General features: G+C 36.8%; 1 protein-coding gene and 2 non-coding genes across 7 annotated transcripts; 2 read left to right on the forward strand and 1 right to left on the reverse strand.

The window, feature by feature from the left end:
• Positions 1-2,550: 2,550 nt before the first annotated feature.
• Positions 2,551-96,215, reverse strand: Hipk3 (homeodomain interacting protein kinase 3). Of its 5 annotated transcripts, none has more exons than XM_026404894.2 (17): positions 95,668-96,215; positions 61,603-62,698; positions 28,068-28,191; positions 19,626-19,745; positions 18,566-18,652; positions 17,676-17,860; positions 16,136-16,295; positions 15,600-15,723; positions 11,848-11,969; positions 11,483-11,607; positions 11,232-11,393; positions 11,014-11,076; positions 10,425-10,721; positions 9,982-10,122; positions 8,196-8,431; positions 7,396-7,523; positions 2,551-6,363 (listed from the first exon to the last, which is right to left on the reverse strand). In XM_026404894.2, the coding sequence occupies exons 2-17, from the start codon at positions 62,694-62,696 to the stop codon at positions 5,887-5,889; spliced, it is 3,645 nt and encodes a 1,214-aa protein (XP_026260679.2). In that variant the 5' UTR covers positions 62,697-62,698; positions 95,668-96,215; the 3' UTR covers positions 2,551-5,886. The 5 variants fall into 5 exon arrangements, with proteins under 5 accessions (XP_026260679.2, XP_026260671.2, XP_026260676.2 ...); XM_026404886.2 differs by having other exon boundaries at positions 11,483-11,610; XM_026404891.2 differs by lacking the exon at positions 95,668-96,215 and adding an exon at positions 94,847-95,202 and having other exon boundaries at positions 11,483-11,610.
• LOC113194195 (U6 spliceosomal RNA) lies at positions 57,700-57,806 on the forward strand. The gene has a single exon (XR_003302247.1). It is a non-coding gene; the product is annotated as a U6 spliceosomal RNA (small nuclear RNA).
• A 29,166-nt stretch (positions 96,216-125,381) lies between the features above and the next one.
• On the forward strand, positions 125,382-125,515 carry LOC113194223 (U4 spliceosomal RNA). The gene has a single exon (XR_003302254.1). It is a non-coding gene; the product is annotated as a U4 spliceosomal RNA (small nuclear RNA).
• Positions 125,516-144,179: the final 18,664 nt, after the last annotated feature.

Here is a 144,179-nt window from a genome sequence, read left to right on the forward strand (position 1 = left end):
TACATGACCAATGATTCTACAGCATGTACTCTCAGAAAAATGAGACATTATATCCCATCTATGTATATCAAAAGTGCATAAATGCATTCTACTGTCATGGATAACTAATTAAAACAAATTTTAATTTTTTTAAAAGAATGCTAATCAACTATGCAGGGGAAGCAGCAGCAAGTACAAAGACCTAAACTCAAGAATGAGCTTTTCTATACGTGACTGCATGACCAATGTAATTCTGCAACCTGTACACTCAGAAAAAATGAGAAATTATATCCCATCTGATTCAAATGTATGTCAAGATCATTGTACTGTCATTTAAAAAAATTTAAAAAAAAATTAAAAATTTAAAACTAATTTTAAAAAAAAGAATTGAGCTTTTAATATGAGCAAAATAGGAAATTGGCCAGCATAGCCAGAGCAGTATGTAGATGGGGACAGGAGATAGAAAATGCAACTGTAAGATGGGTGTGTAGCCTTTTGTTAAAAGAAAGGAGTGTAAATTTAATTCCATGTATTTTAAGACACTGTGAGAGGGTATTAAGTGGGCAAACAACATGACCTGATCTGTATGTTTTAAGATCAGTCTGACTATCCCATGCAGTAGGTTACTCTTTTGAGTGGAAGACCAGATAGGCTGTTGTTACCGTTGTCCACATGAGAGGATGAATACCAATCTTCGTTAAGAGGTCTATATTATGAACATTTTCTTTCAGTTTGTGACTGTCCTCTCATTTTTCTAACATGGTACTTGAATGAGAAATTTTATTTATTGGCTGGTTTAAATGTGTTATTCAAAGATTTTGTTTTCATCCTATTATCCCCCTTTAGAAAGTCCATTTAATTAGCTGAATACTGCCAGGTATGGTGGTGCATGCCTGCAATACCAGCAATCTTGGAGGCTGAGGCAAGAATATCATAAGTTTGAGATCAGCCTCAGCAATTTAGCAAAACTGTCTCAAAATAAAAAGGGCTGAGATATAGTTCTGTGGTAAAGCACAGAACTTTACAATAATGCGGGAACACAATCAATCAATAACTAGATACTTCTTAGAATTTCCAATTGCCAACTTACTCTCAAGAAAGTTGCAAAATTAGGTTTTTCATCTACATGTAGGATCAGTGCATTGGCTTAAATGAAAATGCTCATTATAATCTTGAAGAACTCACCCTCACAATAACTAAAAGAAATAAAAAAAGTATGTGTGTAATGAGGATATGTGGCAACTAGAATGCTCAGAAACTGCTAAGTATAAATTAATTCAAGCACTTTGAAGTACTACTTGGCAGAATCAAATGAAGAGAAACACATGTACCTTATGATCTAACAATGCCATACCTACATATATATTCAAAGGAAATGCATGCAAATGTGTGTTCACCAAAAGATATGGTTAACATTCACAGCAGCACTATTCATAATAGGTTAAAAAAGTGGAAACTATTCAAATGACCATCAACAAAATAGACAAATTGTAGTATGTGCACACAGTTGCATACCAGACAGCAATGAGTATAAATGAAAAAACTACACACAAGATGAAAGCATCTTACAAATGAAGTGTTGAATGGAAGAAGGCAGATACTAAATAGTTCACAAATGTTATATTTCAATTAAATGTTTACTAAAAGAGAAAAAAATATATATTCCCACTGGTGGTTTTTGGTTTAGCATGCATGAGACTCTGGGTTCTATCCCTAGCATCAAAAAACAAAAACTTTTAATCACTGGTGAGTTCTGGGTGGAAGACTCTCCCCAAAACTTTCCTGTTGGTGATTTCCTAAAGATAGAGGGGGAAAAGTGAAAGTAAGGTTGTATTTAGGACATAACAAACTGGTCTACTACAACTACATTCTTTTGAAGTCTAATGTTTCATATTTTAAAACCTTATGAGAATTCCCTTTTCTTTGGCTATGTGTAATAAAGAGAAATATTTCCCTCAAAAATACTTGAGAAGGGCTGGGGATGTGGCTCAAGTGGTAGCGCGCTCGCCTGGCATGCATGCAGCCGAGGTTCGATCCTCAGCACCACATAAAAAAAACAAAGATGTTGTGTCCGCCCAAAACTAAAAAATAAATTTAAAAATATTAAAAAAAATACTTGAGAAAACCTAAATTTCAAGGAAAATGGACCACAGCAAACCTGTGGTTCCTGCTACCTGTGGTTTACTGCTACACATCTCAGACTTCAGTTTAAAAAGAAACATTGAAAAGTAGATTAGTTCTGGTTCCTGGTTCATCTGAGATTCATACTCCAACTGTGACTCTGGGCAAGTGACCTAAATATTTTGTGCTTGTGTCCTCATTCATATAACTATCTCACAACTATCTTGAGTTAAATGAGATGAGGTAAATATATTGAGTTCTTAGTACTGTTAAAACTTTTCTTTCTCTATCCTGTAAGCAGTATTGAAGTGGAAAAAAAGTCAACAAACTGTTTGCTGCAATATATATATTTTAATTCAAAGTGAATCAACAGTAATACACCATAAATTCTTATTTTTGACACTCACCAAAATAGTCAGTCACCTGGAAAACCCGCTTTTTGTGACAAAGTACAGAAGGCTTGGTCACATTTAAATCACTGAGAACTAGAGAGAAATACTATCGCAAACTGTAATAGACATTACATCCATAAAAATTTTCCCAGTCCTTATTGTAATATTGCACAGTGCAATTGCTACATGGCAAACTAGTGTAGCATAGAAGTCAAAGCAAAAACAAACAAATCAAAGAAAGAAAGCCACAAGTCTAAAATTGTTAAACAGTTAACAGTTCAAACTTGGTAATCAAATCTATATCATTGGGTTCATTAAAACAAATCTTCCTACACCTTGCAGTGTATGATTTAACTTTCACTTAACACAAACCAAGTTTAAAATTAGTAGTAGAGATTTAAAAAATGAAAAGTTTTTGCTAACATAGTAATGTTTAATTAAACACCCTGAAAGAAAAAAAACACTAAATATCAGGATATTTGATAAAAAATAATTTGCAAATTAAAATTAGTATGCAAATATGCAACCTGGAAATCATGCAGTGTTTTATTTAAGAAAGCATTAAACCAAAGAAAACTGTTAAAAATGGTTTTAAATAGGGTATGAATCCAGATTCCTTGTCAATATGCTAAATTTAGACTTTAGCAGGATTTTGAAAAGTTTAAACACTTTAAAAAGCCCATGATTGCATTAAGAGCAGTGTAAGTTAAATGTGATATGCCTTTAACAATATTATTACTGTAGTATGAAAATATCGACCTTTACCATTTAGTCAATTGTTAACAAGACTACCTCGGCCTTGGAACTTAAATAACAGAAGATACACCATTTCAGGGTAGCAAACACAGCCCTGAACAAAAAGAAAACTGCACTGGTTTTGTACCTGTGAGATATGATCAATCTTTTGCACTTGGTGTTTCTGAAACATCCGTTGCCAGCATTGATTCTTTTCTAAGAAGTGAGCAGATACCAGTAATCTGCTGGACCATATAAATAAAATTAGAAGGCTGTGGAGGGCAGCAAATTTACTTAAATAGTGACTCCATAAACATGTCATCTGTAAATAATCTTTTAAATTAATCTTAGTCTACTCCTTTTTAAGTGTATTATATATATATATATTTCTATTTATATAAAATGCATAGAATTGATTACTAAAAACACTGAAACTTGTGGGGAAAATTAAGTCCTTCATTTTCAGTGTGACTAAAAATGTACTGCTGGTTTTTATTTTATGATCTAATACTGTAATTTTTAAAATCAATTTCAGGCACATTTATTTCATTGATGATTATTAAATAAAACACTGCTTGTATTAATGGAGTAAAGAAAAGTTTATCCATTATTAGCTTATCATCAATGCTGTCCTAGAGCTGTCCTAGTGGTATGCAATTCATTTATTAAACAAACGCTGTAAATCCAAAACATTTGGAGAGTTTTACACTCAAATGCTTCGTACTGTTTATTCCAGTAAATGTTATAAGATTATATTCCAGATTTTTAAGGAAAAAAAGTTAAGTCAAGCCTGCAAGATACAGCTTTCTCAAGTGTCTACAATGCCAGTATGAAAATAAAAAATTAAGTTACATTGATACATCCAAGTTTTTTATATGCAGTGATGAGCACAAACATTAATAGAGATAAAATACTGATGCAAATAACACACCCCAAAATAACATATGCAATTATTTTCCATCATTTACAATACAGTAGTTACAATGACACTTCAAACAGAAAAGCAAAGTAAAAAAATCAAAACCCCAACTTCTATTTCATGTAATTAGACTTATACAGAAATTAGAAGGCTAAATAACAACTAGTTAATCACCTAATTTCACAGCTATCTGAAGTGGCAATCGTTATATAGCAGCTTATCTATGATACATTCAAGATAAATGATACAATTTATTACTTGTCTGTAAGCTAAAACACAGCCTCAGTTTAATACCTTTCCTTAAATTCCACCTCTACACTACAATATACTTGAGGTCTATGCAAAAAGTAGCTACCTTTTATATAGGAAATGGATGATTAAGTCTTTGGTGCTGTAAAAGCAACTTCATTTAAACATCACCACCATCACCACCAAGGGGGAAAGGAGGGGGAGGGGACCCAAGACACACTTCCTAGGAAAAAAAGCATGTAATTTCTGTCCCTGACGGAATGTATTAAATAAGCAACACCACCAACAAGCAAAACAAGTACTACAATGTAAAAATACTATAAAAAAATAACCAAAAAAACAAAAACCCTCTCACATGCATAAATGAAAAATTGCACACAAAGAACTCACATCTTTTCAAGCTTCAATAGTAAATATTCTGCTACTATTTATTAAATACTGCATGGTTTGCCCAAGCTAAGATGAAACCACATCATGAATCAATGAGCATTTTGCATTTTCTTTCATTATCTACTCAATGTCATGCCTACTGCACCTCTAAACATTTTATTAAGTCCAATCATACAGCAAACACTTCCAAAATAAACTTAGATTGTATTGCAGTTTCACTTAACAGTATATAAAATGCTGTGCTGTGACAGTTATCAACTATCCATTAGATACTGTATCAATTTTTCTTAAGCACTACTAACTGCTTGCTTTTCTTGAAGCTAGATCATTCTGAAAAATCAGACAGCAGAATTCAGCTATAGCAAACATGCTGCCCTCTTAATAAGGAAAAAACAGCTACTATCTGAAATCATACCACACAAAACCAAAAATGAACACTACTCTATCAAAAGAAAACTAAAGAGTAGGTCTGAATTTTAAGTGCTGCAGTCCTCAACATTTATAGATAGGTAATAACATTAACAACCTCAAATATTTAAGGCACTATGTGTGGGAACGGTTTACAATGCAGCTGAGATTATTAGAACAACATTAAGAGCAAAGTCTAGGCAACATTTTGCCCATGCAAAAGACACATGCAAATGTAAAGAACAATAGCTCAATTTCTCAGGTTAAGTGACCCAACATTTATACACTAAGACACAGATAATACAATTCACTTGTATGCTGTAATTCTGACACATGTGCATCTGTTGCTCTAAGTCTGTACACAGAATGGCTTCCCAAATGTGGACGTGTCTTGCACTAGTTAGAAGGCAATTTTATAAAAAATAGCAGGAGCAAAACTGGACTTTTGCTCCCATAAGTCACCTGTCTAGAGTTACTACATAAGAAGATAACATGACCAAAGACAAGTTATACCAAATGTGCAAAACACATTAAAAGTGAGATTTTTAAAGCTCAAAGTTGTTTAAATTGCACCCAAGTCTACATGATTCAAAAATAATTTTCTTGTGCCATGGCTAATTTTTATTAAATACCATGTTTTTATTTTTAATCATATGTTTGTATCATTGAGCTTCCTCAATATACTTTTTTTTTTCACATATATGGATACTGGCTGAGTTTTGTTGGACTCAATGGAAATCCAGTATATGCAGGTGACGCTGCAATGTAAGAATGTGGTGGGAAGATTGGTTTGTATTGAGTCTGATGAATGGTTGGGGATGGTAACAGACGGGGATTTATGCCCACTGGGACTTGGTGAACTATGCCACTGGGATGGGAGATATTATAAGTTGGATGCTGTAACATAGGTCTTGAGGTACATGGAGAGGCTAAGAGGTGGGCCACTGGTGCAGCACTACTGAGGGTAGCTGATGATGGGTATGGAAGCAGAGTAGGCTGTCCTCCAAGGTGTGTATTTCCAGCCAGGTGGGCATGTACTGCTGTATGGTTAGGACTTCCATGAGAAAGAGTGAATGGATTACTGGTAACACTAGTAGGGATATAAGCTTGCTGTCTTCGATGCCCAAAATTTCCATTCCACTCTTGATGCCCAGATCCAAAGTGTTGAACCTAACACAGAGGAAAAAAAATGATTAATAACATATTTTAGGGGCTGGGGTTGTAGCTCAGTGGTAGAAAGCTTGCCTAGCACATGGGTTCAAATCCTCAGCACCACATAAAAATAAAGGTATTATGTCCATCTACAATTGAAAAAAAAAAGTATTTTAAAAAACAAAAGCTTGAAAAAAAACTTATAAGATCAAAGGACAGAAAGAAGGAACTGTGACTAATTAGTCAATAGTACATCTCTCAGAACGTTAGCTTATATTAATAGAAGCAAAAGAGAGAAAAACACCAATGAGATACATACACATGCGTTGTAATATTTATTACTACATATTATTACAGTATTAACCCTGCCCCTACTGCTGCTAGTACTATTACTGCCCCTAGGACTACTAATGGATATCATTGGAGAACTTACTATATATAAAATTAACATTCTATTAAATTCCAGAACAATCCCATGATATAACTATTACTTCCCATTAACTGTGATTCTGATTTGTTGAAGAGACCTGGCCAAGGTAATATATACAGTGTGTGGCACAACTAATATTTGAACCCAGGTCCAACTCACAATATTTGTGATTTTTTTCTCTTCCCAACTAAAACACAACTGCCAAGCAGAGTGTCCAAGAGATCATCTCTACTAACACATAAAAAATATAGCTATGAATCCATGTGCATATGTTCTGATTTTAAAGAGTTAGAGACAACAAATACTAAAACTTTGTCTAAGAGGGCTACAGATATAGTTCAGTGGTAGAATGCTTGCCTAGCATGTTCAATCCCCAGCATTCCTCCCCACTCCAAATTTGACTGAAAACTTAACCGTATTAAAAGAAGACTATAAATTCTATGGATAATTCTATTAATCATCCTAGTAAGCAGGTTACACTTTAGTCACTTGGGTAATGAAAAGGGGAAAATTTATTAAGACTGCTTACAGTTTCAGAGTCCTTGTTCCTCTAAGGATGGAGAGGGGACACCTCTAAACTTGAATACTAAACACCTTTACATATTCACATATAAACTTACTTGGCTGAAGTTCAAATGCTGCTGCTGGAATGCTGATGTCAATTTTTGCTGACGATTACCCACTGCGGAAGGCTGGTTTAATCTTCCAGGGGCAGATCGTCCTTTTATTAATGGCTGGCATGTAGAATCTGGCAACAAACAAAATACGAGAGTTGGTCCTTTTTCCTCCCCTAATAAAAATTTAAAAAGTCTTTACGTATTTTGCACAATAGTGCCTTAAGAACCTTAAAATTAAATAAAAAGAAAAGAGAGCTGGGTGTGGTGGCACATGCTTACATCTCAGCAACTCAGGAGGCTGAGGCAGACAGGAAACAAATTCAAAGCCAGCCTCAGCAATCAGTGAGACCCTGTATCAAAATAAAAACTAAAAAGGGCTGAGGATGTGGTAGAGCAGCCCTGGGTTTAATCCCCAGTACCAAAAAGAAAATAGAATAAAGTAAAATTATTAAATTTTAAAAAATTAAGTAAAGGAGCTTATGGTTTCTAAGCACTAGATGAAATCAGAAGAGATTTCCTCCATACAATACACAGGGCAAGGATAAGGCAGAAATACAGAGATAACTTTTGGCAATCGTATTTTCTGATATTCCTAATAAATTAAGACCTTTTAAGGACAATAAGAGGGCTGTGGCTGTAGGTTAGTGGTAGAGCGCTTGCTTCGTATGCATGAAGCACTGGGTTCAATCCTCAGCACCACATAAAAATAAATAAATAAAAAAATACAGATATTGTGTCCATCTACAACTAAAAAGATAATTTTAAAGAAAAGACAATAAGAGAAACAGGAGGACTCAGTTTACCTGTGTTTGCCATATGCTCATCGGCATTTAATCCATTTTCTATTGCCATTGGTGGCACCACAACAGTACAAACAGCTGGCTTGGTTTCTATGTCAGCAGAAGTTGCCATGTCTGTGTTTTGACGAGTGTCCTCCACAAAACTGCTCTCTGCAAATGGACTGTCATGCCCTGAAGAGTCTGATGTTGGAGAGCCATCAACAGTATCACAACCACTTTCTTGTTCTTCATCTGACATGCTACAAGAAAGCAGTTTTATACGTAATATTTTTAACATTAAATCTGATATTGTGGGGCTGGGGCTGTGGCTCAGCAGTAGAGTGCTCACCTAGCATGTGCAAGGCGCTGGGTTCGATCCTCAGCACCACATAAAAATAAATAAATAATAGATAGATAGAGCTGATATTGAGTAATATCCAGACTCCAGTAAATTTAAAAGAATCTTACTCAGCTATTTTACATAATTACTCATTTTTCCTTTACCAACATATCATGTTTTCAAAGAATTCTAGACCCTAAAACTCATTCTCTATTCAATCATTAAACCCAATTCCATCCTGTTTTAGAAAAATCCTTTTCAGTACTGTATTTTTTCTCTCTTCTCTTCCCACTTGATCCTTAGTGGTACTTCATAAAATTCTCCTTTATAAATTCTACATAATTTCATCTAGACAGAAGTATTGTTCTGGATAATTTAAATGAAATGTACAAACACATAGCATGTGACTGGGATATTTCAGACATGTGCCTTTTCAAAAGTCTTCCAGATTGCTCTACAGGCCTAGGCAGAGTCTCAAATTTCTTCTACTGTTGATTGTTCTCAGGCCCCGACAAGATCTCACTGTTTAAAGTTTCTACATTAGTGTCTGTTTTAATCACTCATTTCATACAATTTGAAACATCTCTTTTTATATGTACATTTTATTTTCCTTTTTATCTTGTATGCATATTTATGTGTATATGCATAATTTATGTGTTTATATTAATATATAAGCTGAACACATCAATTTCCAAACCACATTATAAGTAATTTATAAGAAGAGAATATATTAAAAAGACTTTATAACTTCCACAGAGCTTTGCCTATTAGTATTTAATGCCATGTTTCCTGACTAAGGAAAAAGAGAAGTGTTCAAAATTAACTCTTAAAATTTTTTAAAGTATTATTGTTGACAAAAAAATTCTAAAAACTGAAATCCAATGTATTTCATGAAAGTTCTTGTGGCTTATCTATTAAGATGTTAACAGATCATGCTGGTTATGAGAAGCTTACTGTCTTAATGGCAGTACATGTCCCCAGCTAAAAAGAGGCCTAGAAAAGGAAATATGGACAAAACCATGCAAACACATCATCAATGATTAAAAAAAAAAAAAAAATCACAGTGGCTGCTCTAGAGATAGTGGGTCAGTCAGTAATTCATTACACAAAATATTCTTTTTTTTAATTTTGTTCCAACAAATGTTTTTATTCAGAATTTATCACATAGTAGTCTCTGGAGCTCAAGTTGAAAAAGTGGATTTTTTTTAACCCTTTCGAAAACAGATGATTCTTTAAAAATTACTTCATAGAAATTTCAATTTTTCATTTAGAATTGTTCTATAATAATGGAAAAAAATTCTATTAAAAACCTGAATCCACAAAAAGTGATCTAGTTAAAAAATCATGTTTAAGAGAGAATTCACTGTGGTAAATTGACAGATACTTATTAACTTACACAACAACGAAAGAAATTATAGGCTTTTTAGTAGATTTAATATTTATTACATACTATTATTGAAATTCTCTTACCTGTTCGGTCTCTTGCAAGGGGATGGGCTGGACTGCCCTGAGGAGCTGGTGCTTAGAGTACTATCAGGACTACTTAATGAACACATCCGATCAATATTCAAAGTGCTCTGGCAAGCTTCACAATCTAGATTACCTTTACATCTAGTGGAAGAGGGAAGGGGAAAATATGGGTAAAAAATGAGAAGATACTCTCAAAATAACCAGAATTTACATTTTTAATTTAAGGATAGGAAATGTTAAGAATGAGCTACATGGACTAAAATTTAAAGCTTAAAACTACAACAGTAATCACAACAAATTTGATGTAGCGTATCCACTTTGTCTAGAACCTGATTATCTCATCTGAAGGTTTTTACTCCAAACTAACAAGGTTGTCACAGGTACTTTTCAGCACTCTAGGGGCACCACCATCATTCTTTAAGGATGCTGAGTTGGGCACTTACTCTCTGAGCGAATGTCTTGGTGAAGTCTCTTCCTCATCAGTGTCACTGCTGATAGTGATCACACTCACTGCAGGACTCGGGGAATCGGCGATGATGATGGTTTGCCGCTGCTTTTCTGAAACCGATGAATCAGAGTCCTGTCTGACAGACGCTTCACAGCAATCTCTTGCCTCTACTTCTGAGTTATGATTGTCCTGTGTTTCTACACAACTTACTTCCTCAACATCTTTTTCATTTATTATCTTTGGAGAAATAAATGCTGAATGTGGGATACTGGTATTCTGCAATGAATTACTCCTGCAACCAAAGGAATAATTTGTAATTTCTATAATTAAAATATGGAAATGACATTTCTCTAATATATCTGTTGAACTGAACAATGCAAACCTTCACTTGTTCAAGTGTGTGTACATAATGCACTGACATATCAGGAGTTTTTGTGAAATATAGAATATTTCTAAAAATATTAGTGTAGATTGCATTTATATACATTTAAGTGGCCATATTTGGTAAATGTTATATCTGAATGTCTATAATTGCTACGTTATAGGTAGATAATAAATCAAAAGGGCAAGAAAGACAATCTTACCAACAGAAAGCATTTATTTCCTCTCTTCCTGGCTCCCATTCCATTAGTTTTACCAAAATACCTCTGAGAAATTGAGAAGGGAGCTCGCTTAGTGTTTGTAACAAAGCTATCAAAGAGGTCATTTTGAATACAACAGAGTGACCCTTTAGTGTACATGCAAAATTCATTTTAAAGATTAAATCTCAAAATGCAAGAAAAGTTGAAGTACCAATACCCACCTGTTCTGACACAGTTTATTTTTCTTGGTAGTGGCAGGCTGAGGCCAGACAACATGTGCAATGCCCACACTAATTGGCTGAGGGGCTGATAAAGTTATCTGATTTGTTAGAAGAGGCTGTGGCATCACTGAGTTGTAATGATTGCTGTGTGAAATCATTTTCCTAAAGAAAAAGTTCAGAAAAATTAAATCTCTTCTTTATAGAGATCTATGTTTTTCAGACTATTCACAAATCTCTTGTTTTGAACTTACCCCCAGTCTCCAAGCCTTTGTGAAGCAGCCACACCCTCAGAAGTTAGTGTAGCAGTAGCAGGAGCCATGGGTGTTACCTGCTGCCAGGCAGGTACCAGCATCTGCTGGGTTCTACCAGACCATGTCTGCTGTGTCAAAACAGAACCACCAAACAAAAGCCTCTGAGTTATAGATCATACATCTCAAACTCAAAATGTGTTAAAGTCACAAATAAAATTATAAAAGTTAAAGGCAACAAATATCCTTCAAAAAGGATTGAAAGTGACCCAACAGCACAGGCTGACAATAAAACAAATACATCAGTGCCTTTTTTTATATGTCAAGAGGACAGCTCACATGCAAAAACATAATGAATTATGACCAACCTGAGAGAGAACTCCTGGTCGGATCTGTAGAGGCTGCATAGCTGGGGCCTGAGTTACAAGTGGAACTGTATTGTCCACCCTTATTGAATAACTGGTGGGTTTACCATGTGCTGCAGGAATACCTGTGAAACGATTCAGTAAGAGAAAAAAAAAATTCCTCTGATTTAATTTATAAAATCATTCTAAATGTAAAGAAATAAAGTCTGGGTTTATAAAACCCTTCCCTATGCAAAACTTTCATAACTCTAGTAAAGAAATGCACTTTCTATCTACTTTGTGTTACATCAGTCCAAAAACTGTTATAAAGTTATCTGGCCTCAGCCTGCCACTACCAAAACAAAAACTCCTTGTTTTATGAATGCTACACAAAGTTGAGTCATTTATTTTTCTCGAAATTTCCATTTCCCTTTGAAATTTGCTATTGTAGTTTATTTTCTTTTCAGATCGTTCTCCCACTGTAATGAAGGCCCTAGAAAGGTAAAGGTACTTGACATCCTGATACCCTGGCAAGTAAATGTTCTTATCATACAAACTTTTAACTATGAAGCTGTGGCAGGATCTGACATACTTGACAACAAAAGGGGGATATAGTGCATTTCACAATTCAATGGACAAGATGGTTTGTGAAAGGGATGGAAATTCCAGAGATTTCCAAATTTCTGAATGGCATATACATTAAGGAAAAGCAAAATAATAACAATAATAATAATAATTTATTCTGCCTAATTTGATGACATAACAAAGCTTTGCCCAAAATGGCTTAAAGGACAAGTGCTCTAGTCCTCGAGAGCTGCTGCAACTCCAGAACAAATATGTTTCCCATTTAACAAATAGATCTACCTAATTATCCATGTGGAAAATTAAAAGTAGGCTTGCCAGCAATGTTAATTCCATTAATGTTAGTATTTCTGTTCAATGTATTGCAAAGTGCCTTCCAAATATTGTCTTACACAACTTAACTTTGAGACAAGAAAATATAAGCATGATACCCCAACTGAGAGCTTTAACTAACAAGATTCTAGGGACATCATCCAGGGTCAAAAAACAATCAACTAGAATAAATTAACTACATAATTCCGGACTACTGTAGTAGTCACTTCCAATACCTTGCAAGAAATGTGTTAGGCAATTTCACACAACTGTGTGAACAACATAGCATTGTACTACTAAATGAAGATGACTACCAAATCTCCTGGCAATGTAATCTCCTGCTCACCCCCCACCTACCACCGAAGTACTGGGGACTAAACCCAGGGCTTTGTGCCTGCTAAGTAAGCACTCTACCACTGAGCTACATCCCCAATCCCAGACAACATGACCTTAAGGAACCACTGTCAAATATGCAGCCCTTCAATGACTGAAGTATGTAGCGCATGGCTTAAAAATATTGTAGGTTTTTGAATAAAGGTGATGTTGGCTGTTTTTTCAGTCATAAAAGAAAAATATAATTGTTTTATTTTCCTACTGAAAAACAATCTTACATTTTTTTTGCACAAATGTAAGTGCTAATCCTAAGGTGACTTTTATTTTACTGCCAGTATATTCTACTTTCTCACTCTACCTAAAAAGCTAGGTATGGATTAAGTTTTATAAAAGTCTAGACATTTCTTTTTCCTAACTGATTTTCTTGCCCCTTCCAAAACGTATGCCTTGATAAGAAAATTCTCTAAGAAATGGAATATACGCACACAAGCAGTGAAATTATACCAGGGCAAGAGACAATTTCTTCAAGGAAAGAAAAAAAGCATAATTCACTTTGATAAGGAGGAAACTCCCAAACCCAAACAATAATCAAATTGCCCTTAAGTTCTCTTTATTAACAATGCCTGAAGTGAGAAGAATTCCCTTATATCTTCTCTCTTCAATAGCAATGGGTTAGAATCCCAACTTTTTTGATAGTTATTAAATTAGCTTAAACTTGGTCTTTGATTAGATTTGCTTTAATGATTAGAGAAGTGGGACATAAAAAGCTTATAAAGATTGTTTTATTACAGAGGAGAATCTTGCTGGAATGCATCTCACTCTAAAATGGTAGGTTTCATTCAGAGGGGAGGAATGGCTAAACTTTTCAGGTTACTAAATAATTTTAAATGCTTGCTTCATACATATAACTTATACTCAGATTTGTTAAATAAAAGTTTGACTAAGTTTTCTACACTAAAGTACTTTTGGGGGAGGGGGTTTCTGGGGATGAACCCAGGGCCTTATGCATGCTAGGCAAACACTCTACCATCTGAGCTACATCCCCAGTCCTATTAAAGTATTTTTTAATAAGCACAATCTTACAGAATCTATGTACAAATATCTATATATTATATTAATAACATAAATACATTACCTATACACCATGGCCCCAGTGTAAAATAAAAAATTTAAGTCAACGAGATAGGCATAAAATTTATTTCAAAACACAGTCTAGGATCACACCAAAATTACTACTCCACAACTGCACAGTAATTACTTTCAAATGTTTCTTACAGATAGATTGGCACATCATGAAGGGGAGGGGTAAGAAATCTAATACTGAGATTTTCTATAGTGATGCTGAGTTGGGGAAATTGTCTACTTCTAAGGCAGATACTACACGATAAACCACTCATATACTTGCTACCATATGTACAGAAGAGTTACTTTTTTTAATCAATTATACACCATATAAAGAGTTAAAGGATTTGTCTAACCTTATTGAAATGTTTTAAGACTGTTGCTCAACCCTGTTTAGAAATGTATCTGATAAGTCTCTTTTTTTATACATAAAAAATAAGCTCTGAAGAAGAAAAAAAAAAACTGCTATTCCAAATCTTCATGGAATACACCACAGTGTGGGGTGGGTGACCCTCCAACTGCCTCTGGTACATGGGAGAGATTATCAGAACCAAAAAACCTATTTGTTAACATAGATTATAAATTTACCTAAGAGAAAAACCAGAACGTCTACCACACTCACTTTCAAATGATATGTATACATATTGATTAATTATGCAAATATAGTAAGATATTAATGCTTGTTGAATCTAAAATAGAAGACATTATTTTTTTCATTTTCTATGTATTTGAAATTCTTACAGTAAACAGTTGGAGAAAAACACACACAACAGCATCTTTAAAGAGGGCTAACAACTTGATAATGTGGGCAATTTTATTACTAGAGATAGCCATTGGTCACTGCCACAGATACTCAAGGCCACCACTAGATCACAATTTCATCTTGAGAATTAACCATTTGTCATTTTTTAAAAATGCTTTCAGTTACACAACCTTCCAACTGAGACCTTATATGAAAATCCCATATGATCACACAACTCAAATTGACATGTAGGTCAATGAAAGACCACATATACTATAATGTTCCCTTAAGATTATTGCCTAGTGACATGGAAGCCATCTTAGTTTGTGTAAGGATGCTCTATGATGGTCATAATGACAAAAATCACTTAACAGCACATTTCTCAGAGTGTATTCCTATTGTTAAGCAAAGCATACACACATATTAAAGAGCTGAGAAGAAAGCTACCAAGTTGAACAGTAGTTAAAGATTTGACTTGTTTTCACATGTTACTCCAACCGAGTCAACAAACATGTTCTTGGTGCTTTGTTTGGTCATATTCGAGATACCAAATTTTTCAGAAGTTGCTCAAATGCTTAAGTGAAATTTAAAAATTCAAAAAACTTCAAATCCAGACTCCTGAGTTGCTGGGACTAAAGGCATATACCACCATGCCTAGCAAAGTACAATTTAAATGAAAGAATACCTTGAATAGCTGGGGGACAGATAATCAGTGTCTGCTGAAAAGCATCACCACAACCAAACTGTGCAGTTCCCGCCTGCAGGGGTATCCCGTGGTGTACAACAGAGTGAGCAGACGTGGTTAATGCCTGAAACAACAATGCACAGCACATTACACACAGCAGTGTTCCAACTGCCACCACATTCCTGAAAATCATAATTCTACAATAAAAATTGACCCAGAACATGAAAAGAAAAACAAATTGACCCAACTAAATTAAATTTAAAAACTGATTTGTTGAACTCTACTTTTGGCAGTTGTGACATAGAAGAGTAAGTGGAAGATATGGAGAGAATGAAAGAGGAAAGTAAAAAAATGAATTTGAATAGATTTGTTCCAATCGTTAGCTTGAAATTTAGGATTTAATAAAAAAGCTATACCATGTCCTCCCAGCATTGTAATTTCACATGCCATCAAGAAACTTTTGTCTACCTCAAAAGCAAAATGAATACTCATAAAATTTTTTAAGAGTATAATTATTAATTACCACAAGTTCTTACCTGACTTCTTAATGTTCCAATTTTAGTAAAATTTGCTGTCAGAGTAGCAGTGCCACTTGAAGCAACTGGTCTTAAAAGTGAAGTTTTGTTGTGATGATTTGGGTCACATGAATTTGGGTGGGACTTACAAATATCCATAATATGAAAACAGGACTTCACACTGCAAATGAAAAAGTTAAAGACGTTACATTATTTTAAGTGCTTATACTAGTTTAAAATTATTGCATATTAACAAAAAAATTTAGAAAATAAAATTCTATGATTTGCACTTAATCTACCTATTTCCAATATTCATCTTACTAGGATATCCTATGAGGAAAAAAAATTAATCTAAAAGCAAGGAAAAGTATTATTATTACCTGCAACATTTTAAGACAAAAAAAGCAATAGTAGGGGGCTGAGGTTATGGCTCAGAGGTAAAGCACTCGCCTAACATTCGAGAAGCACTGGGTTCAAGCCTCAGCACCACATGAAAATAAAATAAAGATATTGTGTCCACCTATAACTAAAAAAATAAGTATATTTTTAAAAAAATCTAGTGGGTATTTTGTAGATAGCATACAACATTTTGACCCTTATCCTAAATGTTTTTTCCTAAGTTTCTGTTTCTCCTATTTAACTAATGAGTTAAATTTATTAACTATGTAGTTACAATGTTATTTTCAAAGTGGGAATCAATAGGATATGCTGAAGTATTTGGGGTAAGTAATGGGGCTTCATGAAAATATCAATTTTAAGGACAATTCATAATAATAAATAGTGATTTATTCCTATGCCTTCTTTGTTAAGTCATCTTAAAATAGTAAATGAAGCTGTTTTATATTATTTACTTTATTCCCCTCCCTTAAAAAGGAGGTCTAGGACTCAAAAAAAATTTGCAAGATTTGCCTAAGGAAATTCTGATAAGACCTTCCGATTTTGAGCATATATTATTATAATCTATCAAAAAACTCTTTTTCTGGGCTGGGGATGTGGCTCAAGTGGTAGCGCGCTCGCCTGGCATGCGTGCGGCCCGGGTTCAATCCTCAGTACCACATACAAACAAAGATATTGTGTCTGCCGAAAAATAAAAAATAAATATTAAAAAACTCTCTCTCTCTCTCTTAAAAAAAAAAAAAAAACAACTCTTTTTCTCTTCCAGAATGCAGGGAGCAAAGTTATGAAGGGAATGGAAAATGGAGTTTGAAGGACACAAAAGAACACAGGATCTAAGGTCTGTAAAAACTGAAATGTGTCTTGGTAGAGAAAACTGATAATATTTCCCTTTACATATCACAGGTTACTAAGGTAAAAATGCCATGTAAAACCAAAACCACTTGCTCTTATTTTCAGTTTGGTTCTTTTGGAGAAAGAACATTGAACTGCAATTCAAATTTGTTCTATTTCTACTCTGCCATCTACATAAACTTGGCCAACTTATCTATTTCTTTTAACTCAATACATATATGTAATGAAGAAGAATCATTTTTTAACACATTGATTTTCTAGAGATCTATATTATTTTTCAAGAACCAATACAAAACATTATAAGCAGACATACTGGTTGCTATGAGGAAAATCTAAAAGATGTTTCATATTAACAAAAGGATGGTTCAGCGTCTCAACTGGAGTAATTCTTAAATCTGCATCAATCAGCAACATTTTCTTCAATAGGCTAACAAATTCTCTTCTATCCGCTTTCTCAGCCAAAAGATCACTTCCTTCCAAATCCATCACTGTGTTCACCTACGAAATCAAAATTTCAAAACATCAAATAAAAATAAGTCATAGAGGGTAGGAGATTTAAAACATTATAGCTTTTAAAAAATATATTAAAAAATAGGAAACTACAATGATTTTGAAATAAATAAAAACAATTGAAATTAACAAATCCTCAAAGTATTTCGAGGTACCAAACAAAATTCAAAGCAGAGGAAAAGTAAATAACCATTTCTAATGTAGGAAAATAAAGTCTGCTTGCTAGGATTTTTCCTTTTGAAGAAAATACTTTCTACTAAGTAATAAGATAGCTAAACTAAAAATTTGATACAGACATGCAATTTAGCTTCAGAAAGTTTGAAAATTTAGAATCAATTTCATTTGAAAAACATAAATACAGCAATTACTCTACAGTCATTTAGAAAATGAGTAACATGCCGGAGACAGTAGTATACTCCTGTAATCCTAGGGGCTCGGAAGGCTGAGATAGGAGGATCACTAGGAGGATCACAAGTTCAAGGCCAGCCTTGGCAATTTAGCAAGGCCCTAAGCAACTTAACAAGACCCTATCTCAAAAGAAAAAAGAAAAAGGGCTGGGGATGTGGCTCTGTGGCAAAGTGCAATTTCCCAGTATCAAGAAAAAAAGAAATGATTAACATATTTTGGCACCCAAGGCATTCAAGTCTACCATCTTAAGCTTAGAAGATTAACAAATGTAACTGTGGTACTCACATGCGCTATATCATCCAGACTGTTGAATATGTACTTTCTGGCTTCTTTAGACTTCATTCCTGTCTCAGCTTCATGTTCTTCCAGTGTCTTATAACATATATCAAAGAGAACAATAATATATTAGTAGCCACTATTTGCAAATTTTTATCTCTTTAATCCTGGCACATTCAGTCTAATACATTGAGCATTCTAAGGCAAGTGACATTTTCAAAAGAGCAACAACAAAAATATAATTTTTAAAAGCACAAAAAAGTTTTTTAAAAAAGCCTTGCTTTAAGCAAAGAAAAATATTACATATATAACAACTCCTTTTAAACAAAAACTATTTATAAAGTTAATCATTGAGAATTTACTGATTCCTCCAAAGACTCTAGCAATAGAGTTTTTGGGATAGGTAGTAAGTGGTTAGATTCAGTTCTTAGATTCAGTTACCATCCTATAAGGCTTAATAATATAGAACTGATTAAACAAGCACACAATACAAATGTAGTTATGCATATAATAGTTAAAAAATCATTAAGAGCCAGGTTCAGTGGCAAATATCTATAATCTCAGCAACTTAAGAGACTGAGGCAGGAAGACAGCAAGTTTGAAGCCAGCCTGTGCAACTTAATGAGACAGTGTCTCAAAAGATAAATAAATAAAAAGGGGAGCAGGGGTTGTGGCTCAGTGGTAGAGCACTTGCCTTACATGTGTGAGGCACTGGATTCAATCCTCAGCACCACATATAAATAAATAAAGATATTGTGCCCATCTACAACTAAAAAAAATTTTTTTTAAAGGGCTAGGGGTATATATCAGTGGAAAAGTTCAATTTCCAGTACCACACCAATCAATCAATCAATCAATCAATTAATCAATAAAAATTAAAGGTGAGTTAATTACACTGTTAGGTTAGAAAATGAGCTATTATTCTGAGAGAACTTCCTTCTTAAAGAAGGATTTTTAAAAGTTCAAAAGGATAGAATGTAGTAAAATAAAAACAGGCACAGAAGAGATTACCTGTGCAAGAAGCAATTTAGAAAACTGTTTTTCTAAATATTATTTTTTTATGAATTACCTTTAATCTCCAACCAGAATGAGACATATCTGTTTCTCTGCAAAAAAATCTTGTGGACTTCGTACCCACATTTAACAACTGTTCTCCTGGTAAACCTTGAGTCTGAGAAATATATCGAATCTGAAAAATCGTTTAAAAAAATACAGTTAAATTCTTTCATGCAATAGATGTTATTCGAACACTTACCTTAGCCACTATGCTAGATGTTGGGTCAGACATGAAAAGGTATTATCTGTGCCCTCAATAAATTAATAGTCTAGTGGGAAATATAGTACAGTATTTAAAGTACCATAATAAATGTATGCTTCATGCAAAGACAAAAACGGCATACTTAAAATAATCTTATAGTCAAAGATCCTTGACAAAAACCCTGTCCTAAAATTACAATACACATAAATATGGAAAATCAAGAGAGAATACCTAAACATTCAAAGCCTGGAAGTACAGAGGTTCATTAAGGGAAAAATGGTTAAAAGATAAAACTGAACTAGCAGACAAACCTTATCAACAAGTTAAGAAGTTTCAATTTTGTTCTAGGAGGTGATAATGGAAAATCAATGGAGAAATTCAAGCAAGAAACTAACAACTTACTGTCCTGTGCCCCCATCCCCTCCCCTCTGTTAAGTACTAGGGATTGAATCTAGGGTCTCTACCACTGAACTACATTCCCAATCCTTATTTAAAAATTTTATTTTGAGACAGAATTCATTATGTTTCCCAGGCTGGCCTCAAATTTATGATCTTTCTGCTTCAGACTCCCGAATCATAACTTACATTTTTAAAGTAATGCCTAAGAATAGGTAAGTAGATAAGGCCGCAGGAGACCGACATACAGAGGCCTGAATTGAGAGACTGGATGGGGAGACAGTAAGTAATGCATTCAAGAAATTTAGACTGAGAGACCAGATGTATTACTACTGAGGGAGTCTGGAGTCCCCAGCCTATGTATAGTTGTTTTTTGTTGTTGTTGTTGTTGTTGTTTTTAATATTTATTTTTTTTTATTGTTGGTCGTTCAAAACATTACATAGTTCTTAATACATCATATTTCACAGTTTGATTCAAGTGGGTTATGAACTCCCAATTTTACCCCGTATACAGATTGCTGTATCACATCAGTTACCCTTCCATTGATTGACATATTGCCTTTCTCGTGTCTGATGTATTCTGCTGTCTGTCCTATTCTCTACTATCCCCCCTCTCCTCCCCTCCCCTCCCCTTTTCTCTCTCTACCCCTTTTATTGTAAATCATTTCTTCCATTTGTATTATCTTGTCTTACCCCTCCTTTCCTCTTATATGTCATTTTGTATAACCCTGAGGATCGCCTTCCCTTCTCACTCCCTTTCCCTCCCACCTCTCATCCCTGTTTAATGTAAATCTTCTTCTCAAGCTCTTCGTCCCTACCCTGTCCTTGTTTATTCCCCTTATATCAAAGGAGTCATTTGGTATTTGTTTTTTAAAGATTGACTAGCTTCATTTAGCATAATCTGCTCTAATGCCATCCATTTCCCTCCAAATTCTATGATTTTGTCATTTTTTAATGCAGAGTAATACTCCATTGTGTATAAATGCCACATTTTTTTTTTATCCATTCATCTATTGAAGGGCATCTAGGCTGATTCCACAATCTTGCTATCGTGAATTGTGCTGCTATGAACATCGATGTAGCAGTGTCCCTGTAGCATGCTCTTTTTAGGTCTTTTGGGAATAGACCTAGAAGGGGAATAGCTGGGTCAAATGGTGGTTCCATTCCCAGCTTTCCAAGAAATCTCCATACTGCTTTCCAAATTGGCTGCACCAATTTGCAGTCCCACCAGCAATGAACAAGAGTGCCCTTTTCCCCGCATCCTCTCCAGCACTTATTGTTGTTTGACTTCCTAATGGCTGCCAATCTTACTGGAGTGAGATGGTATCTTAGGGTAGTTTTGATTTGCATTTCTCTGACTGCTAGCGATGGTGAGCATTTTTTCATGTACTTATTGATTGATTGTATGTCCTCCTCTGAGAAGTGTCTGTTCAGGTCCTTGGCCCATTTATTGATTGGGTTATTTGTTGTCTTATTGTCTAATTTTTTGAGTTCTTTGTATATTCTGGTTATTAGGGCTCTATCTGAAGTGTGTGGAGTAAAGATTTGTTCCCAGGATGTAGGCTCCCTGTTTATCTCTCTTATTGTTTCTTTTGCTGAGAAAAAAACTTTTTAGTTTGAGTAAGTCCCATTTGTTGATTCTAGTTGTTAACTCTTGCGCTATGGGTGTCCTATTGAGGAATTTGGAGCCCGATCCCACAGTATGTAGATCATAACCAACTTTTTCTTCTATCAGATGCCGTGTCTCTGCTTTAATATCAAGCTCCTTGATCCATTTTGAGTTAACTTTTGTGCATGGCGAGAGAGAGGGATTCAGATTCATTTTGATGCAAATGGATTTCCAGTTTTCCCAGCACCATTTGTTGAAGATGCTATCCTTCCTCCATTGCATGCTTTTAACCCCTTTATCAAATATAAGATAGTTGTAGTTTTGTGGATTGGTTACTGTGTCCTCTATTCTGTACCATTGGTCCACCCACCTGTTTTGGTACCAATACCATGCTGTTTTTGTTACTATTGCTCTGTAGTATAGTTTGAGGTCTGGTATCGCTATACCGCCTGATTCACACTTCCTGCTTAGTATTGTTTTTGCTATTCTGGGTCTTTTATTATTCCATATGAATTTCATGATTCTCTTATCTATTTCTACAAGAAATGCTGTTGGGATTTTGAGTGGCATTGCATTGAACTTATATAGGACTTTTGGTAATATCGCCATTTTGATGATGTTAGTTCTGCCTATCCATGAGCAGGGTATATATTTCCATCTTCTAAGGTCTTCTTCTATATCTTTCTTTAGGGTTCTGTAATTTTCATTGTATAAATCTTTCACCTCTTTTGTTAGGTTGATTCCCAAGTATTTTATTTTTGGGGGGGATATTGTGAATGGAGTAGTTGTCCTCATTTCCATTTCAGAGGATTTGTCGCTGATATACAGGAATGCCTTTGATTTATGCGTGTTGATCTTATATCCTGCCACTTTGCTGAATTCATTTATTAGCTCTAATAGCTTCTTTGTAGACCCTTTTGGGTCTGCTAGGTATAGAATCATATCATCTGCAAACAGTGATAATTTAAGTTCTTCTTTTCCTATTTTTATGCCTTTAATTTCTTTCATCTGTCTAATTGCTCTGGCCAGTGTTTCGAGGACTACGTTGAACAGAAGTGGTGAGAGAGGGCATCCCTGTCTTGTACCAGATCTTAGTAGGAATGCCTTCAATTTTTCTCCATTCAGAATGATGCTGGCCTGTGGCTTATCATAAATTGCTTTTACAATGTTGAGGTATGATCCAGTTATCCCTAATTTTTCTAGGGTTTTGAACATAAATGGATGCTGTACTTTGTCGAATGCTTTTTCTGCATCTATCGAGATGATCATATGGTTCTTATTTTTAAGTCTATTGATGTGGTGAATAACATTTATTGATTTCCGTATATTGAACCAGCCTTGCATCCCAGGGATGAATCCTACTTGATTATGGTGTATAATTTTTTTGATATGTATTTGAATCCGATTCGCCAGAATTTTATTGAGGATTTATAGTTGTTTCTATAAAGGAAGACACACGGTTATAGATAAGCTCTCCCAAGGAGCATACTAAAAACCTTCAGCCTCAGGGACTGGTTGTTCTGTTTGGAATACTTCTCCCAGGTGTCCGTATGGCTCTCTTACTTCCTTCAGGAATAGGCTCAAATGTCACCTTTATCCACAAGGCTTTCCAAGCCAATAAATAAAAGCAGGCTCTGCCCTTCTCAGCAACCCCACCCTTCTGGACATATTTGTCTCCACTATGCTTTTTACCATCTGTTATCCTATACATTTACTTTCTACTTTTTTTACCCCCTTCTCTATTAGAAACTAAGTTCCACTTAGGGAGGGGCTCTGTTTATGTACATATATCCCCAACACCTATGACAGTGCCTGGTATACAGCAAGCCCTCAGATATTGGTTCTCTCACTCATGATTGGGAATATAAAATAAACAGAGGTTTAAAGGGAGAGAGGTGCCAGGAATGGTGGTAATCCCAGCTACTCAGGAAGGTGAAGCATGAGGATTACAAGTTTGAGGCCATCACGGACAACTTAGTGCAACCACGTCTCAAAAATTTAAAAAGGGCTTCGGAAATAGTTCAGTGGTAGAGTACCCCTGGGCTCAATTAATCCCAGTAACTAAATAAGAAAAAAAAAAAAAAAGCATGGGCTATAGCTCCTTGCCTGGAATCAAAACCTAGGGATAGGACACCAGGAGAGGCTGAGGGATTTGAGAAACCAACACAAAGACTATGAAACCCATTCAAGTGACTGATAGGCTGACATCCATCGGGTGAGACTAAAGTCCAAAAGATCACCAGGACCACAGAAGGGGGACAGAATAGAGCAGGGTTTGGTTAGGCCCATTGACCTTTTTTTTTTTTTTTTTTTTTAGTTGTTTATTTTATTTATTTATTTGTGATGCTGAGAATCAAACCCAGAGCCTCACACATGCTAGGCCACCACTGAGCCACAATCGCAGCCCCAGGCCCTTTGACTTTTAATCCTTCCCCCACATTGCCTTGGGAGCTCATGATTGTATGGAGGTCTACTGTTAATAGCTTCTGGATTCAGACTTTCTATGTTCAATTCTTGGGCATAGGGAAGTATTTAACTTCCCCACAACCTAGTTCCCTCATTTATAAACAAGAGGTAATAGCGTGTACCTTCTAGAGTTGTTAAGAGCATTAAATAAGTTCATGTAGGAGGGGCGAGAATAGGAAAGATAGTAGAATGAATCAGATGTAACTTTCCTTTGTTCATATATGAATCTACCACCAGTGAAACTCCATATCATGTATAACCACAAGAATGGGATCCTAATTAGAATAAATTATACTACGTGTATGTACAATATATCAAAATACACTCTACTGTTATGTATATCTAAAAAGAACAAATTTTTAAAAATTTTTTTAAAATGAGTTCATGTAAAGTATTAACAGTTCCTGGCACATAAAAGAGTTCAGTAAGTAATCATCAGTAATATTACTATCACTCACTCAACTGCCACTGGAAGGCAAAAATAATAATCATAATTTTCTTTTTTTTAAGTACCAGTATTGAGGCTAGAGTTGTGGCTCAGTGGTATAGCACTTGTGTAGCACATGGGATGCACTGGGTTTGATACTCAGAGCCAAATATAAATAAATAAAATAAAGGCCTATCAACAGCTAAAATATATTTTTTAAAAAAATACCAATATCCTGTTTTGAGGGTCCAAGTTTATCAAGGAAACTACTAAAATAGCAAACAGATAACAGAGAAAGGTATATGCCACTGTTGCTCCTATCACATCCTAAATTAGAAAATCCAAATCTAAGGAGATTGGAAAGTCTATGAAAATCAAACACATTAAATAGTCTTAAAAACTTATGTGAGGGCTGGAAGTGTAGCTTAGTGGTATAGGCCTAAATGTCATGCACAAGGCCCTGTATTCAATCCTAAGCACCACCAACAAAAAAGAAAAATTAATGTGAAAAAAAAAATCTGGCCAGGAATTGAACCTAGTGTCCTACACATACTAAGCAGGCATTCTACCACAGAGCTACAGTCCCTGCCCCTATAAACATGTTCATGGATGCAAAAAAGTATAAGACTCCCAAACCAATGTAGGATTCTTTTTTTAAAGAAAATTAAAGGTAGAGGAAAGTTCTCCTATCTTGAATTTAAACATTTAATTAGGCCTATTGAGCAAACATCTTACTTGAAAAAGAGTATAAAATCTAAGACTAACCACCAAAGCAAGGAGTCTAAACCTTCGCTACTATTCATTTACATTTATATTTTAGAAAATCACTTATTTTGAAACACTAAATTGAAAATTATTCAACTAATGATGTTATATTATTTTTTCAAACTCTTCAGAAGCAAAGTCACAAACATTCTGAAAATATTGTTAGTCTACATCAGATAACACCTGTTCCAGGTTTTGTTGGAGTTTTGTTGTGGTTGTTATTGTTGTTGTTTTTTTCTTTTTCTTTCTTTTGTTTAACCATCAATAATAGAATTTAGAAAACTTGGGTTTTGGTCATTGTGCTGTTTTTAAAATTAGCATTGTGACTTGACAAATCAATCTATTTTGTGGTACCTCCGTTTTCTCTCCTTTGAAAACTGGGAGGACAATGAATAGATAATCTCTGGGGTCCTTTTAAGTACTAACATAGGTAGTCCAAGAATAGATGTGTTAAATCCAAATTCAGAGTATAATAACAAATCAACTTTGGAATTGCCACTAGATGGTGTCCTGTTCCAGAGTAAAAAGCATGCCACAGAGTCAAAAGTGTCGGTTGACTGGTTCCTCAGCACTTCCGAGGGATGATGGGACTTTTTGATGAGATTACCATTCTTTCAGAGGTAGCAGTAGTCTAACATCTGCATCAAAGTTAGAAGCTGGGTAAAAAGCTAAAAGAGAGAGAGAGAGAGAGAGAGAGAGAGAGAGAGAGAGAGAGAGAGAGAGAGAGAGAGAGAGAATGGAATTTTTTTTTTAAAAAAACTATTTTGGGGGCTGGGATGTGGCTCAAGTGGTAGCGTGCTCACCTGGCATGTGTGAGGCACTGGGTTGGATTCTCAGTACCACATAAAAATAAAAATAAAGATATTGTGTCCACCTAAAACTAAAAAATAAATATTTTTTAAAAAGAAAAGAAACTGTCTTTTAAGAGGTATTCTACATATGGAGGAGAGAAGGCACAGACTATAGAAAACCTGACCTAAAAGAGAAGGTTCAAGGGCTGGGGATGTGGTCAAGTGCCTCTGAATTCAATCACCAGTACCCACTTTATCCCCGCAAAAAAGAGAAGGTTCATGGGTTGAAAGTCACTGGAAGATGATAAAAGTCAATCCTAATATCTAATAAAACTACATTTATCAATACTAAATAATTTTTAAAGTCATCTCAGGAACATTCAAGTCACTCAAATTAATTATCTCTTATATATTCCATTTGGTATAGAAAACCAAGCCCTAAAAAACAGAATTAAAGAACAACATATTATGTGATTGTCATGTGCGCTTTTAAAATGTTCTACTTTGGGGCTGAGGTTGTGGCTCAGTGGTAGAGCACTTGCCTAGCACGTGTGAGGCCCTGGGTTTGATTCTCAGCATCACATATAAATAAATAAAATAAACAAACGTAATGTGTCCACCTACAACTAAAAAATAAATATTAAAAAAATTCTATTTTCTATTTTTTCTTGCTTAAAAGTTAAATACCATATCACCTAAATAAAAATTACTATTATCCAACCTAAGCTTATTACCCAAAAAAATTATATAACGATTTTGTTGAATATGACTTACATTTCCCATTAAAAAGAATTGACTCGATCTCCCAAATAAGGAAGACACAAAAAGAATAATGAATAATGAATAAGAGGGCAGTTTCTCCAAAAACAATCTTCATATTAAAAAATCAAAATGCTAGTAAATAACATTGTCTAGTAACCAATGAACATTCTTAAAATCTACTATGAAGGGGCTGGCACTGTGGCTCAGTGGTAGAGCACTTGCCTAGCATGTGTGAGGCACTGAGCTAGATTCTCAGCACCACATATAAATAAATGAATAAAATAAAGGTCCATCAATGTCTAAAAAATATTTTTTAAAAACTACCATGAAAAGTATGTTTCATGAGGTAATTTCGTGGATCCTACTTAAAATCTTTAAATAGTATTTAAAAAGACTTCTATAGCACGATTAAAAACAGCTGAAAAGACAGACAAGGGTTCAAGTAACTACAGTACTTGATAGTCTATATAATGGCTGATGGTTTAAAACCAAAAGTTATGATGCCTTCAGAAGTCTGTGTATTTGAGAGGAGCTCAGATTTCATATGTCAACAAAGTTTGTCATGAAAGTAAAACCCAATTATTTAAATGAGCACAATACAGACCTTATATAACTACAGTATAAAATGAGATGTAAAAGATTCTCTAAAGAATTCTAAAGAATTCTAGGGCTGAGGCTGTGGCTCAGCGGTAAGGCACTTGCCTGGAATGTGTGAGGCACTGGGCTTGAGCCTCAGCACCACATATAAGTAAATTAAAAAAAATAAAGGTCCATTGACAACTAAAAAGAAGAATTCTAAAACATTGGTTTGGGGCCTGTGAATTGTAACTACTTTAAGAAATTTGACTTCAACATTACAAGAGAGTTTTGAAAATCAAGAATCAATGTTAAGATCTTGAACTTAAATTCTATAATAACAAGTTTTGCCAGTTGACAAAGATACTCATGTGATTTGTATACTTGGGTCCACATACCCTTCTAAGTCTATTGTTATTCTTTCTACCAATTCAACTAGGTTACTATGATAGTTCTATTACCTGATCATACTCCAAGGCTCCCGGATAGAGCGGCCATCCGAGGAATAATTCTGCAATCACACATCCCAATGACCACATGTCTATGGCTTCACAAAATGGCAACCCCAATATTATCTCTGGAGCTCTGTGGAAGGGAAAAATCAGTCAGGGTGGTTTTCATTTAAGATTATCTGGTTTCATCTGATATTCTAAGAAATGTTATCAAATGGCAGAGGAATCATTTTCTACTTTGCTCTTTCATAACTCTTTGAAACACAATCATAATCCTGATTTAAGCTGAATAGGGCGCCATTAGTACATCAATCACTGTGATAAAATCTCATGAATCTTTTACACTTGTACAGAGTTTTATTATCATAACACTTTAAAAATAAGAAAAAAAAACAGATCTTGTTTTTCAGACTACAGAAGACTAGAAATAACACACAATAAAGAAAACTGGCAAATGATTAAATACATGAACCATGACATCAACACGACTAAAACCAGACAGTGAGAGATAAGAACAAAGGAAACAAAACAAAAAGCCCAAGACTAAAAGTGGATCTAGACCTAGATACTACTTCAGAACACAATAATAATAAATGTTCACATGATTGGGGTCATTGGTCATCCACAAAACCATGTTCAATGTATTCTCCCCTGAAAAGTAGAAAAGTATTAGACAAAAAATTAAAAGCATTTTATTACTTAAAGGACTTTGGTTAGAAGTTGGAAAATGTACTCCATGAAATACTATCATTCCCACATAAATTATGTAGCTACTTCATATGGCTTTCCCGGGAGAAGCTTCATGTACTGCAATTGCAAAGAAAGTCACAAACATTATAGTTATCCTGGATTTGTTCGTATGTGTATGTGTGTACGTTTAATTTTAAAACAACCTTGAGGGGCTGGGGTTGTGGCTTAGTGGTAGAGCGCTTGCAAGCCTAGTAAGTGTGAGGCACTGGGTTTGATTCTCAGCACCACATATAAATAAATAAAGTAAAAGTGCATTGACAACTAAAAGAATATTAAAAAAAAATTGACATTACAGAGAAGTTGCAAGAATGGTAAACAAATATTTCCCCCAAAATCACCTGAGAATAATTTGCCACATTACTGGATGCTTTGTCTTTCCTACACACAAAAATATTCCCCTACATATCTGCAATATAATTATAAACATCAGGAAAAGAACAATGATATATTGCTAACCATCTAAGTCTCAGAGCCCATTCAAGTTTGACCAATACTCAGAACCTAACAAAGAAAATGGACTCAGCAAACATTTCTCAAATAAATCATTCCAACATAGTTTGAGGTACACAATGGAAGCATCACAGTGACATTAGGGTTTGAAGTAGGTCTTGAAGAACGCAAGTCTACAAAGAAAGAAAAATAACTAGATATAAGAGTTTACTTGAAAACACATATCAACTTAGATTTTAAAAGATGCAAAGCAAAACGGCAGTTCCAAAAGGATGGTGTCAAGAAGAATTTACTACTGATTTTTAATCATGTAATAATCTGAATCCTAAAGAATTATTAAGACTAAGAGGACAATCCCAATGTATATAAAAGCTTTATGGTTACTTTGAAACATGAAAAATTCTCCATAGGATTTAAAATTTGTTAATATAGAAATTTTCAATATTGCATTTGGCAATGAAAGAAAAGTAAGAGAATGATAGCACCTAGGATATGCAACTTAGAGAGAAAGAAGTATGAATTCTGGTTAAGACTAAGAAAAAAGTTTCTGTCAATCAGACCAAAACCAGTGAATTCATTCTGCCATTTGATACCATCTAATGAATGAGCCAAGTTTCTGATAGTGATAAGAATATAGAAGTATCATTATAAAATATTAAACAGGATTTGCATACAGCCACTTTAGCTATAAAATCCGAGATATAAAAGTTACATTCACAGAAGCAAACTCAGTTCCTTGTTTTAAAATGTGAGTGAATTTTAACTAGAACTGTTGATTTTGAGGGAGGAATTAAGAGTAGGTAATCAGAGCTCTCAGACCTTGAGGTCTGAAACCTCCAGAAGAGAGACCAAGAAAGAATTGAGTAAAGAGAACTTCCAACAGTAGTACAGTGACAAGAAAGGTAAGGTCAATGACGAGTTCCTAAGCAAAAAGGATCTGTTAGAGGAGACCTGGCTAGCAAAAATAGCCCAGCTGTGGTAAACTAACCATGTGGTCATTGGCTCAGAGGGCCAAGAGGAAGTGGGGCTCTTCACCTGAGTACCAAAGCCTGGTCAGTTGCTCCAGGCAGGAGGCTCTCAGGATGAAGGATCTGAGTGGCACATTCCATGGCTGCCACACCTAGCTTCCAAAAGTTTGTATTTTATAATACATATACATATCATAAACAAAAAACACAGTAAATTCTCTGCCACTAATCATAGCATGCCATATATTTTCTACATATATCATAGGTTAAAAGTTTAGAAATAATACTTTAAAACACTTCCATTCTAGATAACTGCCAGAGATTGAGAGTTCTACAAGATAGTTTAATCACAGAAAATAAACTTTAGAGTGCTCGCCTAGCATGCGCAGGGCCCTGGGTTCAATCCTCAGCACCACATAAAAATAAATGAATGGAATAAAGGTTAAAATTTTTTTTTTAAAAAAGTGATCATAGCATAGTGATCACATAAAAAAAGTGATAAGGGATTCTGAGTAGTGGGCCACTCTTAAAATAGATCTTCTTTTCTAATCCTACAAGAAGATCTTCCACTTATTTTATCATCTACCTTAACTCCCTTCTGAACATCCATAATGTGGCAATGTTGAAGATATGGGAGAGAATAGACATTATTTGTGTTTTGAAAATAGACCTGGTATACATTAAACATGCCTATTTAATGAGGAGTACAATGAAGCCTGATGTTTTATTTATTTATTTATTTATTTATAGTTATAGTTGGACACAATACCTTTATTTTTATTTTTTATTTTTATGTGGTGTCTCATACATGCTAGGCGAGTGCTCTACTACTGAGCCACAACCTCAGCCCCACCTGATGTCTCTTTCTATAAATAACAACACAATTAGAAGGCAAACGTGAAACCCACAAACCCACATAGTCTATAAGTCATAAGGTACAAAGGCACTATATATCTAAATGCTGTTTTACTTTCTTATTTTGTTGTATATTTTAACCCAAATTTATCAACATTCATTATGAGCAAATTTTTACTGCTTCTCTAAAGTCTTGAAACACTGATATAAACCACAGGTTAAGACTTAAATTTGGTAAGCTGAAAAATCTTGTAAATGAGTATGCAGGCCTGTGGATGATTTGTGAGACTTGTGCTAAACTTAGGAGACAATGTTCACAGTAGAGGCTTCAAAACAATATATAGTAAAATAAGAAATTACCTGAAAAGATGACCAACAATGAAACACTTTATTTGCTTTATTCCATTTTTGCTTATCTGTTTACTTATGTGTCCAATAACTGGCAAAAGAAACCCAACCCTGTTAGAAAAAGGGATGTCTTGGTCCAGAATCTCAATATATTTAGTTAAGAAAAATTATATTTCTAATAATAGATCCCTTAAGTTACCATTTCAAATGCCACTCAACTAAAGAACTTGTGTGCTGTTCATGCTCATTAAGAAAATATTGCATGTAATCCCAGAGGCTCAGAACTGAGGCTAGAATATTGCAAGTTCAAGGATAGCCTTAGCAACTCAGCAAAGCCCTAAACAACTTAGCCAGACCCAGCCTGACAATAAAAAATTTAAAAAGCAGGGGATGTGACTCAGTTCATAAGCATACCTGGGTTTAATTGCTGGTGAGACAGAGAGAGAGAGAGAGAAAGAAGAGAAGAGAAGAGAAGAGAAGAGAAGAGAAGAGAAGAGAAGAGAAGAGAAGAGAAGAGAAGAGAAGAGAAGAGAAGAAGAGGGGAGGGGAGGGGAGGGGAGAATATTGGTCTGCGGGGGCGGGTGGGGGGGCTGGGGTTGTGGCTCAGAGATGGAGTGCTCGAATGCGTGGGCATTGGGTTCGATCCTCAGCACCACATAACAATAAAATGAAGATGTTGTGTCCACCTATAACTAAAAAAATAAATATTTTTTTAAAAAAAGAAAATATTAGCCTGGGGCTGAAGCTCAGTGGTAGAACACTTGCCTAGCACATGTGAAGCCCTGTATTTGAACCACAGCACTGAAAAAAGAAAAGTAAATACCAATCATAATATAGCTCCCAGCTTGAGTTTTCCTGCATACAGAGAATTCCAAGGCCAACATGAATATCTATTTAAAGTCTTCAGTTCTCAAATAAACTAAGCAGAATGCTGATATACTTCAGCTTCTTAAGAGTTTAGGGATCGAACAATACAGACATGGCCAGATATGGTGCTGCACACCTGTAATCCCAATGACTCAGAAGGTAGAGGCAGGAAGATTGCAGGTTCAAAGTCAGCCGGAACAACTTAGCAAGGCCCTAAGCAACTTAAGTCAGACCCCATCTCAATAAAAAATAAAAAGGGCTAGGGGTGTAGCTGAGTGGTACAGCACTTGTCTAGCATGCTTGAGGCCTTAGGTTTAATCTCCAGTACTTCCCACCTCCTACTGCTGCCAAAAAAGATAATGGAGAAATGCTGCATATCAACTTGAAAAAGATAAACTCAATAAACAAAACTACTAAAATCAGAAGTCTTCTCTGAGATAGAAGTAGGTCTGGAAGAAATATTTAAAATAACAGATTAAGATAATTCACGTTACACAATTCACCCATTTAAATGGCACTCTCCAATGGTCTTTAATGTACTTGCAGAATTATATATATAACCATCACCCAATCAATTTTAGAACACTTTCATGACCCCCCCCCCGCCAAAAAAAAAAAAAAAAAACCTGAATCTACTAGTTGTTACTCTCCAGTTCTCCCAAACTACCCTATCCCTAAGTCACCAATATCCCTTCTCCCAGAATTGCCTATTCTGGACATTTACTATTAATGGAAACAAACATATGTGGTCTTTTATAATTGGATTCTTTGACTTGGCATAATGTTTTCAATGTTCAACAATGTTGTTGCATGTATCACTACCACATTTATTCCTATTGCTGAATAATAGCTACTCTTTATATATTTTATTTATCTATGGATTAGGTGATGGACATTTGGCTGTTTCCATTTTTTAGCTACTTTTAAAAATAAAAAGTAGCCAAGAAAGGCTATGTCAGCTCACCAGGCTACTGCAGAAGAACAATATACTCCTGTGCTAAAGAAGGTCAAAGCAGAGTTTAAGCCAAGAACAAGTATTGTCTCAGAACTGGCCAATACAGGAAGAAAATGCCCTTTATGAATATATATCAGAAAGTGGAGAGTAGGTACTAGTCTTTACAGGAACTACAGATTTTTCTGTTTTATTCAATACAACAGGCTTTACGATCGAGCTAAATCTTGTGCTATTCATTCTTCAAACATAGAAAACAGTAAGAACCTCGTGGCTGTAGTCTAGTAATCCAATATAAAAGAACACAGGTCACAAGTACAATTCCCTTTGAGTGACTTTCATAAGACCATTATGCTATGGTGGTATTAAAAATATATTTTATAAAAAAAGCTAATTTGGAAATACATTTTAGAAAAACTCTGGAAAGATAAGTATTGGATCCTGGTAAGGAAGCATTGATTTCAAATAACAAAAATCATCTACATAGAGCTAAATTTATAACACTCCTGAGTAGGCACACAGCTGTACCTCAGTAGCTTGTAATTTAACTGAGCCTTAGTATTTTCATTTTTAAAATGGAATTTTACTAAACTTACATATTCAAAAGATTTTCTAAAGGACCAAGTAAAAGAATGTGTGTAAAATGTAAAGTAGTATATGCATTTCCTTAAAGTATTATTCATACTTTCACTGTCCTAATTCATACTCCTTTCTTCTCAAACCTCTACCTTCTTCCCATCCTGATTCCTGACTACTGTCCTTGCATCCTACTTTACTGAAATAAATAGATGTAATTTGAAAGACAGTTTCTACATTCTCACCACATCCACTGGCCCACCTGCATCTGTCAGTGGGCTGCTGCTATCAAGATAAGGCATCCAGGCTCACTTATTGAAGTACATAGCTCCGCCGACTTCCACTCTCTCTCACCACCATTATGTCCCTCTCTATGCGACAATTCTACAGCTCCCACCTTGAAAGAAAAAAGAAATTCTCTTGATTACATATCTTCCTTCAGGCTCCGCCCCCTTCTGTTTCCCTTTACTCTTAATCCTTCTTGAAAGCTGTCTCCAATGGAATTCATCTTGAACTCACTCACTTCACCAAAATATAGTTCCTCTCTTGGACACCATCAGTTACTGCACTGCCACATCTTCCATTTACTAGACTTGCATTATTGAATACAGCTGATTATGCACTCCTTCTTTAAAAACTACGTGCACTTGGCTTCCAGGATACCAGGAGAACACTTTGTTCTTCTTAATTCATTAGCTTTCCCTTTTCAGATTCCTCCGCTAGTTCCATATCATTTTCCCAACTTTCTTTTTTCTTCCATCCAGTGCTAGGAATCAAATGCAGGGTCTCAACCATGCTAGGCAAGCAATCTACCACTAAGCTACATCCTAGCCCTCATTTTCCCAGTCTGCTGAGGCTCAGACTTTGAAAATCTATCTTCTCTCTACATTCACCTCCCCTAGTGATCTCATCCAATCACAGAGTTTTAAAGCCACCTTTATTGTAAAGACTTCTGAATATGCATCTCCACTGAGGCCTCTCCTTGACTTACGTATCAAATTGTCTATTCAATACCTGTTGAATTTCTATTACACATCTTAAATTGAATATATTCAAAAAGAATTGATTCCCCCCCCCAAATCCACCCACCTCCAGCCTTCCCCATCTCAGTAATTAACAATTCTATTCTTTTTAGTATCTCAGGCCCAAACCTGAGAGAAGTAAATATGCCTCTTGTCTTTTATTCCCCACATCTACCCCAGCAAATCCCCTAGACTATCTTAAAAAACAGGTCCAGAATTTTACTACTTTGCTCCCCTTTTACCACTACTACCCTAATCCAAGCCCTCATTATCTTATCTGGATTAATACTAGAACTTCCTACTAGTCTTGTTTCTGTCCTTGTTTTCTACCATCTGTTCTCTATCTAGCAGCATGAGTGATCCATTTTATACACAGATCGGACCTCATCACTTCTCTTCTCAAAATCCCCAATAGCTTGTATCTTAGTAAAAGTCTAATTCCTCACAATGACCTCATGAGGTCCAGCCTTCACCTATACTGTCCAGCCCTTAACTACATCTGATATTTCTATTATTCTGCCACTTGGTTTCTCTGATCCAGTTATATTGACCTTTTTCTCCTTTCAAACCTTGGTTCTTAAAACCATTACACTTAAAGATACCTGGGGGAAGACAGTTCCAGGTAGGCAGCAAGACTTGATCCCTTCACCTGTATTTACTTGGTTTTCTACTTTAAGGTCATTGTATTACAAAGGCCTTCCCAGAATACCTTAAATAGAAGCCCTCACCAAAACATGGCACTTGCACTTCACCTTTATCCTGTTTGTTGATATTTATAACATTTTTTATCAACTGATAAATATACTTGCTTATTGTCTCCTATCCTCAGGCCCTACTAGAATACAAATTCCATGGGGGCAAGAACTTTCGTAATTTTTTTCAATGCTATAACCCCAGAACGCTGCCTGATATAATAGGCACTTATTCATTATTTGCTTACAAGAGCTGCTAGCATACATTCATTCATTCACAGGAAAGATAAGAAAAATTTTGTTCAATCAAATGTACGAGCTCAACAGGTATCAATCCAAGGGACTCTTATATGCTAGCCACTTCACATTTAGGACATCTGATGTATTTTATGACTATATAATAAAACAAATACCATTCACTGAGCTTTAACAACAGGCCCAACACTATGGAAATAACATTTTAATACATTATCTCATTTAAAGAAAATATGCTAAAAACAACGAATTGTTCTTCTGCCCCAAGATAAAAATCAAGGTAAATAAAATGTTGAACAGAAGCCCCCGGTTGAGCAGAGCCAACACAGAGAATCATGAGAAATAATAAATAACTGTTTTCTAAAGCAGCTAAGCTTTGGAGTTTGTCACATAGCAATAGATAACATACACATTGCCGGAAGTTTCCCAGAAAGTAACGGGGTTGAGATTTAAATAACTGTTTCCTAATCCTCTATACCATACTAGCTCCCGTTATAAAACCATTTGACTCAGAAAAACACAGGAAGTCAAACAGAAAACCTAGAAAATGACCCAGAAATCACTTTTAGTAATTCAATTAAATGATGCTCTCATTTTATTTTTTTACAGAACTGGAAAATACTGACCACTGTTTCTAATAGTTCCATAACATGAGAAACCATCTGTAACAGGCCTCATATGATCCTTACCTCTCTTAGACAATCAAAAGAAAAAGAAGTATTTAAAAAAAAAATGGGAAGAGGGAAGGGAAGGAGGGCACAGAGAGAGAATTTTTAGTGTCATAAACCCTTCTAAAAATATGCAACAGGTAATTACATGAAACACATAACACTATGAACAAGGTAATGTTGTGTTTTATAAATTATTCATTTGATATTCATACAAACCCCTTTAATAGACAAAAGAAATAGACACAGGAGTAAGCAACTTTCCTAACTAAAGTCACGTAGTAAGATGTGCACCTGTGACTCAGATCTGAATTTTATGCCTTCAGAATCCATGCTTTTAATGCTTTTCACTAGTATACACTGAAATAAAAACTTCTAGGATTACTAAAACTATTAGATTTTAACCTTACTGAAAGTTCTCCCATGCCAATGCTATATTTATCATTATTGTGTTCTTTTTAAATAGATTCTAAAACTAACCAGAAGGGCCTGGGGATGTAGCTTAGAAGAAAAGCACTCTGCATCATATGAATGAGGCCCTGAGTTTGATCTCCAGAACAGCGCAGTAAAGCAAAAACAAAAACTAAACTACAACTAGTAGAAAATCCATGTCTTTTAGAAGAAAAAGTAGGCCCTAATCTTCAACATATGGGATTAAGCCCCAACTTTCTTAAAAAGACTCCTATAGCGCAAGAATTAAAACCAAGAATAATAAATGGGATGGACTCAAACAAAAAAGTTTCTTCTGAGCAAAAGAAACAATCCGTGAGGTGAATAAAGAGCCTACATCCTGGTAGCAAATTTTTACCCCTCATACATCAGATAGAGCACTAATCTCTAGGGTATATAAAGAACTCAAAAAGCTAAGCACCAAAAAAAGAAATAACCCAATCAATAAATGGGCCAAGGAAATGAACAGATACTTCTTAGAAAAGGGTATACAATCAACAAATACATAAAAAAATGTTCATTAGAGAAATACAAATCAAAACTACTTTACGATATCATCTCACTCCAGTCAAAATGGCAGCTATTATTAAGACAAACAACAATAAATGTAGGCAAGGATGTGGGAGAAAAGGCATACTCATACATTGCTGGTGGGACTGCAAATTGGTGCAGTCAATATGAAAAGCAGTATGGAGATTCCTTGGAAAACTGGGAATGGAACCACCATTTGACCCAGCTATTCCTCCCCTTGGTCTATACCCAAAAGACTCAAAAACAGCATACTACAGGGACACAGCCACATATAGTAGCACAATTCACAATAGCTTAACTGTGGAACCAACCTAGATGCCCTTCAGTAGATGAATGGATTTTAAAATGTGGCATATATCCACAATGGAATATTACTCAGCAATAAAAGGATAAAATCATGGCATTTGCAGATAAACGGATGAAGTTGGAGAAGATAATGCTAAGTGAAGTTAGACAATCCCAAAAAAACAAACACAGAATGTTTTCTCTGATATAAAGAGGCTGATTTATAGTGGAGTAGGGAGGGGGAGCATGGGAGGAACAGAAGAACTCTAGATAGGGCAGAGGGGTGGGAGGGAAAGGGAGGAGGCAGGCGGTTAGCAATGATGGTGAATGTGGTGGACATCATTATCCAAAGTACATGTATGAAGACATGAATTGGTGTGAACATACTTTATATACGAAGATATGAAAAACTGTACTCTATATGTGTAATAAGAATTGTAATGCATTCCGCTGTCATGTATTTAAAAATAAAATCAATTAAAAAAAGAAATTGAATTCTATGCATGTATGAAAAAAAGTGAAATATGAATATACTTTTGTTAAGAGAAATCTAGCTAACATTTTACTGATCCCTCGTTGTAATCTTCACTCTGTTACTCAGCTAAACCTTAAAAAAATCCTTCACATTAAATATGCAGACATCTTCTGGACACCTCTTAGTTTAAAAAAGGATCTGACTGTGGGAAACACTGTGTTCCTAAAGATAACTGCAACGTCTTTTACAGAGGCAGTTGGGAAATGAGCTCAACAGTGGATGTGACCATCTACTAGTAACAGGGGTGATTACTCATAAATACCAATTCAAATGCAATAAATCCTTGAAAATTAAAACCCTGTTCTTGGCAAAAGACAGAAAAGACTCAAAATGCTTATAAGTACAGAAATAGACAAATGTGGATTTGTTCAAACATAGAAAAATGTCAGGTTAAATAGAAATTCAAGTTTTTTCAGCTACTATTAATGTGAAATCAACCTGGCAAGGAGGATCAAAAGGTACATATTTCCACAATATTTTAATTGTGACTAAACAAGCCTCTCCTACTATATAACAAAAGCTCAAGCTTAAAACTGCCAGTCACCTAGATATTGTATAAATTTTACATTTTTCCTACTATCATTATCAAATTAGATGTTAAATGAATCCATGCTTGGATTTTGTAGAAATTTCACATTTTTCCTATTATTATGATCATCATCACATCAGATGTAAGCAAAACTTTTTTATTTCCATTTATTACAAGGAAATTTTCTAGTAAAAAGACAAGTGGGAACGTGTTGCTTTAGGAGGGAAGGCATACTGGAAGTGTCCCATAGGCTCTGTCTCTGATAGGGCACACAACAAAGGAGACTCTTCAAAGTACATCAGGAGAACTTACTCTAGAGGACCTCAGAGAGTGTGTCCAAATCATAACACAACTGAAATTTATGAAAATGTGAAAGAGCATTTTCTACAGGTGGAACTTCTACAGTAGAATGATCACTAAAATTCATTAGTGAGTTTATTTTTGGCACTCTTGTGAATATCCCAAAGAATGGTGCCTGTTTTAAAACCACTAACAAAACTCAACTCTCTTAAAAAAGCAAAAAGATGTCAAAATAGATGATTAACCACTTCTACAAATGTTTTCAAGTTATGAATGTTTTTGATATGAGAATTGTTGCCATAAAAAATAACATCAATACAGAATACTAGTCATGAAAGTTGCTTTTATGACTATAGCTGAAACTATCCAATAACATTTTGAAATGTAATCAAAGTACAGGCTCTTAGATCCTCATTCAAATGTAGTTTGTATCGTAGGTTAAAAATAACGCAATTAAAAATATCCTTACTGCAAGGCCACTTAATGTTTTAACTATGCAGGACAATGATCCAGATCAAAGCACCAAGTACAGAGAACAGCAATAATAAATATTTTCAAAGCCCATTAAATTGAAAACCTGAAGCCAGGTGCAGTGGTGCACGCCTGTAATCCCAGCGACTTGAGAGGTTATGACAGGAAGACAGCCAATTAGAGGGCAGCCTGGGCAACAGATTCTGTCTCAAAATAAAAAATAAAAAGATGACTGTAATCCCAATGGCTCAGAAAGCTGAGATAGGAGGACCGAAAATTTGAGATCAGTATCGAAACTTAGCATGGCTTGACCCTGTCTCAAAGTAAAAAAAAACAATTTAAAAAGGGGCCACCAAGTGTAATCCACAGTAACAAACAAACAAATAAAGGGTTTGAGGGCATAACTCAGTGGTAAAGTGCCCCAGGGTTCAATCACCAATACTGGAGTAGGGTGGGGGTGCTGAAAAGAATATAAGATGGCAGAGATTTAGTATACATGACCAATATACCAAATATATAGTTTATAGCTTAATATCAAATAAGATAAAGTATCCATCTATGACTGATCAGTAACTAATGTTTTATAAAATTATAAGTCAATAAATATAAATAATTTATTATTTATAAATAAATGCACTTTATTTATAGACAGCACTATTAGCTTCATTTTATCTACTAATAACAGCTTCAAGATCACTCAAAATTCTTGTAATATAAAAAACTATGAGAATATTAACAAACATCCAGAGAGTAAAGCTAAAGGGCTGCATTCAAAAGATAATATGAAAATATCTGAAAAATAAAGGAAAAACACCATTTCGGCTACAGGCTGAAAGTGTCTGTTCTTGACTTCATAGTTTATATCTATTGAATATAGAAAATTTAATATTTATCACAACTCATAAACATGCACTATATTAATTAATATATGCATTTGTATTTTACAGCCCTTATAAATATTTTACTCTATGAGATAATAAGAAAAATTGTAATTATCCTTATTTTACATATGATTAGGAGGGAAATAGAGAACAACCCACTGTTTCTTAAATTTATTTCATTATGAAATATTTTAAAATTATACCCCCCAAAAACTAAAATACTTGGGAATCAACCTAACAAAAGAGGTGAAAGATTTATACAATGAAAATTACAGAACCCTAAAGAAAGACATAGAAGAAGACCTTAGAAGATGGAAAAATATACCCTGCTCATGGATAGGCAGAACTAACATCATCAAAATGGCGATATTACCAAAAGTCCTATATAAGTTCAATGCAATGCCAATCAAAATCCCAACAGCATATCTTATAGAAATCGATAAAAGAATCATGAAATTCATATGGAATAATAAAAGACCCAGAATAGCAAAAACAATACTAAGCAGGAAGTGTGAATCAGTTGGTATAGCGATACCAGACTTCAAACTATACTACAGAGCAATAGTAACAAAAACAGCATGGTACTGGTACCAAAACAGGCGGGTGGACCAATGGTACAGAATAGAGGACACAGTAACCAATCCACAAAACTACAACTATCTTATTTTTGATAAAGGGGCTAAAAGCATGCAATGGAGGAAGGATAGCATCTTCAACAAATGGTGCTGGGAAAACTGGAAATCCATTTGCATCAAAATGAATCTGAATCCCTATCTCTCGCCATGCACAAAAGTTAACTCAAAATGGATCAAGGAGCTTGATATTAAATCAGAGACATGGCATCTGATAGAAGAAAAAGTTGGTTATGATCTACACGCTGTGGGATCGGGCTCCAAATTCCTCAATAGGACACCCATAGCGCTAGAGTTAACAAATAGAATCAACAAATGGGACTTACTCAAACTAAAAAGTTTTTTCTCAGCAAAAGAAACAATAAGAGAGATAAACAGGGAGCCTACATCCTGGGAACAAATCTTTACTCCACACACTTCAGATAGAGCCCTAATAACCAGAATATACAAAGAACTCAAAAAATTAGACAATAAGATAACAAATAACCCAATCAATAAATGGGCCAAGGACCTGAACAGACACTTCTCAGAGGAGGACATACAATCAATCAATAAGTACATGAAAAAATGCTCACCATCGCTAGCAGTCAGAGAAATGCAAATCAAAACTACCCTAAGATACCATCTCACTCCAGTAAGACTGGCAGCCATTAGGAAGTCAAACAACAATAAGTGCTGGAGAGGATGTGGGGAAAAGGGCACTCTTGTTCATTGCTGGTGGGACTGCAAATTGGTGCAGCCAATTTGGAAAGCAGTATGGAGATTTCTCGGAAAGCTGGGAATGGAACCACCATTCGACCCAGCTATTCCCCTTCTCGGTCTATTCCCTAAAGCCCTAAAAAGAGCATGCTACAGGGACACTGCTACATCGATGTTCATAGCAGCTCAATTCACGATAGCAAGACTGTGGAACCAGCCTAGATGCCCTTCAATAGATGAATGGATAAAAAAAATGTGGCATTTATATACTATGGAGTATTATTCTGCATTAAAAAATGACAAAATCATAGAATTTGGAGGGAAATGGATGGCATTAGAGCAGATTATGCTAAGTGAAGCTAGTCAATCTTTAAAAAACAAATACCAAATGACTCCTTTGATATAAGGGGAGTAAACAAGGACAGGGTAGGGACGAAGAGCTTGAGAAGAAGATTTACATTAAACAGGGATGAGAGGTGGGAGGGAAAGGGAGTGAGAAGGGAAATTGCATGGAAATGGAAGGCGATCCTCAGGGATATACAAAATGTCATACAAGAGGAAAGGAGGGGTAAGACAAGATAATACAAATGGAAGAAATGATTTACAGTAGAAGGGGTAGAGAGAGAAAAGGGGAGGGGAGGGGAGGGGAGGGGAGGGGAGGGGAGGGGGGATAGTAGAGAATAGGACAGACATCAGAATACATCAGACACTAGAAAGGCAATATGTCAATCAATAGAAGGGAAACTGATGTGATACAGCAATTTGTATACGGTGGTAAAAGGGGGAGTTCATAATCCACGTGAATCAAACCGTGTAATATGATGTATTAAGAACTATGTAATGTTATGAACGACCAATAAATAAATAAATAAATAAATAAATAAATAATAAAATTATAAAATATCATCAAAAACACCAACAAAACCTCATCATCTGTAAGGTATGTCTATTCTAAATAAGAAAAAATAAGTGCAACAAATTATTGATTTTCTAATTTTATGATAATTATTGGGAAAAAAATGTGAAGTGAGCAGTTATGAGGAGTCTGATTCTTTGCTAAATGTTTTATAAAGGAACTGGAGTTGAGGCTCACTTGTAGAACACTTGGTTAACATGTTACAGCCCTGTTCAATATCCAACACTGAAAAAAAAAAAGTTTATTGCTGATAACTTCATTCAATCCTAACAAAAAGCCCCTGAGGTAAACAATATATCATCCCACTTTAGAGTTGAGGAAACTGAAGCATGAAATTAACTTTTAAAGTTCTGGTGGTAAGTGTTGGGGCTTATAAGCAAATGAATCAAGACTTTCACAACAATGTACAGAAATCACTTTTATTTTATAAACTATTAAAGGTATTGTTACAAAATGCATTATTTATTCATAAGAACACATGCCTCATTCCTTAATGAGCACATGTGAGATTAGACACTGATTCATTGGGTGATTTCTCAATACAATTTCATGTAGCATACCAAATTTCTTTTGCTCGCTCTCTCAAGTCCACCACCCCCCTTTTTAAAAAATTTTTTTAGTTGTAAATGGACACAATACCTTTATTTTATTTGTTTATTTTTATGTGGTGCCGGATATCAAACCCAGTGCCTCACACATGCTAGGCAAACACTCAATCACTAAGCCACAATTCTGGCCCCTCCACCCCCCCCTTTTATTTTTTATTTTCAGAGAGGGTCTCAGTGAATTGCTTGTTCAGACTGGACTCTAACTTGTGATCCTTCTGCCTTAGCCTCCCAAGCATCTGGGATCACAGGTGTACATCACCACCTACAGTTTCTTAAAAGCAAATTTTACTTATCAGCTAAATTAATATATTCAGTATTTTCCTTTTACTTTTTCCCTCATAATTATTTATGATGACATAGCTTTAAACTTATTGAAACACCCAGAACCAGAGTTCCCAAATGCTAACACATTATTCTGTTTGCATTATCCTTCTCTCTCTTTTTTAGATATATACAATGAACACTATTTTTCTGAACCATCTGAGATTTAAGTGGCAGACAACATACATCTTTACCTCTAAATGCTTGAATCAGCACGCACTTCCTAAACAAGAAGTCTCTTAAATATCAGTATATTTGTGAAAATCAGGAAATTAACATTAGTACAATAGTATTCAAACTTTGCCAATTGTCCCAATAATGTTTTCCTTTAGAGCAAACAATACTTTTAAAAAGTAAATAAATCCCAGACTCATGTCTCTTTCGTTTTGCTTATCTGGAACAGCTCTCCTTGCTATTTCTGTGGTTTTCATGACACTGTCATTTTGAAGAGTACACACCAGTAGCTTTGTAGAATGTGGCTCAATTTGTGTTTATCTAATGCTTCCTCATAAAAAGATTCAGTTTATCTGTTTTCAGCAGGAAGACCACTGGAATGACACTATCATTCTAATATTTTTATTTAATTTTTTTTTAACTTTTGTAGTTGAAGATGGACAGAATGCCTTTATTTTATTTATTTTTATGTGGTTCTGAGGATCGAACCCAGTGCCTCACGCATGCTAGGCAAGCGCTCTAACACTGAGCTACAGCCCCAGCCCCTCATCCTAATATTTCTAAATGTGCATATCAGAAAACTTGCCTGAGATTAATTTTCTTTTTTTTCTTTTTTTTAATTTTTAATATTTATTTTTTAGTTTTTGGCAGACACAATATCTTTGTTTGTATGTGGTGCTGAGGATCGAACCTGGGCTGCACGCATGCTAGGCGAGCACGCTACTGCTTGAGCCACATTCTCAGCCCGAAATTAATTTTCAAAGAGCACATTTTAATGCTTCTCAGAAAAGATTCTTATTAGCTGGTAGAATCAAATAAATACAGACTTTGGAGTCATGGAGATCTGAATTCCAAATCCTAACTCAGTTACAATCTCTAGACCCTCAACAAATTATAAACTTCATTACAGCCTCAATTCACTCATTTGTCAATGAGGGACTGCTAAGGTTTGGATAGACTTTGCGTCCAAAGATTCATGCAGTGGAAGTTGGATCCTCAATGTGGCAGGGTTGAGGTGGGGGAACATTTAAGAGGGAAGACCTTGGGGGAGGATATTAGGCTTAGGTGCTCTACCTTCATGAACAGATGAATGCAGGTCTGCAGGAATGGCTTGGGTGTGGGAGTGGGTTCTTTCTCCAAGAATAGATTGTTATTAAAAAAAAAAAAAAATCAACTCAGCCCTTCTAGTCTCTTGCTCCACACACACCCCTCCTGCAAAATCTAGTTCCCATTCCACCATGTTTCTAAAGGGGGCTTCACCAGGAATGGCGCACGCCTGTCATCTCAGCAGCTCAGAAGGCTGGGACAGGAGGATCCCGTGTTCAAAGCCAGCCTAGCAAAAGCTAGGCGCTAAGCAACTCAGTGAGACCCTGTCTCTAAATAAAATACAAAAAGTACAAAATAGGGCTGGGGATGTGGCTCGGTGGCCAAGTGCCCCTGAGTTCAATCCCAGGTACCCACCCCACCACCCCAAAAAAAGAAACAAGAAGCAAGAGGAATTACATTATCAACTATGGTAATGACACGTGATACTGGCAGAATAGACAAATTTGTTACTGCCAGGCAGTAGAATAAATAATAAATGGTGCTTAGTTAAGGGGTATCCATACAGGAATAATGCAAATTAATCCCTACCTCATACCTTACACAAATATAAATTCCAGAAGGACAGCAGCTCCAATTAAAAAAAAAGAAAGAAAGGAAAAAAAAGAAAAAAAAGTCTTAGTTCATAAAGAATACTTTTGAAAAATAAAACTACATTTAACAATATCAAAATCAAGACCATATATTCATGTAAAATAAGAAAGTGATAAAACAAGCCACAGATGGTACTCTTCCTAAAGGTTTCATATTGGGAATATATTTTAAAATAATACACACACACACACCAACAAGAATAAGACAACCAAGCACACAGAAAATTAAGCAAAAAAACACTTCATAAAATAGAATGCACAGTCAGTGAACCTGACAAGGGTAGTAGTAAGATGAGCATGTTCACACTGTGAAAATCTATCAAATTACTTAACATTTGTGTCTATAAACTATCTTACTCAAAAAATGGGTGTATTAATCATTATTCACACAAATTCAATTTTTCCCAAGCTCTCAAAGATTCTGCACACATTCTAAAATAAACAGCAGGGAATAACTATGAGATACTCCCTATCATCATATCGTTGTGTGTGTGTACAAGGTACTGGGATTCAACCAGGGGCACTTAACCACTGAGCTACATCCCCAGCCCTTTTGATTTTTATTTTGAGACAGGGTCTCATTAATTTGCTTAGGGTGTTTCTAATATAGTAAGGCTGGCCTCAAACCAGTAATCCTCCTGCTTCAGCCTCCCAAGTTGCTGGGAGTACAGGCATGCACCACCACACCTGGCTATCTGCATAATATTCTTTTAAACCATGCCACTCTTCTTTTATAGCTCCTACTTATGAAATATATACAATATTCCCAAGACTGTATTACATGCTTTACATGCATTGTGGATTTAACCTTCACAATAACCTGTGAGGTAGCTATTATCACCATCATTTTATAGATGAGTAAATTGAGGCTTAGAAAGATTAAACAACTTGCTTGAGGTGACAACCACAGGTGGGAGAACCAGAATGAACCATATGAACCAGATGAACATGTGAATAAATATGGTAACACAATTAGTTACTTGTCATTATTTAAGCACCATCAGACTTCAGTACATTGTTTCATCTATTTTATGACTTACCCAATTCTATCCCTGCTTGAAACAGAATATTTAATGCCCTATGAATCACTACAAAGCAAAAACTTTACTTACAAGCCCTTAAAATGAATACTGTCAAATCCAAAATATTATAGTGTCAAAACTTTGCTACATATTCAATGCGATGCTACTTGAAGAAATTATATGCTAATGAAAAGCAATTTAGAGCAAACAACTTATTTTTAATAAGTTTAAACACATACTTCAATCATGTCAGATAGCTTCACCACCATATTACTCAAACATAAATTCTCTCATGAATTTATTTCTCCTAAATACTACAAAATGGTATCCTGTTTTCAGGTGATTTTTATATTCCTGAATTGCCTATTTCTGCAATAATATTTTGCCATTCATACAGAAACTATATCCTTAGATTTCAAATGAAATTTTCATTTTTTATTTTACTATGACTCAAAAGCAAATGCATTATATATATCTATACACTTATGTATAGATATAAATTAAGTAAAAGTCTTATTTATAAATGTTGATACAGCAAGCAGTTCCCACCTAAGTATACTGGGATTCAGTTGCATCTTCTATAATGTAAATTAGGGTAAAAGTCTATGAAAAGTATTTTCTTACAGTTCTAAAATTATTTGCTTCTGTATTACAATGGCCTCAGTACAAATGTTTTACCTTTAGGAACTACTGATGACTCATTTAGCCTTGAGGAAGAGGGAAAAAACACATAAATACCAATTCACAATGCCAGAGAGCATTTTGTTACAAAATAAAATCACTTCCTATTATAGCAAGAGTGGACAATCCAGAGACTCCTGAAGTCAGCAGAGATAAAGGACTCATGTTATAAGGAATTAATTGCCAAACATACTGAAAATTAACAAATGCTATCTGAGCAAAGAAAGGCTATTACACATATTTAAAGTATTGAAATCCCTTTGTTTAGCAACCTTGTCACCTTTTTCCAATTGTATATGGCATGTCAAGGTCCTGACATAATCTTGATGCACTGCAATTAGGTTTCCAAGACATAGTTTGTGATATATGATGACAAAGTAGATTCATATTAGGATTTAAGGTGAAGAAGGAACAAAGAAGTAATGACAGTTCTCAGTTGAGGACATATATCACTTACTAGTTATTATGTTGTTAGTAAAGTTGCAGGACACCAAATCACCTTACAAAAGTCACTTGTACGTCTACACACTAGTAAAATAAATGACCCAGGAAAAAAATCAAGAAAGCAATTTCACTTATAATAGCATAAAAAATAACAAAATATTTAGAACTAAATATAACTAAGGAGGTAACAGACTTTTGGACTGAAAACTATAAAACACTACTGAAATTTAAAAAGACCTAATTCATGAAAAGATATCCCATGTTTCTGGAGTAGAGGATTTTAATATTGCTAAAATGGCAGTACTTACTAAAATATTATACATATTCAATCCACCCATATCAAAATTCTAACAGTACTTTCATAGAGATTTTTAAAAAGCCTAAAATTCATACGGAATTTCAAGGGACTCAAAATTGCCAATCTGGAAAATAACAATTAAAACGGGAAGATTCTTACTTGCCAATTTCAAAACTTACTACAAAGCTACAGAATCAACAAATGAGAGTGCAGCTCAGTGGTAGAGTACTTGCCACGCATGTACCAACCTTGCCTTGAGTTCAATACTCAGCACTGCCAAAAAAAAGTTAATAAATAAGTAACCAAAAAATTAAATCATCACATCTACAGTCAATTCATGTCCAACAAGGGTCTAAAGACCATCAATAAACAAAGGACAGTCTCTTCAATCAGTAGTGCTAGAAAAACTGAATGTCCACCCATATAAAAGAATAAAGTGGAAATCCTACCTCACACCAAAAATTTAATTCAAAATAACAAGAAAGACTAAATTTAGAAACTAAAACAACAAATTGTTAGAACAAAACTTAAGTAGAAATCTTCATAAGCTTAACTTTTACTATGGTTTCTCAAATTTTATACCACAAGCATAGCCAACAAAAGGAAAAAAGTATATAAACTCATCTTTATCAAGATTAAACAATTTTGGTCACATAATGAATGATTAGATAAATAGCAAGGAAACAGCCAAACCAAAGAACTCAAGAGTATGTACTCCTGGAAAACTAGACAAACAGTTCCTTTATTAATCCTGACCTGTAATGTGGGAAGATCAGAAGATTTGAGGAGAAAGATTAACTAAACATGAGTTAATGACATCTAGATATTGTCCAAGAAGACACTCAGAAATTAGGTGTTCAAAAGGAAATGCAGCTAGATATTTCAAAGTTAAGAAAACTGAAGTCAAGAATAGAGTAAGATCTCCAAGAGGGAACTAAATTTTTTTTAAGGGGAAATGGACTGAGACTGAATCTTGAAGACAATATCCATTTGAACTTTTTCAAACAATAAAGTTTGTCAGAGAAATGAAAGAGGAACTTGATGGTACAGCGCTAGGGAAGCCAACAAAGGAAGTTTCAGTAACATGAAGCACAAACAGTGCTATGACAGAAGTCTAGCCAGTTGAGGCCTTAAAAAACACATACAGTGGTGTACACCTGTAATCCCAACAACTCAAGAGGCTAAGGCAGGAGAATCATAATATTGAAGACAGCCAGTCTAGCTCAGTGGTTACTCCTGGGTTCGATCCCCAGTACCAAAACACACACACATACACAATCACACCAAAACACACACACACACACACACACACACACACACACACATAGGGCTCTGGGTTTGATGCCTAGAATCACAAAATAAATTAATTTTTTAAAAAATTATATTTATGTAAATATCTATGAAATTACATTTATATGGCAAAAAAAATCCATCATATTTGTTAACAAGTTATCAATGTCTTTCCCAAAAGCAGTTTGAGGAAGATAGGGGGAAATCCCCAGAGTATGGGATTAAAGAGGTAAAACTAAGCTCAAATGAGTTCTGCAATTTAGTAGCCATGTACTACTAGATAAGTTGCTTAATGAATCTGAATCTCAATTTCCCTATCAGTAAAATGAAGATAGTATTACCACTTACTATAGTTATTATAAGGATTAAGGATAATTATGTAAATTTTCTAGCACAGTGGCTGGGACTAAGTAGATAATCAATGCCATTCTTTCATGAATTCTGTTCACTTTTATATTCTCAACCACTGAATTAAAAAAAAATCTACCACTATGACATGACAGAGAATACAGATCTAAAAAAAATTTTAATGCAGAAAAAAGTGGTAAAAAAATTAAAATTCAAAATTAACTTTTTTTCCTATTCAAGTCCAATCATCTTTAAAAAAAAGGATGTATCCTTGTGATAACAAGAATGAGAAGGGCATTTTCACATGCAATTAATGAGATTATAAACTGGAATAGTACATTTCTGGAAGGAAGCATTGCATTGTCCATCAGCAAAATTGTCCACCAACCTTTGACTTAACAATTCTCCTTTTAAAATATGCCATGGAAATGTCCCTGTAACTATCCAAGGTCAAATAAGAAAGTTCTCTGTGGCAATATTGGAAAACTAAATCTATATCATAGAAGTCTGGTTAAATAAAATACATTTTATAAAATTACGAAATGGACAGGCTGGGGTTGTACCTCAGTAGTTGAACATCTGCCTTAGCATATGTGAGGCACAGGGTTTGATTCTCAGCACTACATATAAATAAATAAATAAAAGTCCATCAAGAACTTAAAAAAAAAAAAGGAGAGAGAGAGACAGAGAGAGAAATTACAAAATGGAGCTGTGATACAAGAGAAATTATTCCTGTTTTACTTCATATCCTTCTTTATTAATATAGGATTTTTTCTGACAGCCTCCATTACTTACACAATTTAATATTCTGCAACCTGTACACTTGGAAAAATGAGAAATTATACCCCATTTGAATCAAATGTATGATATGTCAAGGTCACTGTATTGTCATGAGCAACTAATAAAAAAATTAGATCTAAAAAATATTAAATCAAATAATTTTTAACTGTATTGGCTTTTAGATAAATGAAACAAAATTTTTTGTGATTCAGTTTTTCCTCACAAAGGAAATATTTATTCTTTTGAATGTCAAAGTTAGTGTCTATTAGATTATCTCTCCTAAGTAATACAATCTCTCCACACCAGCTGATACCTAAATTATTCACTGGCCACTGAACTGGCACTCTTCCACAGTAGCACACCCATTGTTATTAACATTTGGGGTGCTGAATTCCTGGGAAGATGCTAAAGACTCAGAAATGGAATAGGCACAAATGCTTAGAGGTATATGATGTCAAGAGTGACACCTGATCCATGATATCATTACATGCTATTGTCATAGTACATTCACAAGCTACACATACCTTTTAAAAAGGCTAGATAGCCCAAAGAAAATCCTGAGAACCTTCAAAATTTAAGGCTTTATTCAATAGAATTATAAGCCATTCTCCCTACAGAATGGGAGAAAATCTTTACCACACGCACATAGAGCATTAATCTCCAGGACATATAAAGAACTCAAAACACACCAAAAAAAAAAAAAAAAAAAAAAAACCCCAATCAATAAATGGGCTAAGGGGACTGGGATTGTGGCTCAACAGGTAGAGCGCTTGCCAAAAATGGGCGGGACCTGGGTTCGACCCTCAGCACCACATAAAAATAAAGGCATTGTGTTGTGTCCATCTACACCTAAAAAATAAATATTTTTTAAAATAAATAAATAAATAAATAAATAAATGGACTAAGGAACTGAACACTTCACAGAAGAAGAAATACAATCAACAAATATATGAAAAATGTTCAACATCTCTAGCAATAAGAGAAGTGAAAATCAAAACTAGACTGAGTCCATCTCACTTCAGTCAGAATAACAATTATCAAGAATACAAGCAACAATAAATGCTGATAAGGATGGGGGGAAAGGTACTCTCATGCATTGCTGGTGAAACAGCAAATTGATGCAACCACTGTGAAAAGCAATGTAGAGATTCCTCAGAAAACTTGGAATAGAACCACCATTTGACCCAGTTATTCCACTCCTAGGTTTATTTATACCCAAAGGACTTAAAATCAGTATAATACAGTGACACAGCCAGATCAATGTTTATAAATAGCTCAATTCACAATAGCTAATGAATGGATAAAGAAATTACGGTATATATACACAATTGAATATTACTCAGCCTTAAAGAAGAATTAAATTATGGCATTTGCCTATCAACAGATGGAACTGAGAATATTAAGCCAATCTCAAAGAACTAAAGGCCAAATGATTTCTCTGATATGTCGATGCTTATTCATAATAAGGCAGGGTGGGAGCGAATAGAGGTACTTTGGTTTAGACGGAAGAGAGGAGGCATGGGGGTAGGAATGACAGTAGAATGAATCAGACATTATTACTCTATGTGCATATATGATTACAAGACTTGTGTAACTCTACATCATGTACAACCAGAAGAATGAGAAGTTATACTCCATTTATGTACGGTATGTCAAAATGCAGTCTACTGTCATGTATAACTAATTATAACATATTTTAAAAGCTAAAAACTAAAATTTTTAAAAAATAAAAAGAAAGAAAATAAAAAATGTCTTCATTAAGCTATTTAACATATATTTACAATTTTAGAATATGGCCTTTCAAATCTGATATAAAAAAATGGACCGATCTAGTTTACATGGCAGTATATTTACATATTTTATAGCTATAATGTATAGAATTAATATCACTTTATGTTTATGACCAAGTTTTTAAAAATTAATTAATTAATTTGTTATAATTTGTTATGGCCAAACTTTTTTAAAGTGTTTTTTGTGTCAGGTTCGTGATGGTGCACACTTGCAATCCCACTGATTTAGAAGACTAAAGCAGGAAGATGTAAAGTTTGAGGCTAGCCTAGGAAGACTAGGAAGACTCAGTCTCAAAAATTTAAATATTAATAAAAGGGAGGCTGAGAATGTAGCTCAGTTGTAATGCACCCCTGGGTTCAACCCCCAACACCACACACACAAAAAAAACTAAATATAAAAAATGGTTTTGCCCTATGTCGGACTAGTAATATTGAGCATTATATATTACTTACCATCTTACAACTTAACATCACACCTATAATGCAAGAGAACAGTAACAGTGCCAACTTTAACCCATTAAAGTACAAACATATAAAGTTAAGTATGTGCCTCAAAGTCAACCAGTAATAGAATTTAGATTAAAATTCAGAGTTCATAGTTTGCTAGTTCTACTCCAATTCTATCCTATTATTCATCTTATTTTTCCTTCACATTACTGAAAAAGAAATAAAGAGTCATCAGAGAGGAATTAAGTGGGAAGAATAAAGTACGAACTTATAATGTGGGGAAATGATTACATGAGAAACATCATTTGCTATTTCAATTCAAGAAGGACGGAAAAAATAAGGAGGAGGGCTGGGGATGTAGCTTAAGCGGTAGCGCGCTTGCCTGGCATGCGTGCGGCCCGGGTTCGATCCTCAGCACCACACACAAACAAAGATGTTGTGTCCACCAAAAACTAAAAAAAAAATTTAAAAAATTCCCTCTCTCTCTCTTTTAAAAAAAAAAAAAGTGAGGAAACAGAAATAGAAGGAACTTACAAGCTACAAGCCCAGAGGAATGACAGATTTAGAATGTTAGAACTGAAACAGCTGCAGATAACCCTTAGAGGACCTAATACTCAGAATGTGTAGATTGATTCCAATGCTATTCCCAAACAGACAGAACTTAGTACAAGGCAGAGCAGTGGTAATTCTTTTCTTCCTCCTTTTTTTTTTTTTAAGCCGCAAAGAGGTGTTTATTGCAAGCTAGTTTGGTCCTCCGCGTGTACACAGCAACTGGTGAAGCTGAGAGGCCCTGAGCCCAGGGTTTGCAGCAGTTTTATACACTCTTTGGGGGAAGGCAGGGACTTCACATACATCACAGCATCTCTTAGCAAATCATCACACATGGCAGGAAAATCATAAAACAACTCTAAAACATGATTAGCACATTCACTGGTGGGAACAAGTTGGATAAAGGTCTTTGGTTAGTACAAGAGGGTGATTCGTTTGAACTGATTGGTTTAAGCCATTGAGGGGAGTACGTGCTGAACTACATGGTTTCCCAACATGTTATCAACCACCATAAACTACTTGGGGGTCATCTGGCATCCCAGGTATTTTCCCTGTCTCATGCTGATTAGTGATTGCTAGGAGGTTGCTATGGGTCCTCACCTAGCCTGAGTCAGGGACACCTGGCTCCGCAGATCTCTCCTGTTATTTGTAGATAAAAACTCAGCAGGGTGGGTAAGTGCCTAGGAGTAATCTGTGGGTCTTTCCAAGGACAAGGGTCACACCCCCTTCCTTGGACAGGCTTTGCTCTGAGGTAGAGGCTGGTTTTTCATTCCCCCCTTTGCCTGGAAACTTGGGAACCAATCATGTTTCCCTCAGTTGGGGGTCTATTTGGGCAGACTCTACATCTTGGTAAAGTAAACAGTAACCCTCAAGGGACAGTCTTCAGCTTCCCAGACTCACTCAAAATTGGCCTCCTAGATCCAACCTGACTCGATTTACCTAACTACACTATCTATTTCTGGCTTCATTCCACCCTCTAATTTTACGAACACCTTATTGCTGTAAGGAGAAGGGGTGATGGCTCCTTCTGGCTGCTTCAGAGCTGAGAGGGGACATAGAACGTGAGGGGTCGACAACGTGGGGGACGTGAGTTCCCTTTTAGAAGTCAGTTCAGTTTGAAGTCTGGTTGGAGAACAGGTTGTAAAGTCATCTGGGGATGGGTGCTTTGGCCCGTTTTCATCACCTCTCGATCTGGGCATCTGGGTAGGCTTATAAGAGGGATCCCGGACAAGTCCCCATATGTTATGCTCGAATTCGGGACCCCCAAAAGACCACCAGAGAGTAAGATGGTTGTAAGCAGCAAAGAGGTGTTTATTGCAAGCTAGCTTGGTCCTCCGCACACACACAGCAACTGGTGACGCTGAGAGGCCTCTCCTTCTTTCTATGGATGTAGTCCCTTAAGCACTGAACTGCAGAGGTCTTGTCTAAAATATATTTCATGGCACAGAACTCAAGATAACGTTCTAAGCAAGGTTATAATACTTTCAGATTTTTCAATGAGATACATTTATGTTTTCCCAAATAAAATATATACATCCAATCTACGTTAACCAGCTTACTTTATGTTAAGGAAGCTGGGGATATGTTTGTTTTATGGCTACTAAAAGGGAAATTTTAAACAATGAAAACAAAATGGGTTACTTAATATAATTCTTAAGCTTTCCCACTGAAAGAGCCTTAAAAAAAAAAATAACTACATGAACACTAAGCTCATAATCCCTCTAGAAAGGTCTAGAGATATAGGGGGGCCTGTGAACTTTTATGTTTGATTCCATAATATGTTTCATCAAAAAAAGTATTTATTTCTTCAAAATTGAAATCCTATAAAACTGACATCAAAAAAGATCTATCATACTTATCCCACGTACCTTACAGACCCATGGATAGAAACAGGACTCAGTTTTGGAAGGATGCCACTTATAATTACTGAAAAGAGTTCAAGGTGAGGTTGGACAAATAGTGTTGATTTCTATAAAAATAATCCATGCCTTAGTAGGGAGTTACATTAGAAAACATCATCACAAGTTCTTTCCAGTTTTAAAATCTGTGAGTCCACATTCCAGTCATTCACAGGAAGGACAAGTACTCCATTATGGCTCAGTGTGTGCCTATTCCACGAGCAAATACACTACTGAGCTAGGTACAGGTATAGCCCAGCACAGTGACACAGGAGCCAGGAAAGATTTCATCAAGGAGATAATATCTAAGATAAACCTTGAAGGCTGAAAGAGATGGTTTCTTGCTCCTCTTTTGAAACATGCATAAAGCATCTTTAAAGTATTATTAGCCAAGGGAAGCTGGGGGAAAAACTGTACTACAAAGCTGAAAAGGGAAGATAAATAATAACATAGACATACTACTTATTGACCACATTCATTAGTCAATCTACATTCTTAAATTCTGACATAAAGTAAAGCTAGTATTACCATTAAAGTTGTTAACTGTAAGATCAAGCTTTAGCGGGGAAGGAGATGAAGATATTAAAAAAAACATCAAGGAACCCTGAATGGCCAAAACAATTTTGAAAAGGAAAGAAAGGTTTTGGAGCACTCAAACTTCCCAATTTCAAAGTATATTATAAAACTAAAGTAATCAGAACAGTATGATACTAAAATAAAGATAAACAAATAGACCAAAGGAATAAAGAAACCAGAAATAAATCATTGCATATATGGATAAATAATCTTTGACAAGTGTGCCAAGACTACTCCATGGGGAAAGGACAGTTTTTTCAGATGGTGTTTGGAAAATGGCATATTCAGAGGTGAAAGAATAAAGTTGGAGCCTTATCTCACACCATATTTAAAAAAAAAAAAAAAACTGGCACTGGGGCTGTAGCTCAGTGGTGGAGTGCTTGCTTTAGCCCAGTGAGGCACTGAGTGAGATCCTCAGCACCACATTAAAAAATAAATAAAGTTATAAAAAAAATTTTTAAAGCAACAAAAAAACTAAAGAAAGAAAGATTCATAACAATGGGCTTAGCAATTATTTCTTTTATGAGACACCAAAAGCAGAAGAAACAAAAGCATAAATAGAAAAATGGGACTATATTGGGACCGGGGTTGTGGCTCGGTGGTAGAGCACTCACCTAGCATGCATGAAACACTGGATTTGATCCTTAGCACCACATAAAAATAAAATATATTGTGTGCACCTATAACTAAAAAATAAATATTTATTTTTTAAAAATGGGACTATAACAAATTTTAAAAGTCACATTTGAAAAAAAAACCCTTTTAAAGACTATAAAGGCAACCTATGGAACAGAGAAAATATTTACAAATCCTGTATCTGATAAGGAGTTCATATTCAGAATAAAGAACTCCAACAAAACACCAACAACAACAAAAAAAAATCAAATAACCTGTTTAAAAAATGGGCAAAAGACTTTTCTCCAAAGATGATATTCAAGTGGCTCACAAGCTTATAAAAAGATGCTCAACCTCACTATGATCAGGAAAATGTAAACCAAAACCACAACAACATATCACTTCACATCTATTAGACTAGCTACTATCCAAAAGAAAGAGAAGGAAAAAAAGTACATTTATATAAAAACTTATTCTTGCACACTGTTTGCAATTGCAAAAAAAACTAAGTCGATGTTAGGAAAGTGGCTAAATAAATATCATATCTACATATATAAATACATACATATAAATATCATAATCTACACAAAAAGTACTATTCAGAAGTAAAAAATAGAATTAGAATGAGCTCTATCAACTGACATGAAATAACTTCCAGCAAACATGATTAAGTATAGTCAAGTGTAAACATGTATCCATAATACATTATCTTTCTTGAAAGAAAAAGAATTTTTAAAAATAATACATTTATCTGCTTATTTGTACCAAAACACACACACAGAAAGTCAGAATGTAATGGTTATCAAAACAGCTGGATGGGAATAAAGTGGAAGGGATGGGGAGAGTAGGGACAAATGTGCGAGACAAACTTTTTGTATAGTTCTGATATTTTAGAACCACGTTATTGATAAATCAATTACCAACAAGGACACAAAGGGACTCAAAATGGTATTCAACCAGAAACAAATGGACCTAACTGTATTTCAAATAAATAACGTGGGAATGAAGGTAGTAGAGAGGACATTTAGAAAGAAGCTAAGCTGAGCAATTTTGGAACACAATATTTTGACTTCATACTCCAAATCTAACACCAAAGAATAAAAGAATTATAAATGTTATACTTGGATAGAAAATAATAAGGGTGAACAAATCCAAACTACTTTAAATGTATTCTAGAATTGAACAAAAAAACATTGTGGATAATGAGAACCTGCTTCTCAGCATCAGAGATGAGATTATGCAAAACGAAGAAAGAATGAATTCTGAGGTGTCAGATTTGGACACATCAAACATGAATTCATGGTTTTAATACACAGATAAATAAATACATACATACATCAACAAACACACATGCATTTTCCAGCTTTACAACTCAAAGGGGCTGAAAATGCAGTCATACCCTAATACTACAAGCATACTTGGCATTAGCATCCAGATCTTGTTTTCTAAATAACCATTCTCCAACAAAAGTATGCTGGTGTCTGCAGCATGTGTACTAAAATTTGAACAATATAGAAAAGATTAGTATGGCTCCTGTGCAAGGATGACATGCAAATTCTTAAAGCATTTCATATTTTTTAATTGACACCATCACATAACTTAATGTAGACTGGCTCTGTTTATGTTGGGATTTATGCCAACCAAACGTCACTTCTATGAGATCTAGCCCAAAAGCACAGTTTCAATCTAATCATGAGAAACAGACAACCCAAACTGAGGAATAGTCTACAAAATAAATGACCAGCACTCTTTAGAAGTGTCAGGGTCACAAAGGCGAAGAAAGACAAGGAACTGTTCCATATCAGAAGACTGTAGTACAATGAATCAGACGTTATTATCCTGTGTGTATATACCATTACATGACCAGTGAAATTCTACATCATGTACAACCATAAGAATGGGAAATATACTCCACACACACACACACATATGTCAAAATATATTCTACTATCATGTACAATAAATTTAAAAAACTTAAAAAGCTGTTTACCAAAGCACAATATATGCATATATGAAAATGTATGGGGCTAGAGATATAGCTCAGTTGGTAGAGTGCTTGCCTTTCAGGCACAAGGCCCTGGATTCAATCCCCAGCACGACAAAAAAAAAAAAAAGTCATAGTGAAACTTATTAATTTGTGCATGTAATATGTTATAATTATGATTTTAAGGATAAAGCTTCTTTTTAAAATATTTAACTTATGAAGATGAGAAGTTAGGAGTAAAGTTAAGAAATTTAAGGGCAAGCACCTTGAAAAAATGAAGCAGTATGCATACATAGTACTCTACTATTAAAGTACCCTACATAAAATATTGTTTTATGGGTCTTTCTATGTACCTGATTTTTGTTACAGGAACTTTGTCTTTGACACACTAGGGTCTAAAAAAAAATGAGAAATGGGTATGTCCTAAATAAGAACTGGCAAGTATAATTTAATGTTTTTACCACTCCATACCTTTTTGTAACTATTATAATAGAAAGTTTTTTTGATTTTTGTTTTTTGTTTTTGTTTTTGTTTTTCCCCTGAAGTGCAGGGTATCAAATCCAGGGCCTTGCCCATGCTAGGCAAGCACTGTACCACTGATTTATACCCCAATCCCTAGAAGCACTTTTTCATTCAATTAGCAATTAGTGCTAAATTTGTAATGCAGCATAGAATCTAACTGCCACACAGGTTCCTTTATAGCCCACTTTCTTGTCTCTGTGCTCTGAAAATGACTCAGAACCACAGGCTAAATTCTATATTTAAAAAAGAAAGAAAGAAATTCATGACCTGAATGTTGCCACCACACCTCATAAATACACCACCTTCTGCTGCTAAAACCTTTTATGTATTCAAGAGCCTATGTGTTCTTGACAGAAACCATGCTCAAGCAGCTGAATTTAGAACATGCTGACCTTGAGCAAATCAATGCCCTTAGCATGTACTTCTGGCTTCTATCACTGCAAGAGCTAGACAGCCTCACCATCTATAGTAGTCAACAATTTCTGGCCACTGTCCCCTGTCTATTTTAAGATATCCCTACTACATTTGTGTTGCACAGTTCAAAGAAATAGAATAACACATCATGTGTGCTTAAACACAAATCATTTACCTTGGAAATCAGAGCATGTGTGTTTCTAACATGCTTAGCTTGGAAATATTTAATTTGACACATTTCCTGTTTTCATTTAAAATTACAATGTCTTTTTAATAAAAAGTGAACTCAACTACTATGTATAACCAAAAGGCTCTAGTGAAAAATCAAGTATAAGACACTCTTGCTTATTATCCAATAAGATTTGTAAGTAACTTAGTCATAAGCTACAAGAGAAATGGCAAGATTCCAAACATAGTGCAAGCAAATATTTAAAGAAAGTAATAGTTATTCTCCATTTCCACACAAAATTACATAAGACATCAAAACAATCCTATTAAGGACCACATATTTTCACCAATCTACCTTAATTGAAAACTCTCAGATCTCAAGTAAAGTTTATTTTCAATTTTTCATCTGAGCAACATCAACCAAAATGTTAGCACTAGTCTTTGTTTACAAATACAAACCTTACTTTTTTTAAAATTATAAACATAGGACCTGTAGTGTAGAATAGCTATTGTCTAGCTTCTCAAAGTTTGGTAAATAATTTAACTGAAATTTATATATAAACATAAACTAGAAACGGCTAATTGTACTTAGCAATTATTCATAGCTTTTTTTCATCCTCAACACAGAAGCTAATAGTTGTGCAAAGTCCTAATGCTAGAAACTGGTATCATAAAATATTTAGCTTTTTGCTTTTTAAAGGATTTTCTTACTCTCTTGAAACATCTAACAAACCAACAGACATTCTCAAGTATAAAAAATAAATTAGGCTTTTTTTTTTAAACTCTCATCAAAAGATTTCAAACACAGAAAAACATACTAGGTATAACAGCATTAAATCTGACATGGAGAACAAAGTAGGACCCAAATAAAGTGAAGTCATTCACTAACAAGTGAACTAAATATAGGACTCAAGCAGCTGGAGTTTATATAACATGCTAGTTTACTGCTAAAAGCTCTTAAGACACACTCCATAGTGACAAAGGGAAAGGGAAAAAAAAAGAAAGCACTAATTTCATGCTATTAAATATGATTTATGATAATTTTTCCAGAAAAAAAACTAAAAGTTAATCTTATGTCTTATTAAGTTGAAAACAAATTATCAGGAGCATCATCGATCAAGCAAATCTAATCACATGAAATTAAATGAGGGTTACAATGCCACAACAGTGAATTACCTTTTAAACTACCTAAAAAGTTTTAAGAATGATGTCTAGCACTCTAATACTAAAAACCACATAATACAGAATATACTAACTACAGACAAGGCTATATTGCTAATTCCTAATACATATTTTAATAAACTTAATTGTCACTAAGTTAAATGATAAACTACTGACAGAAGGACATTAGAGTTTACTTTTGTAGCAGCTAATTAATTTCTTCTTTACTCTGCCCTGGGCAGTAAAGCACATACCTACAAGAAGGCTAATCAAGGTAATCAGAAAGAGTATAAAGGCAGGTGCAATACCAGAAAATACCCCTTGTTGGGCCAAAATAAGCTTCGTGTGTTTGGTTATGTAGTAACTTTTGAATGGCCAATATTGTCACCAATATTGCTTCTATATCTGCCCCATTGTACTGGGGATCATGGGGCTCTAGAGCACACCAAGACCATAAATATGTTTAGGCCAAAATGAAAATAACTTATTCTCAAAACATGAAACTATGAATTAAAAAACATTTTCACACTCATGAAGGAATTCTTGGCATTCTGAATCCTGGTAACTCTTAGCCCCTTGGACTATTTTACCTCAAGCTAGTGTTAACATTATTCATGACATTGGAGCCTTTGTTAATATTTACATGGAAATTGTTTTCTTCTTCAAATTTCCCCCCAACGGCACCACCACCAAAATAGCATTACTCATAGCATATATGTAGAAAAAAAATTCAAGATAGCCATGGAAGAGTATTCTAATCTTAAAATCATTAATCAGAATAACTATTTGAATTCTTTTAATTTTTCTAAATGTTCAGTTACATGTGGTTATAGCTTTAAACTATTCTCAAGGCTGAAATATCCAAAGATAGATACAAAAATTACTTTAACATTTAAAGACTTCTATTTGATCATCATTAATCGCATATCATTTCTAGCTATAATGAAAATAGCCATGTATCTTGAGCATGGAACTCATAGAGATTTTTTTATTCTCCTTAGGCAGATTTTATGTCTCAATTTTTCAGTTATCTTTAAAACCTCAAACCTTAACTAATCTTGTCTTGATTTCCTTCCAAATACATTCAAAAATTTCACTTAGCAGAAATTCAACATTGTCACCTACCTGTAGTACCGAGATTGTAGATATGTTGAACAAACAGTCTTTGAAACATGACTGGCTGACCCAAAGTCTATTACTTTAACCTTGTATGGCTGCCGAACAGGATCCACCAACATAATATTCTCTGGTTTGAGGTCAGCATGAATTAAACCAAGACTTTTCAATTTTTTCAGTGCAGTGGCCACTTGTTGAAGAATGGGCCGAATCACTTTTAGTGGCAGAGGACTGAATTTATTTTGTTTCAGAAAGTCATACAAATTTTGTTCCAGCATCTCAAAGACTAAGCAAGTATGGTTACGGTGCTGAAAGCATTCATAAGCTCGTACAAAGTTATATTCATCAGCATTTTCAGTACTGAGCCTTGCTAATATGCTCACTTCTATTTGACCTTGACGTGCATAAGAAGGGTGATTCTTCAAAATTTTAATTGCTACAATTTCATTTGTCCCTCTTTTCCAGCATTTAACTACCTGGCCAAAAGTGCCTCGGCCAAGAAAATCAAGGACTTCATATGTATTTTTCATGGAGCATAAGACTTCATGCTGTACTAATTGATAGTCACCTTCTCCAGTGGTACAATTCTGTTTTGATCCTGTGGTCGTTGTCACAACTGTCACCGGATTTCCCATGTTGGTTTGCAACATTGCAGGAAGTATGGACAATTCATCGACAATCTGCATTGCGCTGCTGTGATTATCCAACTCCTCACTCTTGCGCTTCAATCCACATCGCTGGGGGCCTTCTAGGAAATGTAACCTGTTTCGCCACGCCCCAATCTGAGGTGCCTCTGCTCGAGCTTGCTGAGCTTGAGCTGCTATAACCTTTGTAGCACCTGCAGTATTTTTTAAAACAACACTAGTTTGCAATGAAAAGTTCTGTCCTCGGGGTCTATTAAATGGTATCTTTGTCTGAAAAGCACTACCCTTTGTGGGAGGATGAGAATTTCCAAAGTTTCTACCATTCACATAGGTCCGTGGATAGCTTCTTTCCTGGAAAACACAACTGCTTGGCTCTACCTTGAGTTTCTTCACACTACAAAAGGCACTTGACTGAGTTTGATAAACATATGGTGGGTAGACCAAGACTTGTGAGGCCATACCTACAAAAGAAGAAAAGCAAACTTTAACTACAAAGTATTTGGGGTTTTTTGGTTGTTGTTTTTTTTTCAATTTTAAATCTCAGGAAGAAAACTTTCCATAACTTGTCAAATCCATAACTTGTTTTTAAAATCATTATTATAAAATTCCATTAAGAATTTTTCCCCTTGAAAAATATAAAGATCCTTAATATCTCCATGTTAGTTAATTAACACTTCAGTTATTTAACGTATTACACAAAAGAGCTTATTACACAAAGATTTAAGAACTGTTATTTACTCAAGAAACACTGAGTAGACATAATGGCCAAGATAATTCATAGAAAGGTGCCGACCATTTTTCCCAAAAAAGAAAAGTACAGACCCCTAAACTGTACACATGTGACCAAAGTAATGCATTCTGTCACCAATTAAAATTCAAGAACCAATGACAAGGATATAAAATATTCATTACAAAAATATAATTTTATAGGCATAGTCATTAAAGCTAAAGCTCAAGACTGCCTCAGAAATAAAAAACTATGCATGTTTTTAAAACATATCTTGGCAGGGATTTTTAACTAAAAAAGACGCCCATTTCCTGAACAGGTGATCTTACATTCTATATGCTAAGTATATTATCCTTTGATCTAAAGTGTCATTATACTACAAAGACAACTTAATGACTTTCTACTCTGTTACCTACATGTTGCCTCTCTTCTCAATTTGTCTTTTATTACATGGATGGATATTCCTTTAAACTTCCTCCAAATAATAGTCATTAGTTCACTTATATTTGAAAAAGAGGTTACTTAAAGCCATTCCAAAGTTCCCAAAGACTAAATGATACTATATTTATTTTATCCCTGCATCCAAAAAGGGATTAAGGTAAATGAGGGTAAAATACCAAACATTCTAACTAAACCATGAAGTGCATAATGATATCATAAATAATATTTGATTCCAATTTAACACATATTATGAAAAACATTTTACTGACATATAAGATTTTCTTCCATATGACTTTATTTTGCCAACTTATAATTTATATAATATGAAATCAATCCATCAACTTCTGGCCTGTATATATTAACTCAAAACACACACACTCAACAACAGATCCTCAGGACCACAAACTAAGATGACCTTATTATTATATAGATATTCAATCCACCATCCACTACTTGGTCTAGCACACAATATGTAAACATAAGTCAAAAAAGGCATTTGAAAGAATCATCACTTTTAAGTAATACTCCATATTTTCTACTTGGGAAAAATTATCTTGGAATTTCCCAATGGTAAATAAATCCTTATACAAATAATTATACAAATAAGCACAAAAGCCAAATATAGGAACTTAGCATGATGCTCTCTTTATTTACGTCTGTCTGCACATCTACCCTACAAGACAGCAATTCTCCTTTAGATTTAGATCAAAGTAATGTGACATCTTCTTGCTAAAGCCTGTCCTGAGACATACACACGCACTACTCACACTTGAGGCAGAGCTGGGCACTTAGAGCTCTCATAGAAGTCTCCACATTCTTCTCCTTTGCATTCATTACATTATAACTCTCAGTGCATACATTTGTCTTCACACTAGGCATGAATCAAAGTGCCCAGGACATGGTGTCAGTGTTCAATAAATTTGGCATGGTTGGATTAATTTCAAAACACCTTCATTCTCCACAATATAAAAATCTGTTATTGGAAATGAGCACAGTGGCACATGCCTATAAAACCCAGCCACTCAGGAGACTGAAGCAGGAGGATCACACGTTCAAGGCCAGCTCAATGACTTAATAAGACCCATCAGCAATTTAGCAAAAGATCTGTTTCAAAAATAAAAAATGCAAAAGGACTGGGGATATAGCTCAGTGGTAAAGTGTCTGTTGGTTCATTCCCCAGCACCAAAAAACAAATAAATAAAACTCTCTAAAATTCTAAAGTTCCAAACCATTTTATACACACACACATTTTTTTATTTCATTTTTTTATTTTTCCTTTTTGTAGTAGTGGGGATTGAATCCAGGAGTGCTCTACCTCTGAGCTTTTTCCCCAGCCATTTTTATTTTTTATATTTTTTTATTTTTGAGACAGGATCTCGCTAAATTGCCCAGGCCAACCCCCAACTTGCAATTCTCCTCCCTCAGTCTCCCAAAAAGCTGCAGTTACCAGCAAGCACCACCACATCTGGTGTGTATTTCATCTGTTTTCATAAAACCTCATTATCTACTTCATATCTTTACTCAGAAGATATTTCAAAACTCTACTCATTCATGATTTTTTTTCAGTTGTTGATGAACATTTTATTTTATTTATATGCAGTGCTGAGAATTGAACTTGAGTACCTCACACATGCCAGGCAAGTGCTCTACCACTGAGCCACTACCCCAGCTGCTCATTCATTATTCTTTTAATGAAATGAAACCGCATTGAAAAATCATTTATTTTTCTAGGTATTTCATCTTTTGTTTTTGTTTGTTTTAGTTTTTGGTACTGCAGATTGAACCCAGGAGCCCTTAACCACTGACTCTCATTCCCAGCCCTTTGGACTGAGTCTCAGTTGCTGAAGCTAGCCTCCAGCATGTAATCTTCCTGCCTCAGCCTCCCAAGTCATTGGGATTATGGGCATGAATCACCCTACCAAGCTGAACACTCTTAAAAAGACAAAATAATCCATTAATGCACTTCAAGCTAAACTCCCTAATCTTATCCTCAATCGTTGAAAACTCCTATGGTTCCCCCCTGCTTTTTACTTTTTCTTTCTGTGTGTGTGTGTACAATGTGGTACTAGAGATTGAACCAAAGGGCACTTTACTACTGAGTTACAACTCCAGTATTTTTTTATTTTTTGAGATAGAATCTCACAAAGTTGCTGAGATCGGCCTGAAACTTGCGATTTTTCTGCCTCAGCCTCCTGTCACTGAGTCTGGCATCTCCTAAATTTTCAAACCACTTGTAAAACCCACACCTGCAGATGCAGAAAGGTAGATGATGAAACTCACTGATAAAATTTCTTTTTTTATTATTATTTCATTTTATTTTTCTGCAATACTTGGGATTGAACCCAGGGCATTCTACCACTGAGCTACATCCCTAGCCCTATTTACTTTTTATTTTGAGACAGGGTCTTTAAAAAAAAGACAAGGTCTAAGTTGCTGAGTCTGACCTCAAACTTGCAATCTTCCTGATTCAGCCTCACAGTTGCTGGAATTTACAGGCATGCACCACCATGCCTGGCTACAGATAAAAATTTTAAAATAGCTATTATAAATGTGCACACTTGGGGGCCAAGGGTACAGCCTAGTGGTAGAGCACTTGTCTAGCATGAGTGAGGCCCTGGGTTGAATTCTTGGCACCAAAAATAAATATATACAAACATACTTGTGAATTTAAAGGAAAGCATGAATATAAAAAGGAGAAACAATGAGAAATCTAGAAGAACCCTGTTGATGAATTAGTTATTTACTTTGAATTTTTTTTAATTGCAGTGATAGGAATTGAACGTCATCCCCAGACCCTCACACATACTAGGCAAGTGCTCTACCACTGAGCTATATTAGACAATAAAAATGCAATTAGGCAATATTCAACAAAATTCCAAAAATGGACTTATCTTCTGATCTATAAATTCAAGCAAATTATATATTCATAACGTTCACTGTAATCCAATATTGTAAATAACCAAAATATCCATCAAGAGTGCACTGGTTGAATAAATCTTGAAACACGGATACACTACAGTCTTCAAGAAGTATGAAAGGGGTCATTTTTCTTTCCTTGAATGCAGTGGTCAGAAGTTATAACTGGAGAGCCATGAAGTAAGAAACTAGAAGATTATCTAGCACACAGGCATGGCAGAGCCTACAGATGGAAAGAGTCGAGGTTCCTGAGGACATCATTAGCTTACTGCACCTAATTTAGAATGCTCATATCTCTTGAGGTCTAATGGAGGAGAGAACCTGGCAGTAGAAGAAAAGGAAGCAGGAACTCTGAAGTTCCCCATTTAGCCAGGAGGATCCCCTGAAAAGATGACCCTCAACAGGCCATCCGGTTTTCCATGTAGGGCCACAGCTAATGGTGGCTGTTGGCATTCCTTGTCTTATAGCAACATCACTTCAATCTCTGCCTGTCTTCAAAAAAAAAAACTGGCATCACCATGTTTATAGTTGTCTCAATGGCTCCAGTCACAGACCTGAGACCAGCCTTCATCAGTTGCCCACAGCCCATAGACATGAGTGGCAAGAATGGCTATTGTAATACAAGGCACTAGAAGTTTGCTAGTCATGTAATTATGGCACTAGCCAGCAGACCCAACCTGCTTCTCTGACCAAGGTTCAATTCATAGAATGACTACAGCTGGATATTGAGTCCAAAGCCCTGCTTCCCATCATGCTCTCCCACCTGTTGGGTTTGCCTTGAAAACATTCTGGACACTTTCTGGGACTGTCTTTATTTCTCAAAGGAAGGGTGAGTTCATTTCCAGATTCCCTCCTTTGGTGGTTTAAAAACTGCCACAGGGCTGAGGTTGTGGCTCAGGGGCAGCGCATTTGCCTAGCATGTGTGAGGCACTCAGTTCAATTCTCAGCACCACATACAAATAAATAAAATAAAGGTCCATCAACAACTAAAAAATATTTTTTAAAAAGTTAAAAAAAAAAACTGCCCACAAATTCTTTTTCACTCTATCAGTTGTGTGATACAGATCAATGTACCTCCCCATGATTTTGGCTGGTCTCATGTTTGACAACTCCAAGAGAGATAACTGTGATTTTTGCCATGTTGCTTAAAATATGAGTGTTTGCAGCCCTGAGTTGCCATGTAACAAATCTGACAACCCTGAGCCCACCATGCTGTAAGGAAGCCCAGACTATTAAGAGAGGCCACATGTAAGTACTTGGGGCAGCTTATGTGGTCATCCACGTCAGTGTGGAAGTGTGAGTAATGAGCCTCCAGCTGGTTCTGGCCCAGACATACCAGAAAGGAAAGACAAGACATCCTCACAGTGCCTGTTTGAAGTCATGGCCCACAGAATCCAGTCTAATAAATGGATTGCTTTTTATCATTAAAAAAAAAAAAAATAGCCAGACATGGTGGAATGCACTAGTAATCCCAGAACTCTAGAGGCCGAGGCAAGAAGATCGCAAGTTAAAGGCCAGTCTAAACAACTTAGCAAGACCCTGTTTCAAAGTAAAAACTAAAAAGAACTGGAGAAATAGCTCAGTGATAGAGTGCCCCTGGGTTAAGTCCCCAATACCAAAAAAAAAAAGTATTTACTGTTATGACCTGATTCCCAAGATAATATTGCTATGTAAAAGAACCAAGATTCAGACAAATGTGTACTTTACAGTAAGGTATTTCCATGTGTTTAATTAAAAAGGAATATTATATTTTTTCATAAGCATTGAATAACTATAGATTCTGTAGATATATAAAAGAAATTGTGAGTTTCTTTGCCTTAGAGGAGAATAACAAGAATACCAGAACAATTAAAAGATTTGCTTTTCACAGTAAATCCTTTTCTACCACTTTGTTTAGTGCATGGTTCAGGAAGGGAGTAGTGGCAAGTACTCTACCACTGAGCTATATCTCCAGCCCCTCCCTTTAATTTTTAACCACATACAAATATTACCTATCCCAACAGTTTTTTAATCATCTAGGAACCTATTATAATGTATTGTGTTTCATAATGACAAAAGAGATTAATAATGTGGGATTTGTTCAAAATAATACAGAACAGGGGAAAGTAGACAGGGATATGGATAAAATGAAATTAACCACAAATTGTTATAGAAGCTTGACAATGGGAACATAGGTGTTCATAATAACATGATGTCTATATTTGAATGTTTACATGTTTCATTAATAACCAAACAAATAAACAATGAAAGTTCTACCCAGAAAGTTCCTGATGCAGTAGTTCTGTAATATAGTCCAAGCATCTGTTTATGTATCCATGGGCACTTGATTCACATTAAATCTGAGAACCAATGACCTAGTCTGTACAGAACCCCTTGGCAAATGAAGTCCTACCAATTCAGTCCTCAAGTCTGGGAGGTGGGGGAATATGAAGTCCCAGAAAACAGGATTAATGCATACTACTCTAGGACAATGCATGCCATGTTAAATGAACGTGTTACTTGAACAAGTAAGACCTAAGTAATTAACCTAGAGCAATTAGAGAAAGTGATGTTATTTCTGAATCTTGCTCTTCCTATCTTCTCTTTCCTAATACACAAGTTAGAAGGCAAACAATCAACCCAAAACCCCAACTTGGATAAACAAAGGGAAGCTTAGGAAAAGTCATAATCACCAACTAATTCACTGTACTCTGTAGGACTTCTTTCAAAGGGGACTGTAGAAAATAAATACAGATAGGAATATCACATAATATACAAACAAAGAGCAAATATCAGAAGAAGGTGGAGGTGGTGGTGCTGGAGATAGACTACTAGAAAAGAACTACAAATTACTAATTAACTTGACCACTTCAAGACCCTGCCACATCCAGGTATTAAGTTCTTCCCTTCTCTTACCCTCCATCAGATAAACTAATGACCTGATTAAGACCATGTTATACGCAGTGTTTATGTATTTTACTGCTGTATACCCAGGAGTTAATATAGCCCACAAAGTCCAAAACACTGCTTTGACACAATATTATTTCCTATTATTTTTAATTGCAATATATACTGTGTTACCCTGAGAAGCTATATTATTCATGACTTTGTCATTTGCTCTTATCAATTGACTATGTTTTGAAATACTATCCCTTTGTAAGCTAGAACTGCCTATAAAATATTACTCAGAGGATAGTGAACACTCCTATTAGAGCAAGAAATAAGCTTCCATTCCTCGGGCTTTGTCATTCAGGTACTTTAACCTGCTATGTGCTCAATGTTTTTATCCTGCCCAGAATTCCTATGTTGAAACCCAACCCTCAAGGTGATGGCATTAAGTGGAAACTTTGGGTGGTAATTAGGTCATAAGGGATCCCTCCTTATGAATGGGAGGCATGTCCTTACAAAAAAAGGCTGGAAGGAACTTGTTCACTCCTTCACACAGGTGAAATCACTCCTTTGGCCATGGGAAATTACAGCTAGAAGAAGCCATCTTTGAAGCAGACAGCCAAACCTTACCAGACACTGCACCTGCTGATGCCTTGATCTTGAGACTTCCCAGCTCAGACCTATGAGCAGTAAGTTTATGCCCATTATAAATAACCCAGGGGTTTTGTGACAGCAAACTAAATGGAAAAAGACAGGCATTACTTTTCCATTCCTCTAATAAACTTCAGCCGATCTAAACCCTGTGGAGAGCCATTCTCACACGTGACTGGGCAACTCCCGGTTTGGGTCTGAGGCGCTCTGGCTAACTGTGTCGGAGCTTTCCCGGCCCTCTCCTGATGAGAGAGCCCATCCATGTGGGGGTGTGACTGACCACTGACCCCGGGTGCCAATCACTGACCCTGACCTTGGAGTGCGGCCCCCCTCAACCTTCATTGGATGGAATTCTCCCCTGAATTTCTTGTTCCCCAATAAAAGGCTACTCCCTGGCGTGCTCGCTCACTCTCTCTCCTACTAGCCCTGAGTAATCCTTGCTGCCCTACCGGGTGGTTCGAAGTAGGAACCAGAGAGGGGAGCCGGCTCGAACCTGGTCATAGAAAAAGGTAACTGAGTCTGTGTGTTTTATTTCGAGTCTGTGTGTTTTATTTCGATCTCGCTAGCTAACTTTTATGCCAAGAACCTCATTAATGAAACCAATGCGCTGGTCGCTTGGTGGAATTGGCGCCCACGAGGGGGGCATTCTAGATTAGTTAGATTGAGTGGGAGCACGCTATAAAGATAAAGATAAAGGAAGTGGTGACAATTTGGGTCACAAAAGTACCTGGAGATATTGAAGGAAAGAGACGTTAAATTAATTAAAATGGGAAATTCAACTTCTACGGATAAGGAAATGTATCTGACTATTTTAGACAGTATAATTAATCAGAAAGGAAAACAGATAAAGAAAGCTCAGTTATTACAATTCTTAAAGATTGTAGGCGAATATTGTCCTTGGTTTTGTGAACAAGAGTCTCCAAATTTACTTACTTGAGAGAAACTAGGAAGGAAGTTACAAAAAGTTTGTCTTTCTGATGAATTACCTGGAGGCACAGAAAATATTCAGAAAACTTGGAAGGCTCTGGAAGTTTGTCTTTTTGAATATATGGGCCAGAGTTTGTGGCCCCCTGAAGACCTATTAAAAGGCATTCAGAGAGCTATTAGGTCTATTCAAATGGAAAATCCGCCTGAGGCTAAGTTAATTCCCTTTCCCTTGAGCCCTTTAAAAACAAAGGCACTAGGGGCTAAACCAAAGGTTAAGAATGTGACTTTAAACTTGCAGGATTCAGGCTAGCCCCCAGGAAGATTATAGAGAGGAACATCATAGAGAAGAAACCTCTGCAGTCCTAGAAAGTCCTCCGGAAGAGGTAGAGGATCTTCCTGGGGAGGAAAATCCGGAAGAAATTCTTAGAGGGGCACAGAGTTCTTCTCTGCCACGTGGCTTAGAAGCCCAATTTCAAAATGGCGACAGCACAGAGTCTACCCATGACTCGGAAGTCCGAGGAGGAAGAATCAGACGTTGAAATTCAGGACTTACAGAGAAATTTTAACAGGCTGCATTTAACACCGCCTGCCCAGGCTATTCAAATTCGGCCATTACCTGCTAAAAGGACAAAATTTAACAGGTACACTGGATTAACAAAGACTTTTCTTACCCTGTTCCAGCGAGGTATTGAAAAAGCACAGGAAGCTGGGGAGGATACTAGCGGTTTTCAACTTTTTCCAGTTTTTGAGCAAGTTAATGAGCAAGATCAGAGAGTTAGAGTTCATACTGTAATCCCATTTAAAACCATTAAGGAACTAAAAAGTGCATGTGAGACGTATGGTCCGAATTCGCCTTCTGTACAGAGCCTGATAGAAAATATTTGCTCGCAGCCCCACGTTGGGCACCAATTCCACCAAGCGACCAGCACATTGGTTTCATTAATGAGGTTCTTGGCATAAAAGTTAGCTAGCGAGATCGAAATAAAACACACAGACTCAGTTACCTTTTTCTATGACCAGGTTCGAGCCGGCTCCCCTCTCTGGTTCCTACCTCGAACCACCCGGTAGGGCAGCAAGGATTACTCAGGGCTAGCAAGAGAGAGAGTGAGCGAGCACGCCAGGGAGTAGCCTTTTATTGGGGAACAAGAAATTCAGGGGAGAATTCCATCCAATGAAGGTTGAGGGGGGCCGCACTCCAAGGTCAGGGTCAGTGATTGGCACCCGGGGTCAGTGGTCAGTCACACCCCCACATGGATGGGCTCTCTCATCAGGAGAGGGCCGGGAAAGCTCCGACACAGTTAGCCAGAGCGCCTCAGACCCAAACCGGGAGTTGCCCAGTCACATGTGAGAATGGCTCTCCACAAAACCCTATACAAATTGTTCATTATTTCACAATTATCAAACACAATATAACCAATACCAACACCCACAGTCATGGGTCTGCCAACTACTAACCATAGTGAGATATTTTTATTTTTTTTATTATTATTACACATAGTATCATTTCCTTTCTTCTAGGAAATGGAGGGGACAGAAAGAAATACTTTGCTAACATATCCAATTTATTAGGAGAAAACTTCTAAATAATTTTCTGCCAAACTTATGCACAATTTTATTAAGTGTTCACTGGCATAAAAATATTCAATAAAAGGCTATAATGCCTTGCATCATCCTTACTCAACTTTCTTCTCCTTATCTCCAATTTAAAAATGTTTCTTTTTTTAATTGTAGTAAAATATAACATAAAACTTACCATTTTAACCATTTTTAATTATACTATTCAGAAGCAATAAATATTCAGAATATTGTACAATCATCACCCCCATGCAAACATTTTTCCCCTTTCAATACTGAAACTCTTTACTCATTTAAAAAAATAATTCCCAGTTGGGCATGGTGGTACATGCCTGTAATCCCAGCAACTTCGGAGGCTGAGGCAGGAGGATCACAAGTTCAAAGCCAGCCACAGCAACTTAGAGAGGCCCTAAGCAATTTAGTGAGATTCTGTCTCACTAAATTGGGGATGTGACTCACTGGTTAAGGCCCCTGGATTCAATCTTTATTTTTGGTGACAAAAATAATAATAATAATAATAATTCTCTATATTCGCTTCTCTATACACCCGGATAACCACCACTCATTTTCTGCTCTGATATGACTATTCTAGTTACACCTCATATAAATAGACTCATCTACCTTTTTGTAACTTAGCATATCTTCAAGATTTATCTATTTTATACCATGTCAGAATTTTCTTCCTTTTTATGATTGAACAATACTCCATTGTGCATATGTGCCACATTTTATTTATTCATTCATCCATCAATAAGCAACACATACGTTACTTCTACCTTTTAATTATTGTGACAAATGTTGCGATGAACCTGGGTATACAGGTATCTCTTTGGAGATACTACTTTCAATTCTTTTATCTATATACCCAGAAGTAGAACTGCTGGATCATATGGTGATTCTATTTTTATTTTTATTTTCTTAGTACTAGGGATATTAAATCCAGGGCCTCACACATACTGTGCCAAAATTCTACCACTAAGCTACGTCCCAGATCTTTTTTTTTTTTTTTTTTTTTTTTTGGTTTTTTGAGACAGGTTCTTACTAAGTTGCTCAGGCTGGCCTTGAACTTGTAATACTCCTGCATCAGCCCCCTGAGCAGCTGGGTCTACAAGTATGCATCACCATGCCTGGCATCTATTTTTAATTTTTGGAGTTACGACCATACCATTTTCCATAGAGGCTCTACCATTTTATATTCCCACCAGCAATGCACAAAGGTTCTAAATTCTCTACATCCTCACCAACATTTGATACTTTCTCTCTCTTTTTTTTTTTTTTTTCTTTTTGCTATACTAAGAATTGAACACGGGGCCTCATGTATGCTGGGTAAGTGCTCTACTACTAAGTGATATATCCCAGTCCTCTTATTTTCTTTACCTCAAAATAAAATAAAATAAAGGAAAGGGCTGGGGATGTAGCTCAGTGGTAGAGTATCCCTAGATTCAATGCCCAGTACTTGAAGGAAAAAAAAAAGTAGTTATAATTACTTTATATCTTGTATGAACTAAACTAGCAAATATCCACTTAACTTCAGTATGATTACCCACCTCACCCTACCCTACCCCAAAAAAAGAGAAGTACTCCACCGAAAAAAGAGAGAGAGAGAGAAAGCAAGCAACTTAGATTTCTCCAGTTAATAATATCCAAAATTATAATCACAGAATGACCACCTGTGAATTTTTCTTGAGAATTTTATAAAGTTATATTTGTCACTTGTTATATATATTTCAATAGTTTCACACCCACATGTTCTAATTATTCTCCTGAAGGGCTAGAATTTCCTTCCAGAGAACAAATATAAAAGAGGAGGGAAACTCTTCACCAATTATAGATATTTCCACCTTTTCATTCCAAAAACTGAAGAGCAGAAAAAATCTGAGTTTCTAAATATCTAAAAATATTGTATATACCCAGGTCAACCTACACAGATTTATATTTTTATACCTTTCAGTTTAAACTTCATGCTACAATTTTTAACAAATTAATCATCAATGCTTGAAAGAAAAGGAAGTTTTCTTCAGATAAGACAAAAAAGGCATAAATGATGAAAAGAGAAAACTGACAAATTTGACTTTATTAAAATTTAAAACTGTCAACTGTTGAATGGATGAAGAAAATTTGATATATATATATACACAATGGAGAAAAATGAAATTACATCATTGTTGGGCAAATGGATGTAATTGAGAACACTGTTAACTAAAATAAGTCAAACTCAGAAGGTCAAAGGTCATATTTCTTCTCTTATATGTGGAAGCTAGAGAGGAAACAGGGAAAGAAGGTAGAGTGGGGGAATTTCATGAAAATCAAAAGGAGACCAGTAGAATAAAGGAAAGGGGACCAGTGATTGGGAAGAGGGAGATAAAGTAGCCAAATTATATTGTTATATTGTATGCATGTACTAATATGTGATAACAAATCCCACCTTTATGTACCTATAATGCACCAATAAAATGTGGGGAAAATTGAAACTTTCGTTCATCAAATTACATTAGAAATAAAAATAAGCCATTGAAGGCTGGGGTTGTGGCTCAGTGGTAAAGTGAGTCTAGCAATGTGTGAGACACTGGGTTCAATCTTCAGCAAAATAAATGAACAAATAAAATAAAGTTATTATGTCCATCTATAATTAAAAATATTAAATATTAATAATAAAATTTTTTAAATAAGCCCTAGACATGAAGAAGATATCTGCAATACACATAACTAACAAAGATGTAAAGTCATAATGTTTGGCAAAATGTGGTAGAAAATAGGTAAAAGATATAAACAGGTGAGGGACTGGCAGAACATTTGTCTAGCATGCAAGAGGCCCCAAGTACCATCAGCACAAAAATAAACACAGGTATATACAAGTGATACACAAAGGACATACAAACCAAAAGACAAAAATAAAAAAACACCCAATCTCACTAGTAATGAGGAAATTCTAAATTAAAAACACAAGAAGAAGTCATTTTACATCCATCCAACTGGAAAAAAGAACAATAACCAGTGCTGATGAAGAGTGAAGCAACAGAAACTCTTAAATACTAGGTAAAAAGTACAATCACTTCAGAGAGCAAGGCATGTTCTATAATGTAGCAATTCTCCCAGGTATATCCCCTGCCTAGAGAAACACAAATAAGTACAAAGAAACTGGTAAAATAATATTCTCTACAACATAGTATGTGATTTTTAAAAAAATGTTGAAATAAACTAATTATCAGAAAATGACTGGATATTGTACTTTGTTTGTTTGTTTTGTACAAGAGATTTAACCCAGGTGCACTTTTACCACTGAGCTACATCCCAAGCCATTTTTTATTTTTTATTTTGAGACAAGATCTCAACTACATTACTTAGGGCCTCGCTAAATTGCTGAGGCTGGCCTGGAACTTGCAATCCTCCTGCCTCAGCCTCCTAAATTGCTGAGATTACAGGCATGGGCCACCACGTCCAATTGTATATTGTATCTTATTCATACACTACGAAGTATATAACACAAGTGTGGCTTGTAACACAATCATCATATATTTATGTGCAACAAGAAAATTAAAAAATAATAATTGTAAGGGTAAGACATAACTGATTTTAAGATGCATGCCAATTTCAAAAATGATAAAACTGATTGTGCACAGTAGAACTGACAAAGTGCAGTAAAATAAACGGAAGTTCCATGCATAAATATGGCTGATGTTGATCTTACATTCTCATTTTCCTAAATCTCAAAACATACTGAACAAAAAACAAGTTACAGAAGAGCATGTATCATATATTATAAAATACCTTTTATTAAAAGGACACAAAGTTACAAAATCATGCCTCAGGATCCAAAGGGGATCAGTTCCAGAATACCTCAAGAATACCTAAAATCCAATGGATGTTCAATTCCCTTATGTGAAATGGCACATTATTTGCATATAACCTACACATATCCTCCCATTTACTTTAAATCATCTCTAAATTACTTATAATACTTAATACAATATAAATGCTGTGTAAACGATGGTTATATTACATTGTTTAAGGAACAATGACAAGAAAAACAGTCTACATGTTTAATACAGACACAATTTTTTTCTGAATATTTTTGATCCATGGTTGGTTAAACTGCCCAATGAATACACAGATGTAAAACTTACAGATATGGAGGGCTGACTGTACTGTTTCTAGGTATACTAAGTATCAGGCAAAAGCATAAAAACATGCATGGAAATTATAAACATGCCAGGAAGAGAAAGGGAAAGTGAGGAACATCAACTATATAACTTTCATTTTGCAAACTGGATGTAAGCCACGTAGGAATTGATTCTATTGCTATAGTTTCACAGACTGAAATTATGTTAATTTTTAAATGACAAGAGGAAAAAATGTATGAGAATACGAATAGCTTCTTTTTATATAATTTTGTTAAAAGTTATAAAAAACAACTATAGGGGCTGGGATTGTGGCTCAGCGGTACAGCACTTGCCTAGCACGTGCGAGGCCCTGGGTTCGATCCTCAGCACCACATAAAAATAAAGGTATTGTGTCCAACTAAAAAATAAATATTAAAAAAACAACTATAATAGATACATTTTATTAATATATCCAATCAGTCATACCCTATTTTGTTCAATTTTTTTTCTAAGTTTTCTTTCTAATCAAATGAAGGCAGGAACAGGAAGATCTAACAACAAAAAATTTTCTTCAATGAGTTCCTTCTAGCAAGAGGCAAACACATGTACACACAAAACTACAACACCAATGAGGGTGGTAACATAAGGATCCAGAAGGCACAAAGAGCAAAGAAAAGGGATGACTGACATATGACCTGAAGGAGCATGAAAGGATTCAGTAAGCAGGTAACCTATGGTCTAAGTTTTGAATACTGACGGGAAATGTCTATGTAGGAGTGATAGGATATTCCATGTACTAAAAAATTAACAGCTCTGTAAGGGCAGAAAATATTGAGGGAAAATAACATATTAGTTTTAGTTGGCTAGAACAGAGACCCAAAAATTGCATTAGTCAAAACTAGCACAGTCTATTTTCATAGGGCCCACAAGCTAAAAATGGCTTTTATAAAGGGTTTGGGTTTTCGTTCGTTTTGTTTTTTGTTTGTTTATAATACTAGGGACTGAATCCTGTAAAGAGTCATTTAAAAGAAAAAAGTAGCTGGTACAGAGGTGACACGTCTATAAGCCAAACTACTTGGAAGGCTGAAGGAGGAGGACCACAATTTCAAGGTTAGCCTGGACAACTATTTTGAGACCCAGTCTCAAAATAAAATAAAAAGGGCTGGGGATGTAATTCAGTGGTAAAGCCCTTGCCTAGCACGAGCAAGGCCCTGGGTGTGATCCCCAGTACTGGGAAAGAAAAAAAAAAAAAAACAGGGAAATAGTTGCAAAGCCTAAAATATTTTCAATAGCCTTTTAACAAAGTTTGCCAACTTCTGCACAAGAACACAATTGGCCAAAAAAGGGGCAGCTGGAAAAAAGTCAATCACTGAAAAGGACAACCTTACAAAGAGGTTAAAAGGAGGACAGAGCTGAAGAACCTTGTCTTTCATGCTAAGGAGCTATGGAGAATGTGGTGTCTCCAAAGGGGCTTTAAAAAGAAAACCAATATACTCCCATTTTTGTTTTAGAGTGATTCCTCAGGCAAACTGTGAAGGATAAAATAAAAAGGAACAACACTGGAGACAACAATAGAAAGACTTCTAGAATAGTCCAGATGATAGTTGGTTAGAGTCTGAACCTAGGCAGAAAGAACCAAGAACTAAAGTCAAGAGCACTGGTTATCAACAGGTAGCTAGGAGGAAAAAAAAATCGAAGAACTCTAAACAAAGGAAAGAATTAACAAAACTGTGTTTCTGGTTTTCAAGAACTGAGAGCCAAATGATAACAGGAAATACAAAAATAAAGAGAATGGAGAGGAAAAACTGACCACAATTTCAGACTTGCTCAGTTTGAGTGCCTTGTGACTTAATCTGAGTTCCCTGCCTTCAGATAGTTCATTTGGGAAATTAGGCAGGTATGAGACATGGTTTAAAAAAAAAAAAAAAAAAAAAAGTCAAGAAAGAAAAAAAATGAAAAGAAATAATGAAATTTTAAAACTCACTATCTAGCAACAAACAATCATAATTCAAACAAGCATTACCAGTGGATGTAAAAACTGAGGTGTGAGGTAGGCAGGGTAGTACATGCCTATAATGTCAGCAACTCGAGAGATTAAGGCAGGAACATTTTAAGTTCGAAGACTTACAATTTAAGGAGATCCTGTCTCAAAAAAATTGAAGAAAAAAAAAAACCTAGTGTGTAAAGTTTGAGAAATAACAGGATACTGCTGTTAGGTGACAATTTCTATGGGCTCTTATGTTTCTCCCCACATTGCCTCCCTTTTAGAGTCTCTTTCTAAGGATATTGTACAGCAAACACTTGGATCATAGAGACAGTGTCTCTCTCCTAAGCAAAGGGCAAACTGTTTAATGTCCAGTATGATAAAGATGACACCCCTCTCTCTTTGCTTGAGCAAAGGTCAGGCATCCTGATAAAAGAATCCCAAGTTTCCTAAGCTTGGGATTGCTCTCCAATTAATGCAACTCATTTTGTGCAGGAGTCACCTGGCCTTATTCAAATAACCCTGTGGAAAGTGAGTCAGGAAACCAACCAACACAAAGACTGACACACTGGCTACTGCTACAACCCTAAATAAGAAAATCCTTTATCTCTGATCCAGGAGTCTCCTACCTTCTCCCAACATCCCAGGCTAACTTTTTACTGGCAAGATCCTTTATAGTTCTTGACACTGTTTTAGAGTTTCAAAATACGGCACATAACTAAGTGATCAAAGTTAAAATCACTAGTAACAGAACATATTCACTTGATGCATCTCCTCCTACTATGTAAATGTTTTATTAGGCTAGAACAGGGGCCCAAAAATTACAATGGGCAAAATCAACCTAGCCTATTTCTGTATGGCCCACAAAAACAAACACATTCATCTGACATTCCTAAATACAAAAGAACAAATGTATCCAAAGTGAGGTTCACTCTATTAACTAGCAGAATTCCTCAAATGAAGATATCAAAACAACACAAAGAAAAAAAAAAAAAAAAACAAAGTCTGAGAAACTTTTCAGATCACAAAAAAACTTAAAAGATTCCTAACTGAACTGTCTTTGCTTTTAGGAAATAATTAGGGTTAAAGAGACATTATGGCTGCAACTTACTCAAAAAGTTCAGGGGAAAAAAAGGTAAAAAAAAAAAAAAAAATTTGATATATATATATATATATTACATACATCAAGAGAAAAGGTAAAGGCAAGAGGAAGAAAATGTTAACATTTGAAGAATCTTGATGAAAGACTACATGAATTCTTTGCTGTTCTTTCAACTTTTCTATAGTTCTCAATTTTTGTCAAATGATGAGTTAAATGGAAGTAATTCTTCATTAGATGTCAAGAATATGAGTGATAGGCAAATAGTATCTTTTGGAAGGAGGCTGGTAGTATTCAAGGGTCATTTATTTGTGAAAGAACTGCTTGATACCTTAGGCATGGCCCAGAGCAACTAAAACTTAAGTCTGGCATACAAATCCCTGGGATTATTAGCCAGATTTGGTTAAATTATGATTAGCCAAATTTGGTTATGAAAAAAAAAAAGAATTCATATGCAGCATATGTTTTCATTTACAAGTATTACTTAATTCATAATATTTTTGAAGCTTTTGATCATACTATTAATATCCTCAATCAACAGACTAAAATACAATTTCATTATGTGATCCAATAACTTTTTGACAATAAAAAAGGCCTTTCATTTTTGAAAAGACAGAACTCTAGTCTATACAAGTTATTAGAGCCCTATAATATAAGGCTCTAATAACAGAAATTAGAAAGTATCACTACACGGCCATAATAGACAATAAAAAAGTAATTACATTTATTAATTTGCTTAAAATGTATATCTATGAAAGAAAAAACATGTTTTCTTAGAAATAAAAATCAGGATATATGAGAATAAGTTGGTGGAAGGAGTACATGAGTTTAACACTTCATCGATCAATTGTCACTATTTTAAATACCTATCATTAACATGTTCTTTCACCAATATTCTACCCAGGAAATAACACTAAACTATTTCACATAAGAAAGAAACATTTTACATAAATGAACCACCACATAATTTAAAAACTTCATAAACTGAGCCTACTATCTGAGGTGCCTACAAAACATTTATTTGAAAAAATACTAAAGTCTTGGGTATTTTCCAGCAGTATTGTGAACAAAGCATCTAGAGAATGTGTTGACTGTAACACAAATCAGCATGTTAAATAACAAGCTTCATCTGACTTAGCAAAACGTTCCAACTTTTGGAACAGAAAATGACCTGCTGGACATTTCAAAGGTGTTAGAAATCACCCTACCAGGACAAATCCATACTTTAACAGGTCTAGAAAATGGATTATTCTTAATAAAATGGATAATTCCCTAGATCTTTTCAAAGTTACACAAAGTAAAAAATCAGAAATGAAAATATTGACAGGTTGGCTAAAGATAAAAAGCTCACCTGAAGCTCTTTCTTCAGAGTAACAATTATAATTTACTTTATAAAACATGTTCGAAAGAAAATGCTTTCTTTAAATTCTTCATTCAATGGCTAATAGCTACCAATGGGTTGTTAGAAAAAGTAAACAGTTATATAAGTTTGGATTATAAACAACTCTCTTAATAGAGAGCCAAGTGCACGTTTTTTTACTCTATAAGAAAATCTGCCAAAAGAAAACCACAAAATTTTTATTTAAAATATATATAACTGGAGCTGGGGTTGTGGCTTAGCAGTAGAACACTCGGCCTACCACGTACAGGGCCCTGGGTTCGATCCTCGGCACCACATAAAAAACAAAAATAAATAAAAGGAAGGTATTGTGTTCAACTACATCTAAAAAATAAATATAAAAAATAAATAAATAAAAATAAAATATATGTAACTAACTTTCAGACAAATACAAAACATTAAAGATTGAGAAAGCAAAGGTCAAATGATCTTTACCAAGATCTGCCAACCCAATCTATCTATGAAATAAATCAACAGATGAAGTCAAATCCTAGATAAATAATTTGATGAAATGCCCACAGCTAACACAGCAATAAAAGAAAAAATTCTGCTGACATATAAAACTTTATAAGAGGTAATGATTCAAAGCTCTGAATGAACATTTATAGAATCAACATCAAGCTTTACAAAACTTTCCAAAGAGTGTGGGCTAACCTAAACAATCTTTTATAGATTCCCATTGTGTAGTTCCCATATTATAACATTCTACATTCATAACTGAAAGAGAATTATCACTCTACAGTAATTTACATCGCAAGAAGGAAAATTCTACAAAACCAACAAAGTGTCACAGTGGCTTCTACTAGCCCCCTTTCTCACATACACACACAAGTTTTTCATTTGAAAGAGCTAAAAAGACCAACATTTACAGCATATGCTTAATTATGGTACTTGGTGTTTTTCAAAAGTTTTATTAAAGACATCTGAGGGCTTTTCAAATTTTAACTGTAACAAAAAAGTCAATTATTTGTACTTTCCAAATTAATATCCTATATGCTTTTACTGTGTTTTACATTGCTAAAATCAGAAGTATTTTTTTCTACCTGGATTTATGTTGTCAGCCATAGTACTTTATTTTAAGTGCTTTTTTTTAAATATTAATTTTTTAGTTGTAGTTGGACACTATACCTTTATTTATTTATTTTTATGTGGTGCTGAGGATCAAACCCAGGGCCTCACACGTGCTAGGCAAACACTCTACTACTGAGCCACAATCTCAGCCCTTAAGTGCTCTCTTTAAGGAATTTAAAAACTTTTCTAATGTAGAAACTCTTTTTTTAAATTTCTTTCTTTCTGCAAGGTAATCCCAACGCCTCTTCTTCGGAGGCTGAGGCAAGAGGATCATAAGTTCAAAGCCAGCCTCAGCAAAAGATAGGTGCTAAGCAACTCAGTAAGACCCAGTCTCTAAATACAAAAAAGTGCTGGGGATGTGGCTTAGTCATTGAGTGTCCCTGACTGAGTTCAATCCCCAGTACCCAAAAAACAAAACAAAAAACAATTTTTTTTGGGGGGGGGGGAGGATTTAATCCAGGGGTCTTTTATCACTGAGCTACATCCCCAACCCTTTTTATTATTATTATTATTTTCAATGTTCAGATGGGGTCTTGCTAAATTGCTTAGGGTTTCACTAATTGCTGAGCTGGCTTTGAATTTACAATCCTCTGGCGACAGCCTCCTGAGTTACTGGGATTACAGGCCTGGCTTCTATTTTAAATTTCAGAGTTTCACTGTCAGTTCTTCTTCTTCAGTACTGGGGCACTCTACCATTGAGCTATATCCCCAATTCCTTTTATTTTATATTTTGAGACACGATCTCAATAAATTGCTGAGGCTGGCCTCAAACTTGCGATCTTCCTGTCTCAGGCCTTCACCCCCCACCCCCAACCCAATCCCCAGTAGCAGGGATTACAGTATACCACTACCTAGGCTTGTCACATGTTATCTTGTCAACTGAAGATGGCCTTTCACCAATGACTTCAGGAAAGTCTCTGTGGCATCAAGCCAAACAACATGAGGAACAGAAATGAGAATATGTTTGTCTTATTTTCATGACTAAATTTGAGGAAGGGGACAGGGTGGAGATCTGCAATGTCTTCTTAAGAAGGCCAGAAAAAGCTAAAGAACAACAATGTAATTTACAAAGTCTTAAAAAGGAAAGAAAACAAGCAGCTTCTCAGTACCTCAAAGAAAGAACATTGAATTCTTAGAAATCTATTAGAACTGCTTCTATTTGGCTCTGGCTTCCTCTAATCATTAACTTTACGTGGCACATTGTTACGTTGCATGTATAAGCTGTACGTTAAAACTACAAACTGATATGAACTTACAGTCTCACAAATATCTTTCTTTTACAGCAAGTCTCATAGAAAAACTTAAGGTTTTTGTTTTACAATTAGTTGTAAAAAGCCACATGCCAATACATGGTACTAAAAATTACACATATCAGAACTTACAGAACTTACTTCTTTATACTTATCTGAAGAGATTTCTAAGTACACACCAATAACACATAAAAAAGATATTAAAATTTCAGTTCAAAGTTACAACTTATAACTAATACAATTTAAATTCAAAAAATAAGACTAGTCATAGTATCAAGGAATAAAATAAAGAAAAATGGGCTTTATCAGTTGACTGAAAATGGCTGCAAAGTAGTTACAGTTTACTGATGAGAAACTGATTCTCAAACAACTAAAAGTGCCAAAACTGACCTCATACCATTTTTCAGGCATTTACACAAGACACTATACAGAACTTCAGAAGCAAAAAGAATGATTACCTATTAATTATGAATGATGCATATATCAAAAAGTTATTGTATAGCAATGTTTACCACAGTAATATTTAAAATATTATTTATTCACAGCACCATGGAACTTGATTAAGAAAAAATTACCACTAAGCCAGTAACATTACCTGGAAACATACTGTTAGAATAAATGGGTAAAGTAATATGAATTTTAAAATGTTTAATTACAAAATCAAGAAAAGCACACATTATTCATACCAGGAAGAGGCTGAATTTCAGTACAGCAATCATCTTTAAATTGTTTGATTATTATAAAATTTAAAATGTTCAGGGAAAAATAATCTATATCCTTCCAGTCATTTTAATGTATATTTTATTAAACAATCAAAATACATGTATAACCTGACATATCCATTTGTTCTTTCACGGGGTATCTTAACTACTATTTTAAATAACAATGTACTGGGCTGGGATTGTGGTTCAGCAGTAGAGCGCTTGCCTAGACATGCGAGGCCCTGGGTTCGATCCTCAGCACCACATAAAAATATTGAGATAAATAAATAAATAAATAAAAATATTGTGTCCAATTAAAAAATAAATATTAAAATAAATAACAGTGTACTGCCGTTCAGTGGGTGAATGGATAAAGAAACCGTAGTACATACACACAAGGGAATATTACTCAGCAATAAAAGATAATAAAATCAGGGCATTTGCAGGTAAATGGATGGAGTTGGAGAATATAATGCTAAGTTAGCCAATTCCAAACAACCAAATGCTGATATAAGGAGGCTGATTCATAGTGGGATTGGGAGGGGGAGCATGGGAGGATTAGATGAACTCTAGATAGGGCAAAGGGGTGGGAGGGGAAAGGAGGGAGATGGGGGTAGAAAAGATGGTGGAAGGAGATGGACATCATTACCCTAAGTACATGTACGAAAACACAAATGGTGTAACTATGCTTTGTATACAATTAGAGATATGAAAAAGCGTGCTCTATATGTGTAATATGATTTGTAATGCATTCTACTGTCATATATAACAAACTGGAATAAAAAATAAATTAATTTAAAAAACAATGTACCATTTTACTATGTGCATATCTTTACTGGATTGCTTTTTTTCCAATTTTTTTCACCATTTATTCAAGTTGCAATGAACATTTTCATATAAACGGGTTTTTTACATTTTTAATTTTCTTAGTATAGCATTCCCAGAAAGGAGACTTTGATAATGACAAATACTGCCAAATGGTGCTTGGCAGGGTGCAGTTGTTCAGTTCTTATTAATACACCCACAAGATACAAATATTTTCAGATTTAAAGTTTCAAAATCAAACTGTAATAGAATGAGGATGCCAAATGTAGAATACAAAGAAACAAATTTGGAAATAAGATAATCAACTCAATTTGAGGTACCGTGGGGCAAAAAATATAGAAATCATTCCACAGTTCGAAATATGGGTTGAAAGCTCAAAATTGTGTAGGAGACACTATAGATTCAATCTTCTGAATGAATACATAAACCGTGAATAAAACTACTGGGCAGTTTAATGGGAATAATTTTACTAGAACAGAATGGACAGAATTACACTGAATAAATGTTGAAGAAATTTGGAAGAAACAGAAAAAGGAAACATTCACAGATTTGAGGAGGCCCACTTGTAAATGGCTGCTTAAGATCCCTTGAGAATGTTACAAGGTTAAAGAGAAAGAGTCAAGAGAAAGGGGGTACTTGACATTCTTGGACAAACTAAAGATATGAAAAACACAATCTAGAATTTAATCCACATAGAGAATAAGGAGTCATCTTTGAGGGATGAAGAACCATTCCTTTCCTTGAGAAAGGAATAAAAGCACACTTGTGTATACTGTTTGCACTAGATTCAGAAGCTCATGCACCCTGACCTCAGTACAGGAAACAGCATGGTTTTGACAAATCAAATGTGCAGATGATACATTTACAAGTATTTGGTCAGGTACTTATAAAACTAGACAATAAAGATGTCATACTTCAAGTAAGGTATTTAAGTGAAATATAAGCATGTCAGCATTTCACTGCTTTAAAATAACATATTTGATTCCCCAATAACCTGTTATGCACTTGCAATATAAAACCTGTAGACCATGGTCCCCAACCTGAAGGAACAATTCAGATACTTTCACAAATGTTTTAAATATAAACTTTCCCAATAATGGTCTGTAACTTCTAATAATCATGAAGTGAGATATTTCATCTTCTTCCAATCTAATTAACAGGAAACAATTTCAGGCTAGATATATCATTTGCAAGAAAACACTTTAAAGAGATTTTGCAAGTTAAATAGCCACTAGAAAGCCAGGAGTGGTGGTGTACACCTGTATCTCAGCTGCTCAGGAAGCTGAGGCAAGAGGATCCCTTGAACCATTCTTTCCTTGAGAAAGGAATAAAAGCACAAGGCCAATGTAGGCAACCATGACAAGACCCTATCTCAAAAAAAAAAAAAGAAAAGAAAACAACGAGCCACCAGAAATACTTTCAGAAATGCCACACTAGGCTTAAACAGGACAACTGGCAAGTCAAACACTCCAAGAATTTTCTATTCAAAGCTATTGGCAGCAATTATTTTACAATCCCAACACTCCCTAAGTGAGCTTCCATACAGAATTCACTTTTAAATACATATGTTTAAAAATATCAAAATGTCACCAAATTGTCAAGTTTCATTATGTAGATTATACATAATTATAGTAGGGGTAACAACATAATACATGCCCCGTGTATACTTCTACTTTAGGGGGCCCAGGATAAATCAGGCTGGATGTGTAACTCAGTGGTAGAGTGTTTGCCTAAGACATAGCAAGCCCTAGGGTGGATAAGCAGCACTGCAAAACAAAACACATAAATCTACACAAATGAAGTAACATCTCTTTCATATAGTGGTTTCAAGTAAGTTACAGCTTGTAATTTCAACCTTAAAGGTACCTTTCAAAATGTTTTTGCTTTTAATCTTCCTTCCACAGGTTGGTAAAGGAATGAAGTTTGGAGGACATTGCATTCCACATATAGGAGGAAGAAATATAGTTAGAAAAGGCAAACCAGGGCTGGACACAGTACACACACCTATAATCTCAGGGGCTCAGGAGGCTGAGGCAGGAGGATCATGAGTTCAAAGCCAGCCTCAGCAAAAAAAGTGAGGCGATAAACAACTCAGTGAGACCCTGTCTCTAAATAAAATACAAAATAGGGCTGAGGATGTGGCTCAGTGGTTGGGTGCTCCTGAATTCAATCCCCGGTACCAAAAAAAAAAAGAAAGCAAACCTAACACAATTTTCTCAATAAATATGAGAACTGTGCATGTCCAGAAAGAACATGGGAGAACAAGAAAACTGGATTACTAACTAGAACTAAAAAATAGGACCTTCTCTTGATTTAAATTAACATAGTATACTTATATAAGACAATTATACTATTGGCTGCACATAGTGACACAGGCCAGTAACTCCAGCAACACACAAGACTGAAACAGAAGAATCGCAATTTTGAGGCCAGCCTGGCACCACAGTCAGCCCTTGTCTCAAAATATAAAAGAAAAATCATGTAGCTTAGTAGTATAATGCTCTCCTGGCATGTACAAGGCCCTGGATTTGATCCCCAGTACTGGTAAGAAAGGGGGGAAGAACTTTATCAATTTTATTTTTGTTATAAACTTTTTTTATCAAGGCTAACCAGTTTGATAGTCTAATTTTTGATTTTGCTATACTGAGAATAGAACATGAACTAGATAAAATATTTTTTAACCAGGAACGGAGGCATACGCCTGTAATTCCTGCAGCTCAGGAGACTTAGGCAGGAAGATCTGGAATTCAAGGCCAGCCTTATCAACTTAGTAAGGCCTTAAGCAACTTGGACCCTATCTCAAAAAATAAAAAGGGCTGGGGATGTGGCCCAGTGGTTAAGCATCCCTGGGTTCAATCCTCAGTACAAAAAAAAAAAAAATGGTTTTCATAAAAAATATTTTATAGAAGGGAGAGCAGTGGAGTAGGGGAAGGGACTAGAAGGGGAGAGGAAGGAAGAAATGGGAAAAGTGAGGAACCAGGGATATGAAATTGACCAAATTAAGGTATTAAGGTATATGCATACATATATAACTACATCACAATGAATTTTACTTTTATATATAACTATAATGCACCAATTAAAAAATAGGAAGGCCAACATTATACAGGAAAGGCAGCAGAAGGAAGAAGGAGAAGAGAGAAAGGGGAAGTACTGGGAATTGAAATGGAGCAAATGAGCTTATATAAATTTATGAATGTCCAAAAACTCCACTATTATGTACAATTACAATGCTCTAATAAAAAAACCACTTAAAAATATTTTATCAGGGGCTGGGATTATAACTCAGTGGTATAGCACTTGCCTAGCATGTGTGAGGCAGTGGGTTAGAGTCTCAGCACCACATATAAATAAATTTTTTAAAAGTTGTTGACCATCGACAACTATAAAAATATTTTTTTTAAAAAATATTTTATCATTTTTGTATCTGCTATAATAAAATTTTATTTTTCTGTGGCTAGTCTATGACCCAGCTACAAAAACTACTTAAAACATACTAAATAGAATACAAATCCAATATTTTAACCCAGTATTATCCTTATCTAATTTTATATTAAAACATAAACTACAATTAATATACTGCAGGGAAAAAAAATAACAATGATACTAATACTGTCTCCACCAAAACTGTCTGATTACACTTGACTCAGAACATGATTTCTGCCATTTTAAGAATGTAGTGAAGCACAGCATCTAGCCACGGGCTATATGGCAACATAACCTATAATTTTCATTGTGATTTTATGTCACCAAACCCTATTTAATTTCCCAATAGAAGTTGTAATAAATTATATACTTAAAGCCCTCAGAATTACTAATATAAATTATATTTGGAAGCTATGTCCCTGGAAAGTCAGGTTCAATTTTCAATGTTATCACTCTATCTAACTTATTAACTATTTAAAACTGTAGCATTATATATCTAAAGTCATAGAGTTTACCAAACCTACAAGATTCTCCTTGTATTATTGAACAGACAAAACACAGTTGAAACATACAAATATGAAATGTTTTGGCCTTAACATTTCATGTAACTGCTTCATAAGACAGGAAACATTTTATAAGTGGAGTTATTTCCTGCAAATGTTTCAAAATTTACAATTTTGTTTTTAAAATAAAATATTTTGTATAAATTTACTAATAAATTGCAACAAAGTATGGGAAAGTTAACGAATTTGAAGTTAATAAAAATGTTTTTAGCAAATCAAACACTTTTGTTAATTTTTAAGGTAGAATAACTGGCTACTTAAATACAACCAAGTTTTAATCAAACATTAATACAATTTTCTTGGTAATTCATATGTAATCAAATGTAATTTATAATAAATAGCTATAAAATTTTTAAAAGGGAATGACACTCTAATAATCTGATTATTTTAATCCCTATTATAACTAAAAATTTTTATTCCAATTAGAAAATGTGCTCTAGCATTATCAATCATGGGGGGATGAAAGGAATTACATGTGACCAACTCTGGCAATTCTTTACTTTCAATAAGACCAAAAGGTAACACTAAACAATCAATCTATCACAACTTAGATTTTTTGTCCAAAAGATAAAAGTTATAGCTCAAAAGAGCAAATACTACATTTCCCTTTATTCTTCTTCCCGAAATTAAGTCTCCAACTTTTTCTTTTAAGTGTAATCCTATTGTTTAAAAAGAAAGAAATAAAGATTAACAGAAAAGAAAATGAAAGGTAAAAATAAATCTGGAAATCTAGTCATTTAAAAAAAGAGATGCTTGGGCTGGAAGTATACTTCCGGGGTAGAGGACATGCTTGTCATATGCCAAGCCTTGATTCCATGCCCACCACCACCAACAATAACAAAAAAAAGGTTGGGGGGGATGTTTACGTCAGAAGGTAAAATGGATTTTGTGACAGGTATCAAAAGTCTTGAGTTTTATTCATAGTTTGAAAAACCTAAATTCATATAGTATTATATGTAGCTTAGTTTTGTTTGTTTGGGTTTCGTTTTTGGTTTGGGGTACTAAGGATTGAACCCAGAGGTGCTTTACCACTGAGCAACATTCCCATCCTTTTTATTTTATTTAATTTTTTTATGTGGTGCTAAGAGATCGCACCCAGTACCTCATGCATGCTAGGCAAGCGCTCTACCACTGAGCCACAACCCCAGCCCCCCCAATCCTTTTTATTTTTCACTTTATTAACTTATTTATTTTAATGAGGTATGTATTTTCAATGTTATCCCTCTAACTTATTAACTATTTAAAACTGTAGCATTATATATCTAAAGTCATAGAGTTTACCAAGCCTACAAGATTCTCCTTGTATTATTGAACAGACAAAACACAGAAAGCAGAATGCACTTTGATTCCTGTACACAACTTTTCATTTCTCTGGTTGTACTCATTATAGTGTCACACCATATGTGGAGTCATACTTGTACCTAGGGTAATGATGTCCATCTCATTCCACCATATTTCCTGCCCCCATGTATCCTCCTGTTATTTTTCATTTTGAGACAAGGCCTCCCTAAATTGCTGAGGTTGGCATGGAACTTGCAACCCTTCTGCCTTAGTCTCCAGAGTCACTGGGATTTCAGGTGCGAGCCACCGCACCCAGCTTTAGTATTATTAAGGATCTTCAAAAACTAAAAATGAATCTTATAAGTTATATTTTATGCTTTCCATGCTTCTGATTTCAGGTTAGGTCTATAAGATTTTTTTCAAGTTATATGAAAAGTTTATCACCTTTAAGTTCTACATTAAGGGAAACTGTTTCAGATATAAGACATAAAACTAAGGACAAAGAAAGAGGCAGGGAGGAAAAAAAGGATTTTAAAAATTAAGTTATTTCACAAGACTGATTATTGAGTAGATATCACCAGTTTATTCCTGGTCATTCCCTGAAGCTATCACAAATTTTTCTGTCTTTATTAACTATGTGAACTCTGATCTCTAGCAACATGAACACTTAAACATATTTGGTCTCCCAAATCTAATTAAGCCTAACTCTTCCCCCTACTATTTCCCAGCTTCGCCCTTCTTACCTGCCTCACATCCTCGTTCCTACTCAGACTCCCAGGGGAGTGAAAATTTTCACTTTAGAAAATTAGAGAAATCATATGATTTGAGTTAACAAAATTCATTTAAGATCAAAAGTACTGTCCTTGGTTTCTTTCATTTCAAAAACTTTCTGTTGGCGGGGGGTGGCAAATGCCTGTAACACAGGAATTTGGGATGCTGAGGCAGGAGGATCACAAGTTAAGGCCAGCCCCGGCAACTTAGTAAGACCCTGTCTCAAAATAAAAATAACATAAGGCTGAAGACATAGCTCATTGGCAAAGCACTTGTCAAACACACATGAGGCCTTGGGTTCATCCATTACTGGGAAAAAAGGAAACAAAAAACAAACAAAAACTTTGTTGGAAAACAAGAGCTTTCTAAAGTACCAACTTGGCATTAACTACCCATTAAGACAAAATTAGCCTGGCATAGTGACATATGCCTGTAAGCCCAGTGACTTGGGAGGCTGCAGCAAGAGGACTACAAGTATGAGGCCAGCCTGGACAACTCAAGCAAGACAATTTCAAGGGGTGGCAGGGGTTTGGCTGGGGATGTAGCTCAGCAGTAAAAGTACCCATCCAGTACCATGGGGTGGAAAAAAAAGACCAAGTAAATCTGCTCAGTGTCCCCAAACCACAGAAGCCACCCTAAAAATACAATCTTGACAATACTCATCTCTTCTAATTTCCTCACAAGTAATAAAAGCAGAAGCTCTTGGTCCCTAACATATCAGTGGTGTCTCAGAATCAAGGCAATATGCTGTCTTTGTTTAGCGACATTGGCCCAAGTACCAACTGAGAACAGCCTGATCCCCTAAAAAACTCAAGGTCTAATTTGACAAGCACTTATATAAAATTTACAACACATATTCTCCAAATATCTATTCTACTTTGGTCCAAAATGAATGAGATCCTAAAGACAGCTATGACAAAGCTGCAGCAGCAGCACATTAATACTGTTTTTCCCCAAACCACTCTTAACTGTCCCAACCCAACCGAAAGAAGTAAACTATATATACTTCCTTAAGTTGAAGACACATACTCTGACTATCCTAAATCTCCAATGATTCAAAACTATCCTTATTCAAGTTATGTTAAGTGCTTAAAGGTACTAGGCAAAAATATGACTCCCCCAACCCTTTTAGTACTGGAGATTTAACTCAGGGCGCTTCATCACTGAGCCACACCCCTAGTCCTTTTTATTTATTTTTTTATTTTGAGACAGGTCTGGCTCAGTTGCTTAGGACCTTACTAAGTTGATGAGGCTAGCTTTGAACTTTCGATCCTCCTGCCTCAGCCTCCAGAGCCCCCAGAATTACAGACATGTGCCACCATGTCCAGCAGCATATGTCTTTTAAACAACTGGATCCAGAATCAGTAAGGGCATTTAAGATAATTTCTCTTGAATTACATTTGTATCATATAAAATTTGCCCATGACAAAGTTTCCTGCAAAAATTTTCTTTGTTCCCACAAAGAAAAATAATACTACATCCCAGTTACAGAGTAGAGGAAGGTGAGTAACTTTAAAAATAAAAAAATTAAAAGTTGATATAGTCTTCCATTTTAACAAGTTTTAGTAGTTTGTCCTCAGAAGTAACTTCCAAGTTCACCATACCACATTGGAAGTATCAATTTCAAACATTAAGAAACTAGGACAGCTGCAACCCACAAATTTTAAACAGAAATATTTATTTTGGCAGCAACAATAAAATGATATATCAACTTATTCTGTGTCCTCTAATAGTTAGGACACATGAATTAGTAGAAGGATATTTTAAATATGGAGAATTTCAAAGTTCTTTAGAAATCCTTTAATCTAAATGTTGCCATGACATCTTTTCACATCCAAACGCAGGTAAAGTTGTAATGGCAACTACATCTCTATGCCTTTGAATTAACCATCAATAGTGTAACTCTAGTCTACCTATCATCATACTTGCTGAACTGCTACAATGAGAACAGCATTTAGTAAGTTAACTCCTCTTACCTGACAAACTTAACTTCAACAGTGACCAGAATCATTTTTATCATTCAAATGGAAAATAATATTCAAACAAGTATGCCATTTACATGAATATGAATCATGTTTGAGTAACAATATTTCCACATTCTGAAGTTAGCATTTTCCCCTTCCTCCTTCCGTATTACTTCAGTGTTCATGAATCAATATTTAAAAACAAAAGTTCAATCAAAAAGTTAATTTAATAGCTGATGTTTTTTAAAGTTGCAAGAAAAGAAAAAAGAGCTGGGCATGGTGGTACACGCCTGTAATCCCAGTACTCTGGAGTTTGAGGCCAGAGTATCACAAGTTGAAGGCCAGCCTCAGTAACTTAGCAAGGCCCTAAGCAACTTAGGGAGAACTTGTCTCAAAATGAAAAGGGCTGGGGATGTGTTCATTATTAAGTGCCCCTGGGTTTAATCTCTGGTTTGAAGAAAAATAAATAAAATAAGAATAAAAAGTGTCGGAGATGTAGATCAGTGGAAAAGTGCTCATGGGTTCAATTCCCTTACCAAAAAAAAAAAAAATCTTTCAATACTTTAAATGTAAAGCCTATATATCAGCACCATACTTGCTACTTTATGGTATCCTACGACAGAACATCTAAAAAATTAAAATAATATGATCTACAGCTTCTTTTCAAGCATGTTTATAAGAATTATCTCATACAAACCATCCACTTTAATGTGACTTTAAAACCCCATGCCCAGAAGCTAATGACTGGTTTATAAACAAGATAATGAGTAGTTCAATGGAAAAAATATTATGACAATAAACTACGACTGTCTCACCATGTTATGATCTGCTTGCCTAATATGTATGTTTAGCTACTGTAGTCAGCAATGTCCAAATATAAATTTGAAACATTTAATGGCCAGCCTGTTCTAGACTTCAGGCTCACCTTACCTGTTTAAAACATAGTTTTTAAATATACAGTTCTCCACAAATATTTTTTTCTTAGAAAAAAGTGGGGAGTAGGGAAGGATCTAAGGAACAAATTTTCCATAAATACAAAAAAAAAAAAAAACACCCAAAATCAAATATTTTTGCACATCTTTACCTTAACACACATAAAAATAATTTTTAAATTTTAGGAAAACAAAGCTCATACAGGTTAAGCATTATATTTCATAAAATACAAGTTCCCTACACATTATGAATGCAGCCATGAATATACCAAGAAATGCCTTGCTGACTTAAAAGAATTCTGGTTGGTCAAATTTCAATTACTAGTAAGTGGCATGAAGGCATAAAATAATCAATAAAATTATAAAAACAATTTTAAAGGTCGATCATATTTTGTTTACTTAAAATACTAAGCTTAATCATGATCTATCTAAACCTTATCATTGCTCATTGTATAAAATTAGCACTGCACTTGCAAACATAAGCAGAATCTAGACTTATCAAACATATGGTGAGATTTGTCCAGCTTCTGAAATACTAAATGTGTATGGAAGATTAAAATATTTTTTCTTGGGAAACAAACAACCCTCCCATCCTGATTAAAAGTTTTCATCAAAAATCTGATCAGAAAGAAAGGGAATCAAAATCAAAACCAACCCGGCAATCAAAATCTTGACGTTAACTGAAATGGTCTGAGTATAAGCATTCCCATTTTAGAAACTACAGCGAAAACAGAAAAATAAATAAATAAACCAGCCGATCTCCAAACAACTAGAAGGTCCGCCTAAGCACAGACTGGTTTACCAGCTAACTTCCCCAGCCCGGTACCAGAGAGACCACAAAACAAAGTTGACAATACAACCAACCATGAGCTTTGCTGTAAACTGGACGATAATCTGAAATCTGGGGGGGAGGGGGGGAGCTGTGCTGTTGCTAATAGAAGCACCTTATAAGCAGCGAACTGACAGGTGGAAAAATAAATTCCCCAGCAGGCCAGCAAGAGGTTGTGAAAACACGGTTCAAGGACTGAACGTGTTGTTACTCTGTAACAGGTCCAAGGTAATTTACGCACACACCCTTTAGCGCAATTCCTCCAGCACGGAGGAGACTGGGAAACAGGCTTTCCCGAGAGCCACATACCATTTTAAAACAGCAGTCTCCTCCCCGACAGGAAAACCGGCATTCTCGTCCCAAGTCTTTCCGCGACTTCTCCCAGTGCGGCCAAGGAAAGCGGGCGACAGCCACCGTAACGAGAGAAGCCGGCAACAGCCCCGCCGCGCGGCCGCCACGCCTTCCTCCCGCCGCCGCTGGGGACGCAGAGCCGCGGATCACATTTCTCCTCCCCAACAATCACACGCACGCACGTCCCAAGAGTTGACACCCTCCAAACCCGCGGTTCCGCGACGCCGGTGACGGGGCCACAAAGCCCAGGGCACAGCCCCTGGCTGGGGCACTCCGGCGGCGTGCGTGCGCGTGTTTGTGTTTGTTCTCCTAATGAAAGGAAACGGGTCTCCGTAGTTACGGCCTAGGGCCGCGCAGGGGAAGAGAGGCCCCCCCTGTGGGGTTAAACAAAACTTCGGTTGCTGGGAAGAGCCGTTGCGCAACCTTGGCAGGAGGAGGCCGGGACCGCCCGGCCGGGCCAAGGCGGCTTCCCGGAGGCTGCGCCACCGCGTGCAGGAACCACGCGCGGCCCCCGCGTCCGGGGGCCTCGGGCCTGGCGTGGCGCCGGCCTCCTAGGAGCCGCTGGGGCTGGGCCACACGGCGGGAGCTAGGGCTGAAACCCGGGGTGCGAAGGCGCCGGGGATGCAGATGGGGACACTTAAGCGCGACGGGGGCGGGCCGCTCCGTGGGGGGGGGGGTCTGGGCCCACCCGGGTCCGACAGGCGGGTCCGCTGGCCACCCAGACGCAGGCCCCCGATCCTCCCACCCGGGCGCGGGTGCCCCTCGTCCAACTCCCTTACCTTCCTAGAGGCCCGCGCTCTCCCCTCTTCGGGCGGCCGCAGCCCTGAGCATGTCCGGGGTGGGTCGCGGGGCCGTGCCGGGAACAGGGAGCCAGGCGCTTCAGCAAGCGGCACCACCCAGCCCGGGCTCAGCCCCTCTCCGCGGCCGCTGCCATCTTGTCCTGGCGGCTGAGAGGAAACCGCGAAACACCCTCCCCCGACCGCGGCTGCTGCTGCTGCTCTGGCTGAACGCCGGGCCCGTCTCCCTCATCTTCCTTCCCGGGGATCTGGGGTGGGAACAGCTAGACTGGGGCCCGGGAGAGTGAGAAGCCGGCCGGCCGACCTCCGGCAACTGGGCCTACGAATGGCGCGGGATGCGGGGCCCACGGCGGTTGGGCCCCATTCCTGAAGCCCCGAGGGCTGCGAGAGGAGGAAAAGGAAGACAGCCGGAGAGGCGGCGACGGCGAGGCCCGCAGCTCGGTCTCGGGGCGCCGCGCTGCCGGCAGTCGTCACCAAGGCAGCTGCTGCCGGCCGCCCCAATCTCGGGCCCCTCCTCCGCGCCTGCCGATCTCAGCCGCCGCCTCCGCAGCGCCACCGCCCGCCCGGCCGCGCTGCGCACCAAGCCCGGGCGGCCCCGCTTGGCTCGGGCCGCGGCGCCTCCACGAAGCCCCTCCCCGGGGTCCGCCCGCAGCCGCGCCCTTGTTGCTCGGAGCCCGCCGGGTTGCTAGTGCGGTCCAGTCCTGAGCTCCCTCACGCCATCCCTCCGGCAAAAGAATCATCCGCCAGCCCCTCTTTGCGGTTCTGAACCTCACTCAAAGCCCACTCGGCCAAAAATACAGATTTAAGAGAAGATCCTTACACCCAAAGAGAGGATTGAAACACGGAAGCAGGATTTTACAGGCCTTTCCAGATCCCGTAATCATAATTCCCCTTTCTATGCTTGGAAGTGTTTCTTGGCAGGTTTTTTTTTTCTTAAGGGTTCAAAAATAAGAAAAGGAGAAATGCTTAGTCAAATGAACAACCTCGATCTTTTCAGAGGTCCTTCCCAGTCCCCAACCCAAAACGTCCAGAAACTTGTAAATACAGGCTAAAGAATAAGGGAAAGGCCCTCTTGGAAATTTTCCAAAAGCACCTCTGCAGTCCAAAAGCCCATAATTGTCAAGTTTGCCCACCTCTACATGGATAATTCTCCATTGAGTTAGTTCCACCCCCAGAGGCTATTTTCCTCGCTCCTGGAGACTAGGAAATCAACAGAATGGCCCACTTCAACCCACGTAATCATAGAACCATAGAATTTTAGAGATGAAAAACCGTAGCGATCCTAAGTCCAAATTCCTACGCTAAGATAGAGGTTCAAAGTTTAGGAGACCTGAACAGGGTTCTAGAGCAAGCCTCTGGTCTCTACTCCCTCTCTCCAACTTTTCCCTAGGAAAGAACTGACCTTCTAAGCACCCATCCTTAAGAGTCAATTTTCTTTGGCACCTGTTTCTTCTGGTTCCTTATGTTCTGAATTAATGTCTAACCTTTGGGGAACCCAAGCACCTTTCCCTCAGGGATGGAAGTGTCCTTCTTTGCTTCCTACCTTCCTGTGGATTGAGTTTCCCATGAATGTATTTGTTCCCAGACATTTTCTATTGCAGTATCTGGGGGCCGGGCAAAGGGAGTGACAACTTGCTGCATATATAATACTATATATTTTTTCCTTGCTGCTTTTCAAAGAGGAGAGAAGAGTTTTTGGAGAAAGCCTTTCAAAGAAGGGGTTTAGTATATCCTGAGGCCACTGGAAATAACATTTTCAAATGAGGGGTGGGTTTTTTTCAACTAAGTAAAAAAAAGTCTTTCAAAATAGAAAAAAAAAGACAATGACTTTTTCATAATGATAGCACATAGAATCCATTTCTTTTCACTGTTTAGTTACTTTTGATATTTTAAAGGAATAATCCAAAGAACCAAAAGAAAGGATGAAATCATTACTTAAAGGAGAAAGTTTAGAATACAGAAATCTATCCAACAAAACATGGAAAATATACTGCCATACTTGAAATTTTCAGAACGTTTGTTAACATTTCTCTAGGCCACTTCTAATGGAAACATTCCTTCTCCACATGTGGTCATTGCTACATTTATGAAGAGGCTGACAGTGGGAAGAATTTTTTTTCTTTTTATCCCTATAAAGTGCATTAGTTCTCACTATATAAATTCCAGGAGGAGATTCTGTCATCTTTTTTTAACCATCAAATCACTAGTGCTGAATACAGTTCCTGACTAGTGAATGTTGCTACATAAGTAAACACTATTGATTCAAGCCCTCCTCCACTTTATTCCTATTGACCCCTAACCTAATCTATACCTCTAATCTCTTCCTCCTGGAATCCATTCTGAACAGGAACATCCAGGTAATTATTCAAAACTCTGATGTAGCCATTTTATGAAGTTTGCTTTTTAGAAAAGGGAAATTTTTCATAGTGCTAAGTTCTTTTAAAATGAAGGTTACTAAGGGGCTGGGGTTAAAGCTCAGTGGCAGAGCGCTTGCCTGGCCCTGGGTTCGATCCTCTGCACCATAAAAAAATAAATAAATAAAAATAACACAAAGGTATTAAAAAATGCAGGCTACTGAATTGTATATGGAAAAAAAAAGTTAAATAGTCTTTTTCTATAACAATATTACTGAAAGTGGGGCCCAGTGGCACACATCTGTAGTGCCAGCTACTAGGGAGGCTGAGGCAGGAGATCACTTGAACCCAGGAGTTCAAGATCAGCCTGGGCAACATTGTGAGACCACATCTCAAAAAAAAAAAAATACTTAAATATTTATTAGGTTCCAGGGACTGTGATATGCTTTGAGGATACAATGACAAAAAGAGACACCCTGTGGACTTATGCTTTCTCAGGAAAGTTGGCTATTATATAAATAATTACAGTATTAACAAACATTATAAAAAAGTACAGGGTGCAATGACAGAATAGAACAGGAAGATCTAATGAGATGGGAGGTAAGAAAGCCATAAAAAATCTGTTTCACTTCTCATTCTTTAGGGGTCAACTAAATATTCACTTCTTTGGGGAAGAATCTCAACTTCCCTAAGCCAAATTCCCATATAGCTTTTCCTTACAGCATTCATCTAAATTGTAATTTTACAATTATTGTCTGGTTATTTGATTAACATCTACCTCTTCCACTAAGCTGAAAGCTCTGGAAAAATGGAGTGCATTTTCTTTGTACTTCAGTGTTTCCCCAACAACAATGCAGTCGTACATGGTAGATGATCAACAGGACCTACCACGTCCAAGGCCCAGAGCAAAGTAAAAAAGCAGGGCTCCCTGTTCAGAAATTGTTGAGGCTTAGAAGTCTGTGACAGCAGAGCATTAAATCATGCTTAAGGAACTTCTAAACACAGACCTCTGTAACTACGGAAGCCAAATTAATGATGAACGAATGAAAATTGAGATCTGAAGGATGTGTAGGAATGAACCCAAAGAAATGACATGCAGAAGGAAAGATACATGCAAAACCATATGGGAAAAATGCAGTGAGAAACCGAGACAGCTTTTAGTGAGATGTGAAGACAAATCAAAGTAGATGAGGATAGAAGGAGAAGCAAAGCCCAGACTGAGATTTAGGACTTTATCTTCCGGCAAAGAAAGTAAGGGAAAGATTCAAAGAGATGCAAGCATAATCAAAGCAGCCATTTCCTTTGTGTGAGAGAAACATGGGTGGAAACTATGTGTTTCTTCTGCCCACTTTTTTGTTATTAAATATTGCTTCCAAGGAACTGTCATTCAGAGTAAAGTGAATACCCACGTAGTGGTTTAAAGCAGTGTTTTAAACCCTACCTAGGCTGGGCATAGTGGCTCACACCTGTAATCTTAGTGACTAGGATGGCTTAGGCAGAAGGCCAACCTTGGCAACTCAGTGAGATCCTGTCTCAAAAAAAATAAAAAGATCTGGGGATGTAGCTCAGTGGTAGAACGCCCCTGGGTTCAATCCATAGTACCAAAGGAAGTGGGGTGGGGATGCTATGATATGTATGTTGTCTCCCGCTACTACATCCCACCCCCACCCCCACCCCTCTACCAGCCAAGGAATTTTTGTCTGCTATGTTGATTTGATCTTATATACCAGAACAGAGCCTGGTATAAACTCAACAAATATTCATAAAATGAAAGAATTAATTTTTTATGTAAATAATAATAAACTCAACTGCTTGATCTCAAACAGTCATTTGAGATCACTGACAAATGAAATCCATGACTTCTTTACCTCTTTGCCTGTCTTAGGTCCTTACCATCCCCAAAATTATTCTGTCCAATGGAGGCCAGACCTCTTTGCACTTGCCTTGTGTCCATCGCTTACCGGACCACAAAAAGGTGTTCATATAGAGAAGCAACTCTCTCAGCCTTAGTAGATGATGCTGATTCTTCTGTCCAAATCATTGCAGTTTCAGGAAAACCCTTGGGACTTTGTCAGAGCCTGAGTCTCTAACCCACATTCATCCTTCCTCAAGGAAGTTGGGTTTTGGGTTTGTCCCTCCACCCCCCCCCCCCACACACACACCAGATCCTAAATATCTTTTCTTGCCATTAAGCCTTGAGGGAGTGAGAGGTAACTAGTCAACTGAAGAGCTCCCTAATCACAAATCAAAGAGGAGAGTTCACCAGGGGTTCTATCTCCTCCCTCTGGGAGGTCTTGGCTGCCTTATGCAAATAATCTGCCTTCTTCCTGGAGATCAGCTTTACACACCTGAGCCTCAGGGAGGGGCAGTGGAGATGGAAAAATAACAAAACAAAACAAAACAAAAAAACCTTCAAAAGTCTCTCCTGCCCACATTTGCATCATGAAAAAGTCCACTCATTTAACTCTTTGCAGTCAAAGATCTGTTTCTCTTCCTAAATAATAATAATAAAAAAAAAAGCAAATAGCATAGCGTGAAGGCTGAGATAGGAAATTGAAATTCAAAGCCAGCCTGGTCTATTAGCAAGACCCTGACCTGGGGGAGGAAAAAAAAATTGAAAGAAAGGGCTGGGCATGTAGCTCAATGGTAGAGCACTTGCCAATAATGCATCAGGCCCTGTGTTCAGTCACCAATACACACACACACACACACACACACACACACACACACACCACACCAGGCAAAAAACTCTTCTCCCTGAATTAATACCAATAAAAATAATCTCATATTAATCTGGAAGTTCAAAATCTTAATCTGTGAGTTAGCTACTACTGTCAGCACAAAGCAAAAATTTTATATAGTCAAATTCATCCCTGGAAATTACCTAAATTACCCATAACATATCGTATACATTGTTTGGATATGCAACCTGATACAATAACATGTATATATTAATGATATGCTACTATAAGTAGTCATAAATTCTTCATGTTTCACCTATTGAAGTATTTTACTTACTTATTTATTTATTTATTTATTTATTTATTTATTTATTTTCTTGGTACCAGTGATTAAACCCAGGGGCTCTTTACCAGGGACTGAACCCAGGAGCTATGTCCCCAGCTCCCCCCGCCCTTTTTAAATTTTTTTATTTTTATGACTGGGTCTTGCTACATTGCAGAGGTTGCCCTCTAGGTGCAATCCTCCTGCCTCAGCCTTCCCAGTAGTTGCTGGGACTCCAGGCATGCGCCACTGTACCTGTCTTGATCTTGATATTTCCTTGCTCACAAATCTTCTATTTTTTCACATACTAAAAATGTCCATATTTCTTGGCTTGACTATTGAGGTATATTACAGTTGGACCTCATAAAGCCCTTTTAGTGTTCTTTTCTTTTTCCTTAACTCTAATCTTTATTTGTCCATGTCCAGGCCATTTCTGCCATCAATATTGCTTTCTTGGGGCTAGATGCATGGCTCAGAACTTGATTACATGCTTCACATGCTTGAGACCCTGGTTTCAATCCAGTGTGTGTCCCTCTCATCCACTGAAATCATATACATCCTTCAAAGCTAAATGTTCTAGGCTGAGCATGTGGTTCAGTGGTAGAGTGCTTGCCTAGCATGCACAAGGCCCTGTATTTGATCCGCAATACTGCAAAAAGAATCAATATCAAAAAATCTCCCAAAGCTAAGTGTTCATTCTTCCAAAAACTTGGATTGTACATCGCATTCCTAAGTGATGCTCATTCGCCCCACAACACTTTTTAGTTCCTCCCATAAAACAAGCTCTGTTCTGAGTGCTTTTATTAAATAACTCAAGGATGATTATCACTATGGTCACTGTACATATGAGGAAGTTAAGCACAGAGACATTAAGAACCTTACCAAGGTTCTGGGCACTGTGGCGCACAACTGGAATCCCAGTGGCTCAGGAGATTGATGCAGGAGGACTGCAAGTTCAAAGCCAGCCTCAGCAATTTAGCGAGGCTCTAAGCAACTCAGGGTAACCCTATCTCTAAATAAAAAATATAAAAAGGGCTGGGGGATGTGGCTCAATGGTTAAGTGTCCTGAGTTCAATCCACAGTACAAAGAGAAAAAAAAGAATGTTGTCCAAGTTTATACTGTATATTAAGCTGTCTGGTCTTAAAACAGACCAATATAAACCTCTGCCCTCTCACCAAATTACAAATTGCACTAAATATATTTTTGATGTTTTTATAAAACATGTGGTCATAAAAGAGATTATCATTCTTCTTAGGAAGAGTTAAAGGTGAGGATTGTGTTCCTGACAAATCTCAACATCAAAGCATGGCTATGACAAACACTGAATTTAAAAAAAAAAGTAGAATTTTGTAATTCTGCTTGACACGTCCATGGAGAAGAGTGGCCCATCTTTTATAGGTGAGGAGAGATTCAGCTAAATGAGAACAGGGGCTCAAATACAACTGTTACCCCAGGCCATATAGTTCCAGTCCTCTGGCCTCAGTCATCCCATTGATAACAGCAAAATGACCGAATGACTGTCTATATACTCAAAATAGGAGCTGCCTGATATATTCCCAAATTCCCTCTTCCATCTGAGCTAGGGAAACAGCCCCAGTCCCCCCATATTCAATATTGAATGCCTGTCTCCGGTAATAAATCACCCATTCTTTCTTTCTGAGTTCATGTGCCATAGTGAAATGTATGAGGAAGTACAAAGACCATCCGGAACAAGCTGTTCTCACCTAACAGAAGTGGCATGTTCAGTCATGCATAGCCATGTAACACTGACGACCAACTACAACAAAATCCCTACCTACACATTGGGCTCCTACCGGGTTAGTTAAATGTCAGGCACTTAAGAAGAAATTCTTTGCATGAGAATCTGTCCTTCTACAACATCACCACCCACCCTGTGGATCCATCAGTCCAGCTTTCTAGAGCACAGGAATAGGGAGAGGTCCTAGGTGCCCAAGTGGATGAAGCTAGTATGCATGAACCTTGAGAACAGCTGAGCCTTTAAGACTTCTGAATGAACAGGAGGGTTCTATGAACATTTGTGAGGCTGAGATTGGTATTCTTCTATCTTCCTTGGTGCTTTTGCTTGTGATGCCCCTTACATTACATTTCCCCCAACACATCTAGTTTTCTCTCTCTGCTCAAAGATACCTCCTTCAAACTATATTCTGGTTACCAAAAGTGCCCCCTGCCCCTCCCCTGCCACAACACACAACACTACTATTGAATCCAGAATTAGACAGGCAGTCAGTAGATCAAGGAGGCCAATTTGAGTGAGTCCAGAAAGTTGGAGAGGGATTAAAATGCTCATGCCTTCAGAGCCCTCTTCCACCCTTATCAAGATAACCTGTCCCAGGTGCTGCAGTCCGGCTGCAGCAAAATAACCCGGGGGGTGACGAACAACTTGTGTACATTGTGTACAGGAGTGGGAGCCGTTTATTGAAGGACCGGAGGGGTATATATACATTCCACACAGCTTATCTTAATTAACATAAACTAGATACAGCAGTCAACCAATAAGGAATCTCCACACTTAATGGCTCCCTGGCGTTACTTCACAAACCACTCCCTCTGCAAAATGCCAGGCGCCATCTTGACTTGTTTACAGACTCTAACACCAGGGATCGTCCCCCTCTACAGGGAGTTGTTAATTACGCCCCCTTCCTGCCCAGATCATTCCAACTTGGCCCCTCCAGCCTATCTGCTTCTCCCCTTTTGGCCATCCCACTGAGCATCTCCTGGGCCTAGGCAAGAACCCAGGAAAGAGAAAGATAAGGAAAGAGATCAGGAGAACAAAGGAAGCCTAAGACATATAAAAAGGCAGGACACCCTCATTTCTTGGGATACCAGGATATCAGCTATGGCCCCCTTTTTCCTCCCAGGAGAAGTCCATGTTTCCCCTCTTTAAATAAACCAAATAAACCCTGCTTTTTATGGTTGACTTGGTGTGCTTCTCTAATGTTATACTTCAACCTGTGAGGGAGCAGAACTTGTCACCCATAACTGGTGGTGTCACTTTTTCCACCTGGCATGCAGAGCACCTGAACACTGAAATGACTCTTTTTGTTTTGTTTTGTTTTGTTTTGGATACTGGGGATTTTACCACTTTATGACTGAGCTACATCCCCACCCCTTTTTATTTTTAATGAGACAGGGTCTCACTAAGTTGCTAAGGGTCTTTCTAAATTGCTGGGGCTGGCCTCAAACTTGCAATCCTCCTGTCTCAGCCTCCCAAGTTGCTGGGATCACAAGCATGCAACACTGGGCCTGGCTGAAATGAATTTTTGATAAAAATAACTCATTCTCCAAGTAAATTAAAGTTTAATCTTAAGAAAAAGCATGCTATTTAAAACACACTTTTATTTTATGTTTTAAAATAGCCAAAGCAACCAATAGCCCAAACAAAGCCTTCACTGGAAGGAGAAAAAGGCACTTCTCATGAGACTTTGCTTCCATCTGTCAGAAAATTGTCCTAATATGCCAATTTTGTTAAGGCAACACACTTTCCTGCCATCTGTCAGAAAAGTGTCATAATAAATATACAGGCCTATGTTTCTACTGTATGAATGGTGCCTGCTCCCACACTGCAGCTCTATTGAAACAGACTTCTTTTCTTGTCCTTTGTCCCTCTCAGGAAATGGAGCAGGAACAACCTGGACTCAGGTTGGGACAGATACCTCCAAAGCATTTTTCCATTTTTTTTTTTTTTGTGCCAGTGATTGAGGCCCAGAGATATTTAAAAACTGAGCCATACCCCAGCCTTATTTATTTCTTATTTTGAGACAGGGTCTTGCTGAGTTGCTTAGGGCCCTGCCAAGTAGCTGAGGTTGGTCTTAAACTTGAGATCCTCCTGCCTCAGCCTCCCAAGTTGCTGGGATGATAGGCATGTGCCACCATGACTGGCATTTTCTCTCATTTTTAACTTGTATTTTTTTTGCAGTGCTAGGGATCAAACCCAGGGCCTCACATATGCTAGGCAAATGTTCTACCACTGAGATATCCATAGTCCAATTTTTCCTCATCTTTGAATTTCACATATTAATATCTACCTGGCAAGGAAGATGAGGATTAAATGAGATAGCATGTAAACTTAATATGATAGTATCAATGTAAGAGTTAGCTGAATCTGAATATTAAAGAAAGCCTCATTTGCGACTCACAGTATAGCTCAGCGCTAGTGTTTGTCTCTCTACTGTGTGAAAAGCTCAGCACCACAAACACACACAGACACACATACACACACATACACGTCTAATTTCAAGTTAATTGGAGAATATTTCATAGTCTCACTGCTTATCTGTGCCCCATTTGAAATCAGCCCCAGAAGTAGGGGAAAAGAAGGGACAATCTGAGCTACAAAACAAAATACTTTCCATCCCATCTTGGCTGCTGCCTTTCTTCCTCTTCTCTATAGAGAGGAGGAATTAGTCACTCTCATAGTCCTCACTTCTCACCTTCACTACATTCAATTTTGTATCTAGACCATAGTTTTTGTTCAACTTTGAAAGGAGCCATTTTCCCTGATTTTCCATTATCTTGGTCTCAATGAAGAATTCCAATCAGAAATGCCTCCACCAGAAAATTTAAAGTCCTGACTGGCATAATCAAATATCAACTAAAATGTCTGCTCAGACCATGTTCACCTTTTCCCTATCCCCAGTTGATCCCAATTTGCTTTCAATAAATAAAAGTATGGCTATCTAGGTCAATTGCTTACTACCCATATGCTTGAATCATATATAACACAATAACTATACATACTAGTGAATATGCAGGTTATTAACACTGGACAGCATCACAGTATTTTATTTTGGTTTTTGCAGTGCAGGAGATTGAACCTAGTGCCTCTCAACATGCTAGATAAACACCAGACCCCTGAGCCACACACCCAGACTCTGTTTGTTTGTTTGTTTGTTGTTGTTGTTTTGAATAATTTTTTTAGTTATACATGGACACAATATCTTTATTTTACTTACTTATTTTATGTGGTGCTGAGAATCGAACCCAGTGCCTCACATGTATGAGGCAAGCGCTCTGCCACTGAGCCATAACCCCAGCCCAATCTCTTTGTTTCTTAAAACACCAAATGCTGCTCAGTATTTTTAGTCTTTGGTATGTGTGCACACACACGTGTTTGTGCCCACGCAAGTGTGTATGTGTGCAGTATGCATGTGTGTATAATCTAACATAGAAACCTGCTCACAGCTTCAATTTTATTGCTAAAATTGCTCTTGGGAGTAATGTTGCAATAATTTTTCTTTTTTTAGTAGGAAAAGAACATATGTTCCAAAAGAAATATGTGAGAGAGAGGAAGGGCCTACAAAATTATGGAGGAAAACAGTCAAATGTGAAAACAAAAAAAAAATGATGAATTTTCCTACATAAAAATGCTATTAGTTCAATCTGCAGTAAAATTAAAGTAAATGTGCATCAAAACCTAAACAAGCATTCTTCTTTAATCAGCAGACTGAAAATTATGGTATAAAGGTCATTTTTGGTCTGCAGTCAGACAAAGGAATTTCATTGGAAATGAGGAAGACAATTTATTCTTTTCATAAAGTCAAAATGTCTTGAAACTATGCAATGGAAAATTTAACTTATTTACATGTTGGTTATTTTATTAAAATATAAGTTATATAATAAGGTAACAATGGTATTCAATGTTCTTTGATTAATATGATAGAAAAATAACACATACATTATCTAGATGGGAAAATATCAGTTTTAAATGCTCAAAAATTATACACTAAATTATTATTATTTTATTTATTTATTTATTTATTTATTTATTTTTATTGGTACCAGGGATTGTATCTAGGGGTGCTTTACCACTAAGCCGAGCATCCCCAGACCTTTTTTATATTTTATTTACAGACAGGGTCTCACTGAGTTGCTGGGGGCCTTGTTAAGTTGCTGAGGCTGGCTTTGAACTCACAATCCTCCTGCCTCATCCTCCCAAGCCACTGAGATTACAGGTGTGCTCTATTGCATGTAGCTTCTAAATTCAAAGACTAAGATGAGCAAAAGGACATTCTCTACTTTCTTTCTTTCTTTTTTTTTTTTTTTTAATGTGGTGCTGGGAATTGAACCCAGGGCCTTGTGCACGTGAGACAAGCACTCTACCAACTGAGCTATATCCCCAACCCAAAAGGTCACTCTCATGATTGCCCTTATGTTTATAAATTTGTTGTCTCTTGCTCCAGGAAGATTCACTTTATTTATTTATTTATTTACTTACTTACTTACTTATTTTACTTATCTTGTTTATTTATTTAACTTGTGGTGCTGGGTTGCACCCAGAGCTTTGTGCCTGGTGGGCAAGTGCTCTACCACTGAGCCGTATTCCCCAGCCAAAACATTTTTAATAAAACTTAAAGACTTCACAGTCTTCTTATCTTTGCCATTTTTCTATTACTGGAGAGAGAGAGAGAGAGAGAGAGAGAGAGAGAGAGAGAGAGAGAGAGAGAGAGAGGGAGGGAGGGAACAGCAGGATCTATTCTAATACAATTGGAAGAAACATACAAAATACATATTTGTGAGTCTATTATCTCCTATATCTATGCTATTATCCTTAACTAACTTAAATGCCCCTTGTAATAATTTGTGCCAAGGGGTTTTATGGGTTGGCATATAAATTAAAGAAGATAGAGGCATTGAAATCTCCCCAGTCAGAGTTGGTGTCAACTGTGACATCAGATCATCTTGCACCTGCACTACTGTTTCTCCATCTCTCTACCTTGGTTTCTTCATCCATAAAAAGACACCATTGCCAGGCACCCTACTACGTATCTGTAATTCCAGCAATTCAGGAGGCTGAAGAAGGAGGATTATAAATTCAAGGCTAGCCTTAACAACTTAGCCAGACCCTCAGCAACGTTAGTGAGACCTGCCTCAAAAACTTTTTTTTAAAAAAATAAAAGGCTGGGGAGGTAGCTCAGTGGCAAAGCATCCTTGGGTTCAATCTCTAACACCAAAAACGGGGGTGGTGGTGGCTGGGGATGTCACTCAGTGAAAATGCTCTTCTGTATTCAATCCTTAGTACTGAAAAAAGAAAAAGATAAACAGTTATTAAGTATCTAAAAGACTAATGTCATGCATACTCCATCTTAAAATACCATGTTAGGGCCTGGAGGTGTAGCTTAGTGACAGAGTGCTTGCTAAGTATGCAGGAGGCTCTGAGTTTGAGTACCACATCAAAAAAAAAAAAAAAATTAGGAAAAACAGTGCTGCTGTAAAAATATACTAATTTAATGAATCTTAACTCTGGGACTTAAAGAACAGAAAATAACTTACTATTCCTTTTCCATTTAAGGGAAATAAATTAATCAATGACCAAAAGAAAATGTGTATTTAACAAAATCAGGTATGTTCGCTTTAGTTCAGTCCCTCTCTGTTGGATACAAATATTTAAAGAATGAATTGAGCTGGGCATGGTGGCACACACCTGATATCCCAGTAACTCAGGAGGCTGAGGCAGGAAGATCACAAGTTGGGAGACAGCCTGGGTAACTTATCAAGACTGTCAGCAACTTAGTAAGATACTCTCTCAAAACAAAGAATAAGAAGAACTGAAGACATAGCTCAGTGGTAAAGTACTCCTGGATAATTCAATTCCCAGTTAAAAGAAAAAAAAAGGAATTGATTTTCATGTGGATTTTCTGCTAAAACCTACATCACATTATTTATATACATGAGCATCCACATGTATGCACACACATACAACCTGCTCATTTTCATTTTTTGTCTCTGCATTTTAGTATTTTTCTTTTTTACCTATATTTTTATTTTAATTGACACATAATAAATTGCACATATTTATGGAGTATGGTATGACATTTCAATATACACATATACAGTGAATAATTGTGTTTCTAAGTACATAGGCATCCATGTGCATACATACAAAGACGTGCTCAAAGCATGTTCATTCCTATTATTTACACCAGTACTTATCTAGAGATGATATAATTTCAAATTAGTGGGCACCAATCTAAGCAAATTAGGAAGTTTTGCTTTTCCTGCATTTGCAAAACAAATCCAGCCTTTCTGAAACACAGTCCAACACTGTTTCATCTTTTGAAATGAGGAAACAGATGACTAACTTAAGGAAATCCTAGACTAGATATTTATAAATTCAAAGATATCAAGGTTGTTATGCTTCTTTTTAAAACAAGCCTTTTCTAAAGAAGAATTATGACTAATAAAGTGTGAGTACAGGCGCACAGGCAGGAAATTTGATAAAAATCCAACAAATTAGGACACAGTCCAGAAAATCTCTTGGGGGTTATGTTCCTTGCAAGTAGATAAATATCTTTCTAAAGGTTAATGTTCTTTAAAGAGTTTTCTAAAACTGTCATCACGGGACTGTGGCACATGACATTTTTGTTAATCTTTTCTGGTCAAAATAAAAAAATATTCTGAAAAGAAAAGAAAGTTCATTTGTAAACACTGAATGAAGAAGAGTTTTTTAATTTTTTTTTTATTCCTAGTCACAGGATCAAAACTAAAGCTAAACTCCTCGGATATTATTTAGTTTGCTACAACAAAGTTTCCTTTAAGGTTTTGCAGATCACAACTGCTATAATGCCAACAAAAGGATATACAGTTCAGTAGGGTTTAACTTCTTATCCAATGTTACAGAATAGATCTATTTGCTCCTGAAATGCTGGTTGTATTACAGCTCTGCATCTGTCCTCTGGAATTAGGTTGTAAAAAGCCCAACTTTGCTTATGTTTCACTTTGTTTCTATGTTTTCAAGATCTTGATGTAACAAAGGCTGACAATCCAGGGAAATCCATCACTAAAAACAAAGTATCAAGTAGAAGAACAGTTTTTTTGACGTAGTAGACAAATATTAAAAGGATTAATTTATTTCATAGGACCATCATAAAAATTTTAATACATCCTTACAGATTCATTCTATTGTAAAAAAAAAAAAAAAGAATAGCAAAACTTCAACTGATAATCTTTCCTTAGAACTACTCACTTCTCTTTTTCCTTCATACTATGTATATCCATAATAAGAAATCGCAAGTTCAACATAGAAAAAATGTCAAATAAACTTTTTAAAAAACATTTATTTTTTAGTTGTAGTTGGACACAATATCTTTATTTTATTTATTTATTTTTATGTGGTGCTGAGGATAGAACCCAGGGCCTTGCACATGCTAGGCAGGTGCTCTACCGCTGAGTCACAACCCCAGCCCCAAACTTTTTTTTTTTTTTTGTACTGAGAATTGAACCTAGGGACACTTAACTACTAAGCCACATCCGCAGCCCTTTTTATATTTTATTTTCAGATAGGGCCTTGCTAAGTTGCTTAGTGCTGCAGTCTGGCTGGGCGAAATAACCGGTGACAAGGAACTTGTGAAGGTTGATACAGCGGGAGCCGCTTTATTGCAGGACAGCAGAGGTATATATACTTAACTAATTACACACAGCTTATCTTAATTAACATAAACTAGATACAGCAGTCATCCAATAAGGAATCCTCATCATTTTAATGATTATACACAGCTTAAATTAATTGACATAATCTAGACACAGCAGACAGTCATTAAGGAATCTCTATCATCTTAATGGCTCGATGGCGTTACTTCTCAAACCACTCCTTCTGGCAAAGTGCCAGGCGCCATCTTGACTTGGTTGTGGTCCTCATCAGTTTAGGGCCTTGCTAAATTGCTGAGGCTGGCTTTGAGTTTTTGATCTTCCTGCCTGAGAATCCCGAGCCACTGGGATTACAGGCATGTACCATGAGGCCCAGCCCAAAAAACTTTTAATATGACTTTTAAAACCTAGAAACTTGTACATAAAAGGCTAACTTTTAAAACATAAATATACAGCTCCTGCAAATCATTAAGAAAAGATCATTTAAAAATGAGCAAAGGTATTCTTCTACAAATAAGCTCTCATACTTGTGAAATAACATTATGTGAGTACGTTCTCTGTACCATTGTTTGTAATAGTAAAAATTAGAAACAACCCAAATGTCCATCAATAAAAAAAAAAAAAACAGTTGAAGATCCAGGCCTGATTGTGCACACCTGTAATCCCAGAGGCTCAGGAGGCTAAGGCTAGAGGATCAAAAATTGGAGGCCCACCTCAACAATTTAGCAAAGCCCACAGCAATTTATATCGAGATCCTGTCTCAAAACATAATAAGGGCTGGGAATGTGACTCGGTGGTTAAATGCCCCTGGGTTCAATTCCTGATACCAAAACATTCATTATCCTTGTAATATATTTAAATTCAATTATCTCAGACATATAATCTTTATTCATCTATTTTTATTTTCTTGTCTGGACTTTGCAAATTTCGCAACTTATACAATTACAGTCATACATTCCTTCCCCTTTTGCCACTTAATTTATCAAAAAGATACTATTTGTAAACATTTGAAATCTGAAAGGTCACTTCTCAGTCTATTCCATCTTAGCATTACTTTGTAGTCTTTTTCTTGGCAGAAGACACCTAAAACACTGTACTACTTTTCATCACAAAAGCAATAAATCCAAGACATCTAATTAGCAAATGCATATTCCCATTTCAGACAACAAGCTAATTTGTTGAAACAAGTGTTTACGGTAAACTCAAAATGTTTTTTGTTGTTTTTTAAAATGTGGAAGAAATCTGCAAAGGTAGCTTTTTTATTTATTGGTTTTTAATGTAACATTCAATCAAATATAGAGTCAACTCAAAAAACAAAATGTAAAAATCAGCAGTAAATAAACTGAATTATGAAAACATTTGTAAGGGCTGCTTACCAAGTCTTCACTTAAAACAGACATTTCCAGCTCTTATCAGAAACTGAAAATTTTCAGACATTGAGGTATCCCTAAGAGATCTATCAGGTTCATTATAACTAAAGTACACATCTCCCGGAAAATGGCCTCATAGAGTTTTAAAAGCACGAGAAAGGAAAAGTGACATCATCCTTTGGATTGTACCCTACCAAAAACTTACAGATAAGTTTTATTTGAGTTTGTTTTTCTGACTGTTGAAAATAGGCTCATTGCAACAGAGGTGTCAGATTGCTTCTCTCCATGTGAACTTCAAGTTCAAATTTAGGAAGTCGTTCTGTCATCAGAACATGTTGTACAAATTAACAATAGATTTCTAAGCCATAAACACATTTTAACAAATCTAATTTTTGCCTAGGTTGTTCTTTTCCACATCTCATTATAGATACTTTATAAAAGTGATTGTTATTCTCATGATTCGCTGGAAGTAAAATAGTTTATCAGAGTTGAGATTTGAAAGAGAATTTTCTAAGAACAACATAGTTTCTTGGTTTTCAATGTTTTGAATAGTCCTAACATAAGACAGTCTTTTCAATAACATACTGAGGGGAAGAAATTCCTATTACAATTTTTCTGTTCACTTAGATAACACTCACTTCTCAAGACCTACAAGAATAGGACAAAGGCAGGTGAGTTTTGATGAGCAAAGAAGTATGAGGCATGAAACAGTGCTTAGAGAGGAAACAAGTTAGAAGAGTTAGTACTGTCGGCATAGTAGGAAGTCTTGGGCATACTGAATGGTTACAGTGTTATAGGAATTCAATGAAAAATTGATTTAATTTTTGGTACTAGGGACTGAAACCAGGGGACTCAAACACTGAGCCACACACCCCAGCCACCTTTATTTTCTATTTTGAGACATGGTCTTGCTAAGTTGCTTAGGGCCTCACTAAATTGCTGAGGCTGGCTTCAAATCTGCAATCTTCCTGCCTCAGCTTACAAATCACTGAGATTATAGGCATTCACCACCATGTCTTGCCTCAATGAAGAATTTAAGTAGGGGAAAATATTTTTTTAAATCTGGGCTTTTTTGTTTCTTCTTTTGTTTGTTTGTTTTGGTACTGGGGATTGAGCCCAGGGGCACTTAACCATTGATCCACATCCCATTGAGCTAAGGAGGCTGAGGCAGGATGGTCACAGATTCAAAGCCAATCATAAAGATTTAGTGAGGCCTAAAGCAACTTAGTGAGATCCTGTCTCAAAATAAAATATAAAAAGTTCTATGGATGTGGCTCAATGATTAAGTGACCTTGGGTTCAATCCCTGGTTACCCCCCCCCCAAAAAAAGACAGAAATCAGCCTAAACAGTTGTAAGAAGTCTTTTTCAATGGAGGGTTTCCATGCCATTATTTGAAATTACAATGTATTTTGAAGTATGTTGGCGCCTACTGAAAACTAAACAACTTTCTAAAAGTATAACTTTCTAAAAGTACCTTCATTTAGTTTGAACACCTATAATTTTGGTACAACTAAAACTAAAAGATCAATTTTACTTCCCTCAGGTGTGTAGTGTATAACAGGTGCAAGTTTTCCATAAAGGAAATGAAGAAAGGCCTATCCTTGCTGAGCAATCATAAACAGCTAATAAATTAATATGTTCTTTAGATCTGAAAGAACTATAAGTATTCCATTTAATTGGATTTTCTTATTAGATTATAAGATTTTCATTTATGAAGAAATTAAAAATCTTAAATAAAAATATCTTGTATAAAAATAACAAAAATAGGAGCTGGGATTGTGGCTCAGTGGTACAAAACTTGCCTAGCATGTGTGAGGCACTGAGTTTGATTCTTAGCATCACATATAAATAAATAAAGGCCCACTGACAACTAAAAAAAAATTTATATAAATGACTCCTAGGAAATTTTCAAATAAAAAAAGGTTTGAGCAAAGTTGCTTCTATTTTACAAAAAGTTCTAAATCATCATAACACATTCTTTATAGTGCAGTATAATTTCTATTACCCCATAAAGTCCCCTCCATGAACTTGAATCTAAAAGAATTCTTCCTCTTCTGAGTTCATTCTGAACACAGAGATTCTACCTCTTAGCTAGGCATGGTGGTGCATGCCTTTAATCTCAGTCACTTGGAAGACTGAGGCAGGAGGATCACAAGTTCAAGGGCAGCCTCAGCAATTTAGCAAGGGCCTAGCAATTTAGTGAGATCTTCTGTCCAAAAGGGGGTGGGGAGGGGTGGATGTCTCTTAGCTTAGCACTTAAATTATCCTAGTACAAGTTGGTTTAAGATTTCAAACTATTTGGAAACTAGAATCATTTTTCCTTATACCACAACTAAAGTTTAATGCAAAGTTAGTCCCCTTTTAGTAGTATCTACTTTGTGTCAGGGACACTGCTAAGAATTATTAAGATCCTCTCTACCACTTCATAGAATGAGGATACCCTTTTTGTTTATTTATTGTGGTACTAAGGATAGAACCCAACATTTGACCTATGCTAGGCAAACACTCTACTCTTGAGCCATACTTTCAGCTCCCAAACAATCCTATTTAGAAGTAAGGAAACTGAGGCACAGCTTGACGCAAGGTGATCTGAAGCCAAAGCTCAGTCTTTTAGTGACTGGAAATAGTGACAATGCCCTGGAAATAGAAATGCTGGTGATCTGGAAAGGAAACAAATAAATAATGTTTTGTTCTGTTCTGAGTGAAAATTATGTTTACTCAAACTGGAAACCTTTGAAGAATCACATCTTTGAACAATGAATACAAATACAATATTCCCTAAATCAGTGCCCATTTATTCCAAAGAATGCTACACCTAAGAAGGTCTCGTGTGTGTGTGTGTGTGTGTGTGTGTGTGTGTGTAGAGGGGTGGTGGGGACCTGGGATTGAACCAGAAGTGTTCTCCTAGCTGTATTCTCAGACCTTTAAGAAAAAAAAAAAAATCTTGATAAAGGGTCTTGCTGTCACAAGCCGGCTGTGGGCTATGTGTGGATTGCTTTGCCCACAGTAGCCTCTTGAGGGGAGAGGCCTGGCCCTGCGGACTCCCTGTCAGGGATGCATGTTGCAGGTGAGCCTCTGCCTCTAGCTCTGCCTAAGATCCCACAGAGCACCTGAGATGGGTGTGACTCACCAAGATGTCAATCAATATGCCCACCAGAAGACATCACAAAGTAAGGCTCCACCCTTGAAACCTTATGCCCCTCTGATGTCTCTGCTATAAAATAAAGGAAACATGGGCTCATGGGCCATTTTCCAGGACTCTTTCCCAGTGTGAAAGCTGACCCTTAAGGTCCAGAGGCATCCCTCCCTCGATCTGAAAAACTTATCTCTGTATGGAGGGATTTTTCGCCACTTAGCTTAATGTTGCAGCCAGCTCTTTTGAACCCAGTTCATCTCGTTTAGGTAGGTTGATGATGAGATCTTGCTAAATTGTCCAGGCTGGCCTTGAAATCCTCCTGCCTCAGACTCCAAGTAGCTGTGATTATATAGACGTGCAACATCATACCCAGCTAAGAATGCCTTTTTTTTTTTCTTTTAAACCAGAGGATTAAACTCAGGGGTGCTTAACCACTGAATCCCATCTCTAGCCCACTTTATTTTATCCATTTATTTTTATGTGGTGCTAAGGATCGAACCCAATGCCTCACGCATGCTAGGCAAGCGCTCTACCAACCGCAGCCCTCCCCTCCGTTTAATTTTATTTTGACATAGGGTATCAATAAGTTGTTTAGGGCCTCACAAAGTTGCTGAGGCTGGCTTTGAACTATCCAACCTCCTGCTTCAGCCTCCCAAGTTGCTGGGATTACAGCCACCATGCCCTGCTTTTGAAAGCATATATTTATCAGCCCAGCACAGTGACAAACACCTGAAATCCAGTCAATTTGGGAGGCTGAGGCAGGAGCATCACCAATTTGAACAGCCTAGGCAATTTAGCAAGACCTATTTCAAAATAAAAACTAAAACAACTGGGGATGTAGTTTAATGGTAAAGCTCCCCTGGGTTTAATACCCGGTCCCCCCCCCAAAAAAAAACTTAAAAAAAAAAGAGAGAAAGAAAAAGAAAAGTAATAAAAGCTTGTGTTTATCAAACCCTGGGTTCCATGGATTTTTTTAAGACTGCCCTAATAAATGAGAGAGAAATAACTCTATCTTTAAACTCTATAAAAATTCAATGCCCACACCGATTCCTGGCTACCAGAGTATTAGTGAAAAAGATGAAATTGCAATTCTATGTATATAGTTTTACTGGGGTTATTGGTGAAAGGGTAAAAAAGCCTGCCCCAGTATTTCATATTTTCAGAAGTTTGTTTCTGCAACAAACTCCTGGTCCTGGTCTATTTTTATATGAGCCTCAGGGAATCAAGACCGGGAAATATGCCTCTAAGGACACATATCAGAATTGAGTTTTCTTAAAGTCAACAAGTACTTACTGAATCTTTTGTGAGCCAAGCGCTAAACTACTAGGCACTTTGGGCATCGCAAAAGAAGCCTAAAACCTAGTTTTGTATGTTAAAAAAAAAAAAAGACAAACTTATCCATTCTCAAAATCCAAGTTCCTCTTTTCAAAAGGTACCACCCATATTTGTAAGGTATTTTTACCTCCTTAAATGTATATATGTATTGTTACATTTAATAATGTTGAATGTTATTTTATTTATGTATCTTACATGGTAGTCACTATAGACCAGTGAAAATAAATGGGGCCAGAATCAGGTCCTGTGATGGTTCAGAAAGCTAGACTTCTCACTAGTTCAGAGGGTAACCTAAAATTTAAATATTTACAGTGTGTGACTTTAAAACACTCCAGAAAACAAGTTCCACTAAATGTTACTCAAGAACCTCAAGTGTCCCTCCCTACTCACTATCGTCAAGTCCTCAAAACATCTTAAAAAAAAAAAGGCAATTACGTAATGTTATGTTTGATAGAAAAGATTGTTGTATGGTTTTTAAATTCTTTCTTCCTCTTTTTTTTCCCTCCTTTCTTTACATTTTCAATCTCTACTTGGGAAAACTGAAGACAACTTAAATTTGAATCTAGCATTAATGCAAAATCAGTGTGAAACCCTTCCCTTGAATAATTATTAAACTCTTACAGATTTATAAGGAGTTATAAGAAAAGTTCGGGTTTTTGAATTGGGGGGAGTAACTCCATGATAGTGCACTTGGCTAGCATGCCCAAGGCAGGTTCAATCTCTAGAACTACCAAAAAAAAAAAAAAAGTTTAGGTTTTTATTTAAACTTAATATTTGTAACAGAAATCCTTCCCATTGGTATACATCATGTTCATTTTTGTTTCTTTGCTAACTATTTACCTACTGCTTTACTCCCTCTGTTTATATGAACACAATACAAGAAAGTCAGTTCTGTTGAATAAATTCTTTAAAAATTTCCAAACACCTATGAGGAAAGGTTAGAGAAAGTAAACAAATAAAAGAAAAACAAATTGGAAACTAAACTTAGCTGTGAGAAGCTTGGCTGGGCTCTTTCAAAACAGGCTCTAGAGACACAAGCAACAGACAGATTTTTTTTTTTTTTTTCCCAGAAAGGTCTGGTATTGTGTTTTGTTTTCTTTAAGTCACTAGCTAGTATTTGACACTTAAGTCTATGGAAGCATTGGTTAAGATTTAAAAACAAAATTTTTTTATTTGTTCCTTTTAGTTATACATGACAGTAGAATGTATTTTGACATATTTTACATACTTGGAGTATAATTTGCCATTCTTGTGGTTGTACACAATGGGAAGTTACACTGGACATGAATTCATATAGGTGAACATAGGAACGTTATGTCTGATTCATTCTACTAAATAGACAGATCTTAGAGTGGGAGCTAAGATGTAAAATGACTCTTACAAGTCTTTTAAACCACTAGTCTGGGTGGCCCAAGAGTCAGAAGTATTGTTCATAACTAATAGTTCTCTAAAGTTTGGTCATTGGGCTGGGAGTATAGCTCCATGGAACAGAATGTACTTAGCATGCTCAAGGTGTTGAGATTGATCCCCAGAACCACAAACAAAAATCACAAAAAAGTTTAGTCATTTCAAGTTAGGTCCTTTCTATATGGAAGAGTTTGATTTAATTACTCAATATGGTGCCTCTGAATTCCTGCTCTAGTTCATAATTCTCTCCTCAAAAATAGCCACTTTGAAGCTGGGCATGGTGGCACGTATCTGTAATCCCAGCAGCTCAGGAGGCTGAGGCAGGAGGATCACAGGTTCAAAGCCAGACTCAGCAGTTTACCTAGACTATAAGCAACCTAGTGAAACCCTGTCTCAAAATAAATTTAAAAAAAAATTAAAACGGCTGGGGTTGTGGCTCAGTGGTTAAGTGCCCTTAGGTTTGATCTCTGGTACAAAAAAAAAAAAAAAAAACACTATTAACTGTATATCTTTACAGTTCTTTATTTATACATATGTCATATCTTGTTTTACTTGTTTTTTGTTTGTTTTGATTTGTTCTGTTTTTGCAGAACTTGGAATTGAATCCAGGGGCATTCTACCACTATATCATTGAGCTGAACCCCAGGCCCCCTCCCTCTCTCTTTTTTTCAAAACCTCTTTATTTTGAGGCAGGTTCTCTCACTAAATTGCTCAAGCTGGCCTCATATTTGCAGTCCTCCTGCCTTAGCCTCCTGAGTAGCTAGGATTACAGGTATGCACCAGAAAGCTCAGCAATTTTTTTGGTTTTAAACAATTTCAAATATATAGAAAACTTGAAAATACAGTACAAAAAATTTTCTCCCCCAAATTATTGGAGAGTAGGATGTTAATGGTACCCTATCACCAGCCTCCCCAGTGCTTAAGTGTGTATTTCTAAAAACCAAGGAAGCTCTTCCTAATCACAACAAATCATAAAAATGAGGAGATTAGCATTGATAAATTGCCACCATATAATCCTTAGACCCCCCATTCAAGCTTAATCAGTTGCCCTTTATAATTGCCTTTATTGCCAAAGGGTCTGTGTTGACCCAGAACAGTTCCTTAATCTTTGGATTTTCATAAATGTGACACTTTTGAAAACTCTAGAACAGTTATTTGGTAGACTGTCCCTCAAATTATCCTGATGTTTCTTCATGACTTTTGGAAAAAATTTGATAGACTGATAGACGTGATACTGTGTTGCTGTGTTCCTATTGCAACTTCTCAAGTGGCACATAATATCAATTTTCCCTTTATTAATAATGGCTAATAATCATTAATGGTAATTTGACAAAGGTGGTAGCTACTAGACTTATCCACTGTGAAGTTTTTTTTCCTTCTGTAATTAAACAATCTATACTTTTTTGAAACTGTGAGTTTCCCATTTCATCTCAAATTTACAATTTATTCATTCCTTTCTTTATCACAACATGGACTTACTTATAGCTTCTCATTTTATTCAATGGTTTGTATATCACCTGTTGCTATCATTATTTTATTTAGATAATCTATATTTTCCAATTTGGCCAGTAGTCCATTCAACTGATTTTGGTGTCTTTTGGACATGTCCTCATTATTCTTTGAGCACTTCTGTGCTCTCTGACATAACAAGGAAATCCAGGATCATCTTTTACTTCCTCTGCGGCAGCCCTGGACTTGTTCATTTCTTCAAGGAGTTCTGGTTTCTTTTGGTAGAGAATGGTATTTAGAAACCAGAATCTGAGTATGGGTGTGCTCATTACTTGTGGATGTTGCTGCTCCTAGATTCTCTCAAGGTTCTTTCATCTTAGTTTTCTCCCTTTCCAAATTTGTAATTCCCTTTCTGACATTGAAAGACCTACCTCACATTATCCTGATTACAGTTACTTAACTGATAAATCTGACTTTACATAGCCAGTCTTCCATTGCTGCTGTTATCCTTTTCCTGAGCAGATACCTTCCACATCCTGCTTTCTCTCTGAAACCCCATGCTGGGCTACCTCTATGCATGAATGGCCTCTTCACTCTGTTTAGTCTCTGGCTCCCCAGGAAGATGTCCTGTTCGTACTATTTTACTGATTTATTTATTACACTTGTCCTCCCCCACCCCCACCCCCCCTTTTTTTTTTTGCCTTCTCTGACTTTAACTAAACATTTTATATTATTCCATTTTGTCTCCTGACACAGAAGACAATTTATACTCTTTGTATGTATGTTTGCACACACACATGTCCAGGGATTGAACCCGGGGCGTTTACCACTGAGCCCAGTACTTTTATTTTTTATTTTGAGACAGGGTCTTGCTAAGTTACTTAGGTCTTTGCTAGGTTGCTGTAGCTGGCTTTGAACTCGTGATCCTCCTGCCCCAGCCTCTCAAGTCACTGAGATTAGAGCAATTTGTACTTCTGAAAAAAAAGAAATTAAGTCAGATATTGTGGCACACACCTGTCATACCCAGAACTCAGGAGATTGAGACAGTTTGAGGTCAGCTTGAGCAATTTAGTGAGACTCTGTCTCAAAATAAAATTTCAAAAAGTGCTGAGCCTGTAGTTCAGTGGTAGAGCACTTGCCTAGCATGCGCGCGACCCTGAGTTCCATCCCCAGCTCGATCAAAAAAAAAAAAAAATTACTGGTTCCCTTAGAATGTGTGTGTGTGTGTGTGTGTGTGTGTGTGTGTGTGTGTGTGTGTATTTTATTCACTCACTTTTTTGGTACTGGGGATTGAACTCAGGGGCACTCAACCCCTAAGCCATCTCCCCAACTCTATTTTGTATTTTATTTAGAGATGGGGTCTCACTGAGTGGCTTAGCACCTCACTGTGGCTGAGGCTGGCTTTGAACTCACAATCCTTCTATCTCAGTCTTCTGAGCCACTGGGATTACAGGTGTGCAGTATAAAAAAGAGTGGGGAGGAATTGAGAATAATCTGTTATAAGGCACTATACACAAAACAGAAAATAGCATGTTTTCAAGTTGGATTTATATTAGTTAAAAATACATGTAAATTGTGTATTGTATGTATATTTGTATAAGTATATATGTATAATTGTATATTTATATGTATTTTTAACTGATATAAATCCAATTTGAAAACACCACATCGTTTTGATTCATGTATAGTACCTTATAACAAATTATTCTCAATTCCTCCCCACTGTCTTTTATAACATGTTATAAAGAGTATATTCATTTCTTTTTTTTCATATGCTACAACTCAGTACATTGCTTTACAACATCTTTTAAATAAATTTAAATAATAAAAGTTTTATTTTTCTATCCTTTATTCTTTCTCTGATGCTCTTTCTTTCTGTATGAAAAGCTAATTTTGACCTATATAATTTCCTTCTGACTGAAATTTTTCTTTTAATATTTCTTGCAAGAAGTCTGCTTGCAATGATTTCCTTAGTGTCTGCTTGAGAAAGATTTTATTTCTCCACCAATTTTTTTCCTTTTCTTTTTTTCTTTTTTTCTTTTGTGTGTATGTGGTCCTGGGGATTGATGCCAGGGCCTTGTGCACGTGAGGTGAATACTCTACCACGGAGCTATATCCCTATCACTTTTAAAGGATAACTTCACTGAATATAGAATTCTAGGTTGGTGGGGTTTTTTTTCTTTTAATATTTTAAATATTTCACTCCTCTCTTCTTGTTGACATATTTCTGATGAAAAGTCCACTCTAGTTTTTAGTAAGATGATCTCCCTCTCCTAGCTTCTTTCAAAATTTTGTCTTTGGATTTCTACAGGTTGAATACGGTGTGGCCAGGTATGAATTTTGCTCCTCCTATGTGGACCCAACATCCCACACCAGTTCTCCCTTCCCTGTAAATACTTTGCTTGGGCTCCATCACCTTGTGCTAATCAAGTCCTAAACAGGGAAGCTATCCTCACCCTATTCAGTCCCCTCCTTTTCACACGGGGCTACCCCCCCACCCACCCCCGCATGGACAAACTTATCAGCCTGTGGGGTTCCAACATCCCTCCTTAGGCTGCTCCTTTTCATCTTCCTTGGTCTCTGATGCTTTGGACCAGGTTACCCCTGTGAGTTGATATCCTCCTTGCCCAGTTGGATCCTGGCACCTGTGGGAATGACCTCTTGACCATGCTTGGGTTCTGATGTTCCTCACCAGGATGTGCTTCCGTGCGTGCTTCTGTGTGGATGCCCTCCTCCCTTTGCAGCAAGTCACAGTAGTAATGTTGTTTTCTTCCCAATGCACCCTGCTAAGTGGCACCTGATTTCAATTTGTCCCATTAGGGATGTTAACTTGATAATTTGATTAAAGTGTTATCTGCCAGGCTTCTCAGCTATAACCTTATTTTTTTCTCTAAGTAATTAGCAAATATTTTATGGAGACCATGCAAATTTTCTTCCTCAAACATTCCATTTATTCAGTGATTTACATCAGTATAGACTTAGAGTTTTCAATTGTATTCAGTGGGTTGTAATCTATTACTTCTGCTATTTATTTTGATGTTGATGTTGCTCTAAGTTTGGCCATGGAAGTCCCTTTGAACTGGCTTTTGCATATCCTCTGACATATCCTCAGCATTCTTTGAATACTTTATTTATTTGAGGAGGGGGGTTACCAGTGATTGAACCCAGGGACTCTTAACCCCTGAGTCACATCCCTAGCCCTTTTTATTTTTTATTTTGGGACAGGGTCTCTCTAAATTTTTTAGGGCCTTGCTAAATTGCTGAGGCTTTCAATCCTCCTGCCTTAGTCTCCCGAGTTGCTGGGATTATAGACATGTGCAACCATGCCTGGCCTACTTTCTTATTTTCGAGTACAATAAGATGTTCTGATCTCCTCTTGTACAAAGCTAAGAAATATAAGCAAGCCTATATGTATGTGTGTTTGTATATATATATGTTTATATATTTTTTCTTTGTATACAATGATTTGTATTGATATATAATATGCATAACATAAAATTCACCTATTTATTTTTAAAATTTTTTTAATTGTAATTGGACATAATACCTTTATTATATTTATTTATATTTTTATGTGGTGCTGAGGATTCAACCCAGTGCCTCGAACATGCTAGGCAAATGCTTTACCGCTGAGCCACAACCCCAGTCCATCATCTATTTATTTTTGAGGCAGGGTTTCAATATGTTACGCAGGCTGGCTCCCAAATCCTGGGCTAAGTCGTCCCCAGCTCAGCCTCCCTAGTATCTGGGACCTACAGGCATACACCACTGTGCCTAAAAAGCTTACATTTAAAAATGTGCAACTCAGTGGCTTTCAGTGCTTCAGTTCATTTTGCATCACCACTGTCACTCTCTGATCTAATTCCAGAATAAATATTATAGATATTCCTTGACTTACTATGGAGTTAGTCCTAATAAAAAATACATCATGTGTCAAAAATGCATTTAATACACTGAACCTACCAATCACCATAGCTAAACAAATGAATATGGTTTGCTTACCCCTCTGATGGCTGAGAATTGCAGCTCACTGCCCCTGCCTAACCTCGTGAGAGTATTGTACTGCATATTATTAGCCTGGAAAAATTTTAAAATTCAAAATTTCAAACATTTAAATTATAGTTTCTACTGGATGCATGGTGATTTTGCACTTTTTTTTTTCAGTACTAGGGATTGAACCAAGGGCCTTAGCCCATGCTAGGCAAGGACTCTATCACTGAGTTATACACCCAGTCCTTTTTATTTTATTTTTGAGAAAGAGTTTCCCCAAATTGCCTAGGTTGGTCTTGAACTTGTGATGCTTTTGCCTCAGCCTCCTGAATAGCCGGGATGAGAGTCCTGTGCAACTATGCCTGGCTTACACAACCATCTTAAAATTTAAAATTAAAGTCAAAAAATTAAGTCAAATGTAACTTGGGGACTATACAAAAAATGTAACTTGGGGACTTTCTGAATATCAAAAACCAGGAGTCATATGAACCTTAATGCATTCTGCTGTCACATATAACAAATTAGAATTTAAAAAAAAGTTAAACAAAAGGAGTCCACATTGGTGCTTCTGATCCCAATCCAATAGGACTTATTTTCATTTACTTCCTTTCTATATTTATTCCTCCTTTTTCTAATAACAAGAAACCATTTTCTCATTATCCTCACAGTCTTCATTGTTTTCTGAGTCCCTGTATGCAACCAGTCTCCCATCTCTGACACCCCCTCCACATAAACACCATTCCGCCTACCCCTGCTCAGCATTCAGCACCCACCTTGATCAGAGCAACGGCTCCCCTGACCCCAGCCAGAAGATGCTGACCTTGCTCAGCCCCACCTAATAACGTTAGGATTGAATTGATCAGGAAAGGATAAGAAGGGAAAGGAAGAGAAGCGAGCAGAAAACAGCAGGTGGAGTAGGACCATATTAAATCATTAGTGTAATAAAAGGGTGGGAGATACCAAACTAGAATATTTTAACAAAAGAGTAATAATATAAAAAAGGTAATATAGATCTTTAAAAAATTAGTTCTTTAAATCAACTCTCAGTACAGGTAACACAAGATTATATAAGAGCATTCACCATACCTAACAATAGTTAATAGTTTAATGCAAAGCTCAAAAAATGTTACAAAAATGAGCTCTGTAGCCTATCTAAAAGGATCTCTGAACGAAGCGTGCTAATACAGTCCTTTTATCCCAGCGGCTCGGAAGGCTGAGGCAGGAGGATTGAAAGCTCAAAGCCAGTGAGACCCTGTCTCAAAAAAAAAAAAAAAAAAAAAAGAAGGAGGTGGGGATGGCTGGGGATATGGGGCTCAGTGGTACAGTGCCCCTGGATTCAATCCCTGGTACAAAAAAAAAAAAAAAAAAAAAGTTTACATTAAAAAAAAAACAACTCTCCATGTAGTTTCATTTAAATGGCATTAGTGAATCTATTGTAAATGGTTCTAGTTTGATGTGTTTAATTTTATTTTTTTTTCCTTATAAAAAGATCCAATCTTTGGCATAAAGGTTGATACATTTCCACAGTTTGGCATTATGTATTGAGAATTACAAAAACGATCATGCCCTTTAACCTAGTAAGTCTGCTTTTGGCAATATATCCTAGGGAAAAAAATTGTTAATGCATGAGATCGCAGCCCTAGCTATAATAGTGATATGTATAAAAGCAGCCTAAATAAGTAACAATAGCAATAGGGACAAGTAAATATGGATTATTTTGCAACCATTAAAAATTGTAATTATGGAAACTATGTGGTAACTTGGAAAATATCTTTGGGATAACATCACTTGAAGTAACCAGGGTACATATGGATACATGCATCATGATTCAACTATTTTAAACTGTATTTTTAAGATCAGACAAAATGGAGAACACATGGAAAAATAAAAATGATTAGGTATACTATGGAGGTTTTCTTTTTAAAATTCCCTCTACTGTTGTACTATTTATGTTATAAATAAAAATCAAGGTGGAGCAGTGGAAAATCCAACTTTGTTTTAGCTGAATTAGGGATAAGGCTGGATATCGTGGTACATCTCTATAATCCTAGTGACTTGAGAGGCTGAGGCAAGAGCATCACAAGTTTGAGATCAGCTTTGGCAATTCAGTAAGAACTTGTCTCAAAAATAAAGTCAAGTATGGTGGTACATGCCTGTGGTCTAAGACAGGAGAATTTCAAGTTCAAGACCAACCTCATAAATCAAGTGAGGCCCTAAATCAATTTAGTAAAAGATCTCTTAAAAAAATTTTTTTTAAAGGTTAGGAATCAGTTTGCCCAGTGGCAGTGTTATAGCCAATGAAGCTTATTCAAGGCATAATTATTGCTAATCGAAAACTTCTTTCCCAATATCCTACCATGGCAACTTGAAATATAGATAACACTGGTAATGTTTTAAAAGGAGGTGGGGTGGGCTGGGAGTGTAACTAAATGGTAAAGCCCCACTAGGTTCAATCCCCAGTATCCTAAAATAAATAAACAAATAATAAAAGGTTAAGAAGATTCCTCCCTCTTACGACAGGTGAAATTGGGAGTTAGAGTACCCTCAGAGGTGGGTGATAAAAAGTCACACCACCCCCCATCTTCATCATTGCAGTTCACATTATTGAGCTTCTACCATTTTTCAGGCCTTGAATTAAAAGCTTTTTCAGGCAATTTAGATATCACAGGATGGCCAGCAACCCGACAGAGCAGGTTCCTGCTCAGGAGGTGTGAACCACCTGGGAAAATAAAAAGTCTAAAATAATCAGTAAGAAATAAGACAAAGTCAAAGATTAGATTTTAATAGCAGAGCACTTGATGGGTCTTCCAGTCCTGATAGGAACTGAAACTGAAAAACTGGAAAACGCCCCAATTCTTTATTTAAGGGGAAGTACTTCAAAGGCAGGGATAAGGTTTCAGTGGGAGGAGTCTTGTGTGGCAGGAGTCTTGCAGTAAACAGGTTGATTGGCCTTTGGCAAGCTACACTCATCTACATCCAAACAGCCAGGGTTACCCTTCTGGGGAGCTGTATTTGAATTTGAACCATGAGCTAGAACAGGGAACCTACATGAATTAGGTATTATCCTACCAGTGGGTTCTGCCTGGGAGTTCCCAAAACCTGACTTCCCTACTTAATGGCTCCAAACAGTTCACACACAGCTCATAGATGGCTTCCTGCATATATCTTTAGTGAAGTTTATGTGTTGTCTGAAACCACAGAATCATGTAGTCAACTATCTCTTCTTAAACGTCTTACAGGCATCTCAAACTAGCACTTTGGATCTTTCTCCCCAAACCTTCTCTACCCACGGTTTCCCCCATCTCAGTTACTGCTACCTCCATCCTTCCTGTTGCTCAAGCCCAACGCCTGGGAATCATACCTTAAATCTATCAGGACATCCTGCCAATTCAACTTTAAAATATGTTCAAATTTTGAGCCCTTTTTAACCATGTCCATTGCTAGCATCCTGGTCCAAATGACCTTGCCTTACTCAGATGACTAGTAATTGATTTCCTTGCTTCAATTCTTGCTCCTCCTTCAGCCTGTTCACAGCACGTGGAAAACATTGCAGGGGGGGGGGGTCCTTTTAAAACCTAAGTCAGGGCATGTTAGCATGTGCTTAACATGGGTTCCATCCCAGCACCAAATGAACAAAGAACAGCAACAAAACTAAATCAGATCAAGTATATTCCCTGCTCAAAATTCTCCAAGGACTTCCCATGATACTCAGAATAAAAGCCAAAGCCCTAACAATGGCCAACAATTCTCTATATCATTTGTGCCCCCCTTGACTTCTCTGAAGTACACTCTTCTCCCTTTCTGTCATTTCACCCAGCAACATTAGTACCTTTACTTTCCCATAAAAATGTCAGTCATTCTCCTGCTTCAGTACCTTTGCCCTAGGACCTAGCTGTTCTTCAATCTGGAATTGGCTCACTCGTAAGTCCACATGGCTTACTCTTTCATTTTTTTAAGTCTTTGTTCAATGTCACCTTTGAATAGTGCTACCTTGACCATTCTATAATTCTGAAGCATATCCTCATCCCTTCCAATACACCAGATCTTCCTTACTCAATTTTTCCCACAGCAATCATCTCCTAAGAAATACATTATTCATTAAACCTATCACATATTACTTTATCCTTTTGTTAAACTGCAAGCTCAATGAGGTTAGAGGTTTTTTTTTTTTTTTTTTTTTTTTTTTTTTGGTGCCTGATGAAGAAATTTAACTACATTGTTGCCATTTTATAGAGCTAGGAATATTCCAGAAGGCATATTTCATAGCCATTATCCTATACTACTGTAACAACTCCAGCCAAGACCCTGGGGAGAAAAAGCAAATCTACAGCATATAAAATAAATATAAGCTCAATATGATAAGGAATATGGTTACTGGGTTTTTTGTTTGTTTGTTTGTTTGGTAGAGGGGGCAGTTATTAAACCCAGGGACATTTAACCACTGAGCCACATCCCCAGCTCTTTTTAGTTTTTGAGACAGGACCTCACTATATTGCTGAGGCTGTCTGCATTGTGGGGGGTAGAAGAGTTGGAACAAGTTTATATTACCATAAAAACCTGATAATCACATAGATGTCACAAGTCAGTGCTGAGCTTTATCCTGAAGTGAGAGGAAAGTGAACATATAGTTCTGATGGTCTGAGGGTGAGATAAGGTGCAAAGGGAAGGGAGAAAGGCTTCAGAACATTCAAGAGCGAGGAATCTCTCCAAGTCACAGCTTGATCCCAAACATTCATGGATATTTTCTATTCCATTCAATGACACCTCCATATTTGTTATTAAATTCAGGTTTCTTTTTTTTTTTTTTTTTTAATGTGGTGCTGAGGATCGCACCCAGGGCCTTACACATGCCAGGCAAGTGCTCTACCACTAAGCCACAACTCCAGCCCCTTAAATTCAGGTATTTTAAGTGATATTCTCACTTACCATTTAGAAACATTTAGGGATCCAGAAGATATGTTCTATTTCTCTGTCCCTTTTCTGTCACATCACTCCATACTTCCAGGGATATGACCCATAAGTGGCCAGCCAACTCTTGCCTGAGAACCGTGATGCTAGGTCATCAGAGCCGAGATCCCCAAGGAGTTGGTGAATGAAGGTGCTCTTTTTACATTCCCATACGGTTGAAGCAGGGATATTCTTGGAGGGGAAAGAGAAGCAGAGCATGCTAGTTTGGATATGGAAGGGAGAGACACTGTTGAGTGAGAGATGACACAGCCTTCCAGGCCAGTCCCGGGGGCCCACTTCAGACTCCCAGGGGGAATAATCTGGGTTTTTGTTTGTTTGTGTACCAGGGATTAAACCCAGGAGTGCTTAACCATCATACCACATCCCCAGACCTTTTCAATTGTTTTAAAAAAAATTTTGGTTGTCAATGGACTTTTATTTATTTACATGTGGTGCTGAGAAGCGAACCCAGTGCCTCATACAGGATAGACAGGCGCTGTACCACTGAGCCACCACCCCAGCCCGGACCTTTTTAATTTTTTAAATTTTGAGACAGGATCTAAGTTGCTTAGGGCCTTGCTAAATTGTTGAGTCTGGCCTCAAACCTGCCATCCTTCTGCTTCAGCTTCCCGAGTCTCCCGTGTTTCAGGCAGATGTGTCACTACACCTAGCTACCAGGAAGAGAAATCTGGAATAAAAAATAAATCAAATAAAACAACTGCTGCCCCTTTTGAAACCCAGCAGGAAACTGGAAGCAGAGTTTAGCTTGTTTTCCTGAAGAGCAGCCCTTCCATGGAAATGAGGCAGGAAGGGTGGGTACTGGGGCGCAGGGAGGGGCTGAGGAAGGCAGCTCATAGATTCCAAAGCCAGGGCACCGGCATTTCCAGGGGATAGAGGTGAGGGTGGGAGTTGAAGTTCCAGTAATTTTTCTGTTGTGCCCTAAACCAGAGACCCATAGTTTTCCAATGCAGTGGGGGGTAGGGGGGTGAGGGAGCTGGGCATGGTAAGGCCTAGAGCTAGAGCTGTTCATAACTGCTGCTCACTCACTGTGGTGACCTGGGACAAGTGGCTTAATCTCTCTAAACCTGCTTTCTTATTTGTAAAACGGTGAGAAATGGTACAAAACTATAATCATAGAGACTTAAAGGAACCATTTATGAGTGCCCCTGGCTTGATACAATAAAATCATACATAATAATAGCATTTCTTTTTCAAGCTGTGGTTCTTAAAGCAGGTAGAACTTCTCCAGAGGCATTCTGGTTTCTTTAGGAGCATTTTAAATGCCACAATGATTGGAAATGCTACTGAGATTTAATGGGCAGAGGTCCCAGATGCTATCTACATAAAAAAATCATCCTATGTCCCTTTCAGCATTTACTGTGTGTGTGAGTGTGTGTGTGTGTGTGTGTGTGTGTGTACTGAGGATCAAACTCAGGGGCACTTTACCACTGAGATATGTCAGTCATCAGACCCTTTTATTTTTTCTTTTGAGAGAGGGTCTTGCAGAGTTTTCCAAACTGGGCTTGAATTTGCCACTTTCTACCTCATCCTCCTGAATAACAGAAATTATAGACATGTGCTCCCACGCCTTACAACTTTTGATATTTGACACATAGTTCAGTAGTAAAGCAACCCTGAATTCAATCTTCAGTACTGAAAGCTGGGGGGGGGGGGGGAATCATAGAACTAACGTAAAATGAAAAACTATAAAACTTATAGAAGAAAATGTTGCCATTTTCTAGGTTACCTTTGTATGGTGATAAGATTTTTAGACACCAGACCAAAACACAATCCATGGAAGAAAAAAATAATTAAGCTGGATTTTTTTCCCCCAATGGGGATTGAACTAGGGCCTCACACGTGCTAGCAAGCAGTCTACGATGAGCTACATCCCCAGCCCCGCATTTTTAAATTTTATTTTGAGCCAGAGTCTCTCTAAGTTGCCCAGATTGGGCTGAACTTTGCAATCCTCTTGCCTCAGCCTTCCAATTAGCTAGGATTACAGGTGTGCACCACCTAGCAGTTAAGATGTATTTTAATAAATTAAAAACTTCTGCTCAGCAATGGACACTGTTAAAGACTGAAAAGGCAAGTCACAGATTGGGAGCAAATATTTGCAGAACACATCTGAAGAAGGACTCATCCAAAATACACAAAGAACTTTTAAAAACTTAACAATAAGAAAATAATCCAAGTTTATTTTTAAATTTGCCAGAGTATTGAACAGATAATTTACCAGAGAAGATTTTTAAAATGAAGAATAAACACCTGAAAAAAATGTTCAACATCATTAGTCATTAAGGAAGTACAACTAAAAACTGTGATGAAATGCAGCTGTACAAACATACACACACACACACACATACACACACACACACACACACACACATACACACACAAAAAAAAAAAACCTGATAAACTGGAACTCTTTTTTTTTTTTTGGTAACTGGGATTGAACCCAGGGGTGCTTAACCACTGAGCCATATCCCCAGCCATTTTTATGAGTATTGCTGGGGGAACATAAAATTATACAGCCATATTGGAAATCATTTTGACACTTTCTTAGAAATGAAAATATTGTGGGGGCCACCACTACTGCATCCTTTAGGTCTCATAAGAATGATACTATTTTTTTATTGCCTCCAGAATATATAATATATTGTTAATTTACTGTCTGAGTCCGGTGGGGGAATGTAGGGAAGAAAGAGTAGTTTTAGAGGCATAGCCTTCCTCACTGTGATTGCTCTTATTTTTAGACCACGGATACCAAATAAGGGTGTATGGAAGAGGATTCTGCCAGGTGTGGTAGCGCATGCCTATAATCCCAGTGACTCAGGAGGCTGAGTTAGGAGGATCAGAAGTTCCAGGCAAGCCTCAGCAACTTAGTGAGGCCTTCAGCAATTTAGTGAAACATTGTCTCAAAATAAAAAAATTAAAAAAAGGACTGGGGATGTAGCTCAGTGGTAACACACCCCTGGGTTCAGTCCCCAGCAACAACAACAACAACAAAAAGAGTATTTACCAAATCAACACCACGGAGGAGTGAAAGAAGCAGAATTAGGCAGAGGGAAAAGTTGATCTGACATAATCACAATTACTCAAGAGCTCTGTAGTAGGGATGGTCTTTTAGAGTTACCCCAAGTTGCAGCAAGGGAACAATCCTAGCATTGACCCTTGCATCCACTGGATGTGAACTGGCTGAACTTGGAACTATGTGTGAGGTATCTCTCTTCAGCCAAGGGCCGTTTCTAGACAGGGACTCAGCAACGGCTGTCATCTGCCAACACTCTTAGCAGCTGAGGAAATAAGTACTTCAGTTCTAAAGGAGGAGAATCTGAACACTACTTAAGTGAGAGGTTTGTTTCTGTCTCCCAACGGTCCAAAAGTAGAAAGAGGAATGGTGGTTGCCAGGGGCTGGGGGTGGCGGGCAGTTGTTTAGTGGTGTAGGGTTTCAAGTGTCTGTTTTATAAGATGAAAAGCGTTCTAAAGACGGTTGGTGGTGACGGTTTCACAACCATATGAATGTACTTAATACCACTGAACTTTTGTTAAAAATGGACAACATAGGCCTGGGGGGAGAGCTCAGTGGTAGAACATGTGCTTAGCGTGTGCAAGCTCTGGGTTCAATTTCTAGCACCAAACACACACACACAAAATGGTTAAGATTGTCAGATTTATATTATGTGTATTTTCCCAAGATTAAAAGAAAATTGGAAGCCAGGCATGGTAGTGCACACTTAAAATTTATAATCCTCCAGACTCAGCCTCCCCGGTCGCTGGGATTACAAGTATGCTCCACCATCAGGGTTGATTCTGCCCTTCTTACAGGCTCTGAAGCAATTGAGGCTAGTGCTACCAATCCATGAAGCATAGTTAGAACAGCAAGATGCAAGGGTATTGTTTTTGTCTGAACAGTCCAAGTTGTGTTGCTATCAAATATGACTTCTGCTCAAGAGAAGTGGGAAAGAGAAGAAATCAACAAGAAACTTCCTTTTAAGCAAATGACTTGGAAGTTGCACAAATCACCCTGGTTCCCATTTCATTAGTGAGAATTTAGTCATAAGGCCACACCAAGCTATAAATCTATTACTGTGGACACAGGGGAAATAGATTTTGGAGGGTAACTAACAATCTTCCTTATATCTTGTTTTAAGTCTCAATTTCTTCATCTATTATATCAGGACATTTATTTATTTATTTTTTACCAAAGTTTGAACCCAAAGTTGCTTTACCACTGCGCCACATCCCCAGACCTTTTTACATTCTATTTTGAGACAGGGTCTCGCTACATTGCTTAGGTCCTCTCTAAATTGCTGAGGCTTGTTTCAAACTTGAGATCCTCCTGCCTCAGCCTCCTGAGCCACTGGGATTACAGGTGTGCACTGCCCAGCCAAATCAGAACCATTACAGCTCTAACATTAAGGGCTTTGTGACACAAAATGTCCTCAATTGTGTAAACCTGGGTTCTGTGCTTACTTACGGCTGCTTTCTTGTTGTGTGAGAGAAAAAAAAAATTTATGTAGAGACATGGAAGTTTTGTTGTGTTTGTTTTGGTGCTGGGGATTGGACCCAGGGCCTCCTGCATGCTAACTAAGCACAAGTTGTACCTCTGAGCTATATTCCCGGTCCCAGGGAGATTTTTTTTGCATTTTGTTTATTACTTTTTTTGTTTTGTTTTGTTTTTGTACTGGGGAATGAACCTAGGGATGCTTTTCCATTGAGCTACATACCCAGCCCTATTTATTTTTTATTTTGAAACCTTATTTATTTATTTTTTTGAGATGAGGTTTTATTAAGTTGCTTAGTGCCGCACTAAGTTGCCGAGGCAGGCCTCAAACTTGCAGTCCTCTTGTCTTGGCCTCTGGAATTACAGGTATGCACCACCATGCCTGGCCATTACTTTCTTTCTTATAGTGGAAGTGAAATACTCTGGAAAACACAATTTCAGGTATGAAGATGAAAAATTGAAGAAACCAGGAGAGGTCTGAAATGTTCTGCAGGGGGAAAAGGAGAGATTTCAGAGTGTGGATCCTAGGGGCTGGAAGGCTGATTATAAGCAGGCAGGTCTCAGAAGGCTGCCTAATAAAAGGGTTGAAATGAAGAAGGAGTAGCTGGTATCGGGGGATGAACTTGAAGGAGAATAGAATGGTTTGATGGCAATTTTTATTAAATTTTACTTTCTGTTAGATGATGAAACCCTCCCATCCATCTTCTCTATGAAATCTTCCCCTGGACCTTGTAGAATGGATTTTCTTTTGAGAAATAAAGAGGTGCACTGTGTCCTACCCTGCAAAGAGCACAAAGCAAGAAAAAGGCCATCACTGGGTTATAAAATATATGAAATGCTCTTGTTTCTCTTCAACACTTGCTTTCAAAGTAAAAGAGAAAACAACACACACATGACAAAAAACAGGCAAGTTGCCCTGCTCTGCCCAAGGCTTCCTGGGTGTCTGCTGGCAATGTTCCAGGACCTCAGGGACAGTCACATGCTGGTTTTTAAGTTTCCTTCCAACTCTGTGCTTCCATGACTCAAAATCATATTAAACAGGGCTTAAGTAAAGAAGAATCAAATATAATTTGTCAGTTTGGTGGTTCCACAAAGGCAGCCCTAGGCAGTCTGAATAGAGACAATGTAATTGATATAATTAAAAATAAATTAATTTAAAAAAAAACAGAGCTAAGATCTGTGAGGAATTAAAGGCAAAGTGACTTCTTCTTGGCTTGGAAATGTATGTAATTCCATTAATTCTTCACTTTGTGCCTTGAGTTATAATTTTTTAAAAAATTTGTTTTTAAAACAGACATCTTAGCCAGGTCTCAGCAAAAGTGAGGCGCTAAGCAACTCAGTGAGACCCTGTCTCTAAATAAAATAAAAAATGGGGCTGGGGATGTGGCTCAGTGATTGAGTGCTCCTGAGTTCAATCCCTGATACCCCCTGCTAAAAAAAAAAAAAAAAAAAAGACATATTTTTATGTATTTGTTTTTGCTCTTACTTTACAAGAGAAAGCTTCTTGGGACACAATTATTGTATGTAGGGAATAGATAACAAAAACACATGGTACAAAATTTAAAAGGAAGGAATAAGAGGCTACACGGTGAGATGTCTCTCTCTCTCCATTGCTTGCCTGCAGCCCACAAACCCCTAGAGGTAGGCATCCCTTTCTTGTGTGTCCTTGAAGAGATATTCTCTGGATATGAGTTAAGTTGGCTATCTAAGACTCTCTCTGTGAAGGCAGGAGGATGGCAAATGTGAGTCCAGCCACAGTGATGTAGGAGAGAGACCTTTAGCAACTGAGAGAGAGTGTGGGGGAGGGGAGTAAAAAGGACTGAGGATGTGCCTTACCAGTAGAGTGCCTCTGGTTTCAAAGCCCATACAGGAAGAAAAAAAATGATGGGAAACAATAAATACCACATACACTCACGTTTCAAAGAGAGTGGCTATCTCTCAAACATGACTTACGATGGCAAGAATCCCAAACTGGCTTTGAAAACCTTAGCCTATCAACTTGACATTGAAGTGGCTGGAAGTGGGGGATTTTCTGAAGGTAAGGTATTTTTCCTTACTTTAGACCCTGAAAAAGTCTTCAAAAACACTTCCTCTAGGCCTGGGCTGAAAAGCATCCTCCAAGGTTTGAGGGACACTGCGGAATCTAAGGTAATAAGTTCTGGGTTGAGATCTGAAGAGATAGAGAATGCAAAGGTCCAAGCTTCTATGAGGATGCTTTTCCATGAGCAAAAGCCAACCTGAAACGAACTTTAAGAGGACATGTTGAAGTCATACACAGTGACAGTGCTGGTAATTGCAGCAACACAGGAGGCTGAGGCAGGAGGATTTCAAGTCCAAGTCCAGCATCAGCAATTTAGCGAGGCCCTAAGCAATTTAGACAGACCCAGTTTCAAAATAAAAAAATAAAAGTAAAAGGGGTTGGGATATGGCTCAGTAAAGCACCTCTGGGTTCAATCCCCAGTACAAAAAATAAAGCAAAACAAAAAAAAAAAAATTTCCAATTTAGGCTGCCTGGAGGGACATGAGACCACAATAGAATGATTTTGTGATAAACTACTAGACACCCAAATTAAGGGTGTAAGTGGTCTGCCAGAGAAAAGCATCACCTACATCACAGGAATTGCAATTGGAGCTTCCTAGTTGGGGGATATCTGAGAAAAAGAACCAGAGTTTGTACTCTTAGAATGCTGGGTGTGAATAGGGAGGCTGAGGCAAGAGGATCACAAGTTTGAGGCTAGCCCTAGCAACTTAGCCAGGCCCTAAACAACTTAGCCAGATCCTGTCTCAAAATAAAACATTAAAAGGGGTGGGGATGTGGCTCAGGGGTAGAGCATGCCCAGGTTTAGTTGCCAGTACCAAAAAAAAAAAAAAAAAAAAAAAAAAATCCCTGAAGTCTCGCCAATGACCTGTACGGACGAGATGAGCTGGGTTCAAAGAAGCTGGCTGCAACCTTAAGCTAAGAAAATGGCAAAGAAATCACACAACACTCGGACATGAGTTTCTCAGATGGAGGGTGGGACTGCTGTGCCACTTCAAAGGTCCTCTTCCAAGCTGGAAGGCAAGAGAGCGTGCCCCCAGAATCTCTTTATTTTTATAAGGGGGACACACAAAGGAGCTCGATGGAATGTTCTTCACCAAATAAGGCAGGGGATAAGGTTTCAACTTCTTTGCCAAGCACCGTCCAGTGCGTGACGGGGGATGCCAGACCAGCCACCCCCCTTACTCAAGGCTGAGAGAGGATGGCCCCCCACACCGGGGAATCAATCAAAACTTTTCCTTTACGTCTCCCTCTTTTTTTCAATCCTGGAAGAGCCAAAATGGTTAGGGCAGCAGAGGAGCCACAATAGAAGACCAAGGAGAGAGAAATCAGCAGCCTCCCAACCTGCCCCTTCCTCCTGCTCAAAGCACAGCAGAGCTGGAAGAAGGGAATAATATCTAACTTACATAGGGGTCTGGAGTTTCAGTCATTTACAGGACTGGCCAATGTGACAACAGAAATGAAACTTATTGGTAACAAAAGTGTCCCCAGGATTTTTCATTATCTAAATGACAAAACAGTTATAGGACACCTACACAAAATTTCCTGGAAGTTTAAAAAAATAACAATTGGGGGTGGCTTCTGGGGATTGAACACAGGGATGCTTTACTACTAAGCCACATCCTCAACCCTTTTTTTAAGACAAAAAAAAAAAACATATTTTTTTTTTAAATTTTGAGACAGGGTCTCACTAAGTCGTTTAGGGCCTCCATAAATTGCTAACGCAGCCATCAAACTTATGATCTTCCTGCCTCAGCCTCCCAAATTTCTGGGATGAGAGACATGCACCACTGTGCCCCACAGACTTTTATTTTTTTATTATATTTTAACTGGGTGGTTCTTGCACATGGGATATGAAGGGAAAGGGAGGAACGAGAGACAGGTAAGCAAGAAATGAAATACAGAGACCAAGACCCGAGAGTTTATTTGTCAGAGCTGACAAATAAAGGCACATCTCTCCATAGAGAGGGGCAAAACAGGCTTGGGTTCCAGGACTTTTATGGGGAAGGCTCAGAAATCAGAGCTGAGCAGGTCCTAATGCAGACGGTTAGGGGTTGGTTTGGTATGAGGGAGTGGTAAGCCTTTCTCAGAAACATCCTTGGGTGGGAAAGCAAAACTTTTTCCTTAAAATGGTGGCCATCACTTAAGATGGCCTTTCAGGTGCTAAGCAAGGACCTTGCAAGGAAAAAAAAAAATATATATATATATATATATGCAAATTTACTGCATTCTTTTAAACAGCTGCATAGTGGACCATTTTAAGAATGTACAATGACTCTTTGGATTTAAGTCTTGATCTGGAAGCACTAATCTATAAAAAGGTATAAAATATTTTAATGCTTCCACTGTACTTACACATTTTATAAGAATTTCATGCAAAAGATATTTTCATTTTAGAGGAATTTTATATTTTAAAAAAGACCCTCATTGCTAAATTTCAAACCAATCCACATCACATTTAATTATCCACTAGATGATTGTCATTATGATCAAGTTAAATCCATTCAGGAACTCTGGCTGTGCCACATAAAAATATTTTTCACCTGTTCCAAATGGTAATCTTTTAATACCAAAGAGGGTGGATATAGATCAGCTATTTTAAAATTCATTTTATGCGCTGGGCATGATGGTACATGCCTATAAGCTCAGCTACTCAAAAGGCTGAGGCAGGAAGATTGCAAGTTGGAGGCCATCCCAGCAATTTAGCAAGACTCTGTCTCAAAATAAAAAATAAAAAGGGCTGGGAATGTAGTCCAGGGATAAAATGCCCCTAGGTTTGATTCCCACTCCCGAAAAAAAAAATCACTTTTTGTCTGTTCAAAAACATTTTGGTGCTTGTTAGGTGTCAGAAACTGTTCTAAGTATCCTTATAACAACCTAGGATAAGTACTGCCATTATGTCTAATTTACAAATGAGGAAACTGAGACCTAGAGAAGTTATTGTGGCCAAGGTCACATAGCTACCAACTGACAGAGCAAGAATTTGAATACAGATAATCTGGCTCCAGAGTCCATGATCATAGTCACTATACCATGCTGCCCCCTGTGACTGAGTATAGTCTATGTATCACCACAAGGGTGAAGACCTATGGTGTGTTTTCTTTTTCCCATATTTTTATTGGTGTATTATAGTTGTACATAATACTGGGATTGTTACATATCTGTACATGTATATAATTTAACAATGTAATTTGATCCATATTGTTCCCTGCATTTCTCTCGCCCTGTCCCTTTTCTCTCCTGATCTCCCTTCAATTTTCATAAGATCCTCCATATATCCTTTTTTCCCCCTTTTTCCTCTCTTGTTTCCATGTATGAGAAAAAAACACGTGACCGTTGACTTTCTGAGTTTTGCTTATTTTGCTTAACATAATTCTCTCAAGTTTCATCCATTTTCCTACAAATGGCATGATTTCATTCTTTATGGCTGGATAAGACTCCAATGTGTATATCACATTTTCTTAATCTACTTATTCATTCATGGATACCTAGGCTGATTCCATAATTTAGTTACTGTAAGTTGTGCAGATGTAAATATGGGTATGCATGTATCATTACAGTATGATGATTTTATTTCTTTAGGATAATTTTGAGGAGTGGTAGAGTTGAGGTATATAGTGGTTTCATTCCTAGTCTTTTGAGGAACCTCTATAATTGATTTCCATAGTAATTGTATTAATGTACAATCCCACCAACAATGTAGAAGTGTTCCTTTTTCCTCCACATCCTCTTTAGCATTTATTTTATTATTGTGTGTATTCTTGATGGCTACCATTCTAACTGGGGTGAGAAGAAATCTCAGTGTAGAGGCCTTTTTGTTTGTTTGTTTGTTTGTTTGTTTGTTTTTGGCATCGGGGATTGAACTCAGGGGCACTCGACCACTGAGTCACATCCCAGCCCTATTTTGTATTTTATTTAGAGACGGGGTCTCACTGAGTTGCTTAGTGCCTCGCCTTTGCTGAGGCTGGCTTTGGACTCTGGATCCTCCTGTCTCAGCTCCCGAGCCACTGCCATTACAGGTGTGTGCCACTATTCCCAACTCAGTGTGGTTTTGATTTGCATTTCCCTGTTAAAGATGTTGAACACTTTTTATATTTGTTGGCCATTTGGATTTCTTCTTTTGAGAAGTGGCTGTTTAGTTCATTTGCCCATTTATTAATTGGGTTATACTTTGGGTGAGCTCTTTATATATTTGAGTTTTGTAGGTTCTGGATATTAATCCTCTATCAGAAGAGTGGCTGGCAAAGATTTTTCTTCCCATTCTGTAGGTTCTGTCTTCATATTCTTAATTGTTTTCCTTTGCTGTGCAGAAACTTTTTAAATTGATGCCATCCCTTTAATTAAGTCTCAGTATTATTTCTTAAGCTTTAGGAGTTCTATTTAGTAAGTTGTTGCCTGCATCTATGTGTTAGAGTATTAATCCTGTATTTTCTTATTAGAGTTGCAAAGTTTCTAGTCTAATTCTTAGATTTTTGATCCATTTCAAGTTGACTTGTGCAAGGTCGAAGATAGGGATCCAGTCTCATTCTTCTACATACAGATAACTGGTTTTCCCAGAACCATTTGTTAAAAAGGCTATACTGTCTCCACTGCATATTTTTGGAGACTTTGCCAAGGATCAGATGACTGTATCTGTGTAAATTTGTCTTTGTGTCTTCTATTTATTCCATTGTGTCTGTTTTTATGCCAGTATCATGTATTTTTCTTTTTTGGGGTTGGGGGTACCAAGAGTTGAACTCAGGGGCACTCTACCACTGAGTTACATCCCCAGCCCTAATTTTTGTATTTATTTAGAGACATAATCTCACCAAATTGCTTTTCACCTTACTTTTGCTGAGGCTGGCTTTGAACTTGTGATCCTCCTGCCTCAGCCTCCCAAGCTGCTAGGATTACAGGTGTGTGCCACATTGCCTCGCCATATAGTTTTGTTACTGTAGCTCTGTAGTATAATGTGAAGTCAGTTATTGTGATGCCTCCAGCATTGCTTTTTTTTTTTTTTGCTTTGATTTGTTTTAGCTATTCTAAGTCTTTTATTCTTTCTAATGAATTTTAGGGTGATTTTTTTTTAGTACTTTGAAGAATGTCATTGGTATTTTGATAGGGACTGCATTGAATCTGTATACTGTGTTCACGAACATGGGAGGGATTTCCATCTTCTAGTGTCTTCTTCAATTTCTTTCTTTTGTGTTTTATAATGTTCATTATAAAGCCTTTTCACCTTGGTTAGATTTATTCCTAGGTTTTTCCATGGTCGTCATTGTTGTTGTTAGGCTACTGTGAATAGGATTGTTTTAATGATTTCTTTCTTTCTCAGTAGGCTCATTACGGGTGTCTAGGAAAGCTATTGATTTGTGTATGTTGGTCTTGTATCTTACCACTTCACCACTTTGTTTATTTTCTCTAGCAGTCTTCTGGGGGAGCATTTTTGGATTTTCTAAGTATAAGCCCATATCATCTTTGAACAGTGATAATTTGACCTCTTCCTTTCCTATTTCTACCCCTTTTGTTTCTTTCTCTTGCCTAATTGTTCTGGCTAGAATTTCTAGTACTATATTGAATAGAAGGGGTGACAGTGGATGCCATGTCTTGTTCCTGATTTTAGAGGAAATGCTTTCAGTTATTCCTTATTCACTATGATGTTGACTTTCAATTTGTTACATACAGCCTTTATGATGTTGAGGTAAGTACCTTCTATCCTGAGTTTCTTCAGTTTTTTTTTTTTTAGCATGAACTGTATTAAGGTTTGTCAAAGGCTTTTTCTGCGTCCATTGAGATGCTTATATGATTTTTTGGTCCTTGACTCTCTTTATGCAGAAAATCCATGTAGTTGGTGCAAATGTTAAGTCATCTGACTTGACTTTTCCAAATTAACTCTCCAAAGGCTACCACCCCTTAACATAAAATCATATTCCACTTTTCCCTGTGAGGATATATTTGCAGCCAAATAAGAAATCACAATAAATAACTCAACCATGTGATTTAGTTCTATTTATGTGATGAATTACATTTATCAATTTGTATATGTAAAACCATCTTTGTATCCCTGGAATGAAACCAACTTGGTCACAATGTATAATCTTAAAATGTTGTTGAATGTGATTTGGTAATATTTTGTTAAGGATTTTTGCATCCAAGTTCATGAGAGATATTGGTCTGTACTTTTCTTCCTTTGATTTGTTCTTATTTTGGTATCAGGATGATACTGACATCGTAGAATGAATTTGGAAGTGTTCCACCCCTTTCCATTTTATGGAATAATTTGAGTAATATTGGCGTTCATTCCTCTTTAAAAGTCTGATAGAATTCTGCTGAGAATCCCTCTGTTCCTGGGTTTTTCTTGTTGGAAGTCTTTATCTTACTGCTTCTATGTCATTGCTTGTTATCAGTCTCTTTAGATTTTTCTATAGCCTCTTGGTTCAGTTTTGCCAGGTCAAATATATTTAGAAATGCATCCATTTATTTTGGATTTTCCAATTTATTGGAGTATACATTTTCAAAATAGATGATCCTTTGGATTTCTGTGATATCTGTAGTGATTTCTCTTTTTCTATCCCTAACTTTATTAATTTGGGTCTTCTCTATTTTTCTTTTGGTTAGTTTGGCTAAGGGTTTACCAAATTTGTTTATATTTTTAAACAATCAACTCTTCACTAATGGATGCTTTGTATTGTTTTTTTATTCTCTATTGATTTTGGTTGTGATCTCAATTATTTCCTTCCTTCTGCTGGTTTTAGAAGTGGTTTGTTCTTGTTTTTCTAGGGCCTCGAGATGCATCATTAAGTGCTTTATTTGGGATCTTTCTGATTTTCTTCTGTAGTAGAAGAAAGTATAAATTTTCCTCTTCGAACTGCTTTCACATGTTCTAACATGTTGTAGCACTATTCTTGCTTGATTCAAAGAAGTTTTGAATTTCTCCCTTAATTTCTTCTATCACTCATTCATCATTCAAAAGTGTATCGTTCAATATCCATGTGGTTATATAGTTTCTGTAGGTTTATTTCTAATTTCATTCTATTATGATCTGATAAGATACAAGGGATTGTCCGATTTTTTTTTTTTTTTTTTGCATTTGCTAAGAGCTGCTTTGTAACCTAAATGCTCACTTCCATGAGCAGATGAAGAGAAAGTGAATTCAGCTGTTTTTGGATGAAATGTTCTACAGGTGTCTGTTAATTCCTCTGGCGTGTTTTCTGTTTTGCTGTACAGGGGTTGAATTCAGGGCCTCCCGCAGGCTATATGAGTACTCTACCACTGAGCTACAACTCCAGCTTTTTAAATTCTGAGATAGGATCTCACTAAATTGCCTAGGCTCGCCTCTGACAGGTGTGCACCACTGCTCCTGGTTTTGTAGTGTTATCCTAAAGCAGAATTCATCACCAAAGCTATAATTTTCAACAACATCATCATTAACAACAAAATTTGATGATATACACACACTACTCAGAGGATACCATGCTGACTGTGGATAAGTGAGATACAACATAACCTCTGCCCTTGAAGGGGCTTAATCTAATTTCCCTCTTAGTTCAAAGAAAATTTCTAGAGACAGTGTTCCTCGGAGTTACCAGATCAGTTCCAAGAGGGGTGCGGGGAAGGGAGCAGAATAAGAGTCTTGATAATTACATCCAAACGAGGAAACAGAAATCCAAGATACAAATTCAATCAACTTGGAACCATACGATAGTTAATATGTGAGATTGTTCAAAGCTTACTAAAGGAAAAAGATCTGGAAGCTTCATCTGTGTGAGAGTTTATGTGTTGGCCACAAAAGGTTATCAGCAGCCTGTAGAGTTATTGTGATGAGGAGAGTTAAAAGAGCTCATTTGGAGAGACAGCCACACTTGACCTTCTAATTCATGGAAAAGTCAAGGCTCAAACTGGCTACTGCTGACTTTAGGTGGTGCTCTTTTAATAGTACACATGTAATTCATAAACTTGATTGACTGATCTTGATAAGCATCAGGCAAGAGATGGCTAAGGCAAAAGGAGAAAACTCAAATGCCAACCAGGTAACCCCAACTTCTTGGGAGATTAAGGCAGGAGAATTGCAAGTTCCAGGCTAGCCTTGGAAACTCAGTGAGATCATATCTCAAAATAAAAAGGTCTAAGCTGTGGCTGGGCTCAGGGGCAGAGTGCTCGATTCGCACACGTGGGGCCCTCAGCACCACATAAAAATAAAGAAATAAAATAAAGATATTGTGTCCATCTACAACTAAATAAATAAATAAACAAAAATAAAAAGATCTGCCATTATAGCTGAGTGGTAGAGTTCCCGGGTTCAATCCCTAGTACCATACACAAAATAACTCAGATGCCCACAGAGGCCAGGCTGGTGATTTTAAATGAGGGTAGCAGGTCCAAGTTGCCAAGTGAAGATTGCATACTCTGTTTGACACGATTCAATAGCCCCTCTGGTTGCAACAGTCCAGGATTTAATTGTTTAACTGTTTCATGCTGCAATCATTGTGTATGCAGTAAGCAATCACTGTAAGGAAAGTAGTACTAGCTGAAAGAGCAAATACTAGAAGAAAAAGTAAAAAAAATACCAGTTTTATATTCTCTCTCTCTCTCTCTCTCTCTCTCTCTCCCTCTCTTTCTCTCTCTGTCTCTCTCTCCCTCTCTCTCTCTCTCTCTCTCTCTCTCTTTGCATTTTATTGGTTATTTTTAGTTATACATGACAGTAGAATTCATTTTGACATAAGTATAAAAGCATGGACTATAGACCTGCGACCCACGGGCAGGTCAGGCCCAGCAACCTGAGTGACAGAGCAGCTACACGTGCCTGCAGGGAACGCGGACCTGTGACCCACCAGTAGGACAGGTCCAGCGGCCTGCTGAGGGGCAGGCCCGTCCCCTCCCCCAGTGTCTGCAAGGTAGGCGGGACTGTGACCACCGGCAGATCAGGCCCAGTGGCCTGCTGAGGGGCGGAGCTGGCCCCTCCCCCAGTGCCTGCAAGCTAGGCGAACCTGCAACCCATCGGGAGGTTAGGCCCAGCAACCTGCGGAGTGACAGAGATGCCTCTCGCGCCTGCTGGGTAGGCGGACCTTTGACCGACGAGCAGAGCAGACCTAGGGCCTGCCAGCGTGGTAGACGGATCACACCAATTGGAGGAGGATCACAGCCACTACCTGCCCTGCAAGGGTGATTTTTCAACTATACAAGAGCAATATAAATAAATAGAGGGAAAATTTCAAAAACACAACAGTTTCACCAAGCAGAAAGAAACGCCAGCAGTATGAAAAGACAAGGAAAGAAAGGACCACAGGCAATGCAGGTCAACTCAACTTTAGAAGAGGTAATAGCTGCAACAGATGGAATGTCAGATAGAGAGGTCAGGATATACATGCTTCAGATGATCTGGAGTCTCAAGGAAGACATGAGACAGCAAAATCAGACAATGAAAGATCACATTGACAAGGAACTACATAAACAAATCCAGGAAGTAAAAGATCAATTTCACAGGGAGATAGAGGTAATAAAAAACAAATAGAAATCCTAGAAATGCAGGAAACAATAAACCAACTTAAAAACTCAATTGAGAATACTACCAGCAGAGTGGATCACTTAGAAGA

This window comes from Urocitellus parryii, chromosome 4 (genome assembly GCF_045843805.1).
Source record: "Urocitellus parryii isolate mUroPar1 chromosome 4, mUroPar1.hap1, whole genome shotgun sequence".
Lineage (NCBI taxonomy): Eukaryota > Metazoa > Chordata > Mammalia > Rodentia > Sciuridae > Urocitellus > Urocitellus parryii.

Coding starts and splice junctions, on each gene's coding strand:
- Hipk3 (XM_026404886.2), bottom strand. CDS start 62,696: ATGGCCTCACAAGTCTTGGTCTACCCACCATATGTTTATCAAACTCAG. Junction 19,746..28,067: donor GAGCCTTGGAGTATGATCAG/GTAATAGAACTA, acceptor ACGATTTTTCAG/ATTCGATATATTTCTCAGAC. Junction 10,722..11,013: donor GAAATAAATGCTTTCTGTTG/GTAAGATTGTCT, acceptor CTTTGGTTGCAG/GAGTAATTCATTGCAGAATA.